Source organism: Rhipicephalus microplus, chromosome X, assembly GCF_043290135.1.
Source record: "Rhipicephalus microplus isolate Deutch F79 chromosome X, USDA_Rmic, whole genome shotgun sequence".
Taxonomy (NCBI): Eukaryota; Metazoa; Arthropoda; class Arachnida; order Ixodida; family Ixodidae; genus Rhipicephalus; species Rhipicephalus microplus.
In genome coordinates, this window is record NC_134710.1 from 498,834,269 (window position 1) to 498,978,447 (window position 144,179).

General features: G+C 45.4%; 3 protein-coding genes across 3 annotated transcripts; 2 read left to right on the forward strand and 1 right to left on the reverse strand.

Moving 5' to 3' along the window:
• Window positions 1–7,950: 7,950 nt before the first annotated feature.
• On the reverse strand, window positions 7,951–115,379 carry LOC119160763 (uncharacterized). The gene is made up of 4 exons (XM_037412991.2): window positions 115,114–115,379; window positions 80,319–80,411; window positions 67,968–68,057; window positions 7,951–8,047 (listed from the first exon to the last, which is right to left on the reverse strand). Exons 1-4 carry the CDS (start codon window positions 115,261–115,263, stop codon window positions 7,991–7,993), a joined length of 390 nt encoding a protein of 129 aa, XP_037268888.1. The 5' UTR covers window positions 115,264–115,379; the 3' UTR covers window positions 7,951–7,990.
• Window positions 115,380–132,709: 17,330 nt separating this feature from the next.
• LOC142775557 (uncharacterized) lies at window positions 132,710–133,204 on the forward strand. The gene has a single exon (XM_075877013.1). It carries the CDS (start codon window positions 132,710–132,712, stop codon window positions 133,202–133,204), a length of 495 nt encoding a protein of 164 aa, XP_075733128.1.
• A 2,166-nt stretch (window positions 133,205–135,370) lies between these two features.
• LOC142775558 (protein NYNRIN-like) lies at window positions 135,371–135,880 on the forward strand. Its single transcript, XM_075877014.1, has one exon. It carries the CDS (start codon window positions 135,371–135,373, stop codon window positions 135,878–135,880), a length of 510 nt encoding a protein of 169 aa, XP_075733129.1.
• The last annotated feature ends 8,299 nt before the right edge of the window (window positions 135,881–144,179 follow it).

A 144,179-nucleotide genomic window follows, 5' to 3' on the forward strand; every position in this document is an offset into this window, starting at 1 on the left:
ATGACCGCACTTGATGGCACCACCTATTCAGCTGGTCGGGGGCTGGCATATGCCTTTTAGTTTCTATGTTCCAGGCCATTTTAGCTTTGGAAATCTGGCTGAAACCGTGTCATCGCTATAAGTGCTCGCACTTTGGCTTATTTTAACTCGATGGCTAGAGTAGCCGCAGTGCGGATACCGTTAGTTCTTGCGAAGGTGGACCGCGTGGACGCATGGCCCCATCGCCCCAGCGATCTTGCGACGCATCTGTTTGGGGTTTCGCGCATGCGCAATACCACCGTCCCAACGCCCTGCGTACGCAAGCTGCCTGGGTACCCAGCACTAAAACTCCCTAAAAATCGAGCATCCTGACGCTCGGGTTGCCACCGGACACCCCCCCCCCCCCCCCTCCTATGTAAGCCACTGGTTTTACCCGCCGCGAGCGGGAGCTCTTCCTAGCTCTGAGGACTGGCTCCATGTGGCCAGCGCAATGGAGGCATCGTCCGCGCAGCGCGATCTCTCCAAACTGCGCTGACTGTGGCGTGTTTGAAGCACTGTCCAACCTCTTGTGTGGGTGTCCTGCTCTATGTGAAACACGCAAGCGGCTCGTAAAGAAAAACCGCCTCGTCGAACAGCCATGTGCGACCCTGCAGAACCTCCTATACCCCACCGGCTACGAAGATCATCGCCACTCTGTCCTTGCGGCCTATACTGGACTACCTTCTTGATGACAACATCTTGACCGAGCGACATTTATTAGCCACTCACCTCGGTAAAGCGTGTCCTCCTTCCATCATGTTACTTTCTTTTTTCTCTCTCCTCCTTGATTTCTTCCCCGCTTTCTTTTTATCTCACTTTCTTTTATTCACTCTGTCTTTTCATTCCCCGTTCCACTGTGGGTGTATTGGTTGAGGTGGTCTCACATGAGAGACAGCTATCATGCACTCCACACCCCATTTTTTACATTTTCGCCTCTTTTTTGGAAAAATCAAGCCCCCTCCCCATTTCTGTATGTATCTCTCTCACAGTTCTCGTTCTGTCCTTCTCTATTGCCCCTCCTTACCCTTTCCTCCTCACTTTCCTTTTCCAACTTGATATACTATACTATACCGGGTATGCTGCATGCGCTATGCAACCGCAACCGGATAGCGCGGTACTCAGGAGGCTCGCCTCCGCACTGCGAGAAGCGGGTTTGAATTTCGCCTCGTGAAAAACGTTTTTCTCTCTCTTCTTCCATTATTTCACTTTATTTTTCTTTCTCTCTCCCCCAGGTCTCGCCTTCTTTCATCTTTTTCATCCTAATTATGTATGTCTCTCTTTCTCAGTACTCTTTCTGGCCTTCCCCTTTGCTTCTCCTTACCCCTTTCTTGTCACTTTCTTTTTCCAACTTGCTATATTATAGTATGCCCGGGTATGCTGTTCTCTGCTACCACATAGCAAAGTGCTAAGGAGGCTCGCCTCCGCACTGTGGGTAGCCGGTTTGAGTTTCGCCTCGTCAAAAACGTTTTTTCTCTGTTTTTGCTTTTTTTCACTTTATTTTTCTTTCTCTCTCCCCCAAGTCTTGGCTTCTTTCTTCTCTAGTAGAACTCGCTGTTGAGGTAGTTGGTGCATGTCTTGATTAAATAGTGAACATCGCGTCTAGTGAACAGCTACACAGAGAAAGAAACACACATAGACACCATGTGCGCTTGCTTAGAACTGTTTATTCCTTAAGGAAACAGACTAAAAAAAACCACGCTTCGTCGACCCATGCGCAACATGATCAGCCCTTCTCTTACTTATGCACGCTATCGGACGCACAATCTTTAGATAACGTGTTTCTCACTAATACAGGTTTGGTGACGTTTCGCTAACACATTCACTACCTCGTTTCTTTATGTGATATGCCTCCAAAAGTTCCCCTGTTAAGTTGTTTGTACTTCTTCCTAGGATCCTAGTTTGCGTGAAGTATGGTGTACATCCACAATCTGTAACACGCGTGAATAAATGAACACCATCCTTACTTTTTGCCGTGAGAGCGTGTTACCTCACTCGATCATCCACGCATCACTAAGTGTGGCCAACGCAGCTGTTCCCGTCCGAAAGGGGAACTTCCGAGGGCATCAATGGCTTCCATTGATGCCCTCGCATCAATGGAATCCATGATGAACGGCCGAAAGGCTGCAAAAAGAAGCACGCGCGGCTGTTCACGAAGTTCGCCACTGGAGTGGTCGTGAAATTCCTTTATCAGATGGGAATGGCAATGTTGGCCACACTGGGCGCTGCGTGAATGATCGAGTGAGGGAGCATGCTCTCACGGTAAAAAAAAAGGACGGTGCACATCTAAGCACACATGTTACGACTTCTAGATGCACAAAATACTTCACGCAGATTAGGATCCCGGGAAGAAGTACTAACAAGTCAGTGCACGCGAAATTTTGAAGGCTTATCATATAGACAAACTTGGTATTACGTGTGTTAGCGAAACGTCACTAAACCTGTATGAGTAAAAAACGTGTTATCTAGAGAGCATGTGTCCGATAGTGCGATTAGGTAGGAGAAAGGCTGATCATGCTGCGCACGTGTCGACGAAGAGTGGGTTTATGTTAGCCTGTTTCCTCAAGGAATAAACAGTTGTCAGTTAGCGCCCGTGGTGTCTATGTGCGTTTCCTTCTCTGAGTGGTTGTTAGTTTGGCGCGACGTTGACTATTTATTCAATTCTTTCATCTCTTTCTTTCTATTTTTGTATGTCTCTCTCAATCAGTACGCGCTCGGTCCTTCGCATTTGCCCCTCCTTACCCTATTCTTGTCATTTTCCTTCGCAACCTGCTATATTATACTATGCCCGGGCCACGGCCGGGCATGCTATGCTCTGTTACCGCACTCGGATAACGGAGTGCTTAGGAGGCTTGCCTCCACACTGTGGGTAGCAGGTTTGAAGTGCTCGTTATCAAATATTTTTTCGCCAATAATTTCTCTTTGTCATTATTATTGCAAAAATCTGAGTTCCCTCACCAAACCTAAAAAAATTTAACATCGGCAACGGCCCTACCACCGGGGCGAGTGACTTGAGATATCAGTGATGACGTCATCTTGTTTGAAATAACGAAGAAAGCAAACGAATATATTAGGCAGCGATAATTCCTTGAAGAACGCATTATAAACGGGCAGAGACAAAGAAGCAGAAATGAAAATATATAGAAGACGGAAAAGCATAGATGAATAGTTTTCGTAAGCCTCCATGGATTATTTACATTCTCAATTTCTTTATTTATTTGAACATCCAGAAAAGACGTGTCGGCAGAAATCTCACCTCAGAGATTAGCTTAGCTCAAGCCTAGGTTTCGTAATATTTTATTTGGTTGAACTTCCACTAAATTACGAGCGAAAATTACTTACTTTTCTTGCAATAGTTGTCTCCACAAAACAACAAGCAGCTGCACACCAGCCACCGTGCCTTGCTCTTTTCGTATGTGTATTGAAACATGACAGAAAAACATGAGCCAGCGCATGTGCTCCGTCTTTCTGTACCATATGATTGCTTAATCTGTCCAGATTTAGAAGGTCACAAGCTTGCTGTACACTCATTAAAGAACCCACAAGAGAGTGCTTCCCAGAATCACAGTTTTTCATTTTCCTTTTTTTTTCAAAACGTCTGCCTTAGCATAAATCAAGGCATTCTATTGTATGACAACTTTAGCCTTCGGTTTCTGTGTGCCGAGTTCGGCAGTGACACAGGAGTGTTGGTGGCTTGGTCACGTCACCACACATAGCTGTGGCCCACGCCGTGATCAGTGTCGCCTGATCTCACACACAAGTGCCACACATGCACCAGAAGAACAAATGCGCAGATAGTTGCCATGACTAGCAGCACCAGTCGCGCGCAATGTAAAAGCTGAAGGTTTTCCGGTATGTACAGCCACGCTCAATATGAGTCGCAACACACTGTCTGGGCTGAAAATAATGCCAACACAGCAAATTGGGGCCTACATAAAAACAAGTGGGTTAATTAAAGTATCTCAGTTTGAGATACGTTCTGAACCAATTCAACATTTTTCGGTGTCCTCATTCTGGATGGGTGTCCCTTTAAACACAATCAGCGTGATGGTACTCATATTGAGTGTGACTGTATCTTGACGTAGTGGTGAAGGTCCGGAGGTCACTTACGTCAATACAGACCTGGTGCGACGTCCATACAACTTTCGCTGCCATTCCTATAGACGAGAGCACGCCTATCTTGCAACCTGGCGCCTTCGGCGGTACATCCTCGCTCCCAGAGACACCATAATTTGTGTGCAACAGCCACGGTGCACCTCGCTAGCATGGTATGCAGTGCTTATGGGAGTTTAAAATGCGAAAAAAGCCTGTTCACGCTGCGCCCGCTTATAAAATGTCACCTCGGCCCCACTGCGCTATCATCTGATGCGACAACAACCAGAGCAAGAGGAAGAGTTTGCTGAGCACTGCTTGTAAAGTTCACAGCGCATCGTGGGAGTTGTGCCGGTGCATTGTTTTGGGATCGCACAGATTTCCGTCCACAACGAAAAACGCCAAGCTCCGCCGCCTTAGGATATAATCGCAATCAGCAGGAAAAACTACGAGCCCAGTGAGATTACAAGTAAGTACACTTATTGGTTCATTCAAGCGCGACTCCAGCTGTTTTACTTTACGTCAGCAGTTTGCCGGCAGTATACCTGTAGTATGCCTGTAGGCACAAGACATTTGTCATACTCTTTCGCAGGCCGCGTGTCAGTAATAGGATATACGTATTACGACTCAGGCGCTTATGCACGCGCCGTGCATGTTTAGTAAGACTATAATGGCCTACTATCGCGATGAAAAGATATGTGAACGGCGCGGGAAGCATGGCTTTCGACTTCGTTCAACTGTCAACTGTCACGTTGACTGTCACGAGGTGAATCTATATGTGCTTTCGGTGGGCGTCACCGTAGCATTTCAAAATCTTGTTCTGGCTGGCACTTTTGCACCGCGTGTGTGTTCCGATTGCCCAACAGGACTGGCAATTGGTACACATGCGGTGCATGAGCGTAAATTGGAGCCACATTCTAGCACTACGTTGACGCTGCATTACAGCACAAATTCTGCCTTGTCACAGCCAAGGCACGCCACAGTTATGCTGTTCGCGTTTCTTCCAGTCGGATAATACGTACCTGATGAATTTGCTTCCGCAGTCTGCAATGCACGTGCTGCAGGCATTCCGGACTGTCGAGAAAGGTCTCCTCGAAGTTTCACACAAAATCAGCATCGAATTCCAGCACAGGAACAACGCGAAACATGATTACAGCCACATTCGGGTTGTGAAGTTTCGCGTTTGATTTGCAGAGCGTCTGCTCACGTGGCAGTTGAGGGTGTTCCTTCGCCAGGCTTACAACAGATGGCGCCACGTGCTTTTCAATATGGCAGCAAGCACTGAGTTCGGTGTGTTGTGGTGTATACACCTACGCCTGTGTTAGACGCGCTAACGGTGGGTCTCGATCGGGAGAATAAGCATTTAGGTACACTTTTCGAAAAATTAAGACTGTGTCCCTGCCTTCGTATGGAGTGTCTCTGCGTGTACAGAGAGAAAACCTACAACAGGCTTGCTAGACTCGAAATTTGACGGCACTACCCTAAAGAGAAAGGGATTCTGTCTTACACTACGTGTTGCTAGTGGTCTGCATTTTTTCTTTTGTTTTTTTCGTTATCATTTTGCTGCGTGGATGTGCGCGCATGTAAATCTATCATTATTTAGCACTGGGATAATTTTAAATAAAAGCTGTTTCAGTGTGCTCTGCTGATACGTACAGTGGGGCTCATTTGAGTCGCAATACGCTGTCTTGGCTCAAAATTGTGCCAACAGTGCAAATAAGGACCTATCTTAAGAAACTTTGTTAATCAAGGTTTTAGAGTTAGCGGTACTTTATGAACCAACTCGTCCTTTTTAGGTGTCATTGTTCAGGATTGTAGTTATTTTAACAACCGTCAGCGTGTTGCTACTCGTATTGAGTGAGGTGCAGATTTCCCTCGCGTTACTACAGCTCTTGTGCGACGTCTCGTATAAATTTGTGGCACTCTACACTGAGCCCAATGTATCGTCACAATGCTAAATATTTTAGGCATAATGTTGATGAAATGTTCACGCAAGCCGAGATAGCTCCTCCCGCAAAATATTTGAAACATTCGCCACCCAAGTTGCAAGTCACATATGTATTAGCTCCCGATCTGTTACAATAACAAACAAAGAGATTCACTATCTCCACAGTTAAGCGTTACTTGCCAATATGACAATTCAAGGGAAGTGCGCATGCGCTCCTTCTCCCCCTCTTTAGCATCTTTCCAGAATGCGTATATATTTGTGCTGCAAAAATAAATGCAGTTATTGACAGTCAGCGCTAGCCATATTTGGTCTTTTTCGTCCTTGTTGTTTTGCGCTGTTTAGTTACACTACGTGTGTAGAGCCTTTGAACTGCGGTGGTTGCTAGCTGTCTACACTTTTCTACCCTTGCCAAGCACAGGGTAGCAAACCAGAGTCTCCTTCTGGGTAACCTCCCCGTCTTTCCTTTATCTTTCTACCTAAGTGTGTCTAACCGGCAGATGCCTGAATCCTCACCTACAAAAGCATTGACTCAATTACATGTGGAGTTTAGCATGCCAAAACTACCATATAATTATAAGAGACGCCGTAGTGGAGGGTTCAGCAAATTTCGACCATCCCGGGTTCTTTAACGTGCACCCAAATCTGAGCACATGGGCCTACAGCATTTTCACCTCCACCGAGAATGCAGCCGGGATTTGAACCCGCAACCTGCGGGCCAGCAGTCGAGTACCTTATCCACTATAGACCACCACAGTCGGGCCACCTTGAAAATCATGCCAAATCTTGGAAAGTAAAAGGATAGTTCTAGCCATGCACTGACACATTTCTGAACCTCCATGATCCACTAACCTAAGGCAGTTTTTCTCGCACACTGATAACAGACAAGGCGCCCTCATAATGTGAAAGCACCTTTAATGGCACGTGACGACGCCGGTGTGATGGAGGGTATTTTTTTCTATTTAGCATTTAGCAATTACCTGTTCAGTTCTTTTTTCTTTTCATCTTGCAGTATGTCTGCCGCAAACAATAAATAACAAATTCTCATAAGCGCTCGTTTTTGTCGTCTCTATGCCTCTCGTACCGCTAGTTCACCTAGTCCCAACACCTCAAACCACTACTTGTCATGGGAAAAGCTCGACTTGTCTTACGCTTCAACTTCCGTATTGCGTCGACCAACATGGGTTAAAACAGCTTATTGCTTCGCCGCGAGATGGCAGAAAGAAAGGCTCAAAGCTGTAGTTACTGTATATTGTATATGCTACCTTTGTGTAGCAGAGCAGAGTTGCGCATATATTTTCCGAACGCCGCTAGCAACCATGCACTGGGGACAAGCTGATGCACAGGCGGTACCCGGATATCATGGCCACACCATCGACAATGGTTGCCGTCTACCTGTAATCTGCCAAGTTATTGTCGTTTGCGCTGTAGGTTGTAATCGACCAACTGGTGCTTTTATTTCCAATAGGTTCATGTCCTCAAGCTTCGACAGCGAATTATGTGCGTTGTTTCGGCACTCTTTTCAAAAAACATGATATAGTAGATGCACGTCAACTGATCAGCGGTGACAGGCTTCGTCATTCGGTGACCGCCTTAAGCACGTAGCCTGCCAAAACAGAGTGCGGCTTCACCGCGTAACTATAGTTACTAGGGAGGCAAGATGGCGGACCTATGTGCAACTCTGCTCCTGTAAAAAGCACAATACAGGAACTCTACTCAAAGGCAAGCTTGTTAAAGTTCAGGACTCGTTTCGTATTTTGCGCTCGGCGAACTAATTCTTTCAGAGGCAGCATGAGGTGTGGCGTACGCAGCGTGCAGCATATTGCGGACTTACAGTCTTGCGTACACCAAACTAAAATTGTCTACTGACAAAGACTTCTGAAGACAGATCGAAAAGCTGAAAAAAGAAGCTGTCTTTTATTTTCCCGTTTAGAGCCATCACACGTTGCTCATGCAGTATCCTAGGACGTTGCATGTTCCCGGTCTTCCACTGGTCTGCGGAAGAGCAAAGTGCATAAGCGTTACACATGCATTTGCACGGATTGGACAATGTTAGAGCAAGGAGCGCTGGATTAAGTGGCGAGCAAGCTGCAGACACCATTAAAGGCCAACTCCGGCGATTTTTCGAGATCGATAGATCTGAAGAAAATTCGCTGGGTACGTTCTTTCTTTTGCGCATTTCCGGAGCCCTTCAATACGGCGTCTCTCATAATCATATCGTAGTTTTAGGACCTTAAACGTCACATATCAATCAATCAATCATTCAATCAATCAATAACTATTTAAATAATTATTTAAATTATTATCATTTAGTTATTCATTGAATTATTGCTTAATTATATTATATTATTAATCGATATTTTGCACATTTCCGTCATTTATGCCAAATTACAGGTTTGAGAGATGCGCTGATTGTTTGCATTTATGCCAAATTACAGGCTTGAGAGATGCGCTGATTGTTTGCAAAAGAATTTTAAAGATTGCCTTGAAAAGCTGACCATGCTTGACAGAATTAATGGCAACTCTGTCAGTCTGAAGTCATGTTTGGCATGTCAATGGAAGTGACGCAGCCGATGGAATCACTACTTCGGCCGCTACAGCTTTTATTGTGCTGGCCACAAGGCAACTGCGGCGTTGATTGGCACGGGTATAGTACGGGAAAACTTTCTTCCTTCTTCTGTAGTGTTTGGCCGGCGCTTCGCTGGTCTGGCTTTCACAGTTTTCCTACTACGCACCAGCGGGACCAGTATACGGCCTCCAGTTCTTACCAAATAGTATGTCATATGCAGACAGGGCACTCGCTTGGGTTTCGGTTTTGTAATTTTTTTTGCTTTTTAAAAATTATTTTCAAATTTCCTGAGCACTTCAGTTATTGGAATCATGACAAGAGTGCTTCACAAACATGAAAACACCATTACCTTGATATGGTCGAAGAATCACAGGAGCTGGCCTCTGACTCCCGAATGGGCTCCAGAGAATACCGTCATAAATATACCACTCTACGCAAGAACTCGCAGAGCGCCTCCTTGAAAGCGTTTTTCCATACACTTTAAAAAGTTTTCTTTGACCTAAAGTGCCAACCACTGGCACGCGTATGCACGCGCCTACGCGTCAAAAGCGTCTAGTCGCGCCTGTGGAGGAAAAGGGCGCGCAACTACTGGCACGCGTCGACCGCGTTGACGCCCACGCGTCCAAGGCCGATGCACAATGTTGCTTGATCTTTTGGCTTAGAACTGTCCAAGTTCAGCACAGAACGGCACGTTCTCAACTGGAGCGGGAATGTATGTTTTAGAGGATATGAGAACGCGTTAACAAGTTGATAGTGCTTCAACCACCACACTTTAGACTATTTTAGAAGTAATTGACGTTTCAGTGCCCAAAGTAACTACAGCGGTATGCACCAGAAATCAACATCGCTGCGTGCGCCGCTCCCGCGAATGAACATTCGCGTCTAGCATACTGTACGTCTATCATAGGCGTGTGCAGGGTTCTCCTTAAGGATGGGGGGGGGGGGGCAAAAGTTTGTCCTAGTGCCCCTCCCCAGGGCTGACTTAGCACCCCCTCCCTATAGTGTTAATATATGGAGTTGACATTGAGCTCTCTCCCCACCTCCTCTCTGCGGTGAATAAGGCGTGGCTGCCCTCCTGATCAGGTTTACAAACCATCGGGTTTCTATACCTGCACTACCAAAGTTACTGACAATATCTTGCATATGCTGGTACCTTCAGTATATTTACACAATATATTTTATATCAGTCAACTTAATAATGACGCCTGCAACTTCATGATCTGACAGATTTAAGTCAGTCATAAGACTACAATTGAGGCCAGAGTAGCAGGCTTTCGGCTGATGTGTGTGTTCGAAATATCCTCTAATGCAACAAAGCACACCTGGTTCTTATTGATACAACTGATATTGGCCATAAGATAGGAACCAGATACTGCATAGAATGCCTTCGGGCATTTTCCATAGCCGAAATGTGCTCTAATGCAACTAACTGTGCCTGACACTTCATGATGTGACAGATATCGGTCGTAATATTGGAACTGAACCCTGTATGGAAGACTTCTGGACGTTGTCTTTAGTCAAAGTATTTTCTAAAACGACAAACAACACTCAACTGTTTATGAAGTCACAGATATCGGCCATAATATCAGAACTGAACCCTGTATGGAAGACTTCTGGACGTTTTCTTTATTCAAAGTATTCTCTAAAACGACAAACGACACCCAACTGTTCATGGAGTCACAGATATCGGTCATAATATTGCAACTGAACCCTGTATGGAAGACTTCTGGACGTTGTATGTAGTTAAAGTATTCTCTAAAACGACAAACCGCGCCTAACTCTTCATGAAGTCACAGATATCGGTCATAATACTGGAAATGAACCCTTCATGGAAGTCAGCCAAAGTGTTCTCCCATGCAATAAAACACACCCGACACATCGTGATGCAACAGATACTAGTGACCAGATTGGAACCGAGCACAGCGTGGAACAATTTCGGATGGTATATTTATTTATTTTCAAATACGGCTGCTCAGTGTGAGACTACTGCAAAAGTGGCGTACATATATACAAAATGAAAGGATTTAAACAGTAATATCAAATTAAGTGTGCCAAGTAAACAAATATCACTACCCTTGAGTGGACCCCTGTAATAAATGAGAGAAATAGTACATTATTATAATACAAGTGCCTCCAAAAAGTCAGACACACTGGTATTGGGAATCAAACCAAGTAGATAAGTCCAGTGTTTGATAACTTTATTTGAACGTCTTAGAGAGCTCTACAAATGACTTCTAAGCTGGGTGGTGATTGCGGATGAGAGCTGTGTTGAAGACTTCAGCACTTTACTGGTAGTTTATATATCCTTTAACATCTACAAAATGCATCTGACACTTCTTGATGAGACAGACATTGGTTTTGAGATTACAGCCAAGCACTGTGGCTTTCACATGTCATCAATTGTCAAAATACCCTATAATGCAATAAAGCATGCCAAAAATTTTTGATAGGACAGATACCGATCAAACATTCTGTTTCATCGGTATCTTGCACCGTACTTCTGTACGGTGCACTAGAGCACCGTACAGAAGTTTTGGCATGTTTTCCAACAGAACTAAACTGAATATGCTTAAGAGCATGCGTATATATAATCCAAGTTAATGCATATACTAAAAAACTGAACAGAAATGAAGGACTCCTTGGAAACACATACAAATATTCAATGTTCGAAACCATCGAATATCTTCAGCTCATTACAGTCTGGAGGAACACATAAATACATGCACAGCTCTGAAAGGTCTCATAGGTCACATGAGTTACTTTTTGCATTTCTCCTATACAAAGTGCAGTACCATACTAGTGCACCTTCATTCATTCTGTGCATACATGTGGTGATCTTCTCTTCCAACAGTCGTGTCATCGTGCAGCTGATTTCAAATCAGGTGCTTCTCACAAGATTTTCAGTTATCTGACCTGCTGTAAACAGAACGCGCGTTATGTTATAGTAAACTGTAAAACGACGGAGAAGCGTCATTGTATGCCTATAGCTATGAGTATCAGAATGAACTATAAATTAAGAATGTGTGTGTTAGAATACCTCCAAACAACGTATGTGCTACTGAGCGTGGCAGGGAAGCAGAAGAAGCGAGAAGTGAAATAGCAGGCAATACCAGCAGCACTTAATCATACAACGTTCTTTTTCGATCACCACAGCAACGCACGCTCGAGTTTATGTCTTGTACGTGAATGTAAATGAGACCGCTGACAGCTCAATGTGTCAGCGTCGCTGGTACCCGACACGAAGTCACATCTCACTGCTACCAACCAGCGCAAGCTTGTTATTAGCTTGGCAACACACGAAAACGATTCGCACCGAAGCCAACGAATCTTTCCGCGTCATACAATTCGCGAATACACTTATATAAGTACGTACGTTTTCACATCACGGAAATGTGTTGGCTAGTGCGAGGTTCGCTTTCAGCGATGATGAATACCGATGTTGAAAACAAACACAGTGCAGGTAAAAACTCCTCCGTATGAACTACGCGATATTTCGGGCGTCGTATATGGCGTCTATGTTGTGACGGAAACTACCGTGGAGTTTTTTCAGCCGATGTGCCTCGCATGTGCTGGTTCATACGAACTAGATGGTAGAGGCCTGCGCTGGATGCAGTTGACACCGATCTGAATTGCCTCCGCGGTAAGCGAGGGCTCACGCTCAAACCTTCGAACCTCCGAAGTCTGTTTACACTCGTTTTTAGCACAGAAAGTCACAGATCAAAGCACAAGAACACCGACATGCTCCTTTCGTTCGGCCGACGATCGCACACGGGACCGGCGCTAGCATAGCCGGCCGGCATTCGCTGGATTTGTCGGCGTCGCTCGAACTCGGCACGAAACCACGTCACGCTGGTAGCACTCGCAGTCGTTCGTCGTTTCGTTGTCGTTCTAGATTACGAAGCGGTCATTCAGGAACGTTTGGAGTAGTTTTCATGGTTGCTTTCAGCACTCGGCTGTGCCTTCGAAGCGGCGGCCATTAGGCACAGCATTCGGAGTCATCGCGGCCTCTGGTTGGTTGGCGCCGCTGTACGCGTGGTGACATAGCGTACGCGAGGCGAAATATCAAGCCCGGCTTGATCCCTCGCGCCTGCTCGCGTATGCCTCTCCAAAGTCGACGCCGAGAGGCGCATTTGACGCTTTTGACGCGTAGACGCGAGCGTACGCGTGCCAGTGGTTGACACTTAATAAAAGACATAGAAGACGCCACTATCCCATGCTCCAATTCTACCCCTACGAAAAAATATACTACACAATATTTCTCTTTACCTCCACTAGCAAATGTTATGTCTTGTTTTTTTATAGGTGTCCACCTTATTTGCACGTCACTTACATATATGCAGCACCAATTAGGTCATCGCCTTCCATAGTAGATGTTCAGCCGACCTCTTTAGGGCTGAGTGAGCAGCCGTGTTCGTAAACCATTTACTACTTCTACAAGTTGCTGTAGAAATTTTTCACTGCTCAGAGAAGGTGGTTGGGGGAGCTCTAGGTGACAGTATGCCCCCTCCCCACGTAACCACTGTTCTTACGCCCTAAACACCGAATATTCGAACAGTTGCGAACAAGCGGAGCCGAAACATCTCTTTCTCGTTGCTTTGCGGTTGGTGTTCCTGTTTTACTTTTGATTATTTTTATCACCTATGCAATTGGTGCCCTCTGAAGGTATACCTTCTGACTAAGACATCAATGAGCTGGGTAGAAAACCACCGCACTGCTCACTTACATAGACGCGTCACCTTGATACACGTATTGATTGAAATATACATTTCAAAGGGTAGCTCCTAAATGCTACGAGTGCACGCCAGCAAGATTTACACTGTCAGCAAAAGCTATCCAATATTGGGAGTTTCGTGACTTCTGAAAGCTCCCTAGATTCCATAGTTACTAGCTCACGTATCAGGGAAAAGTGGTACATGAAATAGTTTTACCACGACCTCTGAAAACTTAGTAAGAGAAATCAAAATGCAATTTTACTACTAGTGAAGTTTTCTGTCACATAATTTTTCTCGCTAATTGCTACTTCACATAGAGCTCCCTCCTTCGATGTTTTTTTTTTACCAACGAGTTCCCCCCAGTTCCAGATAAGGTACGAAAAACCGTTTTTTATGCATTGGGTGGCATTGTCACGCCTCATCGTTCACCGCCAGTGTTGCCGCTGTCACTTGAACTCGTAGGGGCACAAGCCCAACGAGAGTAAAAAGCCTTCTCTGTGAACTAATGGGCTTCCGCATATATATATATATATATATATATATTGTAATGACGAAAACCGAAACTGGAACTCTCTCTGGCACAGACTCGCATGCTAGGAAGGAGAAGGAGGAAGACGAAGCAGAATAAGAACAGCCGGCCTGCAGCAAAGGCGTTGTGTCTTATTTCTCGTCCTTACAATGGCGCAGTCGACGAAGAAAACGGCTTACGTCTCGGTTTCGTCATCCAGAACGCCCGCCGACGTGCAGCCGCGGTAAGCGTCGCTTGAGGACGGCGTCAAGCCCTCCTCGGCAGCTGTTTACTGACACCACCGTTCGGGGACGGCGTCAAGGCCTCCTCGCCGTCACGCTTCTTCGCTGATGGGACCCGCAAGGCGTCCGTCGCGGCCAGCATCGATCCCAGCACCGACGGATGGCGTCCAGGCCTCCGTTGTGGTTCCGGGAAACTTGTCCTGGGACGCGACACGTCGCGGCAACCATGCGCACGGGCCTCTCTCACCTAGGGATGGCGTACATGCCTCCTCCATACCTGGCAACCTGTCGGCGCTTCAAGCACCCACCGTGTACGGCGTCGAGGCCTACCCGGCGGCGCAAGACCGCTTCATCTACGCCACAGTACCAGGTCACAACTCATCACACGGGTTCCGCTTGCCTGGGAACGTCGTTGACGCTTCCAGCGCCCTGGAACCCATGTCCACGAATCCGACCACAGCTGGATTTCCAAGGGACGCCGTCCACGCGTCCTTGGTCAAGAATTGTACCACCTCGAATACCGCAGTCACTGTATCCTCCGCAGAGGCGGGCCTTGGCTCTTCGTGCGGATCACACGACAGCGCAGCGGAGCTGCAGCATACCATCGCGCAACTCCGTGTCACGACCAACGCCCTCATAGCGTCGAGTTCCAAGCTATGTCCTGCCATCTTGCCAACATTGTGCGCACTCAATGCCATGTTGGCTGCGGCCGCCGCACAAAACTTCGAGGTAAGCTCGCCCGAGAACCGTCGCAATCTCCGGCGTTCTCTCGCGGAGGTATCGGAGCAAGTGAACTGCTTGGCGGGGGCACATTTCGGAGTTCTGCCCGCCGTCCCGCCATCGCCGATTTCCTTCGCGCTACCGGAATTTCGCGGCTTCCAGGACGACGCCGAGGAATGGGTGGCAACCGTCAACGCTCTCGGAACGACTGAAGAGCAGAAGTGGGACATGGCCATAGATCGCCTGCGGGATGCTGCCGCAGCATGGCACAGGTACGAAGGCGTCAGGCAGCAGTCCTGGGCAGAATGGAGTGCAGCCCTGATTGCCGCTTTCGGACGGATTTCCTGTGACTCCAGCAAGTCCAGCTCGATCTTCCCCGAGGCCGAGGATGGAGCCCAGGCAGCGCCCCGCCTCGAGGCTGCAATCGTTCGTTGCAGCTCGTCAACGGAATGCTGCCAGGAGTTCCCTGCTGCTGACCCTGACCGAAGTGGCTGGAATCCTACACTACAGGTCCCGGACTCTGCATCGGTATTCGACCTGAAAATACCGCCACCAGACCTTCGTCCGGAGATACGGCCCTCGCGCTCGTCGTCTGAGGACATCGAGGCACTCAATCCTATTGTATTAGACACAACTGAACCCTACCAGACCACGATCATGCTCAGCCACGCAGACACTCGGCTACCAAGGAACGTTTCCTTCGAGAAAGCCCAGATACCTAGCTACGCTGAGGCCACTGCCATCGAGAACTTGCCGAGGACCAGCCCTCCTGCTGTTTCCTCCCAGCATACGATGTTTGCACATGACAGTTCGCCAGAAGCCACCGGCTCGACTACGTCTGGGAGTTCTGCTGTGGTATTTATGCCCAACCATGAGCTGCGTCCCATCTCATTTCAAGAAATGGCCCAAACGTCATCATGGCTGCCTCGCAGGGCATCCCGCTGCAGTTCAGTCCACCAGCGACGGTGGGACAAACACCAGCGTTTCCAGGTTACTCTGCGACCTTGCCGGAACAGTCAGGGCCGTCCACCTGAACTGCATTCTACGAGTTGTCAGGAAACGTTGCATCATGGACGAGTTCGACCACGGCGACAAAGTCAAGCCCACCCACCAAAAACTTTACCGCCAGCTCCGCGCGCGCACAGGACCCAGTCTCCATCACGACACGGTGAACGACCCAGACGACATAGCCAGTGTCGGCCGCCGGAGCCAATTTCGACAAACTTCCAGCGTGGTCGAGACCGACCACGACGATGTAGCCAACCTCGCCCACCTGAAGCACTGTCAACTGCTGCAGCTAGCCTTACCTACCAGAACATTGTCGTTTGGCCCAACGACAATGCTAGCAGTCATGGCCGAGTGTAATGACGAAAACCGAAACTGGAACTCTCTCTGGCACAGACTCGCATGCTAGGAAGGAGAAGGAGGAAGACGAAGCAGAATAAGAACAGCCGGCCTGCAGCAAAGGCGTTGTGTCTTATTTCTCGTCCTTACAATATATATATATATATATATATATATATATATATATATATATATATATATATATATATATATATATATATATATATATATATATATATATATATATATATATATATATATATAGGAAAGAAACGCATACTTAAGGGCTCGTTATGCCAATATTCATGAGATGTAACAGACAATAATGCCAAGGAATGTATAGAAACACTTATTAAACCCAATTGTAATGTAAATGTGAAGAAAAAAATGGGGTGAAAAGATGACTTGCCGTGAACAGGAACCAAGCCTGCGATATTCGAATAACACGTTCCATGCTCTAAAACTGAGCTACCACGGCGGTCATTCCCTCAGCCACTTTATTGGGTTTATCGCAGAATTTAAGCGTGGGAGTGTCAGTCAGGGCCACCTGTAGCAATGGCGGCGAGTGTGGCACATCGTTTATGTGCCTGTTTTGGCGGCACGTAGCACGTGAACTTATTAAGAGTTGGATCCTGACCAATAGCCCAACAACCTAACGGCGCGAAGTTTGCCAGTAGGAGACCCTGATTAATGATTAAGGGAAAGAAGTGTATACTTAAGGGCACGTTTTTTCGTGTTTTCACACAATAATTAATATATCTAACAGACAATAATGCCAAGGACTGTATAGGTGAAGTTATAAGACACAATTGTAATGTGTATGTAACGACAAAAAAAGTGGGTGAAAAGATAACTTGCCGTGAGCAGGAACCAAACCTGCGACCTTCGAATAATGTGTTCAATGCCCTACCAATGAGCTCACATGGAGGCCATCCCCCAGCTACATTATTGGGTTTATGTGTGAATTTAGACGTAAGAGTGTCAGTCAGCGCCACTTATAGCCATGGCGGTGAGTGTGGCACACTCTTTATGAGCCTGCTTTGGAGTCACGTAGCACGTGAACTGAGCAGGTGAACGTGAGCATCAAATGTAATATTCGAAGGTCGCAGGTTCGGTTCCTTTGTCGCAGGTTCGGGTCAGGTAGCACGTGAACGTGAGCATCGCACGCGTTATTCGAAGGTCGCAGGTTCGGTTTCTGTTCACGGCAACCTATTTTTTACATCCACTATTCTTTCTTCACATTTACAATACGATTGGGTTTAATAACTTCCTGTATACATTCCTTGGCAATATTGTCTGTTAGATCTGATTATTATTGTGTCAAAAGAACAGAAAACGAGCCCTTAAGTATACACTACTTTTATTATTCATTAATGAGGGTCTTGTACTGCAGACTTGGTGCCGTTAGGTTCTATACGAGGGACCATTGGTTAGCTTCCAGCTTGTAATAAGTTAACGCGCAACGTGACGCCAAAACAGGCTCATAAATTGTGTGCCACACTCGCCACAATGGCTACAGCTTGCGCTGACTGACACCCCCACGTTTTATTTCACATATAAACCCAATAAAGTGGCTGGGGGATGGCCGCCGTGGTAGCTCAATTGTGAGCATCGAACGCGTTATTCTGTGGTCGCAGGTTTGGTTCCTGCTCACGGCAGGTTATGTTTTTCACTCACCTTTCTTTCTTCACATTTACATTACAATTGGGTCTAATAACATCCCTTAAACATTTCTTGGCATTAATGTCAGTTAGATGTGTTTAATAATTTGTCAAAAGACGGAAAAATGAGCCCTTATGTGTACACTTCTTTTCCTTATACAATAACGAGGGTCTCCTACTGGCTAACCTGGTGCCATTAGGTTGTACACGATGGACTATCGGTCAGCTGCGGGGTCGTAATAAGATCACGTCCTACGTGACGGCAAAACAGGCTCACAAAGTATATGCCAAACTCACCGCCATGGCTACAGGTGGCGCTCACTGACACTCCCACGTTTAAATTCCCTTATAAACCCAATAAAGTGGCTGAGGGGGATGGCAGCCATGGTAGCGCAGTGGCAGAGCATTGAACGCGCTATTCGGAGGTCACACATTCGGTTCCTTCTAACGGCGGTTTGGTTTTCACTCACTTTTCTTTCTTCACATTTACATTACAATTGGGTGTAATTACTGCCCCTATACATTCCATTGTATTATTGTCTGTTTTATCTCGTTATTATTATTATGTAAAAACACGGAAAAACGAGCCCTTTGGTATCGACTTCTTTCCCTCATTCATTAACGAGGGTCTTGTACTGGTAGACTTGGTGTCGTTATGTTGTATACGAGGGACTATTGGTCAGCTGCCAGCTCGTAATATGTTCACGTGCTACGTGACGCCAAAACAAGCTCATAAAGAGTGTGCCACACCCAACAATATGGTTACAGGTGGGGCTGACTAACACTATCACGATTAAAATCGCATATAATCCCAAAAAAGTGGCTGGGGGGATGGCCGCCGTGGTAGCTTAGAGGTAGAGCATCGAACGCGTTATTCGACGGTCTCAGCTTCAATTCCTTTTCACGGCAAGTTCCCTTTTCACCCACAATTCTTTCGTCACATTTACATTACAATTGAGTCTAATAATTTCTGCTTTACATTCCTTGGCATTATTGTCTGTTTTGTATCATAATTATTCTGTTAAAACACGGAAAAACGAGCCTTCATGTATTCGCTTCATTCCCTTATTCATCAACGAGGGTCTCGTACTGGCAGGTTTGGTGTCGTTAGGTTGTGTACAAGCGACGATTGGTCACCTGCCAGCTTGTAATAATTTCAGGTGCTACGTGACGCCAAAACAGGTCCATGAAGAGTGTGCCACACTCGCCGCTATGGCTACACGTGGCGCTGACCGACACTTGCACGTTGAAATTCACATATAAACACAATAAAACGGTTAGGGGGATGGTCGCCCTGGTACCTCAGTGGTAGAGCATCGAACGCGTTATTCGAAGGTCGAAGGTTCATTTCCTGCCCACGGCAAGTTAGCTTTTAACCCACTTTTCTTTCTTCGCATTTACATTTTAATTCTGTATAATAACTTTCCCTGTAAATTCCTTGGCATTTATCTGTGTTAACACTCAATAATATTGTGTCAAAACACGGATAATAGAGTCCATAAACTTACACGTTTTTCCTATATTAATTAACGAGGGTGTCGAACTGGCACACTTGGTGCCATTAGATTGTATACGAGGGACTATGGGTCAGCTCCGGGGCATAATAAGATCACGTTTTACGTGACGGCAAAACAGGCTCACAAAGAGTCTGCCACATTCGTCGCCATGGCTATAGGTGGCGCTGAGTGACAATCAAACGTTTAAACTCACGTAAAAACCCAATAAAGTTGCTGGGGGGGATTGCCGGCATGGTAGCTCAGTGGTAGAGCATCGAATCCGTTATTCAAAGGTCTCAGGTTCGGTTCCTGCTCACGGCAAGTTATCTTTTCATTCACTTTTGTTTCTTCACATTTACATTAATTTGGGTCTAACTATTTCCGCTATACATTCCTTGCCATTATTGTCTGTTAGATCTTTTTAATAATGTGTCAAAACAAGAAAAACGAGCCCTTAATTATACCCTTCTTTCCCTTATTCATTAATGAGGGTCTCGTAATGGCAGACTTGGTTCCATTGGGTTATATACGAGGGACAATTGACCAGCTTCCAGCTCGTAATAAGTTCACGCGCTTAGTGACACCAAAATAGGCTCGTAAAGAGTCTGCCACACTCGCCGCCATTGCTACAGGTGGCACTGACTGACACTCCCTTGTTAAAATTCGCATATAAACCCAATAAAATGGCTGGGGGAATGGCCGCCGTGGTGGCGCAGTGGTAAAGCATCAAACGCATTATTCGGAAGTCCCAAGATTGGTTCCCGCTCAAGGCAGGTTATGTTTCCACTCACTTTTCTTTCTTCACGTTTACATTAAAATTGGGTCTAAGAACTTCCCCTACACCTGTCTTGGCATTATTGACTATTTGATCTCAATAATATTGTTACCAAACACAGAAAAACGGGCCCTTAAGTATACAATTTTGTCCCTTATTCATTAACAAGGGTCTCGTATTAGCAGATGTGGTGCCATTACGTTACATACGAGAGACTATTGGTCAGGTGCCAGCTCGTACTATATTCACGTGCTATAGGACGTCAAAACAAGAAGTGTGGCAGCTTGGGCTAGTTGGTATGGCATGATTATAGATATCGTGTGTCCTTCTTGTGTCTGCGTCGTCGTTTCGTTCTCGCACTATATCTATCGTCAAAACAAGCTCATTAAGAGTGTGCCACACCCACTGCCATAGCTTCAGAGGGCGCTGACTGATACTACCACGTTTCACAAACATATAAACCCAAAAAGTGGCTGGGAGGATGGCCGCCGTGTAGCTCAGAAGTAGAGAATCGAAAGCGTCATTCGAAGATCGCAGGTTCAGTTCCTGCTCTGGCAAATTATCTTTTCACGCCCTTTTCTTTCTTCACAATTACATTACAATTGAGTCTAATAACTTCCCCTATACATTACTTGACATTATTGTCTGTTCAATATCATTATTACCGTGTCTAAAACCAGAAAAAAGAGCCCTTAAGCGTCGGCTTCTTGCCCCTATTCATTAACGAGATTCTCGTGCTGGCAGATTTGGTGCCGCTAGGTCGTATACGAGGAACTATTTGTCAGCTGAAAGCTCGTAAAAAGTTGAGTAGCTACGTGACTCCTGAACAGGCTCATAAAGAGCGTGCCAAACTCGCCGCCTTGGCTACAGGTGGAGCTGACTGACACTCCCACGTTTAAATTAACATATAAATCCAATAATGTGGCTGGAAGGATGGCCGCCGTTTTAACTCAGTGATAGAACTTCGAACACGTTATTCGAAGGTCGAAGGTTCACTTCCTGCCTTGGAATGTTATCTTTTCGCCCAGTTTTCTTTCTCCACATTTCCATTTTATTTGTGTTTAATAAATTCCCCTATACATTGCTTGACATATCTGAAATTTAAATATTTTTGTGTCAAAACACGGAAAAACAGGCCCTTAAGCATACACTTCTTTCTTTTATTCATTAACGAGGGTGCTGTACTGGCAGCCTTGGTTCCGTAAGGTTGTATACGGGGAATTCTTGCTCAGCTGAAAGCTCGTAATAGGTCCACGTGTTAAGTGACGCCAAAACAGGCTCATCAAAAATGTGCCACCCTCGCTGCTATAGCTACAGGTGGCGCTGACTGATACTCCCAAATTTAAATTCACATATAAACCCAATACGTTGGCTGGGGATATCAACACCATGGTAGCTCAGCGGTAGAGCGTTGAGCGCGTTATTCGAAGGTTGCAAGTTCGGTTCCTGTTCACGGCAAGTTGTCTATTCACGCACTGTTCTTTCTTAATGCTTACATTACCATTCGGTCTAATTAGTTCCCCTATACAATTCTTGGCATTATTGTCTGTTATATCTCATAATTATTGTGTAAAATCACAGAAAAACGAGCACTTAAGTGCACTCTTCTTTCTTTTATTCATCAGCGAGGGTCTTGTACTGGCAGACTTGGTGTCCTTAGGTTTATACGAGGGATGATCGGTCAGCTGCCAGCTCGTAAAAAGTTCAGGAGCTACGTGACACCAAAACATGCTCATGAAAAATATGCCAAGCTCGCCGCCGTGGCTACAGGTAGCGCTGACTGGCACTGCCACGTTTACATTCACATATAAACCCAATAATGTGGCGGCGGCGTGGCCGCTGTAGCCGCTCAGTGGTAGAGCATCGACCGCGTTATTCGAAGGTGGCAGGTTCGGTTGCTGCTGACGGCAAGTTATCTTTTCACCCACTTTTCTTTCCTTACATTTACATTACAATTTGGTCTAATAACTTTCCCTATACATTCATTAGCATTATTGTCTGTTAGATCTCATTATTATTGCGTCAAAACAAGGAAAAACGAGCCCTTAAGTATGCACTTCTCTTTCCTTATTCATTAACGAGGATCTCGTACTGGCTGAGATGGAACCATTGCGTTCTATACGACAGACTATCGGCCAGCTGCCAACTCGTAATACGTTCACGTGCTACGTGACGCCGAAACAGGCTCATAAAGAATGGGCCATACTCGCCGCCATGGCAACAGGTGGCGCTGACTGACCCTCCCACATTTAAATTCACATATATACCTAATAAAGTTGCGAAGGGGTGCCGCCATCGTAGTTCAGTTGCAAAGCATTGAACGCATTATTCGAAGGTGGCAGGTTCGTATCCTGCTTGCGGCAAGTTATATTTTCACCCACTTTTCTTTCCTTACACTTACATTACAATGGGGTCTGATATTTTCCCTTATACATTCCTTGGCATAATTGTCTGTTACATCCTGATAATATTGGGTGAAAACACGAGAAAACGAGCGCTTCAGTATACACTTCTTTCCCTTATTCTATAACGAGGGCCTTGTACTGGCAGACTTGGTGCCGAAAGGTTGTCTACGAGGGACGATCGGTCAGCTGCCAGATCGTAAGAAGTTCACGTGCTACGTGACGCCAAAACAGGCTCATTAAGATTGTGCCACGCTCCCCGCCATGGCTACAGGTGGCGCTGACTGACACTCTCACGCTTAAAATCACATATAAACCCAATAAAGTGGCTGAAGGGATGGCCAACATGGTAGCTCAGTGGCAGAGCATTCATCGCTTTATTCGAAGGGCGCAGGTTTGGTTCCTGCTCATGACAAGTTATCTTTTACCCCACTTTTCTTTCTTCATATTTACATTAAACGTTGGTTTGTTAACTTCCCCCATACTATCCTTGGCATTATTGTCTTTTACATCTCATTATTATTGTGTCAAAACAGGCAAAAAAGAGTGCTTCAGTATACACTTCTTTCCCTTATTCATTAACGATTGTCTCTTACTGGCCGACTTGTTGCCATTGGGTTGTATACGAAAGACAATTGACCAGCTTCCAGCTCGTAATAAGTTAACGTGCTACGTCACGCGAAAAGAGGCTCATAAAGATTGTGCCACACTCGCCACCTTGGCTACAAGTGGCGCTGACTGACACTCCCACGTTTAATTTCAAATATAAACTCAATAAAGGGGCTGGGGGGATGGCCGCCATGGTAGCTCAGTCGTAGAGCATCGATCACGTTAATCGAAGGTCGCAAGTTGAGTTCGTGCTCACGGCAAGTTATCTCTTCACCCACTTTTCTTTCTTCAGATTTATATTACAAATGGGTCTAATACCTTCCCCTATACATTCCTTGGCAATATTGTCTGTTGAATTTCCTAATTTTTGTGTCAAAACACGGAATAGCGAGCTCTTAGGCATACCTTTCTTTATCCTATGCATTAACGAGGGTCCAGTACCGGCAGACTTGGTGCTGTTAGTTTGAAAACGAGGAAGAATCGCTAAGCTGAAAGCTCGTAATAAATTCATGTGCTAGGTGACACCAATACAGGCTAATAAATAGTGCGCCAAACTCGCCGCCATAGCTAGAGATGGTGCTTTCTGACACGCCCACGTTCAATTCACATATAAACACAAAAATGTGGCTGGAGGGCTGGCTCCATGGAAGCGCAGAATTAGAACATCGATCGCGTTGTTCGAAGGTCGCAGGTTCAGTTCGTGCTCACGGCAAGTTATCTCTTGACCCCATTTTCATTCTTCACAAATACATTACAATGTGGTCTAATATTTTTCGCTTTACAATCCTTGGCATTACTGTCTTTTATATCTCACATATTGTGTAAAACACGAAAAAACGAGTTTTAAGTACTTTTTCTTCCCTTATTCATAATGAGGGCCTTGTACTGGCAGACTTGGTGCCGAAAGGTTGTCAACGAGGGACGATCGGTCAGCTGCCAGATCGTAAAAAGTTCACGTGCTACGTGACGCAAAACAGGCTCATAAAGAGTGTGCCACGCTCGCCGCCATGGCTACAGGTGGCGCTCACTGACACTCCAACGCTTAAATTCACATATAAACCCAATAAAGTGGCTGAAGGAATGGCCGACATGGTAGCTCAGTGGCAGAGCATTCATCGCTTTATTCGAAGGTCGCAGGTTTAGTTCCCGCTCATGGCAATTTATCTTTTCACCCACTTTTCTTTCTCACATTTACAATTTACTTTTGTCTGTTAACTTCCCGCAAACCATCCTTGGCAATATTGTCTTTTAGATCTCATTATTTTGCGTCAAAACAGGTAGAAACGAGTGCTTCAGTATACACTTCTTTCCCTTATTCATTAACGATTGTCTTTTACTGGCCGATTTGGTGCCATTGGGTTGTATACGAGGGACTATTGACCAACTTCCAGCTCCTTATATGTTAACGTGCTACGTCACGCCAAAAGAGGCTCATAAATATTGTGTCACACTCGCCACCTTGGCTACAAGTGGTGCTGACTGACACTCCCACGTTTAAATTTACATATAAAATAAATAAAGCAGCTGGGGACATGGCCGCCATGGTAGCTAAGTGGTAGATCATTGAACACGTTATTCGAAGGTCGATAGTTTGGTTCCTGTTCACGGCAAGTTATCTTTTCACGCACTTTTTTTCCTTTAACATTTACATTACTATTCGGTGTAATAACTTCCCCCATACATTGCTTGAGAATATTTTATGTTATGTCTCATTATTATTGTGTAAAAACACGGAAAAACGAGCACCTAAGTACACACTTCTGTCCCTTATTCATAAACAAAGGTCTGGTACTGGCATATTTGGTGCCGTTAGGTTGCATACGAGCGAAGACCGGTCAGCTGCCAGCTCGTAAAAAGTTCACGTGCTACGTTACGCCAAACTAGGCTCATAAAGAGTGTGCCACACTCGCCGCCATGGCTAGAGATGGCGCGGTCTGACACTCCCACGCTTAAATTTACATATAAATTCAAAAAAGTGGCTAGAGGGATCACCGCCATGAAAGCTCAGTGTTAGAGCAATCGATGCGTTATTCGAAGGTCGCAGCTTCAGTTCCTGCTCACAGCAAGGCATCTCTTCACCCACTTTTCTTTGTTCACATTTACATTACAATTAGGTCTAATAACTTCTCCTATATAATCCTTGGCATCATTGTCTGTTAAATCTCATAATTATTGTGTCAAACACGGAAAAACGACCCTTAGACATACACTTCTTTCTCTTATTCAATAAAGAGGGTCTCGTAAAGGCAGACTTGGTGCCGTTAGGTTGTATACGAGGAACTATTAGTGAAATGAAAGCTTGTAATCCACGTGCTACATGACACCAAAAGAGGTTCATAAATAGTATGCCACACTCGTCGCCATCGCTACGTTTAAGTTCACATATACACCTCATAAATTGTTTAGGGGTCTGGACACCATAGTAGCTCAGTGGTAGAGCATTGAACGCGTTATTCGTAAGTCGCAGGTTCGATTCCTGTTCACGGAAAGCTATCTCTTGACCCACTTTTCTTTCTTCACATTTACATTACACTTGGGTTTAATAACTCCCCTTATACATTCCTTGGTATTATTATCTTTTATATCTCATTAATACGGTTACGGAACAGAAGATACGCCGTAAAGACGAGGCTGGGGATCAGATATATTCAAAACCAGCGGTAATGGCGTGACCGGTTTACCAGCGATCGAGCGGAGACAACCCTTCGTCTTCCTCGTCAGACACACGCGCCCGTCGCCCCCTAGAATATCAAGAGACATGCATGTAGCCTAACCACCGGCGGCACAAGTGCCGCCTCGGCACATCTAAATGTCAACTTCTCTAGGAGAGTAGGGCTTCAAGCGCGCAACATGTACAATATTGGTAGCCTGTTAGGCCCATGAAGGCTACGGGGTGGCAGGACCAATTTCATATGTTACAGGAGTAACCACACGAAGGACTCGTAAGGGCCTGTGTAGCGAGTAAGCAGTTTTTCTGACAAGCCAAATTGATGGGTTGGAGACCATAGCAAGACCAAAGAACCGGGCGGAAAGTGTACGTCGTGGTGTCGTTGGTCATGCAAGCGCCGTTGCTTCTTTTGAGAGGTCAGAAGGTGAGTACGGGTGATTTCGCAAGCGTGAGCGGCCCGAGTGATAGCGTCCATGGCATATTCACTGGTCAGTACTCCTGGAGACGGTATGACGGTGTTTAGAGGCAATTCGGTTCTCGGCCAAACAGCAGAAAAAATGGAGAGTAACCGTCAATGTCATGGCGCGAAGAATTGTAGGCAAATGTGACGCACAGCAACGCGAGATCCCAGTCGGTGTGGTTGGTAGGAACATACTTCGGGAGAATGTCTGTAAGAGTTTGATTTAGACGCTCTGTGAGTCCATTGGTTTGCGGGTGGTATGACGTACTCATCTTGTGTCTCGTTTTACAAAATTGTAAGATGGCAGCTATGATATTCGACAAAAAGGTGCGGCCACGGTCTGCAAGTAGCTGCCGTGGGGCTCCGTGTTGCAAAATCACGTCTTTGAGGAGGAAGTCGGCGACATCTGTGGCGCAGCTTGTTAGAAGAGCTCGTGTGATGGCATAACGCGTGGCGTAGTTGGTGGCCACGGCTATCCACTTGTTCCCGAGGAAGACAATGGGAAAGGGCCAAGTAGGTCCAAGCCAACGCGGAAGAATGGTTTTGACAGAATATCAAGTGGTTGAAGGCGTCCGGCGGGAAGTGTCGATGGTGTTTTGCGGCGCTGACATTTCGCACAAGCCGCAACGTATCTTCTGACTGAGCGTGCAAGCCCTGGCCAAAAGAAGCGTCGGCGTATTCGGTCATAAGTGCGTGACACACCAAGGTGACCAGCAGTCGGAAGGTCATGAAATTCATGTAGAACTTCCAAGCGAAGGTGTTTCGGAAAGATAAGCAGCAGAGCCGGTCCATCCGGCTCAAAACCTTGGCGGTATAATACACCACCGTGGAGCACGAATGAGCGATGGGACTGACTGGAAGATGGTGATTCGAGGCGCTCAATGATAACATGCAAGGACGCATCATGGCGCTGCTCGTGAACAATGCATGTCATTTGCGAAAGGGAAAAGACGCAAAGCTCGGTGTTGGTGTCAGGCATAATGCTCGACTCAGCGACCGGGTAGCTGGACGGGCAGTCTGCGTCCTGATGTAGGCGTCCGGACTTGTACGTCACCGTGTAGGTATACTCTTGGAGTCGCAGAGCCCAGCGCCCAAGCCGGCCAGTTGGATCCTCCAGTGACGTAAGCCAACATAGCGCATGATGGTCAGTTATCACAAAGAAATTAGTGCCATATAAATATGGGCGGAACTTTGAGACTGCCCAAACAAGAGCAAGACATTCACGCTCCGTAATGGAATAGTTGCGCTCAACAGCTGTGAGGAGGCGGCTAGCGTAGGCGACAACTCGGTCGTGTCCCCGTTGGCGATGGGCTAACACGGCTCCGATTCCGTGACCACAAGCATTGGTTTGAACTTCCTTTGGAGCGAATGGGTCAAAGTGAGCCAATATGGGTGGAGTCATCAGTAGCGTGATTAGGTGGGAAAAAGCAGCAGCTTGGTTAGTATACCCCCACGTAAATGTGACGTCTTTCTTCAGAAGCTCTATGAGGGGTCGAGCGATGGTTGAGAAATCTTTCACAAACCTTCTAAAATAGGAGCAAAGTCCTACAAAACCCCGGACGTCTTTGGCTGAATGGGGTACAGGAAAACAGGTGACTGCACAAACTTTCTCGGGGTCCGGCTGCACACCAAAGGCGTCGACAAGGTGGCCCAACACTGTAATTTGCCGGCGTCTGAAGCGGCACTTCGACGAGTTCAATTGAAGGCCTGCAGTGCGGAATATGGCGAGAATAGCTGACAAACGCTGAAGGTGGGTCTCATACGTTTGGGCATATACAACGACATCGTCAAGATAACAAAGACATGTTGACCATCTGAACCCTTGTAGCAGAGAGTCCATCATGCGCTTGAACGTGGCTGGGGCATTGCATAGCCCAAACGGCATAACCTTGAACTTATATAGGCCGTTTGGAGTTACAAATGCAGTCTTCTCTTGGTCTTTTTTGTCGACAGAAATCTGCCAGTAGGCGGAACGTACGTCTATTGTAGAAAAGTATCGGGCACCGTGGAGACAATCGAGAGCGTCATCAATTGCGGGGTAAAGGGTAAACGTCATTTTTCGTGATTCTATTCAGATGGCGGTAATCCACGCAGAAGCGCCACGTGCCATCTTTATTTTTAACGAGCACAACGGGGGATGCCAAAGGGCTCGAAGAGGGTACAATAATTCCTTTGGCTAACATCTTGGTGACTTCTTGTTGAATTACTTTATGCTCGGTGGCAGACACCTCGTATGATCGCCGATGAATGGGATGAGAATCATTTGTGTTAATGCAATGCTTGACGAGTGAAGTCTGGCTGAGTGGACGGCTGTCGATGTCGAATATGTCGCGGTGTGAAGCCAGAAGGCGGCATAGCACGGTTGACTTCTCAGGTTATAGATCCGGGGCGATCATGGAGCGTAAGGTCGCATCGAGGCACGTGGCATCCTGCGAGTGGTGTGGGTGGTCGGGACATACGTCTGCCGTAAAACAGGTGACGCGGTCGTCAATTAAGGGTCTTAGCGTGGCGACCGAAATTCCTTGGGGTAGCACTTGTTTAAGAAACCAAAATAGATAACAGCTAGGTAAATATCTTCGGTTAGAAGCCATGGTTACGACGGAGTGTGGGGCAGTAATGTCACGCGCCAGGAGAACATCAGTAATCGGCGTCACGATATAATCACTAATGAGCATGGGAAAAGGGTGTTGCCAATTCGACGAACGTGAGAGATTTAGGCGGTATCCGGAAGAAGTCAGTGGTACACAGGCTGTTCGGGAGTTCAGGGTGAGAATCCGGGAGAAGAAGGAGTTCTAGGCAGAGAGTACCGGCGGCACAATGTAACAGGGCAGAATGCGTTGATAGGAGGTCCATGCCGAAGATAAGGTCGTGCGGACAATTTTCAAGCTCCGTAAATGAAACAGAGACATGGCGGTGGGCCCTACTAACACGAGTGGTACACATTCCAGTGATGGCCACAGTTCCACCAGCAGCGACACGGAAGGCTTTAGTTGCTGCAGGCGTGAGGACTTTTTTGAGCTGGCGACACAGATGAGCACTCATTATGGGCACTTGAGCTCTGGTATCAACTAACGCCGTCAAAGAATTACCGTCCACATACACCTCAATCAAGTTTGTATTAGTGGGGAGCGTACAGGGAGGATTCGGATCAGTCGCAAGTGATGCAGCCCTACCTCCCGGAGCATGATCTAGTTTTCCTTCCGAGAGGATCCATAGTTGACCGGCGACAAATAGCGGCGTGGTTGGGGTGATGGTGAACCGCGGCGTTGAGGTGACGGTGAACGAGCGGTGGAGTGTCTGTAAGAAACGCGGGTGAAGGGTACACATGACTGGGCGAATACCGACGGGAGTCCTCGTATGGGTGAGAAGAGCTAAATCGGCTCCAGTTCGAGGGCATCTAAGTGCTGCGGCAGTAGCAGAAGATATGGCAAACTCGGTGGCAGCGGAAGCAGATCGGCTTGTCGTCTGCAGTTCTCCATTCCGCCGGATTGCGGGATCGCGGAATAAAATGTAAGTCATGGCGTGGTGCATTTGTTGTCGTTGGTCTGGAGACGGGTCGGGAGACAGAGCAGGACACAGGCAAACTGAGGTTTGCAATTTAATGCCTGACGACGGCTTGAATAACGGACACCGCCGGTGGTGTTTGTGCGGTGCCATGGTCAAGTGGATGTGGAGAAAATGGTGCCAGACTTGACGCCTCAAGCTCCCGTCGAACTATTCGTGTCACGCTGTCCTGCATGGGTGGTGCGGCACCAAGATCGGTGCAGGTGGATGTAACAGCCGTGTTTGGTAGCTGCGTAAATTGAGGCAGAACACGGCGGCTTTTGGCCATTTCTAAGCGACGGCATTCCTTGATAGTCATATCTACGGTCGTGACGTTAGTGTAGACGAGCAAATTGAAGGCGTCGTCCGCGATGCCCTTGAGTATGTGGCCCACCTTGCCACTCTCTGTCATTTGCTCGTCGATTTTTCGTCACAACGCGAGCACGTCCTGCATGTACGAGACATGCGACTCTGAGGACTGCACACGAGTGGCGACTTCTTTTCGCACTTCCGTTCGGCGACCGAACGGGTTCCAAAGATGTCGCGTAGTCGCTCTTTGAAGGTATCCAAGCTGGTGAGCTCGGTCTCATGGGCGTCGAGCCAGACCTGTGGGGTGTTGTCCAAGTAAAATATTACGTTGGCGAGCATCATCGTAGGGTCCCATCGGTGTGTCTAGCTAACACGCTCGTACATACGCAGCCAGTTGTCAACGTCAAGCCCAGGTTGTGCGGAAAATGTACCGGGATCACGGGGGGAGGGAATCGTCAGGTATGTAGTGGCTGGAGCTACAAATGGAGACGCTGACGGGCTGTTGTCATTTGTAGCCATGAACGGAGATTGAACGGTGCGGTCACTGCGAAGCTTCGTGGTGAAGTCGGGGAACGTTTCACCTCCACCAAATATGTTAAGGAAAAGAAGAGACGCCGTAACGACGAGGCTAGGGATTCGATATATTCAAAACCAGTGGTAAGGGCGTGACCGGTTTACCAGCGATCGAGCGGAACCAACCCTTCGTCTTCCTCGTCAGGAACACACGCGCGTCATCCCCTAGATTATCAATATTCATGCATGTAGCAATATTCTGTCCAAACAAGCAAAAATGAGCCCTTAGGTATGCACTTCTTTCTCTTATCAATTAACGAGGGTCTTGTATGGCAGACTTGGTGCCTTTAGGTTGTATACGAGGAACTATTCTTCAGCTGAAAGCTCGTAATAGGTTCACGTGCTACCTGACCCCAAAACAGGCTAATAAAGAGCGTGCCGATCTCGCCGCCATGGCTACAGGTGGCGCTCACTGACATTCCAACGTTTAAATTCACATTTATACCTATTAGGTGCCTAGGGGGATGGCCGCCGTGGAAGCTCAGTGGTAAAGGGTTCAGCACGTTATTCGAAGGTCTCAAATTCGGTTCCTGTTCCCGGCAGGTTGTCTTTTCACGCACGTTTCTTTCTTAATATTTACATTACCATTTGGTCTAATAACTTCCCCTATACATTCCTTGGCATTATTGTCTGTTATATCTTATTTTTTGTGTAAAATCACAGAAAAACGAGCACTTAGGTACACTCTTCTTTCTCTTATACATTAACGAGGGCCTTGTACTGGCAAGCTTGGTGCCGTTACGTTGTATATGAGGGACTACTGGCCAGCTGCCAGCTCGTAAAAAGTTCACGTGCTACGTGACGCCAAAACAGGATTGTAAAGACGGTGCCACACTGGCCACCAAGACTACAGGTCGCGCTGTCTGACACACCCACAATTAAATTCACATCTGAATCCAATGAAGTGGCTTGAGGGATGGCCGCCATGGTAGCTCAGTGGTTGAGCATCGATCGCGTTACTCGGAGGTTGCAGGTTGAGTTCGTTCCCACAACAAGTTATCTCTTCACCCACTTTTCTTTCTGCACATTTACATTAAAATTGGGTCAAATATCTTCCCCTATGTATTTCTTGGTAATATTGTCCGTTAAATCTTGTAATTATTGTGTCGGAACACGGAATAGAGCTCTTAAGCATGCATACACTTCTTTCTCTAATTCATTAACGAGGGTCTCGTACTGGCAGACTTGGTGCCGTTTGGTTGTATACGAGAAACTATTGGTCAGCTGAAAGCTCATAAAAAGTTCACGTGCTACGTCACGCCAAAACAGGCTCATAAAGATTGTGCCGAACTCGCCGCCATGGTTAAAGTGGCGCTGACAGACACTCCCACGTTTATATTCACATATAAACCGAATAAAGTTACTGGAGGGATGGCCGCCCTGGTAGCACAGGGATATAGCATCGATCGCGTTATTCGAAGATCGCAGGTTCAGTTCCTGCTCACGGCAAATTATCTGTTCACCCACTTTTCACTTTTCAAATTTACATTACAATTGGGTCTCATAACTTTCCTATGCATTCCTGGACATTATTGTCTGTCCATTCGTATTAATATTGTGTCAAAACACTGAAAAACAAGCCGTTAAGCATATGTTTGCTTCCATTATTCATTAACGAGTGCCTCCTACTGGCAGACATGGTGCCGTCAGGTTGTATACGAGAGACTATTGGTCAGCTGCCAGCTCGTAATAATTTCACAGGTACGTGACGCTGAAACAGGCTCATAAAATGTGTGCCACACTCGCCGCAATAGATACAGGTGGCGCTGACTGATACTCTCACATTTAAATTCACATATAAACCCAATAAAGTGGATGCGGATATCACCACCATGGTAGCTAAGTGGTAAAGCGATGAGTGCGGTATTGCAAGGTCCCAAGTTCGGTTCCTGTTCAAGCAAATTCTCTTTTCACGCACTTTTCTTTCTTTATATTCGCATTACCATACAGTCTAATAACTTTCCCTACAAAATTCTTGGCATTATTGTCTGTTATATCTGGCTAATATTGTGTAAAAACACGAAAAGGCGAGCTTTCAAGTACACTGTTCTTTCCTTTATTCATTAACGAGGGTCTTGTACTGGAAGACTTGGTGCCGTTAAATTGTATACGAGGGTCGATCAGTCAGCTGCGAGCTCGTAGAAAGTTCAGAAGCTACGTGATAGAAAAACAGGCTTATAAAGAGTGTGCCACACTCACCGTCAAGTCTACAGGTGGTACTGTCTGACACTCCCACGTTTAAATTCACATGTAAATTAAATAAAGTGGCTGGAGGGATGGCCGCCATGGTAGCTTAGTGGTAGAGCATCGATCGCGTTATTCGAAGGTCGCAGTTTCAGTTCTCCTCATGGCAAGTTATACCACTTTTATTTTTTCCCTATTCACATTACAATTGAGTCTAGTAACTTCCTCTATACGTTCCTTGCATTTATATTCTGTTAGATCTCAATATATTGTGTCAAAACACGGAAAAACAAGCCCTTCAGTATTCGCTTCTTTCCCTTATTCTTTCACGTGGGTGTCGTTCTGGTCGAATTGATGCGATTGGGTTGTAAGCGAGGGACTACTGGCCAGCTGCCAGGTCGTAGTAGGTTAACGTGCTACGTGACGCCAAAAGAGGCCCATAAGGATTATGCCACACTCGCCGCCATGGCTACAGGTAGCGCTGACTGACACTCCCACGTTTAAACTGACATATAAACACAATAAAGTGTCTGGGAATGTCGCCGCCGTGGTAGCTCAGTGGCAGAGCGTTGAGCGCGTTTTTCGAAGGTCGCAAGCTCGGTTCCTGTTCAAGGCAAGTTGTCTTTTCACGAACATTTCTTTCTTCATATTTACATTATCATTCGGTCTAATTACTTCCCCTATACAATACTTGGCATTATTGTCTGTTATATGTAATTATTATTGTGTAAAATGACGGAAAAATTAGAACCTGAGTTCACTCTTCTTTCCCTTATTCAATAACGAGGGTCTTGTAGGGGCAGGCTTGGTGCAGTTAGGTTTATACGAGGGACGATCCGTCAGCTGCCAGCTCGTGAAAAGTTCTCGTGCTACCTGACGCCAAAACAGGCTCACAAAGAGTGTGTCATACTCGCCGCGAAAGCTACAGGTGGCGCTGTCTGACACGCCCACGTTGAAATTCACATCTAAACCCAATCAAGTGGCTGGAGGGATGGCCACCATGGTTGCTCAGTGGTAGGGCATCGATCGCGTTACTCGAAGGTCGCAGGTTCAGTTCGTGCTCACGGCAAGTTATCTCTTCACCCACTTTTCATCTTTCACATTTACATTACAATTGGGTTTAATATCTTCCCCTATATATTTCTTGGTAATATTGTCTGTTAAATCTCGTAATTATTGTGTGAAAACACGGAATAGAGCTCTTAAGCATACAGTTCTTTCTCTAATTCATCAACGAATGCCTGGTATTTGCAGACTTGATGCTGTTGGGTTGTATACGAGAAACTATTGGTCAGCTAAAAGCTCGTAAAAAGTTCACGTGCTTCGTGACGCCAAAACAGGCTCATAGAGAGTATTCCACACCCTCCGCCATGGTTCAGGTGGCGCTGACAGACACTCCCACGTTTGTATTCACATATAAACCAATATAGTGGCTGGAGGGATGGCCGTCCTGGTAATTCAGTGGTAGAACATCGATCGTGTTATCCAAAGATCGCAGGTTAAGTTCCTGCTCACGGCAAGTTATCTTTTCACCCACTTTTCATTCTCCACGTTTACATAACAATTGGTCTAATAGCTTCCCCTATACATTCCTTGGCATTATTGTCTGTTAAATCTCATTAGTATTGTGTAAAATCACAGAAAAAAGAGCACTTAAGCACACTCTTATTTCTCCCAATCATTAACGAGTGTCTTGTACTGGCAGCCTTGGTGCCCTTAGGTTGACGCGAGGGACGATCAGTCAGCTGCCAGCCCGTAAAATGTTCACTTGCTACGTGACGCCAAAACAGGCTCATAAAGTGTATGTCACATTCGCCGCGATTAGTACAGGTGGCGCTGTCTGACACGCCCACGTTTAAATTCACATCTAAACCCAATGAATTGGCTGGAGGGATGGCCGTCATGGTAGCTCAGTGGTAGAGCATCGATTGCGTTATTCGAAGATCGCAGGTTCAGTTCCTGCTCACGGCAAGTTATCTCTTAAGCCAATTTTAATTTTTCACATTTACATTACGATTGGGTCTAATACCTTCCCTATACATTCCTTGACATTATTGTCTGTTCAATAGCAATAATATTGTTTCAAAACGCTGAAAGACAAGCCCTTTTTTACCTTTTTTCTCTCGTATTCATTAACGAGTGCCTCATACTGGCGGACTTCGTGCTGTTAGGTTGTATGCGAGGCCAGCTGCCAGCTCGCAATGAGTTCAAGTGTTACGTGACGCCAAAACAGGCTCATAAAGAGTGTGCCACACTCGGCGCCATAGCATAGTGTTACGAGCCGCGTCGGTGGCCGCAGCGGATCCAGTAAGTAGCGTGGAGCTGGGTGGTGGTCGTCATTCCGCAGGCCACGGGGACGTTCAGAACCCCAGGAAGCTGAGGCAGAGGGACCGGCATAGAGAAAAACTTAACAAGACGTTTATTTGCAACATGTCGGACAGTTACGTCTGAACGACGACACTTCTCACGACTCTCTCCGGTTTACTTCTTGTGGGCTGCTCCCGCTGCCACGTGAGGGGACAGTGGTCCGTCTCGATAATAAACTCTGATCCCGCGAGATAGCATGCGAGTTTCTGAACTGCCCATACAACACAGGCGCGTTATTTCTCTGAAGCGCTATAGGCTTTCTCCCTTACAGTTAGTTTGCGACTTGCAATAGCACGGGATGTTCCTCTCCTGCGTCGTTTCTCTGACACAATACTACGCCCATGCCGCGGTCACTTGCATCGCACTGAACCACGAAGGGTCTAGCGTAGTCGGGGGCTTGAAGTACAGGTTGGCTCATGAGCGCATTTTTCAACGCTAAGAATGCCCTCGCTTTCTTTTAATCCCACTCCAGAATCTGAGGTTCGGTTTTTCTAAGAGCGTCAGTAAGCGGGCTGGCAAGCTCTGAATAACGAGGAATGTAATGCTAGTAGTACCCTGCCAATCCTAGGAACGACCGCACGTCCGTCTTTGTCCGGGGCTGCGGAAAATTATTAACTGCCGCCACTTTGACATCGGAAGGTCTGTGGTGGCCTTGCCCCACTATGTGACCCACCCACGAGCTACCGTGAGCTAAGTGTAAAAGATCATGGCGGTAATGCTCTGGTACCACTAACTGATCAAACTGCACCCGTCTTCGATCTAGATACTTACGATAAGGTATCCCGGCCCTGTTCTGATACATTACGTTTTCTTTTAAATGCCCTCGTCACTCTGACTCCTTATATTTTGAAGAGTCGGGTCTGCTCTTTGCTGCGTTATCTGGGACGATTGATCCACTCCCGGCAAACTATGCAGGCTACTCGATGCAGGAGTAATCATTTCCTCACAGACACTTCCAGATTCAAGAGGGTCTTCCTCGTTTTCATCCGCGCCTTCATCGCTCACTTGATCAGTGCTTGGTGTGGTAAACGTGTCTACCGTGTTCGCGGGCTCTCCATTCCCGGCTTTCTCGGTGATTCTTGGGGGAACATCGAGTGGTGCGGCTCTAGTTGCGAGTTCTTGTGCCTTTGAGCGAGTGAGCGCTCACACAATCCCCTCCCCGTACGCTAGGTTCTTCTGTCCTAGCAACCAATCGGATCTGTTTGAAAACAAGTATGCATACTGCATTGGCAAATAAGCAGATACCGCAGCCTCTGTGTGCAATGCACCAAAGGGGCCCCCGATGCATATCTTTGCAATTGGAAGGCATACGCTTGATATTTCCCCTGCTTGTTTAATCTAAGCGCACTCTCCTGTGAAATTTTCAGCTTCAACATACGAGGGATGAACCACGTCCCTTGCCGCTGCCGAATCCCGCAGGACGCGACACTCTTTTCCATTTACTATCAGCTCTCTGATATATGGCTCCAGCAGTCACACGTTTTCACCCTCGCTGTCGACTGAGAGGCAAACAACTTTTGGACTGTTGCGGGCGGCTGCAATGTGACCTGGCTTGTGGAATTTATAGCACACGCGTGGTCGCCTCTTTTTAAACGCACTGTTTTGGTGCTGTTCCTCACCCGTGGTGTCATTATTTACTTGCCGTTGCTTTTCGGGATCAGTGTTGCGCTCTCGATTCTCTTGCACTGACTGTCCCCTTCACCCAGTTGCCTTTTTGATCTGACCCTCCCACTGGGGAATTTCTCTTCTATCAAGCACGCGGTGCGAAACAAAATCCTCCGCTAGCTCCGCGGCCCTCGACACAGTGGTTACCTCCTCCCTGTCTTGCACCCAGAGCCTAACGTCTTGGGGCAAACGACGGTAAAACTGCTCGAGTCCGAAACACTCCACGATTTTCTCTTTATGATCGAACGCCTTAGCCTCTTTGAGCCACTCCCTCATATTAGACATTAACTTGTATGCGAAATCAGCATACGACTCGTCTTTCTGCTTTGCGGCGTCCCGGAACTTCTGCCTGATTGCTTCTGCTGACAATCTATATTTGATAGATTTGTGGGGTTTAACGTCCCAAAACCACCATATGATTATGAGAGACGCCGTAGTGGAGGGCTCCGGAAATTTCGACCACCTGGGGTTCTTTAATGTGCACCCAAATCTAAGTACACGGGTCTACAACATTTCCGCCTCCATCGGAAATGCAGCCGCCACAGCCGGAATTTGAGCCCACGAGACAATCTATATTTCTTTAGCAGGCTCGACTTAACTTGGTCATAATCATCTGCTTCCTCTTTGGTCAAGCGGGCAATTACCTCGGCAGCCTTACAGGGTAGTAGGGTAAGCAAGCACTGCGGCTACATCGTTTTGGTAACACGCGCCTTCTCGCATGTGCGCTCGAAATTTACCAAGAACAGACCCATGTACTCTCCGGAGCAGTAAGGTTGCATTAGGTCTTTCATCCTGAATGACTTCCGTTCTACTCCGCTAGACGCTTCGCTACCTTCACTACTACCTCGAGCCTTGAGCAGCTCGATTTCAAGGCGCTTCATCTCAAATACTGCGTTGAATGCTTTTGGGCATTTCCCATAGTCCAAATGTGCTCTAATGCAACTAACTGTGTCAAGGCGTTTCATCTCAAATACTGCGTTGAATGCTTTTGGGCATTTTCCATAGGCCAAATGTGCTCTAATGCAACTAACTGTGCCTGACGCTTCATGATTTGACAGATATCGGTCATAATATTGCAACTGAGCCCTGTATGGAAGACTTCAGGACGTTGTCTTTAGTCAAAGTATTCTCTAAAACGACAGACAACACCCAACTGTTCATGAAGTCACAGATATCAATCATAATATTAGAACTGAAACCTTATGCAATACTTCTGGACATTGTCTTTAGTCAAAGTATTCTCTAAAACGACAGACGACAACCAACTGTTCATGAAGTCACAAATATCGGTCATAATATTAGAACTCAAACCTTAATGCAAGACTTCTGGACAATGTCTTTAGTCAAAGTATTCTCTAAAACAACAGACGACACCCAACTGTTCATGAAGTCACAGATATCGGCCACAATATTGGAATTGAAACCTTAATGCAAGACTTTTAGACGTTGTCTTTAGTCAAAGTATTCTCTAAAACAACTAACGACACCCAACTGTTCATGAAGTCACAGATATCGGCCATAATATTAGAACTGAAACCTTAATGCAAGACTTCTGGACGTCGTCTTTAGTCAAAGTATTTTCTAAAACGACAAACGACACTCAACTGTTTATGAAGTCACAGATATCGGTCATAATATTGGAACTGGACCCTGTATGGAAGACTTCTGGGCGTTGTCTTTAGTCAAAGTATTCTCTAAAACGACAAACGACACCCAACTGTTCATGAAATCACACAGATATCGGTCATAATATTACAACCGAATCCTTAATGCAAGACTTCTGGACGTTGTCTTTAGTCAAAGTATTCTCTGAAACGACAAACGACACCCAAGTATTTATGCAATCACAGATATCGGTCACAATATTGGAATTGAAACCTTAATGCAAGACTTCTAGACGTTGTCTTTAGTCAAAGTATTCTCTAAAACAACTAACGACACCCAACTGTTCATGAAGTCACAGATATCGGCCATAATATTAGAACTGAAACCTTAATGCAAAATTCTGGACGTTGTATTTAGTCAAAGTATTTTCTAAAACGACAAACAACACTCAACTGTTTATGAAGTCACAGATATCGGCCATAATATCAGAACTGAACCCTGTATGGAAGACTTCTGGACGTTTTCTTTATTCAAAGTATTCTCTAAAACGACAAACGACACCCAACTGTTCATGGAGTCACAGATATCGGTCATAATATTGCAACTGAACCCTGTATGGAAGACTTCTGGACGTTGTATGTAGTTAAAGTATTCTCTAAAACGACAAACCGCGCCTAACTCTTCATGAAGTCACAGATATCGGTCATAATACCAGAACTGAACACTTCATGGAAGGCAGCCAAAACGTTCTCCAATGCAATAAAACACACCCGACACATCATGATGCAACATATATTAGTAATCACATTGGAACCGAGCACAGCGTGGAACACTTTCGGATAGTATATTTTTTTTATTTTCAAATACGGCAGCCCAATATGAGGCAATACTGCAAAAGTGGCGTGCATATATACAAATTGAAAAGATATAAACAGTAATATCAAAATAAGTGTGCCAAGGTAAACAGATATCACTACCCTTGAGTGCACCCCGGTAAGAAATCAGAAAAATAGAACATTATTATAATACAAGTGCCTCCAAAAAGTCAGACACACTGGTATTAGGAATAAAACCAAGTTGGGTTTATATGGAAATTTAGAAGTAGGAGTGACAGTCAGCGCCATCTATAAACCAAACGACGAGTGTGAAAACACTCTGATGCGCATGTTTGGCGTCACGTAGCACGTGAACCTATTATGAGCGGGCAGCTGATTAATTGTCCCTCTTATACAACCTAAACACACCAAGTCTGCCAGTACGAGACCCTCGTTCAATGAAATAAGGGAAAGAAGTGTATACCTAAGGGCTTGTTTTTCCGTGTTTCTAACACAATAATAATGAGATCTAACAGACAGTAATGCCAAGGAATGTACAGGGGATGTTATTAGAACCAATGAAATGTAAATAAGAAGAAAGAAGAGTGGATGAAAAAATAACCAGCCGTGAGCAGGAATCGAACCTACGACCTTGGTAGGTGCTATATATATATATATATATATATATATATATATATATATATATATATATATATATATATATATATATATATATATATATATATATATATATATATACATCAGCGCAACACAGCGATTTCGCCGTGAAGGTGAAGCAATAAATGCGATAACAACAAATCGAATTTGAAGGTCAGGCAAAACGCGAAAAATGACAAGCAGATCAAATTGTGCCCCGTGTTTCTCACGCACAAATGGCGCACAAAACGTTCTAACAGGTACATATGAACGCCAATAAGCATCTAAGTTGTTACTTCGCTGCCTCTGAAAAAAAATCGGCCACGTACTGCATGTTATACTGTAAACGTCATCAAGAGACGATAGTCTTGCGTGCGGAGAGGATGAACAAAACACTTATTTGATGCTATGCGCAAGAAATCTGTAAATGGTATTCTGGAGGCGCTGCGTTGAAGTGCTTCGAGCGTGCAGCGGAGGCGAATGAGCGCACGAAGCACATCACACTTGAGACTTGAGCGCTATCTGGCAGTTTTCTTGGAAAACAAAGTGCGTGGCTCTGAGACGGGCGTGCGCGCCCATCTCAGAGGTAATAAGGTGTAGAACGCAAAGCTACAAGTAGGTGCCAGCACCGTGTCATCTTAGCTAAGCGTTGGAAACACTCGCTTCTTAGTGGAAGCGTTGCATGGTCAGCACAGCGTGATAAGCACTGCGGTCCTTAGAATTGCTTATGTAGGCCTTTTTAGTAAAATATGCATATACAGAATACACACGTGTTGTTAAGGTGCCTCAGATATGCGCAATGATTGCTTTTTAATTGACAATCGCACAAGTATGAACGCTGAATCTTGATCAACATTGGTGAATGCTGCGAATGGGGTCAGCCGTTTGGGGTATCCTCTGGTCACTCTGGTGCCTTTTTAAAGTTTCGTTAAGAGTAGACAAACAGAAAAATGTACAGACAGACAGACAGGCAGACAGACAGACCAATGCTTTGCGTCGAAGGTCCGCAAGGAAGACTATCGTCTTTATAAGCGTGCACTTTTTGCAAATAGGGACTGTGCTACGAGTGCAGTGACCATTGTGCGCCCGGTAACTACAACAGAATTGTTCCTGTCAAAGCCCAAGGGGTACGGTTTTCCTCGCCGCCAGATAAGCGAGCTCAGGTGAGAGCGTCCCTTCTCCGCAAGGCAAAGTGCGCGAAAGAGATGAGAGCGCGGGCCACCGCGTCGTGACAATCTGGTGATGCGCTCATTGAGCCATCTTGCTCGTCATGCTGAAAAACGATAGTAGTTCCCTTAAAATGCCCATCTAATATAAATAGCTTGCTGTTTCAGCTCTTGAGGAGGTGCTCCTTCGAAGCCCAGGATTCTGCTTTTGGACACGGTAGTGAAAAGACGCAGGATGCAGGGCTCGGTCGGAGCGGCTACAGTGGCCATTGCGGGCCACGGTAACAGGTCAACTTAAGAGTATCAAGTAATTCTGCCTCATCTGTCAGCCGGACACGTTGACTTACACAGTGTGTTTTTCCATGGAGACATTCGAGCAAGACCCTATACGGTTGAAGACTTCAGAGACGCGTTGGGTCCCAATGGTTTGCTATCGGGCGTCATTGCACTCGGAGTGTACCAGATTAATTACGTCTGGGTGGTTACACTGACCGGAGAAGACGCGATGAAGAAACTGCTGTCCTTAAAATACCTTCAGGTGAAGGGACATCGGTGTCTCATCGCCGATCCCCCAGACCGGCATATACAACTGCGGCTTCATTGGCTGTTTTACGGAGTCACTGATGAGGATGTGCGGACGACGTTCGTGGCCTTCGAAAACGTGGTCGAAGTGAATTGTGAACACTGGAGAGTCGATGGCGTCAACGACAAAGGGTCGACGATCAGAACTGTGCTACTGAAGTTAAAAAGTGGAATGACGGTTGAGGACTTTCCGCACCAAGTACGCGTTGCAGGCGAATCGGCCCTAGTAATGGTGCCGGGCAGGCCTATGCAATGCTTGCGGTGCAAAGGGACCGGTCATGTAAGGCGGGACTGCAGGGTGCCATGGTGTTCACTTTGTCAGTGATTTAGGCATCAAGACACCCAGTGTATCCGGTAATATGCAGCTGTTATGAGCTCTGCAACTTGCGATCATATCGGAGAGCAGACAATGGACGCCGCTGAGGCAGAAGACGTGGCAAGGGGGCAGGAGACGCAGCTAGTTGTTTGGGTGAACGCTGGTCGGTTTCGCCAGAAGAATTCGATACAGCGTCTGAACAGAAACGGCTACGGCGGACACCATTAAAGAGAATTTCACTGAAGACACGCAAAACCAACCAGCGGAGATGTCGACGCAAGCGGCGGCAAGACGCGACATGCCAGCGCAAGGAATGACCCACGGGATCAACACGAACTCGGTGGTTAAGCATCCGCTGGGTAAATAAATCTACGGGCACTGCACACGAGAGGAAAGTTGAGGGATCACCAGCGAAGGCGACACCAGCGAGGCACTCAGGCATCACAGCGAGGTCTAATCTACTTGTCGATTGTCCGATTTGCACTCCAAGTGACCAGCAGCAAACTGATGCCGGATTTCTGGATAGTCCAGGAGACCCCTAGCAGTGAGGTAGAATAACACAGTATACACACCACGCTCCGGGCCTACCCCTTCTTTTTTTAGTGTGTAACGATGGCTAATCACTTGGAACTAAGCTCATGTCCGAGGTTTGGCCTCCAAGAAAAATCAGGCTCAAGTGTGCCGCTTCGTTATTGACCAAAATATCAACGTGTTAGCCATGCAAGACGCAAACGTGGAAGGTGAGGAGGAGACCCGAAGCATGATTCTTCAGTTTACGTCTAAATATTATGCCATATTCAGTCACGCTAGTGGAACTTCCGCCAGTTGTGTGGTTTTTGTTAAAAAAATTCCGGGATTGATTGTTCAAAACCACTTCTCTTGTCACTCTGGCAGAATAGTGGGCGTGGGAACAGCGCAGAAATGCGGCACCGTAACTTTGCTCGCTTGTTACCACAGGTTGCTTCACTTCTTCATTTCTGCTCGTGGCTATCACCGACTTCTGGGCATGAGCCACTGACAGTGATTCTGCCTGATAGCGACCAGTTTTCGGCCAGTCCAGGATTTGGCCGGGAACACCCCTGCAACATCTTCCCGAGCCAGGCGGCCACTTTATCGGTCGTGACGTCATCGCAAGCCCAGGATAAAAACGGATGGCACGAACCTGGCCTCTCCAGTGGGCGTGGGAACAGCGCAGAAATGCGGCACCGTAACTTTGCTCGCTTGTTCACACAGGTTAGTAACAATACTCCTTTATATGCAAAGAAGTCCAACAATGTGTGCTTGATGCTGTTCCCACGCCCGGGAGTCTTGTTGTCTCTGTTAAGTGAATGTGTAGATGTTATATCTATGCTTGTTTTGCTATCTGGCGACGTTGAAGAAAACCCAGGGCCCAATAAAAAGGTTCCTGAGTCTGATGTATCGAACAGGGCTCATGAGCCAAAATTTAGTGACATGTTTGCTCTTCTGCAGAGCGTGAACTCTTGAACCGAAAAAATGGAACAGGACCAAGTGAAGTTAATATCTAGCGTGAATGAAATTAAAAACAACCAGGAAGCAATCGAGCGCAAAGTTAACGACATCGACCGTAGGCTCGCCGCTGTTGAAGCAAAAGCGTGTGACAACGCCGAGGTCGGGGATGAACTTTTGCAGCTAAGGCAGCTAACCGACCATCTGAGCAGAGAAAACGCTAGGTTACACGATGAACATTCTCAGCTTGAGGATAGAATGAGACGCAGTAACCTCTTGTTTTACGGTTTGACAGACTGTCCGCAGGAGAAATGGAACCAAACTGAAGAAAAACTGGTTAAAGAGATCAGTACCGTTTTTAAGTCACCAGTGCCGAGCGAAGCTCTTGAGCGAGTACACAGGCTAGGAACGTACAGGCCCAACCAAAATAGACCAGTTATTGCTAAGTTTGCATCTTTTAAGTTAAAGCAGGAATTACTATCGCTCAGCGGAAAATTCAAAGAGAATGGCATCACTGTAAGTGAGGATTATTCCCTTCAAACACGGCAGGCGCGAAAGAAGCTTGTAGAATTTGCCAAACAACGGGACGTTTCTTTCAAGCTTCGGTACAATAGGTTGCACATAGGTGATAAACGTTACAGTTACAATTTTTCTGACGACAGTGTGTACGAACTTGGCGGCGCCTCTGGGGAATTCGTTAATCGGCAGCTTTCAGGCGAACCCTCAGTATCCAGAGCACCGTTATCAGCTGCAAACTCGCCGCAGTAGCGACACGCGAGGGGTGGGGGGCGGTGCCCAAATAATTCGCTTTCTTTTCTTTTCACGAACATCAGGAGTGTCTTATCGAAACGCGATGAACTAAATGCGGCGGTCGACTCATGTGACGCTGACGTTGTATTGCTAACTGAAACGTGGCTTACTTCTAAAATTAACAGCAGTGAATTGTTTGATTCTACAAAGCGTTTCAGTGTGTATCGTCGTGATAGAGGTGATAGATGCGGCGGTGGTGTACTCGTTGCTGTAGCGGATCATATTTCTTCGTCTTTTGTGCCTGTTGTAACCAATTTAGAGATCATATTTGTTGAAATTTGCACATGTTATAAAAAGATTATCTTGGGTATCTGCTACCGTCCACCGTCCTGCGATCCGAGCTTTGTTAATAGCCTTCATGATGTGGTTAACTTAGTTATGGAACGTTTTCCTAATGTACCAGTCCTTTTAGCCGGAGACTTTAACTACCCAAATATATTTTGGTCCAGTGATGTACCTCAGTTAAGTCCGTTCTCTACTGACAGTTATAATTTTTTGAGCTTTTGTTCTGATTTCAACTTTACGCAAATTGTCACCCAACCAACCCGCATTACACCTACTACTTCGAGTGTTTTAGATCTCGTGTTAACCAACGTGTCTGACCTGTTCATGTCTCCACTTTGTTTGCCTCAATTAAGTGATCATTCTTTGCTCCATTTCACTATGGATGTTTGCATTCCTCACCATGAAAATTATACTAAGCGCATTAGAGATTACGCTGCTGCCGATTTTGATGCCATCAATAGAGAACTTTGTTTATTTCTGGACAGCTATCTTGATGAATTCGAGGCTCGTTCCGTTAATTCGAACTGGATTTTGTTCAAAGAAAAAGTAGCATACCTGACTGAAACGTTTGTTCCCCTGCGGCTAGTCACCACCAACAAGCATGCTCTCTGGTATAGCCTATCTTTGAAAAGGTTGGCTAATAAGAAAAAAAGGCTGTTTCGGTCCGCTAAAGTTTCTAACTCGCAGGCCAGATGGGATTCTTACGACGTTGCTAATGGGGAATATAGGAGGGCCACAAAAGCAGCAAAGGAAACCTACTTTAATAACACACTCCCCAATATGTTAGCTAACAACCCGAGACAATTTTGGAGGGTGGTGAATAAAAAAGATACTCGCGAAATAACACTTAAAACTTCGGACGAGGTAATCCACAAAGATGACTGCGCTGTTATTCTCTGTGACACCTTCGCGGCGGCAGTGTCAGGTCTCCTCAACAAAGGTTCAAACCCTGTTTGTCAAGCTAGTGGTTATCTCCCGATGGAAGCAATTCGTTTCGACACAGCAGGTGTACAAAAAATAATAGAAAATCTTAAAATCTCGTCTTCCGCCGGAATCGACAACATTACTTCCAAGTTTTTAATCAACACTAAAGTCTACAGCGCCATAATCTTAACAAAAATATTTGAGCAATCTCTGGAAGTGAGCTGTCTTCCGGATGATTGGAGTGTGGGAAGAATTATTCCATTCTTTAAGTCAGGTGATAAACTTTGTCCGGAAAATTACAGACCAGTATCAATCACTTCGATACCATGCAAAATTATGGAACACGTAATTTATTCGCAGCTTGTAAAATTTTTAGAGGGCAATTCTTTCTTTACTGATTCGCAGCATGGATTTCGTAAAAACTTTTCCTGTGAAACGCAACTAATATGTTTTATACATGATTTGCATTCTATTCTCGACAACGGCACACCCATTGACTGTATCTTTTTAGATTTCTCAAAAGCGTTTGACAGAGTACCTCATGATTTACTCATTTTAAAATTACGGAGCCTCAATATAGATGATAACGTCCTCGCGTGGGTGATTGCTTTTCTCAGTAACCGTTCCCAATTTGTAACTGTTAATAACTTTGATTCGCCCAGGGTCCCGGTTGGCTCTGGGGTCCCACAGGGCTCTGTGTTAGGACCATTGCTCTTTCTGGTCTATATAAATGATTTGCCTCTAAACATTACTTCTTCAGTGAGTCTTTTCGCAGATGACTGCGTAATTTATCGGGCAATTAAGGGTCATTCAGACGTTCTAGAATTGCAGGCTGATATGGATCGGGTTCAGGAATGGTGTGAGACTTGGGGCATGGCGTTAAACGTTAACAAATGCAAGTACATGCATGTTAACCGACACAGCACTAGTATCAGGTCATATCATAATAATAATGTTCTTCTCGAAGTAGTAAATTCTTATAAGTATCTGGGTATCCACATAACTTCTACATTGTCTTGGAAGACGCACATTGAGTATATTGCAGGTAAAGCTAATAGCACGTTGGGTTACCTTCGAAGAAATTTTAATCAGGCACCCGTTTCCTTGAAACTCTTATTCTACAAAGTATTGGTACGTAGCAGATTAGAATATGCAGCATCTGTTTGGGACCCTGGTCATGACTCGCTTATCTATGAATTAGAACAAGTGCAGAATCGGGCAGCGCGCTTCATCCTTTCAAATTACCATCGCACCTCGAGCGTCACATCAATGAAAACTACACTAGCATTACCCCTACTGTCTCTTCGCAGGAAAGTGTCTCGGCTGTGTATATTCCATAAAATTTACTTCACCAATCCGTTACTCAGAAGCAGATTATTGGCCCAACCAACTTACGTTTCCACTCGCATGATCATCGCCATAAAGTAGGACTTCCTTTAGCGCACACCAAGTGTTTTCATGATTCATTTGTGCCAAAAACATCTGTATGTTGGAATCATCTTCCTTGTGATATTGTTGGTATAAAAGATGCCGCTTTATTTAAAACTGCCGTCACTAATTTTATTTGTACGTAGCCTCAGTTCAACCCTGTAGCAAGTGGTGATTGCAATTTTTCAGTTGTTGTATTTTGCTTTGTATGCTGTACATGTATGTATGTACCCACTCCCCTCTGTAATGCCCTCGGGCCTTGAGGGTAACTGAATAAATAAATAAATAAATAAATAGTGATTTGTCATTTAAATGTGAGTGAAATCCAATGTCATGTCATTCGTGTCTAGGTGCCAGAAGTGTAGGCGGACCGAGAAACGAAATTCTTTTCGTTAATAAACCAAAATTTACGCACACCAAAGAAGGTTGTTTTATTGGGAAATTTCGTGCGTGTATTAAACGTGAAGAACAGAATTATTAACCGCCATGTGCGAGGTAGAGGTGTTGAAGTGCGCTATGTCTTGCTGAATGAATTCGACCTGGATTATGTAGCGGAGTACCTCGAGGCAGGTCGCGAAGTTCGTTTTACGCATTTTCCAAAAACCAGTGAAGCACGTCTTCATAGGATATACATGGCAGGGGAGGCGCTAACAATATGAAATAGCTAACGTGGTTGCTTGGGCGAGTTGGTACGACATAATTCACATAAAAAACAGTGCCAATAACAAGGGACGATAGAATGAAGGAAACAGACAGCGGCACTGACTTACAACAAGATTTATTTGCTAGAACCGCACAATCTATACTTGGGCAGTATCTGACAAAAAAGAGAAAAATACAAAACAAAGAAAACAGAATCCACCTAACAACCACGTAATCATCGCCACAACGCACCATGAACAACACGTGTGCTAACGTTCCGAAGAAAATCTATTTCTTTTTGCGATAGCGCAATCGAAGGCCTGCTGACACATGCACTGCTGACACATGACACATGCAATTTATGAGACTGCAGAGATAGAAAGGCTGGGCAGTGCATGTGTCAGCAGGCCTTCGATTGCGCTATCGCAAAAAGAAATAGATTTTCTTCGGAATGTTAGCACACGTGTTGTTCATGGTGCGTTGTGGCGATGATTACGTGGTTGTTAAGTGGGTTCTGTTTTCTTTGTTTTGTATTTTTATTTTTTTGTCAGATACTACCCAAGTATATATTGTGTGGTTCTAGCAAATAAATCTTGTAAGTGCCGCTGTCTGTCTCCTTCTTTCTCTTGCCCCTCGTTATTGGCGCTGTTTTTTATGTGAAATATGAAATAGTTACACAGTCTTACCTGTTTCTTTCGCTGATAATTGCCTTGTACAACGCAACTAAATATGGGACTTAAACAAAATGAGAACAAAGTTAGTTAGGATGTATGAAAGTTTAACGCCTAACTACTTCGGGATTCCAATTTCGATAACTTTTTGATTGAGGGAATTAGGAACGTCAAAGTGATCGGTGCATGCAATATTGGTGAGGAAGGGGAACTTTTGACGCAGAGCGTTAAAATGAAAGCCATATCGAGATTTATTGCTTCAATACAGAAAGAAATAATGAAAGAAAATGAACTCAAAAGAACGCTTAAGAAATTGATAGTACGAGAAAGTACGGAGACCGGTGTATATAAGAAGGATATTTGAATGATCAAACGACCAATTGAGCTATTTGAGCAGGAACGCTAGAGAGGAGCTCTTCTTTGTGCAAGAGCTGAGGCGTGGGCTATGGGAGAGGCTACTACCGAGCATGCGCTTGAAATCGAGAAATAGCGAGTGCGTCGTAATCACATCGACGTAATAGAGGAAAATGACATTCTGCTAAATACTAACAGCGCTATCGCAGATGCTTGCTTTCGGTATTACAAGAGTGTCTTCGCAACAGCGTTATTCGACGTTACAAAGTTCAAGGAGACTTTTCTGAGCCGGATGCCACAATTATCTTTCAAAACAGAAGAGGCTTTAGAGAGGCATAAAACCGTTTCTGAAATTGAAAAAGCAGTAGATAATCTCGCCGTTGGGAAGTCAACTGGGCCTGATGGTCCCGGTACATTATGGTATAAAGCTTTTAAAACAGAAGTTTCACCAGTGTTACAAGCTGTCTTCAAGGAAGCCTACACAATCAAAGCTCTACCATCTACATTTGTTGAGACGCACACTATTTTATACCAAATACAGATGAAAAGGAAAAATAAAACTAGTTTCGTCATATTGGCCTATTTCGTTAACCAACACTGACTAAAAGTTACTCAGGAAAGTATTGGCAGGTAGGTGGCAGTCTGTAATCACTGAAATAGTTGGGGCCACCAAAAGTGGGGCATGAAGGGGCGCTCAATATTCATGAACATACACAACGCATTGTGTCCTTGAGAGTTGCGATGTTCTTCATTCCCATGTTGTGATCCTCCAGCTTGATTAGAGAAGGCTTTTGACTGCGTCCCGTATGATGTGCTATTCTCCATACTTGAACATGTCATTGTTGAATCGGTCATTACAGAGGGCATAGTTTTGGTGTATAAGAACTGTACTAAGCGACTAATTATTAACAAGATCCCGGAGTGTCCCATTAGGCTAGAACGTTTTGTACGCCAGGGATGTCCGGCAAGTCCACTCTTAATCGCATTGTTCGTAGAGAGCTTCTGCTTGGCCGTAATAGAAAACGAGACAATCCGTAATTTCAGACTGCTGGACGACGAGGTAAAAGTTTTCACATGTGCTGATGATGTAGCAGTGGGTTGTACCACCAAAGAAAGTGTACAATAGACAGTTGCCATTGTTACAAATTTTGGAGAAATAACAGGAAGTCGGGTGATTTGAAGAAAGGGTCTGGGGCTGTGGCACGTAGATTGGACAACAACTCCAGATACCTATGCTAACGTTCAATGGTTTAAACTCCAGTAAAATACCTCGGCATGCCTTTCTAGCACTACAAAGACACCAATGACTGCTGGATTGAACAAATAAACGAAACGCGCGAAAGGACAGTGCAGGGGAACGGCAACTGTCTCCTAATGTTTGCTTGGGCCACTGTATGCAACATACTTTTAATGAGCAAATTATAGTATGTGATGCAGGTATTGTGTAGTTAATGGTGCAAAAGCGACAAAGGATATTTGCTGGGTTTGTATGGTGGTTCACTTAGGGAAGATGGAGTAGGACGAATCTGTTCCGAAGAGTAAAACAGGGGCGGGGGGGGGGGGAGACTAAGCCTGTCGCATCTGTTTGTGCGACAACTATTCAGTCGTTCTATTTCCTTTCGAGATGTTTGGCATCCCTTCTTGAGAACGTTATGCCAATTAAGCGTTTGTCGTGTTTTGCCTAACTTTGTGGCCAGCACCGCAACCATGCCCGGAGCCACGCGACGTTTCTTTAAGGAAGTTGCGGACGGCGTCCGCTTCTTGTCAGTTAGGTTTGCCAATGATTACCTTTTTTCGGTAAGGCGAAAGAAACTGCATAAAGACATTTGCGATATATTTTTTCTGGTTCCCATGTAGGGGTTAATAAATAGTGGGGGAGGGAGGAAAATTACGTTCCCAAGCGTATTAAGAAAATGCCCATTCAGCCAAGTGCAAGCAGCTTTTTCATTAAGTTACATTATGGAATATTACCAGTGCAGACTTTTTCAGAAAATCGATCATTTTATGTGTCATGGGGTTTGAAATGTTTGATCTGCTGAAAGCCGTAGAATACATCACGTTTTCTTGCATTGTTGGAAAGGGGTCTACTTCTGGGATGTTCTGCAGAGAACTCTAAAAAAGGAACTTCCCTTACATTCATTGGGTATCACGTTTATAACAGTAGAAAAAGAGGATGGACTGCCTTTTAATCTTATAATGCTGTTTGGCCTCCAATGTCTATGGCGGGCTAGAATGGCCGGCTACTTCTGCGCGGAATCGCAAAGAAATACGAACACTGAAAGCAGAAGCATAATGCAAGCTGGTGCAAATCGAATGTGCATGGTTGCTTACACGAAAGTGACCGGCCATGACTACAAAACGACCACAAAAAGGCTTCGCTACGTCGTCGACCACGAGGCGAAACAAGCGTCGCATAAATTTTGTTTCACAGAAAGCCATGCCTGCTGCAGTAAATAAAGTCAGTCCAAGTGTATCTTTCACCCGATGTGGTAACCGCTGTAAAAAAGCGCGAGACAGACGTGTGATGTTCCGTGCGATGCGGCGTGTGGTGTCGCATGCTGCGGCGTGCCGCAAGCGACGTTTAGGGACACACGGGGACGAAGGAACTATCAGCGGCAGGCTCCACTCCCATGCGGCGCCTGAGCATGCGCGGTCGCACGACTTTTCATCCTCACGATGAAGAAGAAAACAAACAACATTGCACAGCCCCGCTTCGTTTCACAAAAAATAATGAATAAAATTGCCTTAGTGAACGACAAGCACATCGCAACAGCGGTAACAGCTGACTATTCGCGACTCCGACAGGTATCCCTAGCATGGCGGGCGCCAGCTCTGGCCTACGGCTTCACACGCGAGCTCGCCATCGAGCGCTTGTTTTATTGCGATAGCAATTATATGGACACTCGCAGCTAAATTTCGCCGCTGGCGTCGACGAGGGAATCGACGTCACAGAAAGACTCCGGTGCGGAATCGAACATGGAACCTCCTCGTCGTAAATGCGACGCGTTGGCCACTGAGCTACCGAGAGGTACTAGGTACCTCATTCAGTGCTTAAACATCAAGCTATTTATATCTACAATTTACCGCTGTTGGCGGGCATCTTGAAGGGGGGGGGGGACGAGCTATCCTGTTTTTACCATTATCAGCAAGATAGCACAATGAGCGTGTGGCGGCTCTAATCTCTCACGCGTACTTTAACCAATGGAGAGGAGGATAGCGGATGATCCTTCGCACGCCCTTATCTCCCGGTGGGATGATCATACGTCTTGGCTTGTGTTTGGCTTGCATTCGAACGATTCTGTTGTAGCTACGGGGCACACGAAGGTCTCTGCAATCATTGCACAACCTCCATTTGCGAAATGGGCACGCGTTTTAGACACAGCGAAGTTACAACTGAGACGCTTATTCGCGTTCATCCTTACTTGTGAGTACGTTTCGTGCGTCATTTGTGCGTCAGGAACCCGGGGCACGTTTTGATCTGCTTGCCATTCGGCGCGTGACTTTTCAACTTCTTGCTATCGCGTTCATTACTTTGCCTTTGCGGCAAAGTTGTGACTATTTTTACAACACTATTAAGCTTTGCACTCGCATGCAATGCGTTAGCATACGCCATTACTTTTTCGATGTCATCGATGTGAAGAGCAAAGGTGGAAGCGGAATGAGCCGGAGCACAGATGTTGGTGTAGCCGTATTTACCTGTGAAATGACCTTGTATCGCTGCTCACGATCTCGCTATCATTGTCTTGCACAAATGGCACTCTTTAAATGTCACTTTATCCAATCTGGAATAATTTCGCGTCACAAGGAAAATGTACTTGACGTTTGTCATGCCGCCTCAAGCAATGATGTCAACAAATTGAGACTTGCGCCACCCCATCGACTCGCCTTAATTGGCCTGGGCCACGGCTGATGGGAGTGGCGAGAAAAAGATGGCGCCACCGGCGGCGGGACGCCATTCGTCCGCTCGTGTTGTGATTGGCTGTGGCCATGCGGCGGTGCGATGCGGCGGCGAAAATATCTGGCCAGATTGATGATGCTCACCGCACCGGCTACGTGGCCATGTGATGCAGTGATACGTCATGAAACGTCACGAAGCGTCACCACTCCGGCTGCCACATCGTCGCACCGCGCGCCGCATCACACAGAAAATGGCACCGTCTTTCTTCGCAAAGGCGAGCATCGATACTAGGCAGCCGGAAGGAAACTGCGGCCGTCGGTGCGCTGTGAGTACGAGCACAGTTAAAACCCCCCGGTTCCACTTTCATACGTTCCGGGAATCAGTGAGCAACTAGCCATGGTGCTAGAAAAGGAGGGTGGGGTGCAAACCCACATAGAAAATCGGGCGACTTTCGCCGCGACCGGAACACCGGCTGGCATAACAAAGATCTCATGGGTGTAATCTAGGAGGTTCCATGCACTGATTTTCACACCTGTCACATCGCTGAGACAAAAAATTTTCCGGAAACTACGCGAAAACATCAAAACAACGTGCGTAGCTTCAGTGCTGCAGAAAAACGCTCCCACAGAACAGAGAAAGAAGACGGTCTATCGCATCAACTTCGACGCCACTCGGGTCATCGACACGGAAAGTAGCTGCACAAAAAGGCGGGTATTAGAGTCCTGGCATATCCATACTACCCCTGGCAACATGAACAGCTGAACTGGGCCTTACCTAGTGTACACGTGCACGGTATAGGGAACCAGTAGCAAAAACAGTACAGCAACACCAACGGCGGGAAGAACGAAAATGGACAGGGGGACACCACCAAGAAAAGTCACAATAGCTTCGCAGCCAGCCTAACTGTCATTCCTGAAAAAGGAACCGAATCAGTCCCAAAACGTCGGGTCAATTTTTAATTTTTATTTTAACATGAGAAACTTTTTGCTGAAAGTTGCTGGAGTACCTATTTTATTGGCATGAATGTTTTCCCAGCCAGACACATATTTGTCTGATATGTTCAGCTATAAATTGAAAAAAGAGAGAATGCATGGCTACACATAGTCCATATTATTGCATGGAGAGTAGGGACCATAAGCCACGTGGCAGAAAACATTTATAACGCAAATGGTACACAGCGGATGCCTTGGATGACATGCAGAAAAATATCACTCATAAACACGAAACTCGTGTAAATATTGCAGTGACAAATTGACATAATCAGAAAAGCTTTCAAGAGATATACAAGTGAAAAAAAGCAGAAATAAACACCAACTCAACTATGGGTGTCATTATTCTAGTTATCAAATAAGATGAAAATGAGTTGAAGTTCTTGCTGTTGATATACACAGGGGCAATCTATTCTATTCTCTAATTGACTAGGGGAAATACTTCAAGCAGATGGTATTGAAAAGGTATTCCTGTGATATCATTGGATGTTTTCGGCATGAGTATCTGGTGTCTGAAAAAAGGTATGGGTCTAGAGCTGTCGATGTTAAGCTGCGTATAAATAATTTGTAAGAGCTTGTTTAGGCGTGCAAGTTCAGTGTAGTTTGGTGCTTTTAATAGCCGAAGTTTTATGATTAGTTCACTGGCTCTTTAATTAGTGTATTTGTGGCCGGGAACCAGACCTAGTTAGCATATTTTGGTAATGGACAAATTAAGGTCTTGTAGAGTTTTGTTTGAGGTGCTGTGGACCATTGTCAACTTTTAAGGAAAAGTAACCTTTTTGAGGCTGAAGATGTAGCGTAGTTATGCGCCTCCCACCAAAGCTCATTAGTAATCACTAGTCCAAGATACTTATGCTGTTTGAGCGAAGTTAGCTGCGTGTCATCAATAACACCGGCAAGGTATGACCTGTTTTTTTTTACGTGATAATCTAAACAAGGCGGCATTTTACCAGTTAGGATCATCTGTCATTCTGTGCACCAATATCAGACACTCATACTAGGGCATTGCTTACGACATTATGATCTGAAGGAGCGTTAGTTTTTTTTTAGTGATGAAATCAACGGCGAAAAGCTTGATGTTAGTTTCGATGGAATAGGGCAAATCGTTAATTAAAATGAAGAATAGAATGGCAGCTAAGATGATGCCCTGTGGTACATCAGACGTAACTCCCGTTATTTCCGATATTAGCTGATTTATAGATGTGAACAACTCTTTGATTAGCTTGTGTAACGCTGTCCGCCGATGTCTCTGTTCCATTGTGCCTCACCGCGCTCCCCTCGCCGAAGGTGCCAGAGTGGTGCCAAGTAGGTCATGGCTTTCCTCGCAGTGCACGGTAACGTCGCTCTCTCCTTCGCCTGCCGCGTGCTTTGCGCCCGTCACCTATCTCTTGCTTCACACTCTCCACCACTCGCAACGTTCGAGCAACGTTCGAGCGCACATCGAGTGAACATTCGGCTCATTCATCTGGAATCAAGACGACGCCAGAAAGCTAAACTCCTTCACCCATCAAAACATGCTCTGAAGCGAATTGGCCTGACCGGGCTGTCACCTGCGTTGCGAGGGTCAGAGCCGATCGCGTTCACGCATGGCTTCGTTGCGGCTGCAACACCGTTGAGGCGCGAGCCAGGTAAGCCAAGTGCAAGTGTCGGCAGTGAACGACTAACGACGCCGACGGAGTGCGAGTCAAGCACGCTGATCGCGTTCGAGAATGGAAACAGCCCGCGGGTAACGCCGACGAGACGCGAGCCAATTAAGTCGAGCGCAAGCTTTGACAGCGAAAGGCAAACGCCGGCGAATCCTAGACGTCGTCGCCAAAGTCTCGAACGCGTCGCACGCCCTCCACCGAATCACCCACCGAATTGCCGTGTGTAACGCTGCTGCTTCGTATCCCATCAGGATTCAATTTGGGAAGATGCCGTCATTTTTTATTGTGATGCAATATATGGACACTCTCGGTTAGATATCCCGCCGGCATCAACGTAGACGTCGGCGTCGATGACATGCACTGTATATGTATACGTATCTATTTATATGAAAACGGAAGAAAGGGAAAAAAAGCCCAGTAAAAAGCCTGCAGTGCGCGTAATTTAACGTGGGACTTCCGCGCCGTGAATGCGAGACATTCAGTTCAGTTCAGTTTTTAAAGACCCCCCTTTCTAGGAGGGGCATTACATAAAGAGTGGGGTTTTATTTAGGTCAACAATAAGCAGTTATAGTTTTTAGCATTGAAGATTATTAATAATATGGTCTTGAAAGGCAGATGATGAGGCGATGTTGATGATGTCCCGGGGGAGGCCGTTCCAGTCCGTGGCTGCTCGAAAAAAGAACGAGGCAGAAAGAGCAGTGATGCTCGATGATGTGCGGGATACCTGAAATAGATGACTGGTTCGATGAGATATGTGTGCTGCGGCTGCTATATAATGTGGCTGATTGAAGGAAGAATGAAATACTTTGTAATAAAGCACGAGAGTTGCAGTGCAGCGGTGCAAAGAAAGGGGTGGAAGTCCAGATTTCGTTTTCAAAAATGAAATACTGATATTGTATGAGTCAGATGAGTGAATGAATCTGGCAGCACGGTTTTGTACCACTTCTAATGCTTTGATTAAATACGCTTGATGTGGGCTCCATATGGCAGATGCATATTCTAATTTCGGTCTGATTAAAGATTTCTATGCAAGTAACATTACATGTAGGGGGGCTAGGCGGAGATGGCGTTTGAGAAAACCAAGTGCTTTAATTGATGCTGAAACTACATTCGCGATGTGATTACGCCATGATAAATCATAAGGCAAGGTTTTTCCAAGATGTTTATAAGATGGTACTGATTCAATTGCGGTGTTAACGATAGAATACTGGACGCGATATGAGCTGTGGCGACGGAAAAAAGACACAAGTTTCCATTTAGAAGGATTAAGGGTCATTAACCATGTGTTACACCAATTAAGCACGTTGTTAAGATTGGTTTAGAGATACAGGTGATCATGCTGGTTACTGATAGTGTGATAAATGGCACAGTCGTCCGCGAACATGCGAATGCTGCAGGATACATGATCAGGCAAGTCGTTAATATATATTAGGAATAGAAGGGAACCAAGAACAGGTCCTTGGGGAACGCCTGATGTGACTGGGAGAGAGTTGGATAGGTGACCATCAACAAAGACTGACTGTGAACGGTCAGTGAGAAACTGTTCAATCCAACAAAGAATGTTAGGGTCTAGGTGCAGGTGTGAAAGTTTTAGCAAAAGGCGGCGGTGAGGAACTTTATCGAAAGCTTTCGCATAGTCTACAAAAATTACATCAGTCTGCATGTTACGGTCTAGGTAAGTGTGCAAGTCGTGAAGAAAGAGCGCTAATTGTGTTTCGCAAGAGAGACCTTTACGAAATCCATGTTGTGATCAACGAAAAAAAAACACGAGTCCAAGAAACTTGCGATTTGAGAGTAAATAACGTGTTCCATGATTTTACAGGGTACAATAGTTAATGAAATGGGGCTGTAGTTCAAGAGTGAGTCTCTGTAACCTGATTTGTACACTGGAACGACCTTCCCCGTTTTCCAGTCATCTGGAATAATTCCTGAGGCGAGTGACTGTGAAAAAAAAATCAAAGATAAATAGGCGGCACAAATTGATTTACTGTTCTTCAGTTGCTTAGAATTAATTGAGTCTATACTGGCTGATGAAGAAAGCATCATGTTATCGATTACGAACGCAATGCCTTCTTCGAAAAACGAGATAGTTGGCATGAATGCTTCGATGTTAACTGATGGTGACTGTGAAGGTGCGTCAAGTTCTTGAGTAAAGACAGATGCAAATGCGGTGTTAAATATTTCCCCACATTCATAGTCTGTCACTGGTTCGTGTGCGTCGTTAGTCAGTGTGATGTCGTGAGTCTGCTTTGGATTTAAAAGTTGCTAAAATTTCCTGGGGTTGCTGGTTAGTCGCTTTGGTAAGTCATCGTGGTAAAATGTATGCTTGGCATTCCGGATCTTCACTAGATATGATTTTTCAACTTGGAAGTATTTATCCCAGTCACTCCGGGTGTCACGGCATTTGGCCGAATGGAACAGCCGTTTCTTTTTATTTTCCAGCCGTTTTAAACGTGCAGAAAACCATGGCTCATTGTGATTAGTATGAAAGGTAACCCTAGGAATGAACATATTAGTGAGCACACTTAAAATATTTGTGAGTATTGACCAGTTTTTATGTACTGTGCGAGTAGGAAACTTTGATTTGTACTCAGAAAAAAAAAGTGTTAAGGTCTTCAGTTATTGCATCGTAGTTCCCCGGTCGTAAAGGCATATTGTTTTGGCGGATGTGTACTTTAGAGCGGAACTGAATGAGAATAGGGCATGTATGATTTTATGGTCGCTGATTTTTGGGAGATAACTGATAGATGAAAGGTTCCCAGGACTGTTAGTTAGTATTAGGTCTAGGATGTTAGCCGTTTCTTGCGTAACGCGTGTTGGTTCTGAAACTAACTGACTCAGGTTAAAATTTAAACATACGTCAATGATGTTTATAGCCTCTGCATGACATAATAATGAGAAAATGCCTAGGTTATGCCATTAGATGTTCGGGTAATTGAAGTCACTGAAGAGAAGGATGCGAGCATTGGGGAAAGTGGCAACAAGTTGCCTTAGGCTTTTGTTTAGGTGCCTACAGAAGTCTGGATTAGTATGCGGTGGCCTATATCAAACGCCAAGAAGTACTGTTAGAGGAGGAGCGTGACAAATGAGCCATAATGATTCAATGTCGGGTGTGACGTGTACAACGGAACATAATATACCTTGGTGAATTGCGACCAGAACACCACCCCCTCGAGTACACTTTCAGTCGCTACGATACACCCAGAATTCAGGTAAGTCAGTCAGAATTTCAGCGTCCGAAACGTTATCGCAAAAAGTTAATTCGAGCGCGAAAACTTGACACGATCACTCAACACGCACACACCCATGCATCAAACACACACACAGAAGTTTTTGTGCTCGAATTATCTTTTCGCAATGCTCTACCAAGTAGCCATACAACAAGTTTTTTTTTTACGAAACGTTATCGTGGAGCCAAGTTTCAGTTAGTACCAGTATATTGCTTCCGGATGACAAAAAAATGTTCGATAAGAGTTCGCGCTTTGCAAGGAAACTGCAGATGTTAGTAAATATCACGGAAAAAGAGTGGTTTGGCAAGGGCCGGACAATGTCGGTTTGTAGGTACGTGGGGATGGAACGATTGCTTTGCGATTTCTTTAACTGTGCTAGACAATTTATTAAAAATGTAATGGTTCGGACCGATGTGCAGGGTTTTATACCACAAGGAGAACTTAGCAGATTTAGCCTTGGCAAATGCTATTAATTGTTTTCGCGCGTGTCGCACGGAGAACGAAAAGTCCTCTCCAATGCTAAAGTTAGTATTTCTTAATTTCCAGCCCTTTGATAGGATCGAGTCCTTTGTTTTGTAACATGCGAGTTTTACGATTATGGGACGATTTCTACCGAGTGAATGACGACCAAGGCGATGAGCTCTTTTGAAGTCATGAGGTCCTACGGTTATTCCTAGATTATTATGAAAGAAATCAATCATTATTTTTTCGGAATCGTTCCATGTTTCACTGTCAGTAGGGTCGGAGATGCCATAAAAAGTGAGGTTATTTCGGGGTGATCGATTTTCCGCGTCGTCTAGGCGGTCTTCGAACTCCTAGATCTTGCGAGACATGCTGCTTGTGTCTGCCCGCATCTTTTAGATGTCGTTTCGGATAGAAATGAGGGCCTGGTAGTGTGCTTCTAGGTCGGTCACCTGTTTGCATAAATCCATTAATGTTCTATCAGTAGTGTTGAGCTAAGATTTTAGGCTCTGTACTTCGGTAATTACTTTCGATTGGCCTGCGGCTATTTTCTGAAGTTCTGTCAACACGGCAACGTTTCCACCAGGGCCGGGGTTAGTTTCCACATCTCCTGACAACATCAACAAGGAATGAATAATGGAAACACATTCGGCGGCAATGGCGAGACAGCACCGTGGGCTCTATTGGGACGTTAAACCCCACAAATCAATCAAGCACCGTGGGCTTAGCAACTGCACCAAGACGTAATTGCTAGATTTTTTGCAAACAGCGCGTAGGATTTATTAACCTGCATTGCAAAGATTAGCGGGTTAGATGGCTGCGTTGAGGTGCAGTCACAGAGCCCACGGGGCGGTGCCGGTGGTGGGTGCGCTTTTATATGCAGCGGAGCTGTTGACGTCGATGATGATGTGGCCGTCCACAATGCTTTGGGTTCCGGTAGCCACTGCTCCCCTGGCAGCACAGTCATCTCGGGTCGACTGTTGACGAGCTACAGGTGGTAGCATCCTGACGCCACTGCGAAGCATGGCAGTGCGCACCCCGGTGACGCACCAGCTAAGATGCGCACCGAGGTCAGCAGTAGCTGGCTGGTGATCATATGGAAGATCGTCTGCATCACAAAGATTAGCGGGTTAGATGGCTGCGTTGAGGTGCAGTCACAGAGCCCACGGGGCGGTGCCGGTGGTGGGTGCGCTTTTATATGCAGCGGAGCTGTTGACGTCGATGATGATGTGGCCGTCCACAATGCTTTGGGTTCCGGTAGCCACTGCTCCCCTGGCAGCACAGTCATCTCGGGTCGACTGTTGACGAGCTACAGGTGGTAGCATCCTGACGCCACTGCGAAGCATGGCAGTGCGCACCCCGGTGACGCACCAGCTAAGATGCGCACCGAGGTCAGCAGTAGCTGGCTGGTGATCATACGGAAGATCGTCTGCATCGCAAAGATTAGCGGGTTAGATGGCTGCGTTGAGGTGCAGTCACAGAGCCCACCTCTGCATCGCAAACCACATTAACCACTGAGTGACCGATAGGTACCTCCTTGAACGTTCAAACGGCAAGCTATTCATATCTACCACTTGCCGCTGTTGGCAGACATCTCGGGGGTGAAATATTGTGTGTTCAGCATTATCAGCAAGATGGCGCAATGAGTAGCGGCGGCTCTCATCTCTCATGTGTACTTTCGCCTGCGTAGAAAATAAGGAGGTGTACGCTCGATCGCGCCCCCTTATCTTGCAGTGGGGAGAATAGTACGCTTTGGCTTTCCTTTCAGTTATGTCGGAATGATTCTGTTGTAGTTACCAGGCGCACAAAGGTCACTGCAATCGTTGCACAGCCTCCGTTTGCAAAAAGGGCGCGCTTTTGAGACACAGCTAATAGCAACTGAGACGCTTATTCGCGTTAATCTGCACCCGTGAGTACGTTTCGTGCGTTCATTGTGCGTAAAAAACGCGGGCCACGTTTTGATCTGCTCATGATGATAAGGGGCGCGAAAAAAACGACACACAACAGAGAAGAAGTACACGGGACGACGCGCGTCGTCCTGTGTACTTCTTCTCTGTTGTGTGTCGTTTTTTTCGCGCCCCTTATCATCATGAACCAGCACCAACTCGCCCAACTTTTTACTTTATTGATCTGCTCGCCATTCTGCACGTGACCTTCCAATTCGTTGATGACCGCGTTCATTGTTTTGCCTTTGCGGCAAAGTTTTGACTATATTTTACAAACTGCGTCCACTTGGTCTGGTATGCTTAATCCAGTTTGCGATTGGTCTTTCAGTTATTGTGACCCGGATTTTTTATTAGATTTTGATGTCAAACCCTGTCGCATGCTTTTGAAAAGTGAAGTAAAATAAGATCGATCAACTTCTTATTACTAATGGCCGATGTCAATTCATGTACTAAGTCGGTAAGTAGCCAAACGGTGCAGGTACATTTGATTGATGTGTGAGGTTTAGCGTCCCAAAACCCCCATATCATTATGAGAGATGCCGTAGTGGAGGGCCCCGGAAATTTCAACGACATGGGGTTTTTATAGAAGCACTGACATCAAATTTACTCATGTCAAGATTTTTGCGTCAACGAGTAGCTATCAACTCCCTAAAAGCGATTCATGTCCCAAAACGCATCTGAGTGACGAATGAGTAACTGTATTGTTGATCAATATATTCGCTATCGTACGCGGCTCAAAATGGGTGGAAAGCCCGCCAAATTGTAGTGCTGGCAGTGCTACCTAGCGACCACGTCAAGGCCGCTGCACAGCTTATGCCGCTTTCACAAAAATGGTGACGTCACACAGGCGTTTCGTCTGCTAGGAGTGCACGTACAAGGGTTGATGACAGCGACCTGGAATTGGGTATCTCCGCGATTCACGATGACCCTTGCTTGACAAGCTCCGCGTTAAATGAAATGTATTTATCAGTGCTGGTCGTACTATTGGAGCTCAGGAACACCAACTACGCACCTCATGTCGAGGACGTTTGGCTAGTGAATCGCTGCTTTTTGCTGCAGCAGGGCACACGGTAGGAATAGCCCCGGCCTCGAGAAGAGGCCTTGTACTGCCAGTTGAACCCAACTGCTTCGCCAACACAGTATTTACCCCTCAGCAGCTCGCCGCAAAGTGAAAGGAGCAAAGGCAGCTGTTCTTCGACAGGCGTCAAGTCCTTCTGTCCAACGGTGCCTATGAAGTCAACCCACTGGCTGCGTTGAGGTTCGTGGCTTGGAAAGGCATAAAACGCTACGCATTTTCCGCTCTTTTCCTTGCCTCGACGAGCAAGTTCTCACTACGCCGCGATTCACCGAAATTCTGGCACGTATTGTAGCTCTGAATGATCATGCTCACACGCAGTGGAGCACAACGCAAATCAGTCGATGCGACACGATGAATCGCACGCACGCTTCAACACAGTAATGGGAGCCACTAGTAAGAGTATGGCTAGGAGTCGGCACCAAACACATTCAGAGATCATCGACGTCATCGTTACTGGCGTGTCGTCACTCAGGATGGTATTTGTGGAATGTATCACACTGAACATGTACCACTAGTGTCGATGTCACAGGGCAGTCTATTTTTCGTTTTTTCTCCATGGATTTTTCAGGCTGTTTGACGTCGAAATAAAATAAATTTGACGTGACGGAGGCAATTAAAATTTGGCCAAGAAGACAATGCATACCAAGTGATCGAACGATAGCAACATATCAATCTTGAAATTTAATGTCAGTGCTCCTTTAACGTGCACCCAAATCTGAGCACACAGGCCTACAGCATTTGCGCCTCCATTGAAAACGCAACCGCTGCTGCCGGGATTTGATCGACACCACCGCAAAACTTTTCTGACCCGCGCCCAGGAATATGATGTCAGTTCCGGCCGGCCGACTTTTGGGGAATCTGCAATAGCAGTGAGTGCAGAGTGGGTTGGTTCAGTGTGGCCGGTATGGTTCAGTGGCACGCTGCTGTATATTTATCACTTCCCACTTGTGATGCTTAGATGCTTCAACAGTGCCAAATAGATGCTGTGTACCGGGGTGCAACGGAAACTACAAGACGGGAAAGAAGATACGCGTTTTTTCTTTCCCGAAAGACGTTGACACTCTCAAATTAGGGGATGCTGGTCATTCCTAGGAAAGATTTCGTTCCTACTTCGCGCACCACGGTAAGCATTTGTTATGCTCTTAATTGTTCCTAGCTCCTCGTTATTTATACACGCAGTATGATAAGAAATATGAATCCCGTAGCTGCCGCGCCTAGCAAAGCACTGACGCCAAGAGTCTACGAGAATGGGCCACAAAGTTTTGTTCGCAACAGGGAAGACCGGCTGCTCTGCGTTCACACAAAACCACCTGCTGCCGTCCATTATCGCTAGCTCTCGTAAAGCGCGTTGGCCAAAGGCTCCATGTTGTTGTTTCATATTTCTTCAACCTAGTTTTCGAGCAGTACTTTTTTAAATGCTTCCTAAGCTTATGTTCATTTTTTTTACTCACGGGCTGTAAACATGCTCATGCAAATCGGAGCGCATTTAGTTATTTTAAAGTGTTTGTTCTCATGTGTTTATGAAACGTTTGCTCGTTTGTGCAGGTGTGTGCGAACCATTTCGACGCTTCATGCACCGAGATGACATCGTAGACGGATACAACGACGGGGAGGGTGATCGAAGTCGCCCTGCAAGTACGGCGGTTGCGCCCTAGATCTGTGCCAACGTTATTTCCCGCCTTCCCGTCTTACCTTTAAGTGCCAGATTACAGCTCGAAAGAAACACCTGATGCTAAGAAAAGCGGGCAAAAAGCTTCCCAACTGGGCCGTGCTGTGAGAAAATCACTGCCGTGATATGAAGCGCAACAGCCGAGAGACCGCTTTTCGTCCCTCGAAGAACGAAGGGCTCGCCTGCAAGAGGTATCAGTGTTGCCAAAGTGAACTGTGATCCATAAAGAAGAGTGCTTGATGTTTTTGAACATTATCGACTGTCGTGTACCTTGGTTGAATGTGTCATTGACAGTGTTTGAAAACCTTTAAATTTCTGCCAGCTATTAAGGATCACCAATCAAGAACCTAGGTAGCGCTGTTGCACCGGACTCACTTCAAAAAGTGAGTTCGTTGTTGGAAATATTGGACAACCTGTGCATGCTCTCTGAGGAGCACTGCAGTTGCCACCACCTTTTACTTGCAATACATTCCCTTCTAGACAAAGTAGAAGGTAGCAAACTGAAAAGAAGCAACAAGCAGTAAAGTTCATGAAGGAGCAGCTGCTACTGCTTTCTACAGAACGTATTCAGTACAGCGCACAGGTGATGGTGTTTGCATGCATCTTGCATACAATCTCACTGCATACGTACAAATTTCTGAGAACAAGTGTACTAACTTTGCCCCACCCAAGCACTATTAGCAATGTGTGCTCATCTGCTCAAACGTGCCCTCAAATTAATTCCTCTGGTGCCACTTTTCTTCAGTATGTTTCCCAGAAATTCAAACATCTGCAGCCACATGAGCACACTGTGACGATAACGCTTGAAGAGATTCATAGCAAGCCTTGCTTAGGCTACAAGGGTGGGAACATATGTGGTGCAGCAGTCAATTCAAATGAAGTGACCACGTTAGTGCACGTATTTATGATACAAAGTCTCCTGAGTGTTTTCAAGGAGGTCGCGCACCTTCTTCCTGTTAAAACTTTACAGGGTGATGATCTTCATGGCATGCTCAAGAAGGTGATCTTGTGCCTAGAAGAGATTGGATACAGGGTCATAGCTGTTGTATGTAACAACAACTAACTAAACAGAAATGCACTGAAAATGTTTCTGCCAAAGCCAAAACTGAGCCCTTTTTATCCGCATCCGGCAGACCCATCTCGACCATTATTTTACCTAGAAGATGCTGTGCACTTGTGTGAATGCATACGCAATAACTGCCTCAACAAAAAAAATGCTGGGACTTGCTTTTTTTTATCCACTCTTTGAGCTCTCGAACAATGATTTTCGTCTCGACTGCAAAATGACTGCCTCATTTAGGCATTTGAGAGATTTGCATAAAGTGGAGTCAAGTCTACTCCTAAAGTCTGGATATGGCTTCACATTGAAAGCTCTGAGTCTAAGCAACTTGGAACGGCAGGACATGAAACTGGTGCTGCAGGTTTTTAATGTGCACGTAGCCGAAGCTCTGACTGCTCGCAGTGGTGAAGTCAATTTTCAACATGTGGCAGAAATGTCGGATTTTATCGGAGTAATTTTTCGCTGGTGGAGCATTGAAAATGTGAATACGCCTAATAAAGGCTACCATCACCGCATTGTTTATGAAGAGCCCGTGGCAGGCCATACAGAGGACCCAAAGGCAAGGTTTCTCAGTGCTTTTATCACATGGTATACGTGTGGGAAGTTTATGGGCGTGATACTCGGTTAGCTACCAAGGAGACACATAGCACCCTGTGCCTCTCAGCTCAATCCCTTTTGGCATTGGTGAAGTACTGCGTTAGTGAGCTTAACTTCAAGTACGTACTACTTGGGGAAGTCCAAACGGACCCCCTTGAGAGTCGTTTTGGACAATACAGACAGATGGCTGGCGGGCAGTACCACATATCCGCTCATCAGCTTTGCGAAACATATGGCAGAATTCGTCTCCAGAATGCCCTCCCAAGGATGAGCAGTGAGGACCTTAAAGGCATCGAAGAAGCACACAACGTCACAGATGTGGACACCTCTTGTAGTGTTGACGTTCTTGATGCTGACCTCGATCAGCTCAGGGCTCAAATGCTAGTGTTATGTTGGTGGCTACTGTACACACGCTGCAATCAAAGTTCTTAAGTGCAAGAGCTGCCAAGAAGACTTCGTAATTACTGCTAATGAAGCTGAAACAGAAGAGGACAGCCACTCCTTAGTCACGAAACTGGATCGAGGTGGCCTCAAACTTCCCTCTGCCCTTGTGATTACAGTAGTTATGTATACAGAGGTTGTATTTAGAAAGCTTACGACGCAAAGAAACTCTATCCAGTTTCTTCATAGGTTAAACCAAAGAAATGTCGTTCGGCAATTGACGCTGCACTGCTTGCCGAGGCTTGAAGACATAGATACGTGCGAAAATGGGCACACGCATGATCTCCTCATCTCATCGGTTGCAAAATGTGCCGAAAATATAATGCTGAACAATCTCTGCGGGCACAGAAATGACCGTTTACCCATTGGGAAAGAATAGCAGGCAAAAAAAAACAGAAAAGCCCAAATATTTCTTGAAAACTAATTTTCCGGGCGATTTGCTCTTCCTCTTTGAGTGAAATTGCACTGAGGCCAGTTTATTCCAAAGTGCTACCTAAATTCCTTGCCATATTTCTGTCACTTGTGCAGTGAGCTTTGTTTTAGTTTTTTTAATTGGTGGTGCATAGTTATTATATCTCTTTATGTGATCTTGGCATTTCAACTTGTGTTCATTTTCTGATCGAACCATCTCAGTGCCTGCTGTGGCAGTAGAATGATCCATGTTTGGTACCTCGAAGCTGTGTATGCTCTTCTTGGGCACTCCCTGTACAGTTATATTCTTGTGCAGTGTGATTTTTCTTTGTGCATTTTGTCTCATATGATATGCAGAAGTTCATATAGTTTTGTTTGTCTGACTTATTTATCATGACCTACCTATCTCTTTAGTCACAAGTGTGTTTTGGGTATTGCGACTTTTTGAGTTTTGTTAAATGTACAATGTGAGGTTTTGTGTGTCGCTACTACAGTAATAAAGCAATAGTATGTTTTCCGCTAACCTGCTATGTACATAGGAGCTTTTCATGTTTCAAAGCTTGAGCATGTTTTGGCCGTTCAATGTGTTTTTTTTTATTTCGTTCAATTGAGACCCAGACACTGCCTGTTTTGACAAAAGAACAATCTTGTCTCTGATTTGATACGCAGGGTCAACCTCTTTTAGTTGCGATAACTTTTCAGCGTCAAGTGCAGTATTTTTTGCTGGCTGTCGTCTCTCTCGGTCGAGAACAGTGTGCACTGTGATGTTTATTCGAACGGCGTGTGCTGGTGATCAATAAATACGCATGGCGCTATTCATTATATTCGGTATTTTTTGTTACCCTGATAAATCATGCAGACCAGGTGATCGAGGAGGCTTTAGCTGAAGTGAGGAGTACGCGCGCGGCAAGCGCTCGCAGCTGGCGCCGCCACCCAGCCAACGTAGACCGGCGCGATGTGACGTTGTCGACGTCACATCACGTGACGCGCAAGCCTGAAGTTTACCCGGGAGTGTCGATTTGGTCCCGCGACTTGCGGGTAAGCAGCCGAGTACCTTAGCCACTAGACCACCGCGGCGGCGCGTGCAGGTACCATTACGAAACCCGTGTTGACATGGTGACAAAATTTGCACATTTTCACGGTATTTATATGCTCAAGAATAATGTGCTGTAGTATTTCACAAATCGTGCTTGTCAAGTATATCTAGCGAAATTTAGTGACGTTAAGTTCACTACCGATTCATGCATTGGAAAGACTAATGCCGTTTATTAGTCTTTGGACAGTGACCCTTTGGTTAGGTATGTGCCAGTTGCAGCGCTTACAGTGAATCTTGTTTCCAGTGTCATGTTTACGCCGAAGTTTTGTCTGTCAATAAACTAAGTGAGACGAGGAATGTCAGCACCAAGCAACGTGCCGCACAGTACATCCAATGCAAAAAAGATGTCAACTGCGAAGTTCGCCAAACATGAAACAAAGTGTGCATAGTTCTAACGGGACGTTGCTTGCGAGAACACAACTGGTTAGTAAACAACAACGCGCGAGGGAGTATGGCAGACCACTGAAAGGGCTGCAACTGCCATGTAATTCCTAACGAGAAAATTGTTTTGGGGTGCTCTGGTGGTAGATGGGAGACGGGGGTCCTAGAAGCTGTTTACATTGCGCGCGCAGGGAGGCAACAAAAAGTTGTTACCTTTTGTCGTGATAGAGCCGGCGTACGCGATGATAGTGCTAATTTATTTTACATGTAAAGTATTCGTGTTTTCTCTAATAAACATCTGTTTATAGTTTGTGCTCGTCTGCTATGGGTGTTCCTTCTGTTATTGTATGTTTGCGCAACGTTTCATCTTCTAGTGCGGTTCATTATTATGTTTTTCTGGTTAAGCCGTACAAACTACGGCAAACTGCTAAAGAAGTGCGCCCAAAAAATACAGCGTTCACTCGCGCACAATCGCGAACTACCTTCGTGCAGGCGGTTCCTGGTGGTCGGCAGTATCGATACGGTGTCTGGCGATTCTTCACATAGCACAGGAACTGGCACTCGTCGTAACCCTGCGAAAATTAGTAATGAAGGCCTGTGTGTCCCTTTCACATGTTGCGCCTTGTAGTGAATATAAGAACAGCGCAACAGGCAACTATACTGACGGGGATAACAGACTTTGTATGCTATCTTCTTCAGTGATTGTCTGTAGCGCTGTTCTTAAATTGATTATGTACTACCAAAATGCCCAAATTTCTACACTTACTTGCACCTTATGGCGTCTAAAAAGTTTTTGGTTAGGATCGTGCCGGTGGCACGTTATCTCTTCATCCGCTTTTCTTTCTTCACCTTTACAGAACAATTACTTCTAATAACATCCCCTATACTTCTCTTGACATCATTGCCTGTTATTTCTCATTATTATTGTGTCTAAAAAAGAAAACGAACCTTCAAATGTACACTTCTTTCCTATGTGAATAACTTCTTTGTCAATTCTAAGAGTTTAGCCTTCTAAGCTAGGTCTCAGCTACAACATCGTATTTTAAAAATGATGACCAGTGAACAACTCCAGTTCAATTTATGACTGCAACTTTAAAGTAAATTGAATCGAAATGTAGTCCTTCATTTTTTACAGAAGGTCCACCACCAGAAGCACTCGTGTCGTGTTGTTCTGTTAAAGTTCAATCAGTTCATTATTCATGACAAGAATAGAGTAGAGTGCATAATAATTTTACAGTTGGGACACCAAAACTCGACATGAGTTGTGAAAGGGGTCCTTATGACAAATACTATTATTTATACCTGTGTAAAATTACTCTATACATAGGTTATTCTAAGTGATGTGAGTCACTCTACATTGCGTAAAAGGAAAATAAACTACGCACAATGCAAAAGAAAACATTAGGAAAACAAAACAGAAAAACAAAACGCTGAACTCTGCACAGTACATGAAAGGAAACTAAGCTTTTTTTTTCTTCCAATCTAGGAATCGCAGAGCAAGTATTGGGGCAGTGAATTAGAAAAAAAATATGAATAGATGATGAAGCCATTTTATGAGGAACTGTATTCCAAAGACTGATTTCAGTACTTATAAAAGAAAATGCTAAACATATTTGCGCGTGCACGTGGAAATATCGGCAGCGGTAAGAAAAAGGAATGTGTTGTATAGTGCGTTACGTGATGCGGAAATTGATCTGGTGAACTCTGCATATTTTTCAGTAATTGGTAAGGAGAAATTTTGTTGCGGAAACGAATGTGACAACGCAGCGTTGAAACTAAGCAAATGCTTTTTCTTTCAGTTTTTTTTTCTAGAGCTTTTCATTAGTATGAATATATATTAACTAGTACAGCTTATCATCCTTTTACAACCGCCCTGTTGACCTTTCGCGATTGGCTAGTTTGGGGCCCAAAAGAGCGATTCGGTCCAAAAAGAGCAAAACAGAATAATTGGTATTGGTGTATTAAAGTTATGAAAACCTACTTTGAGTGGCATATTTTCGACTCTATTGGAATAGAAATTGCCCAGCTTCTGACTTGCAAAAAAAAAAAAAACTCATCAACTAGAAGAATCCCCGTTGTGGAAAGCTCTAATTAGTTGCATTGAGGCAAATCTCGAAAACCGCCATTAGAACGACAAGCTACGTCTATGAAACTAACACACGAAGATGCTACGTACGTATAGTCAGCCAGGAAAGCTGAAGATTTCATTATTTTACGTTTGAATAAGGTGATGTAAATGCGGGTTACCCCAGCCACCTGTTCTCTATTGTATCCCACCATTTCCCAATTGACTTGAATGTAAACATTAAACAGTAGTCTGTCTGGTTGGGTAGGTGAACTGAGAAAAAAAACTGTTTTAACTCCAACCAAAGTAAAGTGCATGAGAACACATACGTTACCGCAAAACTTGGGGTCATTAACCACCGCCCGAGAGCCTTCAAAACACCGGTGCAACGTCGCCACAGTCCCCCCTGAGGAAGGAACCAAGTCGGTTCCGACACGCTGGGTGCTTACGTGTTTTTGCGTACTTTACTTTGGTTGGAGTTTGAAAAGTTTTTCCCAGTTTTACCCGTCTCATTATTGCATGTTTCAAAGCGAAAAGTTACACTGCTTACGACGACATGGCAAATGTGTTCATTTTTTACAAACCGAATGTACAGCCCTAAATCAGTCATTCACACGTAGTCCTCCCAATGAATTCATTTTAGTAGTACTTGAAAACATAACCTGTGCAATATCTTATATATTATTGTGTATGCATGATACAGCATTTTAAAGCGGTACTTCTAGAGTAGATCATCATGTCTTAGTAGGTAGATTATTTCCCACGGGGAGCTGGCCGGTTGAGTTCAGAAAAGCGTGTAATAATATTGAAACGAGTCCCACCCTGATAATCTCTACTACGTAGTAACAAGACAAACAGGAATATTCTCAACGTGATTTGATTGATATGTAAGTTTAACGTCACAAAACCACCATATGATTATGAGAGACGCCGTAGTGGAGGGCTTCAGAAATTTCAATTCTCAGCGGGATTAGTGGCATGAAAACATTTGTTTTTTCGATGTTAGACCAAACAATTATGAAACTATTGGTTAGTAGCTTGCTGGCTGATTGTGTTGCCTTTACTTCCATTACGCATGCAGGGTGTTTTTGAGGCAACACAATGAACAAAATCTTGCTTTCCCTGCGAAAGTCTATAGCGTTGCCTTTTGACAACGAAGAGTTTTTTAAAAGCACTCCCACTTTAACAAAAATATGAGGTAGTGATCCTCAACATTTTTTTTTTATACTATGCGTTATTATTAACCTAAAAAATCAGGAATTGTAGCACCGCTTCTTCGACAAAATGTGCCCATACGTTCCTGCCAACAAGCATCGGTGCGACCTTTGCTGTTTATATTTGGAAAGAGGACCTATTTTGCACTGAGAGTGGTTTTTTGCTGACCTCTCTAATGACATCGGCACACGACGTTTCAAATGTACAGATGGACGGAAGACAAAAGTGGGCAAAAAATAGGAGGGCCATGGCGAGAGCGAGGAAAGATGCCACAAAGCTATGTTCTGTGGGGTGTCAGTGCACGTTAAAGAAGAAAGGGTCGAAGTTTTCAGAGCTCTCCGTTATGGCATCTCACATGATCATAGCGTCGTTGTGAGACGCAAAACCTCGGTTAGTAGACATAGTATACCAGTATTACCGGGAAATTGGGCGCACCATGATAGCAGGGTCGAAGTGCGCACGCCCAGATACGTACGGTACCCGCAACGCTTACCGTACGCGTGCTTTTTTTGAGGTTTAACACCGTGTTAGCGCAGTTGTACGTAGTGTACGTAAAACACGGCGGTAATCTCGGACACCCGCTTTGCTGTGATTTTGGAGTATTTGTTGAAAGATTCACTTTGTTCGCAGCAAACAATTGTTAAAAGTGGCTTCGCTTGCCTTCAGTCAGCTTAGACGAGCGAGTATTACGAATAAGTTGGCGTAGTTTTTGATATAGCTTCCCATTTCGAACGTTTCTAGACCTAACTACAAGATTGGTGTAAACAAATCGGCAACATAGATGTTTTCGCTTTTGGTGCATGGTTCATATTATTCTTATTATTACTAAAGCAAACTTGTAACAATGACTCATGCGGTGACACAGGCAGACATTCTCGTTTTCTTTTCCTTTTCACTGTTCTTACTTCCCAACTCTTGGTGTAAACAAATCGGCAATATAGATGTTTTCGCTTTTGGTGCGTGGTTCATATTTATTTACTCTTATTATTACTAAAGCAAACTTGTAACAATGATTCATGGGTATGGTGACACAGGCAGACATTCTCGTTTTCTTTACCTTTTCACTGTTCTTACTTCTCAACTCTCCGATAGGTGGCACCCCCATCGCAGTTAGGGCACGTAAATTCTTTCCCGCTAAACTATAAGACGCTGTCAGCCACGAACGTTTGCTGCACCGTAACGCCGTTCCCTTAACCTCCGCTACCACACTAATGGTAAACTATAACTCTGATTGATATGTCGGGTTTAACGTCCCAAAACCACCTCATGATTATGAGAGACGCCGTAGTGGAGGGCTCCGGGAATTTCGACCACCTGGGGTTCTTTAACGTGCACCCAAATCCGAGCACACGAGCCTACAACATTTCCGCCTCCATCGGAAATGCAGCCGCCGCAGTCGGGATTCGATCCCGCGACCTGCGGGTCAGCAGCCGATTATCTTAGCCACTAGACCACCGCGGCGGGGAAAAACTATAACTATTTGTTATAGAGAGTACATAAAGCAACAAAACGCCTCAAAGGCACGCCAGTTGACGCGACGCTCTTATGACATATTTCGATCTTTACTCGGCATCCGCAATGGCGAAAAAGCCGTGCAAAGCTGCTAGGCTTGAGCCTTCAAAGACATTTAAAACTGGTAAACAATAACCACTTGAAATAAATTTTGGTTCCACTAAGTATAGAGGCACCAATCGTAATGCTTTCACGAAAAGGGAACTCTCATGCGAACGAACAAAAATCGCTTGAGGATTTTGACTGTACAGCGTTTCCATGAAACTTCCATAGCAGTAGCGTTCCAGCAGTTTTCGCCAATGCGCTCTATGTCGATAAGGGTAAAAAGGTACATTGGAGAAACTAATGAACAAAGACTAGTTTGTCAACGTTTTACTTATCACCTTGAGAGTTGCAGCTTACAATAAAAAGTTGTATTACGTGCCAACTTCTGACATGCTTATCTTTTTTTTTGAAATCTCCTAAGTTGTGTATATTTTGAGATATGCATCATCGAATGCTGAGGACGAAACCGAAACTAAACGCACTATGTGTGCGAAAAAATGCGGCGTCGCTGTTACGTCAGAACATAACTACCTGTGACAAGAAAGTGACAAAATTTGAATGTACGCAGTCATGATTGAATATTTTTGTTACAAGCAGCACGTCAGCTTACATGCTAGAGCGGATTACCTTGGCTTTGCATTTCATGCTGGCTGCTGATCTGTTTCTTTGGATAGACCTGTGCGCAAGAACACCAAACAATCAATGTTTCTTTCTCTTGAAAGCTACAAGCTTTCAACGTCCACTGCAGTGCTTCCTCTTGCAGATACGTGATACGGTTTTTTGCGCCTGTTTAGAGAATAAGAAAATGAATTCATCAGCAACACAACGCACCAAAATAATAAGCTACCTACTTGAGCGTTTCAGAATATTTGCCTATTTTCGTTACCCTAATATGCTTAGACTCACCTTGACTTAAGTTTTGTCGCCACGCGCAGTTCCGGTAAGGTCGCGTTTCCTGGGTGCCAATTCATGATGAGTTTCAATTTTGCTCCTAAAATTGGTTTGATTATGACTACCCTCAATTATGTGCAGATCTTGTGATTTCCAAAAAGTGGCATGTCATAAATTGGCACGGAATACAATTTTTTACGTAAAACAACTGCCCTCCACCCTATAAATGAAAAGTTACTTCAACACTTCTTTGTTTATTGGCCTCGTAAATGTAACTTAATTACTTCGAGGTATTCTCCAAAAACATGCTTAACATAGTACTCAACATAAAGCACGTGCTAACAAAAAGTACGTGTTCGACATCGACTCCAGCGTGACTGTCATAAAATTCTTATAAAAAACACGCACTGTCGACCAAAAAATAAACGTCACAGTTTCACCACAAAGGTAAAGTATTGAGTGGCACAGCTACAAATTGGAATGCCCCACTAAAAACGGTAAACAACTGAAAACTTGCAGCACGCGGCTCCAACTAACCCAGAGGAAGCACTAAAAGAACAAAACGTTGGCCCCATATCTACATGCTACACTGCAAATGTCGTCAAAGACAATAGTGTTGCGCCTGGACAGAGTAAACAAAAAAAAATGTTCTGCGCAAGAAAATCGGTTAATGATATTCTGGAGGCACTGCGTTAGAATGCCTCGAGCGTGAAGAGGAGGCGGACAAGTCCATCAAGTCACGTCACACGTGAGACGTGAGCGCTATCTGGCAGTTATCTTGAAAAATGAAGCGCGCGTGCCTTGCGCGCCTGTCTCGGAGGTGATAAGATGTAGAACTAAAAACGACGAATGATGCCACCACCGTGTCGTCTCAGCAAAGCGTTAAAAACACTTGCCTTTTCGTGCAAGTCTTGCATGGTAAGCGCAACGTGATAAACGCTACAGTCCTTAGAATTCTGTATGCCTTTTCTAGAAAAAGACACACATATAGAATATTGACGTGTTATGGTGCCTCAGATATGCACAATTATTGCTTTTTAATTGACAATCGCACAAATATAAATGTTGAATCATGAGCAATATCGATGGGCGCTGCGGAAGGGGTCGGCCGTTTGGAGTATCGTTCGGCCACTTTGATGCCGTTTAGAGAACCGCTAAGGGCGCACAAACAGCCAAATGTACAGACAGACAGACAGACAGACAGACAGACAGACAGACAGACAGACAGACAGACAGACAGACAGACAGACAGACAGACAGACCGAAGTTTTTGCGTTGAAAGTCCCCAAGAAAGACTATCGTTTTTTTTAAAGAAAGCACGAACTATCAACGAGCAAATAGGGAACTCCAATGGATGAAAAGTTTCTTTTGTAGAGGACGCCACTGCGTAAGAAAAACGACGATAATGCCCTTGCAAAGACTCTGGGTGCCCTGGAAGAACGTCCGTCCACGTAATTAATCAAATCAAGCGATTCAGGGTCACCTCGTTGATGTTGAGCAATCGTGCACGCATCGAGAACACCAAGGAAGGCCATGTCATTGTCGTCGTCAGAAAGAGAGGCGGACTGTACTGGTGATCGAGACAGGCAGTTGGCGTCCGTATGTCGCTTCCCTGACTTGTGCATTACCGTCATATCGAACTATTGTAACTTCAGACTCCACCGCGCTAATCAGCCGGTTGGATCTCTTAAATTAGTCAACCAACAGAGTGAATGATGGTCACTAATAACTTTGAAGGGGTGGCCATACAAATACGGGTGAAATTTCATAACTGCCCCGACCACGACGAGGCATTCTTTCTCAGTTGTTGAATAATTGGCCTGAGCGCGTGTTATCGTCCTACTTGCGTGGGCGATCGCTCGTTCCGTGTCTTCTTGCCACTGCACAAGCACAGCTCCGAGGCCTACATTGCTTGCGTCAGTGTGAAGTTTTCTTGGCGCTTGCTCGTCGAAATGGGCAAGCACTGGAGGTGTTTGAAGACGTTGGTGGAGGTCATTAAACACTGCTTGCTGTTTCTCGTTGCGCTCAAAAGTGGCGTCGTCTTTAGTGAGGCCAGTTAACGGCGATGAAATCCGTGCAAAGTTGGTGATAAACCAGCGACAGTAGGCGCATAGGCCCAGAAAGCGCCTGACAGCTTTCTATCGGACAGTACTGGGAACTGTGCCATGGCCGCAAGTTTTTCGGGATCAGGCCGAACGCTGGTGCAGCTTACGACATGACCAAGAAACAGCAGTTCTTCAAAACAAAAGTGGCATTACTCTCATTTCAATGTGAGGCCTGCGGAGCGTATGGCGCGTGAAACAACTTCTAGCCTTTTGAGATGCTCGTCAAAAGTTGGGGAAAACACTATGACGTCGTCTAGATAAACTAAACAGGACTTTCATTTTAACCCTGAAAGTACAGTGTCCATGAGCCTTTGAAAAGTAGCGGGCGCTGAGCACAGACCGAAGGGCAGAACTTTAAATTCATATAAACCATCCGGCGTCACAAAAGCGGTTTTTTTCCCGATCTCTTGGGTCTACCTTGATCTGCCAATATCCGCTTCTGAGGTCCATTGAAGAGAAGTAGCGAGCGTTTCGAAGCCTATCGAGGGAGTCATCAATACCTGAAAGCGGATACACATCTTTCTTAGTCACTTGATTCAGCTTCCTGTAGTCCACACAAAAACGCAGGGTACCGTCCTTTTTCTGAACTAGAACTACAGGTGATGTCCATGGGCTCTGTGATAACTGAATCACATCATCTTCAAGCATTTTAGCGACTTGTTGCTGTATCGCTTCCCGTTCCTTTGCCGCCACACGATAAAGATTCTGGTGTATAGGCCTTGCTGCGTCGTGGGTAATTATTCGATGCTTTGTTATCGGCGTTCGACCAACCGTGATGTCGATGAAAAGCAGACCTGGAATTCAGAGTGCAGCTCAAGAAGTCTCGTTCGCTCGTCCCTTGACAACGTAGTACCAACGTCAAGATTAGGTACTGATTCTTCTTGAGGTGCTTCGTCTAGTGCCGATAAACTGCCTTGGGTTTCTGCAGTATTGTCAAAGTAAGCGACGGCTGTACCCTTCGGGAGGTGTCAGCGCTCAGCACTGAAGTTAGTGAGCAGCAAGTTTGTGCGCCCTACAGTAACAGTGACAAGACCTCGAGCAACTGAAATACCGTGGCTAAACATCAGCGAGCTTATTTAGTCGGCAATACCGTCGCCGTCAAACGGCCCATCACCTGCCACCGAAACAAGTGCACACGGTCGTGGCGGGACGACCACATCGTCATCCGTCAGACGTAAAGAGTTATGTCTCGGCTCTGAACAATCGACTAAAGCAGGGCTGTTGTTGCGACACATAATGACACTGTCAGGGACGTTGATGATGGCGCCATGTTCTCTCAAGAATTCCATTCCGATAATCAAGTCTTTACAGCATGAAGCGAGAACGACGAACGTCGCCACGAAAATAGAGGTTTTTAGTTTGACGTTTTAACGCTCCGCTTAGCAGCTAAGCGGAGCGGGAACGCGAGTGCGCATGCGCCCTCCGCTAAGGCCTTAAGCGGGTTACCGGAGCGGGGAATACGGTCCGCTTACGAGCGGCCTAAGCGGAGCGCGGTGCGTCGCTGCCGTTTTTGCAAGCGGAAGGGGGACAACGCGCGCGCCCTCTCTCGGGCGTGCAGCAACTTTGCTCATTTCAAGATGGCTGCCTCCGGAGATGGCACGCTTTCCGCGAGTGCTGCAGCTTGGCCGTCACCTGCCCAGCGCAAGCCGCGAAAACGATTTCGCATCGATGAAGATTTGTGCCTGTTGAAAGAAGTGGTGTGTGCTGACCCCTTCAGCAATCCCGCCGCGTGGGAAGACGTGCTGCGAAACGTCATGAGAGCGGTAAATCGCGAGCTCACAATTCGCGGCATCAAAGAGCGAGTGGACCTCTTCATCGGCTATTTCCGACAGCAGGGCACAGTGAACCTGAGGAAGTGAGTGCTTGCTTACTTCATTAGTAAACGCTGTTCAAGTGCTGTAGATGAAACAGTCGCAGCGTAACGTGCTTGATTGCTCTGTACGTCCGGCACCGAAGAACAATATGGAGAGCGGGAGCAGCTGCTACAAGATGTATCGGACCTCATGAGGGAGGTCGATTTTGCCCCCAGAACCGTGCCGCGGAAGACAAACGGCATGGGGCCGTCGAAAAAAAAAAAAAAACGACAGCGGGTCTTGCCGAGTGTATTGGAAGACTTCAAGGCGCAACAAGTCCTCGATTTCGGACTACTTTAAGAAACCCATCAAAAATGGGTCCTCTAGCACACTTGTCGGAGGCATAAATGGTTATGCAAACACAGTTTCAACGGTGAAAAATAAAAACGTCGCCACCACACACGCGTAAAAAGCTCAAACAACACACAGTGAATGCTTGCAATGGATCTGGAACGAAACCTTGCTGGCTTTTGAGTGGCTACTATCAAGTCAAAGCTTGATCTTTCTCAAAAAATAGACGGTTAATACATTGAAAGTGTATTTGTAAATACTTCATGAAAAGATCATTTATACATTGTTGTTTTGCTTTGTATACGTGAAAAAAAAAGTTTTTTATTTTGTTTACCAACGATGAAAACGACCAGAGGGCGCTGCAACTGCGAAAGGTCCGCTTCGCTGCCGGCAACGAATAACTAAAAGAGGAAAATCGGCCGCCGCTCCGCTGCGGCTTCGCGGGTGCTCCCGGAGCGGAGCGGACCACAAAAACGTCAAACTAAAAACCTCTAATAGAGCCACCGATGTCGAGCCTTGCTGTGCACATTCCGAGAGGCTTCAGTAATTGGCCGCCTGCCGTCCTTAGGTGAAGTCCCGTCCACGCTGTGTTTACTTTCTTGAGGCGTACGGCAAGGTCATCACTAATAATGGAGAAGTAGGCCCCGGTGTCGACTACAGCTCTGACTTGCTGTCCATCCATAAGAACGGTAAGGCTTGGGGTCACAAATTCGTCGGTATTACGTCTTGTCGGCTTTACTGCTTCCTGAGGTGGGAGTAATGGAGGCTTTTTTTCTTTGTCTTGACAGCCTGAAACCTTGCTCCCTGAGGTCACCACTTTCAGTTTCCCCGGTGCGGGCTGGGTGACCTCGCTCCTGTGGTGTCGGCAAAAGTGCGGCGCTGCAACGAAGGTGACTGGGCAGGAGAAGGAGAGCGTGGTCGATGTCGGAAGCCTGGCCGGTAATCAGTTATATTCTCGTCATCACTGTTACTGTGGCCGTCGAAGGGGGGTCGAGTCACCAGGGGTCCTTGAGAACCGACATCTCCACGGCGAGTTACGTAGTCGTTGGCATGTCGACTGTCAAACCGTGGCCTGAGAGGGCGAAACGGATTGGCGCAGTGTCAGCAATAGCGGGCTATGTGGCCCACACCTCCGCAATTGAAACAGAGTGGACGCCTGTCGACAGTGCGCCAGGTGACTGTCCGGTGAAGCTGTGAATGCCGTGACGACTCCTCACGTGACGAAGGCCATGGCTGGCCAGAAGACAACTGATCGTTTGGGGGCTGGATGGGTGAGCGCCACGACGTCTCCCCCTGTGGTGGTGACCAAGGCACGGTTGCACGTGGCGGGTATAGTATGAAGGCGGAGCGGGTGGGGAGCTTCGAAGGGCGGCGGCGTACGTCATGGGTCGTTGCTCGGGGGCAGGATCAGCTGTCGAGAATGCTTGGCGGATTTCTTCATGGACGACTTGGGCGACAGATGCCATGGGTGTATCCACTACCGGAGTCCGCAACCTTTGCAGTTCTTCATGAACAATCTCTCTAATCGTGTCACGCAAGGAGCTATGATTATCGAACGTCCCAGCGGCGGCCTGAATTGGGGGGCTACTGCACAAGCGTTCATATTGGCGGCAGCGTTGGTGAAGTGCCCGCTCGATAGCCGACGCTACTTTGATGAAGTTCTCTACAGTGTTTGGTGGGTTGCGCAGAAGTCCGGTGAACAGCTGCTCTTTCACGCCACGCATGAGGTAGCGCAACATCCTATCTTTGGTCATCTGCGGGTCAGCCCTCCAAAATAAACGTGCCATGTCATCGGCGAACATGGTGACCGTTTCATTGGGTTTTTGGACCCTTAGCTCTAATAGATGGTGGGCGCGGTCACGTCTGTCGACATTGCCAAAAATTTCAAACATCTGCTGGTGAAAGTCGGTCCATGTGGACAGGCTGCCTTCTCTGTTCTCGTACCAAGTACGAGTGCTGTCATCAAAATAGAAGTAGGCCCGGCCGAGTTTTTCCTCGGCAGACCACTGGTTGATCTCCGCAACACGGTCATAGTGATCTAACCAGTCTTCTACATCTTCGTGAACACCACCACCAAAGCGTTCAGGCTCCAGCGATTAAAAAAAAAACGTTACCTGGGATGGATCGGGAGGACTGGTACCGAGACGTACAGGCTGGGGGCTGGTGTTAGCCATTTCTAGATGTCTTGTAGAGCGCTTCTGTGAGGGGTTGAACTCTGGAGAATGACCTCGTAGCCGACGACTGAATCAATGGACAGGGGTTCCAATAGGCACGTCCGGGCTGGATGAACGGCTCCCGCTAGGGGTGTGAAGCATCAGGCAGCGTCGCGGCCCAGCTCCTCCACCAGTGTAACAGTGCAACGCGAACAAAAGATGACAGCAGCTTACGGCAGCGAAAAGAGTGTGTTCAGAATCAGCAGTACAGCAAGACGCCTGCTTTGTTGTCGTCCCGAAAACCACCTGTCCCACTAGCTGGAATCTACAAAACATTTGTATCATCGTTCTTTTTCATATACACACGTGTCAACATATACTAGGAAAATAATTACGTAAGGTATACAGTGGTCCCTAAACTCTTTGCAAGGTAAGCAAATTATCATTTAGGAAGTCAGTGAGAACATACCCGTTTAGGTTAACGCTACCTATCAAAAGCTTTCTTGGGCTTGTTACATGGTTTATAAAAACTACACAATAAATAACGTCTTGCTTGTTTTAATGCGGTATATCACCACCCTTATAAGATTGTCAGCTTAAAACAAAATGAACCAGTTATCAAGCGAGCTATTGTTCTGTTTGAAAAAGGAAGCAAGGAGAAAAGTTGGCGAGTGCAATAATAATAGTGTGTGCGGTAACTTACTGAAGCCTGAGATGCCTGATTCGGGTGGACACTTTTGCAAAGGTCAGACTCGGTCACTGAAGGCTGCCGGCGGCATTCAGTGCGAATGCAAACCTGCAGTGAATTTCGGTAAATAGAGCCTTAATTTTGAAAAAAAAGCTAAATCAATCTGAAAAAATCCCTCCTCACTTACAAATTCGCAATTTAGGACAAATACAAAACTCTAATAGCTCAAAGTGATGAAGCACCTGCAAGTGTTTAAGAGGTATCAATTCTTGAGGGTGGTAGGAAAGCAGACAGCATTGTAAACATTAGCATACACAGCTATTTTAGGCACAGGTGCGCCCAACAAAAAAACGTGAACATGTTCCCTAAGCCGACAATCGATTCCTTCAGCACGCCTCTAGTGGGGTAGCAACAATGAAAATTTGTATATGTTTAGTTAAGGTACTTTAGGAGATCTGCTCACAGAAATTCTTATTCAAGACACACATTGTTCAGAGTGTGCTTGATATTCGAAGAACAAAGAGTTTGATAGTAACAAGGATGCGATTTGCTCCAAACATTTGACGGCCACATGCTCGTATGTGTTATAAAGCAACGTGCTTGACGTGAAAACCACTCTTTTTCGCTTGTTAACATACCCCTCATTCTTAAGCGTAAAGCCTAGAAAGTCCATTTTTCAGGCTGACGTTGCTGTTAAGGCTAATAAAATGTAAAAGTACTCATAAACATTTGCAGGCAATGAAAGTCGGTGATACTTGCACACCTTCAAGTGCTGAATGTACGGACTGTGAAGCTGTTTTCATTCTTAAGTAGTTGATGTGGTAATAATTAGTGGAAGATTTTTTTATTTATTAACTAAGCTCAAAGTAAACCATGTTGGTTATTTCAAGCCATTTTGATTGCATTCCCACGGAGACCATGCTCAGCACATTCGGACATTAGGATCCCTTAAGTGCGAGGGCCAAGTGGTGATGGTCGTCTGCGCAAAGTGCGACTTCAATTTGCGTTAAAACACGAAAGTAAAAAGCCCACAGGCCGCCCACATTTCGAATTGTACCCGCCAATGACGTGATGTCACACGTGTGGTGGCAGCCTCTAACATATATTATACAACCTGCAGCTAGTGTTCCTGTGGCGTACAGGAGCAGCGCATTCGAAGACAAACTGCGACGTCTTGGTAAACTGGTCGCACAAATTACCCTTGTTTGGCACCTAGCTGTCCTGGTCCTTTGAATCCGTGCATCATTTTTGATAATTTGTCAAACATCTAACGGAGCAGGACACCCCAGTAAATCAGAATTGCCCCCACCACGGTGGTCTAGTGGCTAAGGTACTCGGCTGCTGACCCGCAGGTCGCGGGTTCAAATCCCGGCTGTGGCGGCTGCATTTCCGATGGAGGCGGAAATGTTGTAGGCCCGTGTACTCAGATTTGGGTGCACGTTAAAGAACCCCAGGTGGTCAAAATTTCCGGAGCCCTCCACTACGGCGTCTCTCATAATCAAATGGTGGTTTTGGGACGTTAAACCCCACATATCAATCAATCAAATCAGAATTGCAGTAAAATACGGAGCCTGTAAATCGGCCCCTGGCAAGACAACACCCCGCCAAAGAAGACAAACGCAATTTCGCAGTTAGCCTTTGAATGTCGCAGCGTGACTGACTGTAAATAAGCAAGACCAGCCCTCGGGAACTGGCGCGACTTCTGTTAGTACGAGGCAGAAGAGAACGGAGCAGAATAGAACAGCCGGCGTAATGAACGCCTGTTGTGTCGAGTACATTACACTTGGACAATATTTCAGATGGTCTTTGGGTACCTTGTATTCGTATTGTGACATATCTGGAAAGGCAAATATCTGTATTTGTATTTCCGATACACTAAACAATGCATCGTGTATCTACAGATACTAGATCTGCTATCGCGATACTCGATGGCTAAACTTTGCTTCTCAAACTGGTACTGGTGATGCTAAGCCACCTAATAAAAGAAAGGGTGGTGATAATTTTGTCATTCTGCCCGACTACACCAGCGAAAACAGGCGATAAGGTGTGCGCGTCCGTTTTCGTGGAGCGCGTGAACATGACCGCGCTTGCGCAGTGTCCACAGAAACAAGCGCGCCAACGTAGACGTTTGCCCGCTTGCCCACGTGCATTTCGTTCCTGCGATTTCTTCTCTTTTTTTGTGAGTTTGTCAGTGCCATGACACTTACCTTCAGCCACTTACGTGCTTCACGTGCCTCAACACCTGCGGCATATCCTGATTCCTCTCTCCTGCTTGGTACTTCGTTAAAAAGTCTGAACTACGGGGTTCCTCTGCCCCATGGCTTTCACACATCGATGATTTAAAGGATCTTCTAGATGTACTTTTGAACTGCATGCGATTGACTTACGCGCAAATAAAATTGTAATTATATCGCCACCGGTACCGATACTAGATCTAATAGAGGAAGCGCCTACCTATCAGGCGATATCTTGGAGTACCATGCCGCTTTCTTCCTGCTACTTGTACTCAGAGAGCACTTCAAAGCTGAATGTGATTGTTAGCGCAAGCGCTTTCTTAGTCGTGCTCTTGCATACCATACATTTCACGAGTGTTCTCAACTTTTTTTGGGTGAGAGGGGGGGCGGGCGACGCACTTTAGTGTTTCGGCTTCTCGGGGTGTCATGTCGTTGTCATCACCGTTCATAATAAACGGTTATTAGCCAGAAGAATAGGGTAAATGCCACTACTCACCAAGGGTGCATGCTATATGCATACAAACTAAATAGTCTTTTTTACTGCCTAGAACATTTAGTTAGCCTCAGCAGTGCTGTAATGATAACCGACAAAGTTTTCCAAGGTTGTCATGTTTCTTACATAAATCCACAGATAGAAACGTGCAACTCTAGGTATGTGGTAAAGTCATCCATTCAATACGCCACTTCTTGAAACTTATCTGTAACATCATTGCACGTAAGTGGAACGGTGTTGAGTGAAGCAGTAAAGGGCAAAAATTTTGCTGTGTGAAACATAATGCATCCCTTGCCCCTCCACAAGTTTCGCGTTAGTCGAGCTGAAACACCTTTTTTTCTCATTGCGTAGTGCTTTTTTTTTCACTTCAATTTACTCTTCGGCTAAGGCAATTTGGGAAGCAAATATGTACAGCATACCGATGTCATCATTGCTTGTACATCAACCTAGCTCTGTAAATAAACATCGTTTAACCACAACTGTAACAATTATGTGGTATTATGTGGGCGTGCATTCAGTATAGTGTACCAAATATTCTAATTACTGCTTGGTAAAATGGCAAAATTGAGTTTGCATAGGAGTAATAAAAATAAGTACGGGAAAAATCAATTCTAAAGATTTTTGAAAGAGTATTCGAGAAACATTTTCATAAAGCCCTTATTTGGGCTAGTTTTTACAAGCTTTATCTATGTTGTGGAAAAGTGCACTGCATAGCTTTGACAGAAAACACACATGAAGACGCAGAAAAAAAAAAAAAACTCTTCCAAGAAGGGAGGGCACAAAATATCAACTGTGAATATTTCGTGTGGTGCCACTGCGAGCCGCCGCACAAACAGTAAAAAAAAAAAGAACCAGGAGACAGAAATAGTTCAGGCCTATAACCTAGCATCTGAAGAATTCGGCGCATGCGTAAGCACTCCATCTTTGTCGCTAAGCAAACCAGAAACAGCACTCATAAGCGACACGTTCCGGCAAAGACGTGCGAGCGCTTTGCAGCGTAGACATGCGCAATAGTTTCTTGGTTGTTGTTTTATTTGGCCAATCTGTTTTTCTACATTTGTTTTTTCTTCGAAATTTCACTCCTTCTGTAGTTTCCTTTTCTTTCTTTTGTGGGGCGGTCCAAGGTGAAATTGTGCGGCCCAAAGTTGTACCTTACGAAATAAGCCTATAGTTGGTAGCTTGCGCCCACACGTGCAGGCAGTTTCTGTTGTTGTTGTTGTTGTTGTTGTTGTTGTTGTTGTTGTTGTTGTTTTTGTTGTTGTTGTTTTTGTTGTTGTTCTGTGCCTTCGTGCATTCCCCCCTTGTTACAGCTATGCAGCGCAATTTTACGCAACACATATAGAGAAGCATTGTTATATCAAATCGTCCGTTTTTTATGAACGTCCAAACGAGCTATTTCAGGCGATTTCACAGAGGCACTATTTTTTTTATTGTCTACCCTTAGCAGGTAAGTTGACGATACTTTACGCTTCATTGTCATATTCATTAGGAGTGGCGCCCGTATTGTGTATTCACCACGAATGTTCAAAAGGATTAAAAGACTGCCGTACTAGTTTGCGCCACATCAGTGGAAATGAAGGCACTGCATTCGTCTTGTTTGGAACATATTTTCGTTTCTGGGTGCAGGTAAGTACAGCACCACCACGTTACTGAAAAAAGTGAAATAATGATTGGCTTCTAGTGCTTCAACGCTCACAAGTTTTGTCTCAATAAATGTGTGAATGCGTACTCATCACTAAGTTGTTATTTATACCCCAAAATGCGGAACTAAACCCTGGTCCCCAGTAGACAATCCTAACAAAGGATAGCTTAAGCTTGTTAAGTCACTGCACGACAAATTTGATGCCAAGCATGCAGAGGTGATGTCTGCTCCGAGTGAAATCACAGAGACTCAGAATTCAATGGAGCAACAAGTCCTCAATATCGACAACAGGCCTTTGGTGGTCAAGCAAACCATTCGATCATCGGGAGGGGGGGGGGCAACTGGGGGGAAGCCTAGTGCTTCAAATGAGCGTCTCAAAGAGTCTGAAGACCATTAACGGCGAGAAAATCTAACGCTTCAATGCATGATATATAGCGCTGGTGAAATTTGGCCACAGTAAGAGAAAAAATTCTGCTTGATATTGAATGCAACCTTAAGTATCAACCTAAATAGCAACGACGAACGACTTTACCAAACAGACTTGGCCGTTTCATAGGTGCAGACGTATTACTTCCCAATTTTCGCCTTGTAGGCTAAAATTCACGATTCTTTCTTCAGGAAATTGTCTTCCAGAACATAAATCAAGCAGTGTGTTCATAAGTGATAATTTTTGTAAGGCAACCAGAGCTGTGAAGACAAAACTATACGATTTCAGCAAAAAAAAAAAGTGACGAATTTTTCACTGTTAAATATAATAAGCTGTACATCAGCAAAAACTCTTACATTTACTCACCTGATATTAACAGTGTTTTGAACTACAATTCGGCACTGCTCCCACTGCTACTGAAATGTCATCTGCCATTACGAACCACCGTTCTGATGGATCTTTTTTTAAACGTAATTGGAAATCAGCAATGCAACCAGTCTTCTCAAGGTTTATCATTTTTAGTGTCAAATTAGCGCAGCCTAGTCAATATACGCGATCATATAGCACCTATTCTTGATTCATGCGCCGCGGATGTAGTTTCATTGATAGAGAATACGTTGATCGATAAAAATTTCACTGAATAGTTTCACTGTGACAGGTATTATGTCGTATACCGTAATGACCATGATCTAAAACTGGGTGGTGGCATCTTGATTGCTGTTGCGTACCACATAGTGTCCCCGAGCATTGCAATGACGACATCGTTTATGTGCGCGCTGTCTTAAGCCACCAAAACACACTGTTTGTGTTTGCTATCGGGCGCCAAATGCACCAACTACTTTATGTGGGGAACTGCATCACGATCCTAATTTTCTCGTTTCATAATTTCCAAATGCTCCTATGTTTCCTTTTAGCAGTTTTAATTTCCCCAAAATAAATTGAGCTTCACAATTTCTCTCGGTTGCTTGTTCATCTGTTGAAATTCTATCTTTCATTGAGTTATGCTTGAATTTCAATCGCAGGCAACTTTTTTGTGGACCTATGAGAATTGGCAAATACTTCATCAAATACTCTTAATCTGGTTCGTGTACACAACCCTGAAATAGGGCCCCGCCGCGGCGGTCTAGTGGCTAAGGTACTCGGCTGTTGACCCGCAGCTCGCGGGTTCAAATCCCGGCTGCGGCGGCTGCATTTGCGATGGAGGCGGAAATGTCGTAGGCCAGTGTGCTCAGATTTGGGTGCACTTTAAAGAACCCCAGGTGGTCGAAATTTCCGGAGCCCTCCACTACGGCGTCTCTCATAATCATATGGTGGTTTTGGGACGTTAAACCCCACATCTCAATCAATCAACCCTGAAATAGTACATTCATTGAACGGTTTACACGAAATAACCGATTATTGTTTATTGCGTTTTTTAAAGGATCACGTAGCACGGGACAAAAACAATCCGATATTTAGCAGAGAATATGCGAGAGGTGATTACAGTGCTGTTAACAACGAGCTTGCACTGTTCATCAACGAATGCATGCGAGACTTTTTTAGTCACACTATATAGAAGACAAATTGTATTTGTTAAAAAGTAAAGCCACGTCACTTGTTGCTAAATATGTTTCACTGTGTAGAAAAGAGTGGGGATGTGGGCTTGTTGGTGAAACATTTAAAAGAAATTGGTGTAGCGCGAGGCGAAAAAACGAACACAGGAAAGAATAGACTCAGAAGACAGAGCGCTACTATCACTCGCGAAGACAGAGCGCTACAGGGTCGAAAATAAACATGTTGTTGATAGTAGCGCTCTGTCTTCTCAGTCTATTCTTTCCTGTGTTCGTTTTTTCGCCTCGCGCTACACAAATTTCTTTCACTGTGTAGGCTTTCCGGTAGGAAAGGTTCCCCTTGGTCTTCAACATTGAAAATATTGTAAAACAAGAAAAATTGCCTTTTTTGTGTTGCGAAATGCACTCAAAGTTCTATGCGTTGAAATGATTACTGTAACGCACTGTGTGCATATCGCGTCGCATTAAAAGAAGCAAAGACCGTCTTTTTAATACATATCTACCTTCACTTAACTGCACCAATCCAGCGTAACTTTGAAGCACTTTTCAAATAAAAAAGAAACATAACATATTCCTTACAGGCTGTGACAGTTGCACAATGAGCAACGAAGAATGTTGCGTCTCAATAAATGACACGTTTGCGAATGTATTTTCTGATTGCTGTACTGACGTAGTGCCGTACACGTACTAAACTCATTTTTCCTTATAAATGTACTTGTAGCGGCTTTTGCGGGAATTTTAAAGTTAATTCAGTGTGTAAAACAGTACCCTTTTGGTTGCGCGAATAAAATAATCTCATGTTTTAGAAAAAACACTGATGTTCACTCCTCTGTATTTTTTATGTACGTTTTCGCCCGGTGTATTGAGTGCTTGGCTTTACCCGGAGATTGGAAGGCGGTGAAGGTGATGCCTCTGTTAAAATAAGGTAACCAGCATACTCCTTTCAATTACAGACCCATTTCACTCACCTGTGTCCCTTCTAAAATCCTTGAATATGTCATATTTATTAATCTCGTTTTCTTTTTTGAGTGAAACTCTTTTTTTTCGCTTCACTTCAGCGTGGGTATTGCAAGAACCACTCTTGCAAAACGTAACTAATATGGCTTGTCTGTAACCTTTTCTCTTCTTTAGACAAAGACCATATTAGCGACTGCAATTTTTATATTTCGCTAAAGCTTTTGACAAGGTCTCTTATCGCTTACTACTTCTCAAACTTAGCATACTTAACATTGACCTTACATGTTGAACTGAATAGAACGTTTTCTAACTAACCGTACTCAATCAGTAACTGCTAATGATGCTGCATCTACGCGTTGTGACGTAAAGTCGGGTGCCCATCGAAGCTCCGTCTTGGGCCCACTATTATTTTCACTTTACATTAATGACTCACCTACTGTTAGTAATAGCTCTAATTAACTATTTGCTGACGACTGTGTTTTATAGCGCTAAATAACTAACCAGCATGGTAAGCTTCTTCTTCAGCCCACAGGGGCGTGCAAGTAGGCGTTTGGTGCGTATAACACCACGGACCCGAGCTTACCGCGGGGGGGGGGGGGGGGGAGTTCGAGTCCCTCCTGCGCCTAGCCGTGCGTGGCTTTGCCGTGTCCGGGGAAAAAGTAATCCTGGTGGTTGTGCCGACGCTGGGTGCTTGGACCTCTCAGGCCCCTCGGCAGCACCAACACACCCCTTTGGCCTCAGCTTCACATAGACGGCCCCCCTGGGCTGGCCCACCCAGGGGAAATCGGCAGTCGCCTTTTCCTGTGTCTCTCTCCTACATCGTCGCCTTTCTCACACACTATTTATTTGTCCTGCCATCTTCTCTTTTCTGCTTAGTTCCGAATTTCCTGGCGGTGACGGTTAACCTGGTGTCCTATTCAACCTCGGGTAATTATAGCAGGTTATAGCGGCGATGCATAGTTGGCGTCTTCAAGTGTTTGCTATTCAACCTTGTAGCGTCCTCTTGTTGGCTTCGGTGGTGGGTGGCCACCATCTCCACCGAACTTTATAGTTTTTAATGGCAAATACTCCTCCCCCCACCCTTCCTGATCGCTCACTGAAAAGGTAGCGCACAGAACACACAATTATGCTAAACATACCTAAGCCAATTTTCCCAAAGTACCATGTTATCCACATCCAGCACAAAAAGAATACACTACGCGCAATTTCATCTATTCTCGTGTAGAAAACTCTCTCATAAGCGATAGGTCCGGGTTATAAAGTCACAAAGATAGGAAGTGGCGATATACTTCTGAAGGTTCGTGACAAAGCTCAATATGAGGAGCTGTCTAAATTTCTAACATTTGGAGAAACCCCTGTTTCGGTGGTCCACACAAGTCCATGAACACTGCCCATGGCGTAATTTCTGAGAATGGTCTCTTTGAACCTTCTGAAAGCGACCTGCTCGAAGGTTGGCAGAACCAGAACGTAGTCAAAGTCCAACGAGTAACAATAGGGTGCAGCAACAGACTCCTACAAAACACATAATTACCTTCGAAACCAGTGATCTACCAAAATCAATCGAAACCGGTTATTGTAAGCTCCGTGTAAGACCATACAATCCTAATCCTCGTCGATGTTTCAAGTGTCAACGTTTTGGGCATGGATCACAGAGTTGCCGAGGGTGCGCCATGACACTTGCGCAAAGTGTGCATCCATTCAACTCATATCCGACAACTTCATCTCAGAAGCGACTCATTGTTCAAACTGTGAAGGAGATCACCCTGCCTATTCACGGCCGTGCCTTACATGAAAAAAAGAAACAAATAGTAGAACTCAAGGTCAGATTCAATCTGTCATTTGAGAGGCACGTCAACCTGTTGCACTACACAACCTGCCTAATCCCTCCTTCGCCGACGTGACGCACCAGGGCGCCACATCACACGTTTCTGCACCCGCGACCGTCACACAGAGTGTGGCGGCGGTCGTGCCATCAGCAACCCCGGCTGGAGCAGCCTGTACTGCTCCGGCCCCCGGTAAAAATAATCAGCAGACTTCAGAGTCTGCTGCACCTCGGGCCACTGCAGGCGCAGTTAGGTCCCAAGCCACTGTGAAGCTGCCTGCCAAGCAGGCACCATCCACCGCCTCACTAGAGGTGACGAATACAAGTCCCACTCCTCTGGCGCCCCAGACGCTGAAGGATAGGAGCAAATTTTCGGAGCGCCAGAAAAAATAAACCCCACTTTACAGGGCCCCTGAAAGGTCCTGTAATGTAAGCCAAGACTTTTTGTGCACATAGCATTAAACTTTAAAATGGAAACGCAAATACTTCAGTGGATGGTCAGAGGACTGCTGAGAAACCTCGACGATATCCAGGAACTTCCACACAAACATTCAGCAAAAGTACTATGTGCACAGGAAACACCCCTGAAACCTTTACACAGTAACTTTCTACGTCATTATGTTATTTTTTGAAAGGACTGGGATAATACCGCTGCGTCATCCGGTGGTGATGCCGTTAGAGTTAATCAAAGAATTGCATGTACACACCTATCACTACAAACATCCCTTGAGGCGGTGGCTGTTTGAACAGTTGTTTTGAATAAGCTCGTCACCATCTGCCCTCTTTATATACCCCACCACCACCATCTTGAAAACATGAATTCGGGTCTTTCATAGACGAACTTCTAGCACCAGCAAGTTTCTAAATGGGCAAATGAGAATGGTTTTTAGCTGAACGCGCAAAAGAGCACATGTGGCTTGTTCTGCCGCAATAGGGGCGTTCATCCTGGCCCCGAGATTTACTTGCATGGCCAACGTCTTTCTGTACAGGCTGAGCACAGGCTGAGCATAAAATGACTCTAATGGCTTGGACTGACATGGGGGAGTTAACTATGGACGATGCTGTGTGCTACTTTACTGCTTTCTTGATTCATGCTGCAACAAATTGTATTCCGCAAACATGTGGACCGTCAGGCAAACAACGATTTCTATGGTGAAATAATGAGTGCCGTATTGCGCGCAAAAAACAAAATAAGGCATGAAAGTTGCTTTGAGACTCACCCACAGCCGAGAACCATATAAACTTTCGGAACATCAAGTCGCAAGGAAGGAGGACGCGCCGACAGGAGAGAAGAGAAAGTATGCATAAATATTTATTGGGCATTACGTTATACACACAAGAGCGTAAAATCTGCAACAGGGTGAGAAAGGTAGATTGAAAACAAGCATATTCACTTCCTCTGCTAGACATGCAAGGCGGCTGCTTGGAGGACGAAGCGAACACTTTCGGGGCGCCCTTCGAGCAGGTCTCCAGCTCATCACATTATATGAAGCGTTCCAAAGATACAAAACCAGAATAGAAAAACAGATTTGAGAGCAAACCCGCAACGCACGAGTCATACAATGAACCTTTCTGTTTGGCTGAACTACAAGCCTCACTTACCTGCAGCAATAAATCTACCCCAAGCCTAGACTGTGTGGCATATGGAATGTTAGCTGTCTAAGAATGCGCAATTTTTCAGCAATACAAGCAAAATCAATTAGAACTTATTACGGAATCACATTCTCTTCATCGAATTTGAATCGTTGTATGACGATGACGCCAACATTGAATTAGAAAACATAACAAAAGCCCTTCACCATGCCATTGAAGGTGGTCGTTCAAACGTGTCCGCACGCTCATATAACATCCCGCTAACTCCTTGGATGACAACAGAGATCCTTGCATTGCTGAAGAAGAAAGACTTCTGGTAACACATGTGGAAACAGCACAAAGAAAATAAATATTATTTAGGTCCATTCAAACTTTTAAGAAACCAATCCGTGAATTTAATGAGGCAACAAAAAAAGGTCTATTATTCTCGACTCATTTTCCAAGCACAAGACGATTCAAAGAAAACATGGCAAATTGTAAAAGAAATTGTCGGTTAAGAACCAACACAGCGTGTATCACCTAATGTAGTTGATTTACGTATACTTGATAAATTTAATTAATTCTTTACTGAAATCAGCTCTACCTTAGCCGCGAAATTCCCTAGTAGAGAAATGAAATGTTTTTCAACCTCCTTAAGAAATGCGTTTGCTCTTCACTACATCAGTGAGGATGAAATTCATGACACTGTGGCCAATATAAGCATGAACAAAGCCAGTGGAATAAATGGTATTACTGCTCGCTTGGTGAAAGATAACATTGATATCTTGAGTTCCATCTTGTGCCACGTATTTAACCGTTGCTTGCGTACGTCGACGTACTCATCTTGTTTAGAAAAACGCCAATGTTGTGCCGGTATATAAAGAGAGCGATCGCTTTGATCCTTCAAGCTATCGGCCCATATCTGTGTTAAGCATTATAAACACCATATTCGAAAAGATTCTTGGAAAACGAATGCGCCTATTTTTAGAAAAAACATAATGCTTTTTGCCCGGAGCAGCATGGATTTAGATCACACCATTTCACATCAACAGCCGTGTTATCGTTATCACAGAAGATTAACAAAGCACTGCACAACAACCTTCTTGTGGCAGTTTTCTTCATTGAATTAAAAAGAGGCATTCGATACCATCGATCATAATATTCTGCTTATGAAATTAAAATATTATGAATTCCGCGGCATAGTTTTTAGCCTCTTTTCTAACTATATTGATGGACGTCATCAAATGGTCAACATGCAAGATCTTACGTCGTCATTATTAAACATAAAGACAGGGGTACCTCAGGGGTCCATCCTGGTACCACTGTTATTCTCACTATATGTAAATGATTTGCCATGCATACTCAAATAGGCCGAGTTGCTAATGTACGCTGATGACACAGCTTTAATAGTTACCGCCGATAACATAGCCGATCTAGAATGTAGAGCTAATGAAGAACTAGAAAATATGTTTAAGTGGTTTACAGTGAACAAATTAACACTCAATGCAAAGAAAACCAAATACACCATTTATCACTCCCGTTACCGAAATGTAAACTGTGAGTCATTTCGACTTACAATGAACAACTAGCTAGATATGTGGGGTTTAACGTCCCAAAACCACCATATGATTATGAGAGACGCCGTAGTGGAGGGCTCCAGAAATTTCGACCACCTGGGGTTCTTTAACGTGCACCCAAATCTGAGCACATGGGCCTACAACATTTCCGCCTCCATCGAAAATGCAGCCGCCGCAGCCGGAATTTGAACCCGCGACCTGCGGGTCAGCAGCCGAGTACCTTAGCCACTAGACCACCGCGGCGGGGCTACAATGAACAACTGCCAACTTGAGCATGTAAATGAATTCAAATATCTCGGTGTAGTGTTCGACAGCCAATTACACTAGAAAAAACAAATTAACTCTGTTTTTTACTAAGCTAGCATCTGGCTGCAGTATGCTACTGGCTGCTAGAAATTATTTTAGCAGAAATATTCTCTGAGTCATTTATTTTTCGTTTGTTCATAGTCATCTATCATACTGCTAAGACTCATGGGGATGGACCTTTAAAACTTACCTTGATCCTATTCGAATATTACAAAAGCGTGCACTTATAATTATAGATTATGCCGCATATAATGAACCCAGTGAGCCTTTGTTTCAAAAGTTGGATATTCTACCTTTTGATTACTTACGGCAGCATAAAACCGCAGTCACCATCAATAATGTTATTGCACACAGTGTACCTTTTGATGTATCTATCTTTTCTTCCTCGTCCCGCGTCACTAGATGCACGACATTGCGGAATTTTAATCTTCCACCTACTAAAAACGTGTATGGTGAACACTTACTACAGTTCGCAGGAGCAAAAGTGTGGAATAACATACCACTTCAGAATAAAGATTCTAGGACCTTCTCGAGTGCACTCAAAAAATATTTGCTACATGTAGATCAATAGCATGTACTAAGCCTTACACATAGTTTCATCTTTTTCTGTATTTGATTATTTCATTATTTATGAACAAAGTGCAACAATGTGTCTCTTCTCGTATTTTTGTTCGTTCGTTAAAAAATCAACGTTTTTTGATGTTCTCATTTTTTGTATACAATTTGTATTATGCTTGTATACTTTCTCCCGTTAGACCCCCTACTAGCCTATGGCTATGGGTATAATCAGTGTTGTACACTTCATGAAATGTAGTCATAACAACCTCAATAAAATGAAAAAAAAAACACCTTCCCACTAAAACCCAAAAAGCCCTCCTCTGTCTGTAAAATGCAATATGGTTTTCCGGCGAGCTACCTTCAGCCTGGAAAGAAGTTATCGTTATCCTGATTCTAAATTAAGGCAAAGACCCGTCATCAGTTTTCAGCTACATGCCAATAGCGTTAACAGTTTTTCCTTGTAAGGTCTTTCAAACAGTGATAAAAAGGCGACTGATGCACTTCCTTGAGAGTAATGGCCTACTTTACCCATACCAGTGTGGGCATAGAGAGGTTAGGTTCACCACTGACCACCTTGTCCGTAACGAAACAGAAATTCGTAATTCTCTCGCTCATAAGCAGTTTATGTTTGTGTTGCTCGATATGGAGAAGGCCTATGATACTAGGTGGAACTTTGGCATACTGAGATACCTTTCAAACTTCGGTGTACGGGGTAGAGTGTTGAATATCAAAAGCTAATTCACCAATAGGACATTCTGTGTTCGATTAGGTACTGTTTTGTCGGGAACATTTGTCCAGGAAACAGGTGTGCCTCAGGGAGGTGTATGAAGTTGCACACTCTTCATAGTCAAAATGAACTCGTTGCGCCTCGCTGTCCCACGCAAAACTTGAATTTCTCTGTGAATAATGTATCTTAGCAACATTCAGATCAGAGCTAATCCGTAACAGCCGCAACATACATACATTTGCAAATTTAACTGTAGATACTTCTACACTTTCAACAAGACACACTGCTAACTGGTACACTCCACAGCCTCGTACAAAGTATGGGTCACAGCTACTATAATTTTGCCTACCCACTGTACAAAATAAGTTCATATTACAAAGCGATACTCTATGTGTAATGACTAAAAATTCCATTTTCGGTATGGTTACAATAAATGTTTACATTTCTATGATAAACGCTTCTTCAATGTCTGTCTTCATTTTTGCAGTGCGAGTTGAAATGTTTGTCTAAAGCAAACTCTTCTCTGTACCGCAGGTTTGCTGCCATTGTGTTGGGGTGGCGGGGCTTGTCAAGCTGCTGATATTGCAGCTTTTACCCTGCTATACTCACCATGAATGATACTTTTCCTCTTTGCTATTCGACCTTTGTTAAAACTGTATAGATTATTATATATCGATTATGGTGAAATAAACCAAATCTCAAATATGTTTTGCTGTACATATGTTGATGATGTGGAGGTTGGTTTAAATCGTGCAACCTCTCAATATGTGAACGACAGGTTCAATTAGGTTTGAACAAAGTTTCTGAATGGGCAAATGAGAATGGTTTTAAACTGAACGCTCAAAACAGCACATGTGTCTTGTTCTGCCGCGAGAGGGGCGTTCATCCGGCTCCGAGATTTACCTGCATGGCCAACGTCTGTCTGTACAGTCTGAGCGTAAATTCCGGGGTTTAATAGTAGACACAAAACTAACCTTCATACCTAACATCAAGTATTTAAAGAACAGGTGCTTGAAAACAATGAATATTTTGAAAGTGTTGTTACACACTATGTGGGGTAGTGACAGGAAATGCCTCATGAATTTGAATAGAACCCTTGTGCGCCTACCACCGCTGCGATCAGAGTGAAAATTTCCAACATGTTGGAAGCACGCCACGGACCGCTGCGGCGGGAGCGAACTACCAATTTTTTCGCTGCGAGTGAATTCGCAGCCTCAAAATCGCTACTTTTTGTGCCATGTGAAACGACCTTTACTTTCTTTTATGCACGATCTACAACCTAAGACGACATGTCTTTGTATGCTGGTCGCCAGGCCACTGAGATCGCTGGAAACGTGGTTGCAGGCCAGCTAGCTGCGTCTGAGCACGACCACGCACCCACCAGTGCATCCTTGGCCGCCTCTGCTCCTGACATGAAACCCTTCCATGCGATGGGAGCTCAGGGTGCGGGCAGCCCCTTTGGGATAGGCGAACTGAAAACAAACTACACGTGGTGAAACCGATACTTGGAAACAGACCACCAGTGTCCAGATCACCCTATACACAAGTAACGCTCACAAGGCGACAGATAGTACACACACACTCGAAACATCCATACGTTTTGTCTGGCCATGACAAACCCATCTGTGAGAGGTGCGGAGATCCACTTACGGTTCCCTACATCCTAGTTCACTGTAGTAGTTATCTAGATGCTTTAAGAAAAAAAATCACTCTTTACTTTGCTACCGACAGCAGCTTCCACTACACCCTGCGATGCTCATCGGTAGGGATGCACTTTTTAATTTCTGATCACTGTTAATGTTTTTTGAAGATGTACACAGCTTTTACAGATTTCACCCCATATTTTGTGGTGATTTGTATCTCAACCTCTGTAGAGGTCGCAGCAGCGGCGGCTCTCACCACCAACATAGTTGTTTATTGCACCTTCACACGTTTCACGAAACCACCATGATTTTAATGCTCTTGAGTTTGAACCCACCTTAGGGCATGAAATTTTATGCCCCTTTACAGCCGTGTAACATCACCATTGTTCACATCTTGTTCATATCGCTTCAATGACGAACCACTGTTCTTCGCTTATCAATGTTCATGGCGCTCTTTGGCCAAGATTGGCCCTTGAGCCATAGAAAACCACACATCATCCTAACTTTCTTCTTCAATCAGACTTAAATACCATATAAACCTGGTGCTCACAATGACTTATGTTCTTAAATCCTACTAAATGCAAAATGACTCATTTCTGGCGTTGCCCTGACTCATCCACATCGTTCGGCTATGCCATCAGAACCATCAATGTTGCGTACGTAACATCATATAAGTGTCTCGGAATTCAACTCACCCATAAACTTTCTTAGATGCGCACTTTGAAAACATCACTAACGCCGACATATTTCTGGGTTCATACGCAAAACTGTTCCAAAACTCCATGTGATATAAAAATTCTACTCTGCAAAGCATTATTTAAACCCAAACTCGAGTGTTCTTCTGTTTGGGACCCTGGCCAAAAACGTTAACAACTATCATTTATTCAGTTCATTAACTCAAACTGTTCCCGCACACCTAAAGTTTCAGTAATGAAATCGGACCTTAGACTAACAAATTTGAAATTTCGAAAACATATTTTTCGTCTATGGTTTTTTTAATGTCATATACCATAACAATTCACCCAAACAGGAACTCATCTCAGTCCCTCCATACAGCCAGTGCCCCTAGCGGTCCCTGCTCAAAGCTAGCACGTTTTAAATGGAACCAGTGAGTTTTTCTCGAATAATTATTGTAGATGGTGAATCACGTCTTGATCATCAGAAAAAAATTCTATTCCTTTTTGCTGCACAATTGTTTTTTCAGACTCCTTTCTACCACAAACGAGTGCTGAGTGGATATGTCTTCCCCCCTCCACCGCCTGCATCGAGGACGCTATATCATTCAAAGCTGCACTAACCGATTACATCTGCAGCCTGTCATAGCTTAGTTTGTCTGAAGAGGTATTTTAATTATTATGTTATATTTAGTTGTTGTAACTTTTCAATTTCTTGTTTTTGTATAACTTACCCTTCTTTGTATTGCCTTTATGTACCCTGATGGTAAAATAAATGATATGAAATCAAATCGAAGGACGTTGAAAGACGTTAGTCCTCTGTCTCAAGATGCCGCGTGAGATATAGCGCCATCTGGCTGAAATGTGAAGAAACGAAAGTTCTTTAGCACGCAAAGTCACTCGTAAGTGACCGCACAGGGTTGTTTTAGTTAAATTGCCTGATTTTTTTTAGCGAAGCAAACATCCGCCTTTTATTTCACATTTTCACGTGGTCAATGTAACGCAATAAACATTTCGGCCTTTAAAACTACGTATCTATGCATTTTCCGAGACTCAATAGATCTCTACTGGGGTACGTCACAGCATAACGTCACCGGTTCACGTGCAAGGCGGTGGTTGGCAGAACATTCCCGCCGGTGGCTGAGTGGGGTGCAGTCGATCGGTGCTTGGGGCATTTTTTTTTCTTTTTGAAAGCTTAGTCTTCATATCACAGTGGCAACATCTGCGGTGGTATGTGTAAGAGAAAATCTACGTGTGTGATAAAGTGCGTGATGAAATATTCGCCATGCTGGCTGGCTGTTTATCTCGGAGAAGTGAACACACGTGGCAGCCTGCGCGAGGAACAGCGGCATCACCTTCGAAAATGTGCAGTGTTGACTGCGGCGTGTAGTATGCGTTGAAAGGAATCAATAATGTTGGTTCACCTTTATAAAACTGGGAATATTGTGCATGGTGTGTGCAGTCTGGATAACGCGATGCGTCCTGTTTGCGAAAACACTGGTATTCGTTGTGGGCCAGTTTCAGTAACCGGTTGTCAATGAAACTTTACGATCTGACATGGTAGTCAAGATAAAAGTACATTTGACGTGATCATCTGCGATTGGGTACCTCTCAGCACATGTGCGGCGCGCAGAAAAATAAAAGTTCATGAATTCCGGGTGATATATACGACTACGCATGAGCTATAAGCATGTTGTAGCGTTGCCGAATCAGCATTCATGCTTCACCACGGCTATAACTCGTATTATTGAATAACTGATACGTGTTAATAGAAACAGCAGAGCTTCTACTTTGTACTTTTACGGCTCGATCCTTATGAAGTGACAATGCGCATTAGAAGTGTGTATCATGCCTGAAGGAGCATTACGTACACACGAAAGCACGTTATAGGTGTTAAATGCAGCAAGGTAAGTGTGCCAGATTATATTATATATCGTTAGGATGTCGGGTTTTACATCACATGAATTTTGATTGATTGATTGATTTGTGGGGTTTAACGTCCCAAAACCACCATATGATTATGAGAGACGCCATAGTGGAGGACTCCGGAAATTTTGACCACCTGGGGTTCTTTAACGTGCACCGAAATCTGAGCACACGGGCCTTCGACATTTCCGCCTCCATCGGAAATGCAGCCGCCGCAGCCGGGATTTGAACCCGCGACCTGCGGGTCAGCAGCCGAGTACCTTATCCACTAGACCACCGTGGTGGGGACATGAATTTTCACTGGGTTATTGACAAACGCAGTGGCAGAATTTCACTTTGATTTTCACGAGCATATGTTAACCTCAGCCTAAGCCACGGAAAGAAGTGTTTCTTTTTTTATTCATCTCCGATCAGATTTCTGGGCAATGAGTGAGAATCTTATTCGTGACGTCGTGAACAGCAGCTCACAACCAGGCTGCCGCCAATGCTGTACCTTGTTTAAAACTGCATTACACATGCCACGATGAAAATCGAATAAGTTTACACCCATGCCATGCAAATATTTCTCGAAGTTCCAGTAAACGTGTACATTCAAAACACTCGCTTTCAAAAAAAGATCAGATTGTTGTTTTTGTTTTTATGGCACTATCTACGTGGGTGAAGCCCACTGCGTGCTAGTCGCGTCTCTCAGTACTCTAAACAAAGTTTGTCCATCCATCCAACTACGACGAGCAAATTTCCACACCATGAGTATTGACCCTTCCGCGACCCCCTTCTTTCAAAATCTGTGACTTTAGAACATAGCAATGTATACAGTTTTGTCGAAGGAAAGCAGGCACATAGCTCTGCTGTGCAGAAAAATGCCACCGGAGGAACTTTCTTGCCAACCAGGAGCTGCTCCGAGAGAGGGTATGGGGGGGGGGGGGGGGTGCCCGCAGTGACGTCTCACTATTTACAAACAGGGAGAGGTCTATGAAAAGGCTATCGTCCTATGAAAACTTACTCCCACTCGGCGCAAGTCACGTCAAAATTCTTCGAAATCTTCGAGATTGACTCAAATTGTCCTGGTGAGATTACGTGCAAATCTTGCAGTGGAGGCCACATTCTGAAAGCGGCGAAACGTTATTAGCCCCGAGAACGAACACTGGCGTCGCTGCGGTCGCGGAGATGTGACGTCACGGCACGGACTCGCCTGCTCCGCCGGCGCTTGTCGCCTTTTTCTGCGCCCGCCATGTACACGGTCTTTAGCGATACTGTAGTGTACTAGAACATAGCGTAGCGTTTTCAGGGAAGAGCCATGGCTGACGCAGTTGGTATCGACAGCCGCGAGATGGCGCCACCTTAGCATGGGCTGTCACCTCACGCTTTGCCTTTTATGCACTTCTGTGCTTTGAAATTAGTAATAGCAGGGGTTTAGCGTCCCAAAACCACCATACTATTGTGAGCGACGCCGTAGAGGAGTGCTCCAGAAATTCCACCTCCTGGGGTGCTTTAACGTGGATCTAAATCTAGGTACACGCACCTCAGTATTTGCGCCTCCTCCGAAAATGCAGCAGCCGTGGCCGGGATTGTATCCCGTGATATGCGCTTCCATACGTAATTGCTGACACGTCCGCGAAAAGCTTTCTAATGCGTTTGTTTTTACTGCATTCAAAACAAAAAAAAACTTCAAAGCCACAACACACTATTCAAATGCAGGTATCAACAATTCATGGCGAAGCAGTTCTCCCTTAAACGGCCAGCAGTTTTTAAAGCTCGGTTGGTGAACGAATAAAAAATTAGGAAGATTGAGATATCCAAGGAACATATATAAACCCGAAAGTTTCTTGTTATATTACTGCTATATCGAGTCGCAGTCTGCACGCTGCGACAGCTTCGACTTCCTTTGTTACGCGCGCAGCACCGTTCTTGTACGTAGTTGCATCATGCAATTTTAATTATGTCTCTAAGGTTACAAAACTGCCATTTGATTGAGAGGCACACTGTAGCTGAAGACTTGGCAATAATTTTGACAATCTCGGGTCTTTAAACGATTACGCGCCCGCCGAAATACTGCTGCTGTGGCCGGGATATTGCACTGTTCAGTCAAAAGGACACATCACTTGGCACCACTGTCAGACTATAAGAAGAAACCCTTTATTCACGAGCGCGCATACTGCAGCGAGCAGTAACACCGATTAAATTCGTCGCCATTCCGTGGAACTATCAGTTCACGATCACTTCATCGCGGTGGCACCTTTATGAACACCGACTGATTTTCACGTGCAGCTTTTTTTTCTTCGTTTTGCCTCTCGAGATTGGTTGATACCCTTCACGAAAAAAAAAATGAAGCAGTGACAGCACGTAACTTACCACTCTTTGACATGAGGTGCGGTGGGATCGAGCTCATATAAATTCAAGGTAAACAAAGCTTGAGTAAGCGTTGCAGCCAAGCTGCAGTCCTAGAGTCACTGGCAAAAATTTTTCCAGTGACTCTATGCAGTCCCTGTACTGTTCGCCAGCTCGGGTTCGTAGCCAGCAGGAATGGGTCCATAGATGAACATGGATCAATGGCCTCACCGTCAACACAGGGTGCTGCAGTTTTCTTGGATATGGTAGATTTGACCGCCGAGTTCTTCCGGTTTACTCGGAGGCTTTGGATGCGGCGCTTTCTTCGATAAGTAGCTTGAAGCGTTAGGCAGTAACATCGGCACGGCATTAGCTCTGGTCTCCTACGTGGTACGCGAACTTCTTCGCCGTTTATAACGTGTACGTAGTCTCTGAGAACACATGAAGACTCGAAATGTAGCTCACATACAGAGCCGCTTTCGTTCAAGGTCACATTCTTTCAATGTAAATTCTGTTCCCAAACCTTCCTCCGTGAATCATCTTTTGGTGCAGCGAAAAGCGAAAGCTGCTCACCTTTTTTACAAAGATATACCCTGTTTCGCACCTAGGTGCAAAGCAGTGTCGTTGCCGCCGATGACTCCGCATCACCTCGCAGTCGCGTGGACAGCAAAAACATTGCCAGAAAAACTTCCGTTAATCGGGCACCAAGACAAGCAACGGGTCACTGAACAGCACCCGAGAAGGCAGAGCAGCGCAGAGCTGACCATCCTGCCAGCCCATGCTACGGCAGCGCCGCCTTCAGAACCGGTTTTTAGTCCACGTGCACCGCATCATCACCACCTCAGCAGTCACCATGGATTATATAGTGCTATACCTTGATTTGCATGAAATGCTGGAGTGTTCTACCACGGCATCACAAACGCTATTGGAAGCTTCACGTGGGAGCACCACTGATAGCAATGATTTGAACACAAACGTCAAAAAGTCACAATGAACTCTTTCTATGGCACACTCATAGACGTGTCCCAAGCAGTGGCGTAACCAGGGGATGGCTCACCGTGTCTGTCCCCTACCCTCCCCCCAAATTTTTCCCCGTGCAGAGAGAAAAATGACCATTTCAAGGAGGTGCCCTCCCCGACCCCGAAAAAAAATTCACCCTATACACCTCTGAACCCATGTAATAACTAAACAACCTTCGCCTCGATGAGGCGACGACTGGTCTCGCACGTCATGTCCACCAACAGGCAATAAACTGCAAGGAAATTTGACATATGAGATGGCTATCTAAACTGGAAGTTCGGAGCGTGACCGCACCGTTGCTATGGTTCTGCAGGAAGACAGAATCTACCCGCAATAAGAATTCCCACACCTAACCTCGATCGTACTTGACCTCAATAATTTGGTCAATTAAAGTTTCAAAATTATTGCGAGAGAACATGAAACTGAACAACGTGTTGAGTGAGCAAGTACACGAGAAAAACACGCAACAGTGGCGCCGCTATTCTAGGGCGAGCGCCTTCCGGTATATTTTGCGATACTCGATGCTGCACGCCAGCGCGGAGCTTCCGCAGATGCGCGGATTCCTCCAGTACAAATTATTCTAGGAGAGGTGAAGTCCTGATATCACCGAAAAGAATAGCCCGCGCACATCTAACTCAACATTATATTGTAAATATGGTGTCTTACTCCTTCTGCAGATCACATGATTACGTGTCAATTAGTTTGTTGTATCCAAACAGAAGCGTGTTCTTCATTTTCACACCCGCCGGAATGCGGCTGTCGTCGCCCCGAATGGAATCTATCATCGGGGTTAGCAGCGTGACATATACCTTCTCACTCACCTCACATTCCTATACAGCCCAGCACGGGATTGTGCGGAAGCAAAAGTGAACTTTTTATTGTTTTATGTGATACATTACTAAATCTGTTTCCTTCATTGACCTGCAGCTTGAGACAAGCAAAAAGCGAACGCAACCAATGTAACAGCGCACGAAGCGAGTACATCACTATGTAGACGCGTCGCGGCTCACATCGAAGAGTCCGTGCCGTGACGTCCTCCACCAGGCGGCGCTACTCTAACTTTTCGGGGCTAATAGGTGCATGTGCTTAAATTTATTTGAAAATTGAAAAAACACCAGATAGTCACAACATCCGGAGCCCTCCCCTCCTACGTCCTTGATAATCATATCGTAGTTTTAGGACGTGATATCAAACAGTTATTAATATTACGCGCAATGAGCGTGCACTCCAGTTGATTCGTAGGCTCACGAAAGCGCCAGTGATAACGCTGTAAGGTGCGATCAGTAATGTATAAAAACAAGATGCGTTTCGCCGATGACCGGAGACCGAGGGCATTTATAGCCACTATAAGATTACAGTGCACTTTGCTTGTACTTTGAGTCTCTTAGTTTTGATTGATAGATATGTGGGGTTTAACGTCCCAAAACCACCATATGATTATGAGAGACGCCGTAGTGGAGGGCTCCGGAAATTTCGACCACCTGGGGTTCTTTAACGTGCACCCGAATCTGAGCACACGGGCCTACAACATTTCCGCCTCCATCGGAAATGCAGCCGCCGCAGCTGGGATTCGAACCCGTCTCTTAGTTTTCTGGGCACAAGTTAGCTCGATAAAGAGTTCCGTCTCTGCCGCGGTGACTGCAGTTTTCTTCATAGTCACCACATGTTACAATGCAATAGGCCCGAGCCATCTAGGGTGCACGTGTTCTCTCAACAAAAAATGATTGCACGTCAGTGAGTATATAGATAACGTCATTTAACCATATGGTGTAGTAGCGCAAATTCACGGGGACGAAGAGGACAAGAAAACACGACACTCGCTACACTCGCAACTAATTTTTATTTCAGAAGCAGCACTTCATATATAGATAACGAACACTTCACATTAGCAGATAAGAAGAAAGTGAAAGTTATTGCAGTTTTATGCCCTCTCATCATCATCTTTATCATCGACCTGACAACGACCACTGCAAAGGCCTCTCCCATGTTCTGCCAGTCGACTCGTTCCTGCTGCCACTTTGTACCCGCAAACTTCCTAATCTCATCTGCCCACCTAACTTTTTACCTTACCTTAAAACACTTGCCTCCTGTTGAAATTCAATCTGTGATCCTTTGGCCAGCGGTTATCTCGCCTTCGCGCTACGTTCCCAGCCCATGGCCATTTCTTCTTCTTGATTTCGACTATGATGCCCTGAACACCCATTTTTTCCCTGACACACTCTGCTCTCTTCTTGTCCCTTAGGATTACACCTATCATTTCCTTTTCCATTGTTCGGTGCGTCGTCCTCAACTTAAGGTGAGCCTTCTTTGTAATACTCGAGGTTTCTGCTTCATAGGTAAGTACCGGTGATACGCCGCTGTTATATACCTTCTCTTTGAGAGATAGTGGCAATATATCATTCATAATTTGAGATACCTGCCGGATGTGCTCCACCCCATTCTTACTTTTCTAGTTTCTTCATTCTAGTGGTTATTACCTGTGCTACTTTTACAACTCTAACTGCACTACTACCTATATCGAAAAGAATCTCTTTCGAGGTTGTTGTACATTACTTTAGTTTTCTACAGTATAATTTGAAGACCTATCTTCCTGATCTCCTTGTCTAAATCAGTAATCATGACTTGCAATATGTCTCCCGAGTTACTCAGGAATGCAATGTTATGGGTGAAGCGCACGTTGATAAGGTACTCTTCATTAAATCGTATAACTAACTCTTTCCATTCTAGGCCTCTGAAAACCTCCTGTAAGCACGCGATAAACAGCATTGGAGAGATCGAATCCACGTGTCTTAAACCCTTCTTTATTGGTATAATGTTATTTTCGTTATGGAGCACTATGGTGGCAATTGATCCTCTGAGAATTTCTTCCAAGATGCTTATATGTGCTACGTCGAGGCCTAGTGTCTGCTTGATTGCTGATATCTCTACTGAATCAAACTCCTACGTTTAATATATGAAGGCTACGAATTGTGGTTGTGTGTATTCCGAGTAACATTGATTCTGAGCATTTCTCTATCACCTAATTTATAGTATGAATGTAATTGATTGTTGAGTAGTCTGTAAGAAATCCTACTTGATCCTTTCTTTGATTGAATTTAAATTTTGCCTTTATTCTATGAGCAATAACTTTTATGAAAGCCTTGCATGCGACGGAGAGAAAGCTGATCAACCTTTATTTCATCGAATCCTTTGTTGTTCTCTTTTTTATGAATTAAAATATTAACATTCCTCAAAGGTACCCTCCTTGTCAGCACACACTTTGTAAACAGGGGGCCAGTGTTTCTAACACAATATGTCCTCGGTCCTTCAGCAGATCTGATGTTAGCTGATCCTCACCAGCAGCTTTCCTTCTTTGCATTCCCTGCAAGGCTTTCCTAACTTCCTCTGTCGTTACAAGTGGGATGTCATGAGGGTTATCAGTAGTTGTTACATTATGGTCGTAGTTGTCCCGGCTACTGTACAGATCTCTATAAAACTCCTCCGCTACTTTAACTATTCTATCCATATTGTTAGTTACTCGTCCCCTAGTAATAAATGTTGTTTTTGACTATCCCAAGTTTTCTTTTCACCACTTTGACGCTTACTTCGTTCTTAAAAACATCGTCAATTATCTCCAAGTTATACCTTCTTACATCGGATACTTAACGCTTTTGCATTAACCTAAAAGCCCTTCCAGTTGAGTTTTGTCTGTTGTGTTTCAGGATTCCGTGCTTTGGCGTTTTAATGAGATTTTTTGTCTCTTGGATCAGCTTCTTAGTGTCCTGTCTAACTACCGTACCTCCAACTTCCACTGCACACTCCGTAACGACACTCGTCAGAGTATCATTAATCGTGTCAACGCGATGGCTGGTTACCTCGATAACAGCCGCGTATCTGCTCTGAAGTGAGGCTATGAATTCCTGTACTTTCTTTCTGAGTGCAAGTTCATTCATTATCTTCATGCGTATCAGTTTTTGTCGTTCCTTGTCCAAGTCTAAACTCCGCGACAAATTTCTATGGCAGCACAGCCAAAGCTGCGTAGGCAGGCTTCTGCACTGCGCCAAGTAGTCCGTCTGCGGGTGATTCTGGTTTCGGTTTCGCGAACGCATCCAACGTGTACCCTTTCGCACGAGCACCGTTCAATAAATAATAAATTTTTTAGAAGAGAATCAATAACGTAAACATTTTCTCAAAAAAATAACAAGAAGCTTCATTGAAAAGCTTAGATATACTAAAAAAAAAGCACGTCCGAGCAGAAACTGGCCGATGGGAAAAAGAACGCGAAGGCACAAAAATATTTCCTAAACTTCCGTGCATACTGAGTCGGCATCGGTGTTTATCTTCTTTTGTAGAGCAAGAACTTTCTGGAGGCGCTCACGTTCGATTTTTTCATAAGGTACGCGAAGTTATCGACGGGTAGCAGAAATCTTGGCCACGACTGGTCATGAGCGGGCGTTTGACGTTGGTAATACAAGTGGGTCAAGCGCAATATTTACTCCACCGAGAACACTGTTCTTGCACAGTCAACTGCATAGTATATATGAACGCGTCTGTTGCCCAGGTGTAGCTTTGCACTGATAATTATATAATCATAAATTACTGTCATTGCGAAACGCAAAGAACAACTTCCGTTGTAGACACGGAGAAGTATGGTGTTACAGTATGCGATCTTCAGCTTGATCATATCAGGCAGCCGAAATAACGACCACGCACGCAACTCACTTAAAAAAAGTCATGGCATTTACGTATACAGTTTCGAACTGCAATTTCGCTTTCAAGCAGCTGGTTTTGTAAAGACCAGCTGGTCACCAGTGTCACTTTCAAGGTGGCTATCGCGATGACAGTCCCAGTTTGCTGATTATATAAGTCGCACACAACTTCTCGGTCATTGCATGTGCGAAAAACAAAACATTTCACGACGCACCACTGCATTCATTTATATCTGGTTGATGAATGCAGATCACCTGACAAACACGCACGCATGCTCTCTCACAAGCTTCGATGTGAACTTGCTGCAACCGGGTGACCCCATCGTTGTTTACTGGGGCAGGAAAAAGGTCAACTGATACCAGAAAACTAGAATTACCAAAGAACAAAAATTATGCATGGGTTAACCTTCCTAATAACAATTCGAACGATCTTGAACACATTTGCTTTTTTTACTATTATATTTTCCTTGATGCTGTGCAGTATATAAAATTTCATGGACTACATTCAGGAACGTAGTAAAAAAAGGTGTTCATTAGCGTCGTAGCCTTGGTTGTGCTGCCACAGAAATTTTTTGCTGAGAGTAGCCTAATCCAAGACCTTACCATTCTATGGTCACTGCATCGTACCTTGTCAAGCACTTCCACATCTTGGTTGACGCCTGAGAATGCACTCAGTATAAAGTCTATTCCGTTCCTACTTTCGCCATTAGGGCTCCTCTATGCCCAATTAAGGCTCACTTGTTTTTGGTAAAGGTATTCAAGATGCGGTATTTATTGAGTTATGCGAACACTATTATTGACATCACTCTGCCATTTCCAGTACCAATGCAATGATTCCCTACTGCCTAGTCTCCAGCCTGCTTCTTTCTTACCTTGACATGAAGGCACCCATCAAAAGTATGCTGCGTTTTTACTTTACTCGTTGTCGATTCCGTGTCTTCATAGAAGCTTTCAACTTATACGTCATCATGGCTGGATGTAGGCGCGTAGGCCTGTACCACTTTCCTTTTATGCGCTCTACGTATACTCAATATGTCACAAAAAGTGATGCTAACGGCGTTATTCCTGCTGTAAACCATTGATTTATTTTGCATAAACGGTATGGACGACGTTAAACTGCACACGGGTATTTTCGCCATCATAATGAAGCTCGTGTGATTAGATGACAACCCACAAGAAGGTCGGCAGGCTTGGCAGGGACTTCTATCAATTACAGGAATGGCAAGCGAGAACCACTTTCATTGAATTGCCTAAAGATCTGTCGTGTAAGGCACCTGTAACATACCGTAATAACTCTCTTGAGTAAAGTAATGCAAAGACAAGACTTTTGAGATACTAACAGACGTTAAATTAACATGAAATAAAATTGTCTTATACCAGAAATTCTCAGAGGTTTTTGCGCATAGGCTGACGCTACTACAATGTGGGGATCTATAACAACAAATTTGCGATTGTATCGACGTATCTTAAGATAGAATTGGAAAGTATCATAAGAGATACAATTGTTGCGATAGTATTTTGTAGCTATACCTCCAATGCTTTTTGTCGGAGTATCTTGCGATACTATTTCATGTCGCGGGTGAACGTTAAAGAGCCCCAGGTGGTCGTAATTTTTGGAGCCTTCCACTACGGCGTTTCTCATAATCATATGGTGATTTTTGGACGTTGAACTCCAGATATCAATCAATTATTTCATATCGCGATACTATTTCAGAGTATAATTGCCCAATTCTGCATCTACCTAATAGATCAACCTACCTATCACTTATTAAATATCACGTTGGGGAAGAACGTGCGATTCGATCCACCTGGGAGCCGAATACACTATAGCTTCATCTATAGCTGTCTGTCGCAAATGAGGAGCAGTGGCGAAATCATTAGCTTATGTCCTCAGGTCAAACTCACCAGAGATTTTCATGACAAATAAACAAATATAGGAAAAATCATGCAAACGGGTCTCAGTGGTGCTCGTAACGCAGTTCGAGCATCACTGAGTTCTCGTTTGCATGATTTTTTTGCAAAGGAATGACGATATGAGTTATGATTTGTGGGGATGCTAACACCCCCTGTAACGTTGTTTAAACCGCGTGGCGAACGCGTCTCGCCCAAAAGCTGTATTTCGGGGTGACAACCACCGGGCGATATATGGCATTGTGTTCGCGAGAGTTCGCCACCACTATCGTCATCATCATCATGGTTGTTACAGTGGTAGTGCCAGTGGTGACCCCTGGTGGAAGCAAGGGGTCACCACCGGCGCGTGGCACCACGGGCCTGCGCGCCAGGGGGCCTCGTGGTAAGCCAAATGTTGGCGGCGCTGCCTTGGGTGTGTTATTGTGTTTGTCATGGAGTGTATGGTAATGTGTACAGATGTTCTAGCGTGTTAATAACGATTGATGTATCGATTCGGTGGACGATATCGTCGTCTAAATTAGTATAAATGTATGTGTTTGTTTGTTTGCCCCGACCACGTCCACTGTGTCCGTTCACTCCAAGAGCGTGGCGTGGCGTTCGCCAATTCGAGACCCCACAGTATGTAACGAACAGCTTTTTTTTGTATTCTTTCAAGTTTGCTAATTTTCGTTTTGGTGTATAGGTCTCCAATTGCCACGTCATATTGAAGCATACGAAATAGAATGGACTGGTATGCAAGTAAACGAACGGAAGGAGTTGATAATTTTGAGGATCATCTTAAAAAGAATAATTTATGCAATGCCTTGTTCGTAACAACATCTATTTGTTTTGACCACGATAAATTATTTGTGAACCATAAACCCAGATATTTATATTCACCTACCTCCGAGAGAGTGCTTCCGCTTGCCCCATAATTAAATAAATGTGGTTTCGTTTTGTGGATGTTTGCCTAAAGACCGTCTTGTCGGAATTAATAGCCATCTGCCACTGTTCACACCAAGACATGATTCTTTGAAAGTTTTCATTAAACCTAGTGTGAGCTTCAATTGACCGAACTGTTTCATAAATCACGCAGTTATCAGCATACGGTTTATTCCTAACAATAATATCAGTAGTGATTTCATTATTAAATACAAGAAAATAACAGAGGCCCAAGCATGAATCCCTGAGGGACGTCAGAAGCAACGCCAACTCGATTCGAACAGGTGCCATTTAGGGAAACGTACTGGTAATAGTTTGTCAGGTAAAGGTGCATCGTGTTTACCTTATCTCCGATATTCAGAGTCATATATGTTTGAGCCGCATTTATTTATCTATGTGTTTATTTATATATTTATATATTTATTTATTTATTTATTTACTTATTCACTACTGTGGACTAGTGACCAATGCAGGGTGATTATTATTGATAGAGATACAAAGGAACCAACAATGACACAACAGCAATAAAGGTGAAGAATGATTGATTGATTGATATGTGGGGTTTAACGTCCCAAAACCACCATATGATTATGAGAGACGCCGTAGTGGAGGGCTGCGGAAATTTCGACCACCTGGGGTTCTTTAACGTGCACCCAAATCTGAGCACACGGGCCTACAACATTTCCGCCTCCATCGGAAATGCAGCCGCCGCAGCCGGGATACGAACCCGCGACCTGCGGGTCAGCAGCCGAGTACCTTAGCCACTAGACCACCGCGGCGGGGCTAAAGGTGAAGAATGTTACCTTGCAGTCTGATCACGTGTATCGATTTGACCATTCCATTCACTAATGATTCTCGGACAATAAAATAATAATAATACATTTTATTTCTTCAAATAAAACAGTACATGTGACTAGGCCTGCCAAAGCCAGGGCTTGAGTGGCAGAGCCTGACAGACCGCAAAACAAACCGGACGCGTTACAAGATTGTATTTCATGGCCTAAGAGAGATGATAGGACAAAAAACGACGTGCATATAAGATTAGAAACAACAGGGCATACAAGGAATAGTTACAAGCATTATACAATAGTTCCAGCAATGGAAAGTGAAAAGGTATAAAGGAAAACAGAACAGAATTATAGCAAATGCTTCTTAAGCAAAGTACCACACTCGATCATGCAGCATCATGCTTGCTAATAAGTGTATATGAAATAACACACGACATGCATAACAATTGTAGACAGATACGCCGTAGCAGTTTCTTTAATTTGTATTTTGTTTTTGCGCGAAAAATGCTGAGGGGTAGTACATTGAAATAGGTTGGGACATAATGGGCTCGTATTCTAGTTCCGTATTTTGTTGAACACCGCGGCCTCTAGTAACGTACTTTGGGCCTTAAAGAACGAGAAGTAACATACGGAACCAGGAATTCTTTGGACTAGAAATGTTTTAAAACAACCGTTTGATTTAACAGATCATTGAAGTTTGGCCTAAACAGCGTTTTTAAAATGTCCCTCTCAGAATTCAAGTGCAGGTCGTAAGATATATTTTTTTAAAATCGAACGCAATATTCTGTTTATTCTATTGTGCCATAGTACAGCACAGTGTCCGTAAATGGGTGTTCCGTAACGCAGTATACAGTAACATAAAGCGTGTGCTATCATCTTACGTACTGAAAACGGCATGTTGTATCTTATGTTATATAATAGACATGACGCAGCGCGAAGTCTTTCGCAAACATAAGCGAGATGACTATTCCAGGAAAGGTCACTGTCAATGTGTAAGCCAAGGTATTTCACAACAGATGAATACTGTAATGGCCTACAAGAGCAGGATGAACAGTCAGAACAATGCAAAATTAAAGGATAGTCAAGGGTTACTTTCTTCAAAGGATTATGGGGGCAGATTAGATTAGTTTTAGACACAATTATTTAATAAGGTTATCTCGAAACCAATCCATGGCTTTAGTGGCAACTGATTGAAGAAGGGTAATCGCCTCATAAAAGTTGTTTGCAGTCGTCACGATCCCAGTGTCATCGGCGTATTGATATAGAGAAACCGGTATCGTGCTGTGAAGGTCATTTACAAAAACATTGAATAGCAGCGGACTAAGAATTGATCCCTGTGGAACGTCAATTTTTTTCAACGGATACAAGTTAACACCTGCCTTGGAGGAAATTTGCCAACAAAGACCAGAAAGCACCCCTAAACCCTAACTGAAAAAGTTTATCCAATAACAAGGTATGATGGACACTATCGAACGCCTTGCTGCAGTCAAGAAGGAGCACACAGGCAACTTTGTTGTTATCGAATGCCTCGTTCAACTGATCAGAGAAGTCTTCCAATAGCGTCCGAGTGCTTTTCCCCTGTCGAAAATCATACTAGCAAGGCGATAAAATGTTGTTACTATCGAGAAAGCTTGTCATCGTTAACAACCAATGTTTTTCTAGTATTTGTGCTATAGAAGGCAGAACTGATATCGGACGATAATATTCAATTTTATCACGCGCACCGCTTTTGTGTAGAGGCACAACTATTGATGTTTTCAAATTTATGGGAATTTCTCCACTATAAATAATGCGATTTATTAGTGCTAGCAGAACTTCATGGGCGTATTCAAATGTACGGTGCAAGTCGGTTATAGAAACAGCATCAATACCAGCAGATTTTTAACACTCAAACTGAAAATGATAGATCGTATGTCCTCATGTGATATTGAAGGTAGATAAGCCGATTCGCTAACACTGTGACGTAAAGTGCACGGGCCTACCTGGGAACTTGTGTTTTTAATTGTTCGAGAGAAAAAGTTGTTAAATTCATCAGCAATCTCCTGTGCATTAATGGCTTGACTCGAAAAAAAGTTATTCAAAATATAGACACGAGTGTTTGCACCTCCAAAGGTGTTAATTAACGCCCAGGTTTTTTTGCTGCTGTTACTGGCATCCTTAAATTTGGCTTGGAAATGGGTTCGTTTAGCCGAGCGAATCATAGCATTAACCTTGCTTCTGCTTTGCTTAAATTTGGCTCGCAAGTCTGAACAGTTAGGATAACGCTTACATTGTGTCCAAAGTCTTTTTCTTTTATTATTGCAGCCAGTAAATGTGTTGACATCCATTTCTTATCCAATTTACGTTTTTTAATGTGTATTGCTCGCGTCGCACTTAAGCTTATGAACGCTTCTTCAACTTTATCGTAGAGATCAATAGAAAACGTTATTGACAAAAAAGAATTCCAGCCATAATAAGCTACCAGATTATCAATTTTGTTTTTTGATCTAGCACCGAAATTAGTTTTTTTTATCGGTTGGCATCGTCGTCATATCTGGACAGCTGATTGAGCCACAAACAAAGTTATGGTCAGCTATCTTCGTCTGTACTATTGCGGTTTTTGTGAGAAGGTTCCGCGCACGCACGAAAACGTGGTCAATGCACGACATGACGAGCTTGCCAGCCAAAAATTCCTCTCGAGTCGCTTGATTTATTCAGCCCATTTATAAGCCCCATTTATAAGCCCCATTTAGAAAGGCTGTCTAGATAATCAGCAACGAGGCCTACAGTGGGACGCAAAAGGTCAATGTTGACGTCTCCTATGATGCACGCATGCTCTTCTATCGATATAGATGATAGTGTGGACTCAAGTTAAGATAAGAAAAGGCACGTATTGAAACAGGGAGGCCGGTACACCGATAAAAGAGTCACTGAAAAAGCGGGCGTGTTCAAGCACAGTGCTAACGCTTCAGCTTGTGAAAAAGACAAGGATAGCTGCGAAACTGCACATCTGTTGCTTATTAAAACAGCAATGCCTCCTCCTTTTCTTGTTGGGCGTGTATATGAAAAAGCTTAGTAACCCGGCAGAGCAAACTGTGAAAATTGTTCGGATGAAATGTTGATTTCAGTAAGGACGAAAGCATCAAAAGATAGGCGAGATGAGGAAGTGATGGCACAGAACTGATTCCTATGTTTCCGAAGACTACGAATGTTGACATGCGCTACTTTGAAGCCGTCGGATGAGGCACCATAAAGGAATTTAGCTGCATTCGCGAAGTCGGTACAGGTGATACTTTCCATATCCGCCATGTTTAGGCCAGCTTATCCAAATCTGACAGTTTTTCAATGCGAATGGTAGGTGCTCCTTCAGCTTTTCTTCAAGCACATTTCCGTCCCTCGTCCACATGAAGTTATAACCTTTTTTTTTCCTTTCGAGTGGGTCAATCGGAAGAGTTCTCGGTTCATCCATGTCAAGTTTTCATTAATGAACTAACGAGGAAAGTCATCGGACTGGGCAAGACCACAAAGGCCATTTCGAGCTCGAAGCCATTTTTATTTTACCGAAGTGTTCTCTACTTGCACAAGAATATGTGGGCGGCGTGTAGATATATCGTGGGTTGGCCAACGATGTACTTGGTTCAAACGTCCAGCTGAGTAAATAATGAAGGACCTTAGGTTTTCACGTGGTTTAGAAGGGAGACCGTGGATTTCAAAGTTACAACGTCTGCCATATTGCTCTAGTTCATTTATTTGCACTGTCGTTCTGTCAAGAACTTCAGCTTGATGGGCAACTGTAACGGAAACCGATTCCACCTGAGATCTTAGATGAGAGATTCCGGCTTGGTTACAAGTCATAGTAGAGAGAATTTAATCATATTTTTCTGGCAGGAATTCAATAGACGTTTGAATTTCTGTCACAGTGCCTGCCATCTATCCAGAGGTTTCTTTGAAAGAGAGCAGTTCCTGAACTTTCAACACAAGCATCTCAACAGTGCTAGTCAGCTGGTCCAATTCGGTATTGACAGTAGATAACTGGGGAACAAGTGAACCATTGCTATCACCTGAACCCATGCCAGACTTGCACATCTGACACGCCCACGTTTCACGCTTAACCGTAGATATTTTGATATAAGCACTGTCAGTGATCGCGGAACAGTTTTTCCCTAGGGGAAAGCTTGCTTTACAACTCGAGAACACCAGGAATTTGCCTTCGACAAGCTTGGTACATGATGAACACAAGGAAGACATTGCAGTGCAGTCAGCGGCAATAACCAAATCACTATATGCAAGGTGAAGTTTAGGGACCCACCTGCCAAGAATGAAGAAAATGTTTCAGTGACGCTGGCCCGTCTTGCCGCTGACTGCAATGCCAAGCGAGGAACGCAGGCTTTTTGTACGCTGCTAGTGGCCCACAACGACCGACACCAAGCGGACCAGGTTGCGGTGATGAAGATCCAAGAACAGGCGTGTCTAGGGATTCGGGGGCCGCATGCACCGAAGAGCGTCTATGATGTCAGCGCTTGACGAAAACAGCGATTATCTACCAGACTTGTCACTGTGTCCTGCCAAGAATGAAGAAAATGTTTCAGTGACGCTGGCCCGTCTTGCCGCTGACTGCAATGCCGAGCCAGGAACGCAGCCTTTTTGTACGTTGCTAGCGGCGCACAACGACCGACACCAATCGGACCAGGTTGCAGATCCTAGAACGGGCGTGTCCAGGGATTCAGGGACCGCATGCGCCGAAGAGCGTCTATGATGCTAGCGCTTGAAGAAAACAGGGATTAACTCCCAGGCTTGTCTCTGTGTCCTGCCAAGAATGAAGAAAGTGTTTCAGTGACGCTGGCCCGCCTTGCCGCTGACTGCAATATGATGACCTAAACTGTTCAATGCGAGCAAAATATGGGGTTAAGGTGTCGACGTGGCGTTGTCGCAAGGGCTTGCTAGTTCAAGCTGTCAAATACTGTGCTCCAGAGTTGATTAAGAAAGTTGTTCATAAAGCACGTCCGCCATGCTTTGTAATTCTCCCTCTTTTTTTCTGCTTTAATGTGATCGGCAGAGCTCACTCACCTTCTCTACGCCACACGAGAGGCCATCCGTGATGTTCACGTGGTAGGCATGGCCATACGCCGGGGTGCACTGCACACTGCAGCTGTTCTCCACCTGAAGTGACGTGACGGATACGCGCGTAAGTCCAAGCATATAACACAATGCGTGCATCAAGCATTGGCAGACGTCTATGTTAAGTCCGTGTAAACCGTAAGAAAAGCCTCAAATTCAAAGAAACGCCACGCTTTCTTCGTTTAGATCCGAAGTAGTTTTTTGACTAGTCTGTGCGGCGCTGTTCCTTCGTACGTGTGACGTCACGCTCCCCTCGCAGTGCACGCTGATGTCCCTCTTTCCTTCGCTTGCCGCACGCTCGCTTCGCTACCGTGACTGCCGCTCGCTACACTGTCGACATGTTGGTTCACGCGCACTAAACCTCACGTGCACCTAACGTACGCGTTTAAACATGTTCGTACGTTCCACTTCTCTCTCGCTTCACCCTCTCCGCCACTCGCGGCGCTTGAGCGCACATCGAGTGGTAACACTCTTTGGGCTAGTTTCTCTGTAATGGAGAGGACGCCGGAAGACGACGCTCCTTCAACCACTTAAACTTCCGCTGATGCGACTACGCCTAACCCGGCTGTCGCTGGCATTGCGAGGTTTAGAAAAAAGCAAGTGCCTTCGCAAATGGCGATGCCGTTTGCTCAACTAAACGCCACACCGAGTTTCGCTTCAAACCGTTCTTCCAGCACCCTCGTCGACACCCGTTTCAACCGGGTCGACGCCGTGCGCACCGCTGCTCCTTCGCACCCATCATAGTTCCCCTTCGGGGAGATGGTACATTTTTTAAAGTAACAACTATTAGCTCACACAAAGCTAATAACTGGTTGCGTTGCATAGTGGCTCATCTCTTGGCACTTCACAACCTGCAATGTACTTCTATGGCGGGTTCTACAATGCCATGATTCAAGGCGGACTCTGAGATGCCTCATCTAACGCGAAAATTCACCATCGGCGTTGACCATCGTCTCGCGTGGTCAACTGGAGTATGACGCCATCATACGTCACAGATCACCTAATTTTGAGACACGTCATCGCATGAAATTACTGCTTGGTGAGCCGATCCCGAAAGCACAGTATCGTAACCAGAAATGTTTTTTTTCGGGGAAGTGGTGGCTTCAGCCATACTTTACAGGGTTCAGTGCAAAATTTAGCTCGCGCGCGCGCGCGCGCGCGTGTGTGTGTGTGTGTGTGTGTGTGTGTGCGTGTGTTTGTGTGTGTGCGTTTAGAGATTTGAATATCTCTTTCCCGTGATACCAGGTGCCTTGCGATGCCTCCGATCTTAGAGACAGCTAAGGTGGAAAATGCTTTCAGTGGACGGCGGGGGAGGATTTACGTCAAATATGAAGCAAAAAATTATACGTGGTTACTGTTTAGCGAAGAAACCGAAAAAGACAAAAAAAGACAGAGACCATGTTGTTTTTTTGTCCGTGTATGTTTGTGCGTTAAACAGTGATTATGAATTATCAAGCACATTCAAGAAAGTTAGAAAAGATTTCTCCTGAAGCACGTGACCACAGCTGAGCACACATGAACAAGATGAGCTATTTTGTTGACGTTCACCGTAGGCCTGATGTGTTCTCTCGAGCACGGACGTGATTCACTTGCTCTCTTTTTTTATCCCCTTGGCCCCTCTTCTGTCGTGCAGGGTGGTGAAAGGGTCGTCAGTGTAGTTGGCCTCCCTGTTTTTCCTTGCTCCCTTCGCGTTACACGAACGAGCAAGATTAGGGCGTGAACTCCCTGAAAAGAAGGTCTATGAAATGCGAAGCATTTTCTAACGAACCAAACCCACCTTCATCAGTCACCTGCGTCTTCACTATCTCGTGGTCATCTTCTTCATTTGGCACACACCATTAATATTTTCTTTTCTTTCATTCCAGAACATTTTTATTAGGGTTGTGTCAAAAACCGCGCTCTATAAGCTACCTTCCTTCAAAAACCATTTCGCATGGGAAGACATGTGTGTATCACGAATACAGTCTGCAGGTCACTGCGCGAATAAAGGGAGATGTCTGTCACGTACGTTATAGAACTCTTTCTTGCAATGACGTGTGGCACATACGAGTGCAGTGCTGCCCATTTTATGCGGGCATGTGCCACGACAGATTCACAATGTGCACTTTGCAAATATGAACGCGGTAGTATGACATAGTCCGAGTCTCAAAAACTATGGTGTGGCGTCGGCAGTGTAGCCTATGGGGCGTACATCTAGATAGAAGCAAGGCGCAAAATCACGGCTTCAGCTAAAATTGATTCCAAGCATTCTTCATGACAGTCAAGTTTTTTACCACAGAGCGACGCAGTGCCTCTTCCTGCTTAAAAATACCCTAAGCTGGCGTCATGTCGGGAAAAGGCCAGATGTGCCTAAAGCGCTGGCTACCAGCTTTCACATCTAATATACACTTTACATAAATGTACTGCACCCATTACTACGCAAGCTATATTACAGTGTTGCTCAGATATGGCGACAACCACCGCCATTTGTCTGTTTGTCCACCCTTACCGCGAACCGGGTGCTCTAAACAGCACCAGCCGATACCCCGAACGGCCAACCCCATCGGCAGCGCCCACCAATGTTGCTCAAGATTCAGCATTCCTACGTGTGCGATTGTCAATTAAAAAGCAATTATTGCGCATATCTGAGGCACCATAACAACACGTATAAATTCCGCATGTGCATCTTTTACTAGAAAAGGCACACATAAGTAATTCTAAGGACCGTAGCGTTTAACACGCTGAGCTGACCACACAACGCTTGCACGAAGAAGCGATTGTTTCCAACGCTTTGCTAAGACGGCAAGCTAGTGGCACCTACCTGACACCTTGTGTTGTACACCTTATCACCTCTGATACGAATGCGCACGCCCGTCTCAGGGCCATTCGCTTTGTTTTGCAAAAACAAAAACTGCCAAATGACACTCATGTCTCACGTGTGATGTGACGTGATGCACTCGTTCACCTCCGCTGCACGCTCTAGGCACAAACGCAGCGCCTCCAGAATATCATTCACCAATTTTCTTGCACAGAACATCAAAAAAATGTTTTGTTCACTCTCTCCACACGCAAGACAATCGTCTTTAGACGACATTTGCAGATTACATGCAGATACGGGGCCCCGTTTTCATTCGAAAAAACTTCTTTATGCGATCCGCGTGGAAGTGAGTCACAGTTCTGTGTGCTGACATGGTGGCACGTGCTAAGTGGTGATTGTTGAACCATGTGGCTTGTTTTTCTTGCAACCAAAACTGAAACTGGTCGGTAATTACGAGCCTGTAATTAACTATATGTTGCACTCTGCAGTAAACGATGTATCGTGCTATGACTAACAGACCCCCAGAACACGTTACAGAAAAAAAAACACCAAACTAAATGTTTGTGTCCGTATCCCTTTAACAATAACCTTACGAATCATGACTTCTGTCATCAATAATTTTTTTTTCGTGGCCCGATTTTCGCTTCGTATGTGACTTCTCTGCGTCAGACGTGTTGTATTTTTGCACAGTTTGAATTCGTCTTCAAAACCGACTTACCAACTGGCCCAACAACATGCATTACTTTCATGTGCCCTTATGGCCCGTTTGTTGTAACATTTCTAACGGAATAAGACGCTAACCAGACTAACACAATATATGACATGGACCACGTCACTTCTTGTGTTCGTCTCGTCGGCCCATTATTTTTTGCATTAAACATGCACTAATTTACGGAATAAACGCTCTAGTTGTTAGGGGAATCTGTCAATAGCGAACACCTTGCTTCTGTGAATGAATTTCGTCAATTAAAGCGAAGAGCTGTGCATATTCTTTTTTTCCATTTCTGTTATATTTACTGCTAGAAATACATAGCATCCGTCTCGCCACGGTATCTAGAGGCTAAGGTACTCGGCCGCTTACCCGCAGGCAGCGGGATCAAATGCCCGCTGTGGCGGCTACATTTTCAATGGAGGTGAGAATGCTGCTGTAGGCCCATGTGCTCAGATTTGATGATGATGATGATGAAGATGTGTGGCGCTTTATGGCGCAAGGGCCAATTGATGGCCAAAGAGCGCCATTTAGATGTGTATAGAGATGTGGACAATGATATGTTGCGTGGCTGTATAGGGGCCTTAAAACTCCTCGCGATACTGCGGGTAAAAACAAAGGTATTAAAAACATGACAGTGACGTGATACGCATAGTGAAAAGGGTGACAAAGGTTTTGATAATACAAACGTGTAAAAATATTTAGCACTAGCACAAGTGCCTCATCAGCGCCCTTGTGTCCAAGGGCTGCGAGGCAAGTGCTTTCTTGTGTAGCCACCGCAGCAAAAACCTCTCTGCAGAAGTCGTGCTACGGGATGCCCGGGTATATGATATGAAAACTATGAATTTCTTTTAAAAATGCTAACAATGATTTATGACTAAAAACCGGTTCCCTACCGACGAACATTGCAGGGTGTAAAGGTATATGTTATCGGTAGGGTAATGGAAAATGTTGTTTTCTTAGAGTTTCTAACTCTTTACCCTGGATTAACATGTGTAGGGCCATTAATGCTTCACCACATCTGTCACACTATGGTGGATCGCCACCGGACAAAATATATCTGTGTGTCGTGTATGTGTGTCCTATCCTGAGCCTTGTTAGTGTTACCTCTGTTGGACGTGATTTTGATACTGGTGGCCAATGGCCAAGGCGTGGCTTGATAATGTGTAGCTTGTTTTGTGTGTGTCTATCCCACTTGCTCTGCCAGTAGTCTCTGAGCTTTCGTTTGAGAGACGGCTGAAGATCAAGAGGCGGGATCGATATGGGTGTAGTGGAACTGATTTCGTGGATGAATGCAGCAAGCTGATCCGCCATCACGTTGCCTTGGATCTCACGGTGCCCTGGCACCCAGCACACTACAACATGTTGTTTGAGTGTGCATAAAATAGAGTAAAGTTAGATGAGGACAGCGTTTTTTTGCTTTTTAAGATTGTGCAGAGCCGTAGCAACACTGAGGGAGTCCGTATAAATTACTGCTTTTTGTATTTGTGATTGCTTGATGTGTTTAGCCACCACAAGTATCGCGTAACCTTCCGCTGTGAAGATACTTGTGCCTGGATGTAGAGGGCCAGCATCCGAAAAGGATTGGCTGACAGCAGCGTAGGACACAGAGGAGTTGGACTTAGAGGCATCTGTAAAGAACTCAGGACGTGTGTATTTGTGTTGAAGTTCCAGGAAGTAGTTTCGGATATGGGCAATAGGTGCATGTTTTGTAACTTCTAGGAAAGACAAATCACAGTCTATATTCTGCCACTGCCACGGTGGCGGGTATACTGCAGGAGCCATTAAGCTGTGTTCAAGTGACACTCCAGTTTCTTCAGCTAGACCCTTCAGGTGAACTGAGAAGGGCTGCCTCATCGAAGGCCTGTTTTGAAACAGAATATAACTCGACAGATCATTAATAGTAGAGTATGAGGGGTGCATCTTGTCTGCTTTCACCTTGAGAAAATATACAAAGGACATGTAAGTTCTCTGTAGATGAAGCGACCATTCATTTGACTCAACGTAAAGGCTTTCTACAGGGCTGGTGCGAAAAGCACCCGTAAAAAGGCGGATGCCCAAATGGTGCACGGGGTCCAGCATTTTCAAAGCACTTTGAGTTGCAGACTGATAAACAACAGCCCCGTAATCTAAGTGGGTGCGAATGAGGCTTCGATACAGATTCATGACGCATTGCCTATCACTACCCCAAGTAGTACGTGACAACACTTTTATAACATTCATGGCTTTTAAACATTTTGTTTTTAAATACTTGATGTGCGATTCGAAGGTCAACTTGTTGTCCAAGATTAAGCCTAAGAATTTATGCTCGGCTTTGACAGACAGACGTTGCCCATTCAGTCGAATGTCATGTTCGGAGTGCATGCCTGTCTTTCAAGAGAACAAAACACACAGGCTTTTTTGTGGGTTAAGTCGAAATCCGTTTTCTTCTGCCCATTTGGAGACCTTGTTTAAACACAGCTAAACCTGCCGCTCACACATTGCCAAGTTGCATGACTTGAAGCCAAGCTGAACGTCGTCGACATATGTACAATAGAACATACTGCGGGGGATGAACAAGCACAAGGAATTCATTTTGATAATAAAAAAAGTACAACTAAGTACACCGCCTTGCGGTACTCCCGTTTCTTGAACAAATGTTTGGAAGAGAACACTTCCCACACGCACATGGAATGTCCGATGGGACAAGTAACTCTCGATTATGGAAAGCATTCTACCGCGCACACCAAGGTGAGACAAGTCTCTTAATATGCCAAAACGCCATGTTGTGTCGTAAGCCTTCTCGATATCGAGAAACACAGAAAGAAAGTATTGTTTGATGACGAAAGCATCTCGGATCTGTGCCTCAATACGCACCATATGGTCGGTGGTGGATCTACCCTCTCGAAACCCACATTGGTATTGGTCAAGTAGATAGTATGTTTCAAGGAAATATAAAAGTTGGCGGTTTATCATTTTTTCAAAAAGTTTACAAAGGCAGCTGGTTAGTGCAATTGGCCTATAACTTGAAACTGAGGAAGGGTCCTTGCCCTGTTTCAAAATAGGGATAACAATGGCCTTTTTCCAGGAAGTAGGTATGGTGCCAGAAAGCCAGATAGAGTTGTATAAGGAGAGTAAAGTTTCTCGCGTTTCAAGCGGCAGGTTTTTCAACATTTCATACATGACATGGTCGTGGCCTGGGGCAGAATTACTGCAGGAGTTTAGTGATGTTTGTAGCTCAGCTAAACTGAAAGGTTGGTTGTATGCCTCGTAGTTTGTACACTTGTATTCAAGTTTCTGCTTTTCTATTTTTGCTTTATATCTTTGAAAAGCTTCAGTATAGTGTGAAGAGCTAGAGACCTGCTCGAAGTGTGCACCGAGGAAGTTCGCCTGATCTTCCAGGCTGTCACCCTGTGTGTTTACGAGTGGGAGTGAATTCACTTGTCTTCCTGCTACTCTACCAACCATCTTCCAGACTTCAGCTTCTTGGGTATATGAATTTATCCCCAATAAAAACGTGTGCCAGCTTTCTCTTCTGGCCTGCCGACGCGTTCTCCTGGCCTGACACTTAATTTTCTTAAAAGTGGCAGGATTTTCGGCTGTCGGTGAGTTCCGAAGCAACCTCCATGCTTTGTTTTGCTGCCTGCGTGAATTTCGGCACTCTGAGTTCCACCATGGCACACGTCGTTTTCCAGGCTGTCCATTCGTTTGTGGCATGCTTTTTGTTGCTGCATCAATCAGAGACGCTGTAAAGTAGTCGACAGCCGCATTAATGTCTAAAGCGCATATGTCGCGCCAATGTATATGTGTGATGGTATAAAACTGTTCCCAGTTGGCTTTGCTTAATAGCCATTTTGGAACCTGGGGCGGGCATTCAGTTGATGTAGGTGGGCTCAAAACTACGGGAAAATGATCACTTCCGTAGGAATTAGTGATGACTTTCCAGTGAAGTAGAGGCACAAGCGATGGAAATACTACACTTAGGTCTATTGAGGAATAGGTATTGTTAGTGAGGTTACAATAAGTTGGTTCTTTCCGATCAGGAGACACGCGCTTGAAGAGAGAAGAAACTGTTCAATCAGTCGACCTCGGGCGTCACAACGAGAGTCGCCCCATAGCCTGTTAAGTGCATTAAAGTCCCCTAGAACAAGATAGGGTTCGGGAAGTTCATCCATCAAAAACTGGAATTCATGTTTGTGTAGTTGAATATGTGGAGGTATGCATATAGAGCAAATGGTGACGAGTCTGCCTAGAAGCACCACTCGAACAGCCACTGCCTCAAGAGACGTTTGGAGTTTCAAGTGTTTACATGCTAAGCCTTGCTTAACTATAACAGCTACACCTCCAGATGATGCCACGGCATCATCACGGTCCTTTCGGAAAGTAATGTAACTGCGTAGAAAGTTGGTGTGTTTAGATTTTAAGTGTGTTTCCTGTACACACAGCACTTCTGGTGAGTGTATGTGTAGAAGTTCTTGGACATCGTCGAGGTTTGTGAGAAGGCCTCTGACATTCCATTGTACAATCTGTGTTTCCATATTTGATGGAAAGTGGTGCTGTGTGTGCGGAAATGAAGTGGCTGTTCAAGTGGGAAGTTGTAACTTAAGTAGCAGGGCCGTTGTCGGGCCCTGTTATTGGTTTCTTGGTTCTTTTAGCGCGCTCTATGGAGCCACGCCTCGTTTCCGGCACCTGAGGTACCGTGTTTGTGTCCATTGCCTCACGTGAAGCACTGGACGCCCGCGTACGTGAGCTGCTGTTGCGTATTTGCGACCTCGCCTGGTGAGACGTGGTCGGTCGACCCGACGACCCTGGAGTCGCCCGAGTCTCTGGCTTGGTAGGTGGAGCAGGCTTGGCTGCTTCCACCATGGGGGCGGCCACCACACCAGATGGCTCACTTTGCGTGGGCCTAGGTAGTGGCGGAGGGTGATGCGACGCTGCCCCCTGACGCGCCGCATCAGCGTAAGTTGTGCCGTGAAAAGCCGAACACCTTCGGCGTGCTTCCTTGAAGGAGATATTTTCGCGAATCTTCAGTGTAATAATGTCTTTTTCTTTTTTCCACTGAGGACAAGAACGTGAATATGATGCGTGGTCTCTGTCACAGTTTACACAATGTAGGGTTTCATTACATTTGTCAGAGATGTGGCCTTGGGCACCGCATTTGGCACAAGCAGGTCGACCACGACAGCTCTGAGAGCCATGGCCGAACCTTTGACACTGGTGACATCGGCGGGGGTTTGGTATGTAGGGTCTGATCGGTGTCTTTGTATAGCCAGTTTCTATAGTTTGTGGTAGTTCACTTGTGGCAAAGGTCAGTACCAAGTGTTTCGTGGGGGTTTCCTGATTGTTCCTTCGGATGATGATTCGCTTCACATTGGTCACATTCTGTTCTTTCCAGCCCTCGAGGAGTTCAGCCTCCGTCAGGTCAAGGAGGTCTGTGTTAGAAACAACTCCACGTGCAGAGTTCATGTATTGATGAGGTGTTATGCTGATGGGAATGTCGCCGAATGTTGCAAGGTTCTTTAGTTTGTCAAATTGTGTTTTGTCACGAAGTTCTAAAAGAAGGTCACTGCTAGCCATTTTTGTAACTTTGTAGCCATCACCTAATGTGGCTGTCAGGGACCACGATACTATGAACGGGGACACTGCTCTGGCTGTTTTGTGGGGCTTCTCACTGTGTACAACATGATAACGAGGGAATACTTCTTTGGGTCAGCTGAAGAAGGAAAATTCTTCGGTGCGTAGCGCTTTGAAGCGGCACGATCATTGAGGATTGGAAAGCTTCTGTGCATGATAGAGGAATGTTTTTCAGTAACGATGGCGGCCACCCACCACGGAGCCCAACTAGGGGACGCTACAAGGTTCATCAAACGCGAAACATGCAGACGCCAGCCGTACACCACTACGATAACCTAATGCGCGTAGGCCAAGGATGGCTAGTTGCACAAGGTTAACCCAAGCCGCCCATGAAAATGGGGAAGTAACAGAAGAAATTAGAAGACAGGATAGATCATTAAAGAGGAGAAAAGACGAAGGTGTGGGGGAGAGAGAAATAGGAAAAGGCGACTGCCGATTTCCCCTGGGTGGGTAAGCCCAGGGGTGCCGTCTACGTGAAGCCGGGGCCAAAGGGGTGTGTTGCCTCTGCAGGGGGGCCTTAAAGGTCCAATCACCCGGCGTCGGCTCAACCCCCAGAATCCCCTTTTCCCCGGCCACGGCAGAGCCACGCACAGCTAGACGTGGGAGGGAGTCGTAACTCCCCCGTTAGCTCGGGTCCGTGGTGTCGCTACACACCAAACGCCTGCTTTCACAGGCGCCCCTGCGGGGGTGCTCAGATTTGGGTGCACGTTAAAGAACCCCAGGTGATGGAAATTTCCGGAGCCCTGCACTATGGCGTCTCTCATAATCATCTCATGATTTTGGGACATTAAACCCCACGTATCAATCAAATCAAATATGCAGCAGCCAAAACGTAAATAATGGTGCACACCTTTGACATAGAAGATATTCATGGACTTCTGGCACATTGTGCTTTTCTTTCGTTGCATCTTCTGAATTATCTACTAAAGAATGCAGAATGCAGGTCATGAACTGAATTATATCCACATAGTGGTCATCAAACAATTGCATCATGTGAATGAATCAACCTTATTGGAAGTCTGGCAGTTTTCGGGAGACGTGGGGTAAAGAGGAGATTAAACCCTGCCCGATCCTACTCTCCATCGATGAGGGCATATTTTTTTAAACTTTTATGGTGCAAGTTTTTGTTATAACTGCCCTGTCCTTCTGCCTCAGGCCTCATCTACCCCAAACCACCAGGCGCGAATGAAGGAACACTCTGGCCGCCCCACTCGTGTCAAGAGAACCGAAATCGCCAGGAGAGCCGAAGATGGCTGATTCAGCCAACACTGAATGAATGTGATTTTGTAATGTTAAAGTGTATCTGAGAGCATATTGCGGTAATTTAATACCAATAGCCATAATTAGTCAAATTTTACGAAAATGCAACGTGAAAGTTTATGCAAAGTTGGATTGTGTGGGCTCTGGATTAAAGCAAGGGCAAACTAGCGATCATAAATTTTGAAAGTATTCATAGCAAACACATTCCACCATGAAATAGTGATTTGTCCCTTTCATTGAGGGCGCGTGCAAGTCGTGAGAAGAACTGAAACCCTTGAAATTGAAAAGTACATTTTTAAGCTCCTTGAAAAATCTGGAACTGGTTTCTTTTTTTTTATCCTTCAGTGTTTTTGGCATATGATGTTTAATGTTTACTATGGCAACTACTTTCTATGGTCCGTAATAAGTCACAAAGCATACTGCCACGCATGCTTCTTTTGCTAATAATTAAATTTACCCGGTTGATTACATGCATTACCTCTACCTTCTGCAAGCCACGTCCCAATGTCTAGAAACCATCCACATCACTTCAGAATATTCCAGCTGATGAGCAAGCACACGTTATCAGTTGAGTTTATTAGGGAAATAAAGAGGCTACCAGTGATAACGTTCGAAAGTTCTAATCCACATGCATATCTCTAGGTGCTCTTTAATGGAGATCAGACTATTGAAGGGTGGTGCTCTCTACGCCGCTATCAGAGTACAGCGTGTATCGATGGTGGTTTGACGCTTCGTTTTGTAGTCGCAAGTTGACCTGAATGAAAATTTAACAATGATTGCGATATGATGTGAATGGTGAGCTTATATTCGTCTTGAGGCAAGGTCGTCTCTGTTTGATATACTGGTTTTCCACGAGGTATTGTAATATTGTGAAATACGAACGCACATATTTAATACGCCATTATTGTAGTTCTTCCAGCACTCCCTAATTCTCCACCCATGTCTGTAGTCTTTCCTTTACTATCTGCACCACAAGCCTGTAAACTACTGATGTCACTGTTATTGGACGGTAGTTGTGCATATCGGCTTTGTCCCCCTTTCTATGCTCATCAGGCTTAGTTTCCACCTATTGGGAGCTTCACCATTCATTATTGCTTTGCTCGCTGCCTCTCTTAATGTTTGCTTAGAGTTTGGTCCTAGTTTCTTCAATAGCATGCTTGGGATGTCATCAGGGCCTGTTTATCTACTATTAGGAACTCTTTTCTCTGCACTTTCATGCTCTTAGGTACACTCTTTTCTCTGCCCTTCCCACTCTCAGGATGGATGGATGGATGGATGGATGGATGGATGGATGGATGGATGGATGGATGGATGGATGGATGGATGGATGGATGGATGGATGGATGGATGGATGGATGGATAGATGGGTGGATCCGGCTGTGGTCTTTATATAGGGTGCTGGCTCGCGCCACCCAACCATAAAGTTAAGTACCACCACGGTGCGTTTAAACATTGAACCTCACTCACGGCTCGATTGTAGCCACCAATTAGATAGTCTCCTCCTGATTATTTCTACCCGTTTAAAATTTATTTTGCCTTTATTGTCCCAAAACCCCAATGCTTTAGAAAAGTCGGAACCTTTAGCTTCTACTATAAGGCGGAGCGCTTTACAGAACATAATCAAATGTTCAGCCGTTTCCTCCTCCTTTCCAAACGCACTACATACCGTGTCTGTGCCCTCGTATTTTGCTCGGTACGCCTTAGTCCGCAATACTGCCGTTCTAGCCTGGAAGAGCAGAGAATTACCCCGAGAGTCATCGTAGATGTTGTCTGTATGGATGAATGAATGGATTGATATGGCTGTAGCCTTTAGATCGGGCGGTGGCCAACGCCACTAAGCGGTAATACTTAGTGAACCAAAAAGTGGATTTATTTTTCTCTTTTAAATAGTAAAACTGAGGGCTTGTACTTTGCAGTGAATTTAAGGGTTCATTCTCACCCATGCCTTCACTCTTAAAAAAGAGCGAGTAAAAAGGGTGTCTTTTTGTCCCACAACAATCATCGTCATCTATATTGCGTTCCATCCTAGCGCTATCACCCCGCGCCCGGTACATTCCGGTCACGATCGACATGCCCATTATCAGGGTTACATTGCCTTCTCGATAGGAAAGTGGCCAGCGCCGAGTTTTAAAGAAAGGAACCGCACGCAAGCCGGATGAAGATTATTGTTGTGGGACAAAAAGAAACCATTTTTACTCGACATTTTTTAGAGTGTTCACTTTAACCACCAATCACATAACCACTTTTTAGTTTATTCTACCAAATTAAAGTCTATTTTACCCTCCCTGTCCCTAAAGCCCAGTGCTTTCAAAAACTCTGCGCCATCACCCTGAACTATAGAGTGAAGCCCTTTACAGAACATTATCCAGTGTTCTGCAATTTCCTCCTCCTCTTCACACGCACTGCATACCAAGTCTACCCCTTCGTATTTGCCCGATATGTCGTGGTTCACAATCTTCCTATCCTCACCTCAAACAGTAGAGAACTACCCCGAGTATTATCGTAGATCCTTTCCTTGGCAATTTCCTGCTTAGAAGTTCGATAGATCTCTAGTGTGGACTTCTTAATCATGCCGATTCTCTACATATCAGTCTCAGCTTCCTCTAACTTCTTTTCACCCGATAATTCTTTTTGGTTTGGCCAACTGCCGTTTTCTAACTATTTACCCATAAATTTTGTGGTTCGCTTACTCTATTTTGTATCGACATTCTTCATGTACAAGTAGCTGAAAACCTTCCTTGCCCAGCGCTCCTCCTAAATTTCTCTCAATCACTTTTAAGCGTTATCTTGCTGCTAGCTTTCCTGCCCTCAAGTGATGTCCATCCCATATCACCTTGTACTCCCTGATTTGGTGTATTTCCGTGAGCTCCTAAGGCAAGACTACCTGCTCCACGTTGCTTAATTTCCAATCTTGCTTGAACTTCAGTTCTCATGCACAAGACCCCATTGCCAAACAGCAGCTCAGAAACCATGAACCCTTTCTATATTCCTCTCAGAACATCATACCCATTGCCGTTCCGCAGTGCCGTGTTTTTCATCACTGCTACAATCCTGTTTCCTTTAGCCAACCCTTATATTTCGTGTTCCCTTAGGTACTCGGTCCCATTGCTTATCCGTACGCCCAGATATTTGTGTTTATCTGTAATTTCTGGCGTTACTTCCTGTTTTCTAAGTTCATTAGCTTCATTATCATGAAAAATTATGAACGCCCATTTTCCTTATTGAAACTGAAATCTAATCTATCTCCCTCATTATCGAAGATGACCATCAATCTCTGCAAATTTTTCTTGTTGTCAGCCATTAGGATTAAATCATCTACGTCAATCGATGCTGGTAGTGCCTGCTCAATGAGTTTTCCTTGTTTTACGAAAGAGAGGTGGAAGCCAAGTCAACTTCTCTATAATTTGGCATCTAATCCTTGTAGGTACATCATGAACAACAAGGGTGACAGAGGATACCCCTGCCTAAGCCCCTGTTTTACCACTGCGGGCTTGGTTGCTTGTTTTTCCCACTTTATAACTACCTTGTTACCTTTATAGATATCATTTAAAAGATCAGTACCTCAATCTTCTACACCTGGTCTGTCCAGTATGCCCAACAAGTCCTCTTGAACCATGCTATCGTATGCTCCCTTGATGTCTCAAAATCCTAGCCACAGGGGCCTGTGTTCATTTTCTGCCATTTCAATGCACTGTGTCAGAGAGAACAGATTGTCTTCCCACCTCCTGTGTTTCCGAAACCCATTCTGTAGTTCTTCCAGCACCCCCTCACTCTCTATTCATGCCTGCAGTCTTTCCTTTATAATCTGCATCACCAGCCTGTAGACCACTGATGTCACTGTTACACGATGGCAGTTGTTAATGTCAGCTTTGCCCCCTTTCCTTTACGGATCATGCTCATCCTGCTACGTTTTTATCCATTGGAGACTTCACCATCGATTATTGTTTTGCTCACTGCCTCTCTTAAAGTCTGCTTAGACTTGGTACCCAATGTCTTTATCAGCATAACTGTAATTCCATCTGGGCCTGTTGATGTACTACTAGGAACCCTCTTCTCAGCCCTTTCCTACTCTAGTTGTGAAAATGGAGCCATTGCACAACTTGATTCGTCCTTGTCTATTGAGGTGCATAAGCCACCTCTCTGTTGAAAATTTTCTGTCACCCTTCTTCCCATATATTGAATAGCTTCGGCTCCTTCTAGCATAGCACATTGAGCTGTAGTCACAAACCTGTGTTCTAGGCTCGTCTCATTTCTTAAGAAATATAGATGGTTCAAAAATTTCACAGCTGCCTTATTATCCTTTTTATGTACTTCTGCTAGTCACAGAGACAACTTCCTTCTAATTATTTCATAAATCAAAAGGAATGCTTCCCTTCTACAGCTTAGAAAGATGTCCCATTTTTTTTCAACATCATCTGTCGGTTCACCCCGCTGCTTAGCATGCCTGTGTTCCCTAGAGACTAACTGACGTTTTGCTATAGCTCTCTTAACTTCCTCATCCCACCAACTCTTGGGTTTGTGTCTTCTTTTTCGAGGTGACTGGTCACGTTCCTTACCAAGCTCTAGCTCAAACAGTATAATTATATTCGTGTATGTCCACACTGTTTTGTTATCCTCAGTGATTACTTTCTCAATTTATTTAGTACCTATTTCTAGTTGCCTTTCTGAATAAAAATTTTCCTGTTGTTGCTCATCTTGTCTCCTTCCTACTTTCACTGCTCTTATATAAAACTTAGCTCGATACGTTTGTGATCACTACCCAGATTTCTGGTGTAACATTCATCCATGTGCAATCCCCTGAGCCTATCATACGTCCTATGTGACATCAGTGCGTAATCTACTGTCGACGTCGGCCTTTCTACCTCCGATGTTATTTGCCCTTCACACTTCACAGTACTGTTGCAAATGATGAATCATGCCTTTCACACATATCCATGATGATTTTGTCTGTTGGGTGGGTATAACCATCTATATCTTGTCTGTGCGCATTCATATCTCTAGTATAATTATCTCGCACTTCCCTCCAATCTTCTCGTGTCATTTGATATACACTCCACCATTGCCTGGTTTTCCTCTCTGGCCTTTGTTCCCGTCCACAAGTACACCGAAACAAGGAGTGTCATTTGAATTGCCACTTTCCCTTTTCGCCATAAATGTTCCTTGCACTGCTGCTTGACCCTTTGCCAGTCGGTACTTTTATTAATCAATGCTTCAATACCAATACCCCCATTTCTGCTGCCTTCTGTTCTATTACAAAATTCCCACGCGTAGTCCGGAATGTTAGGAGGTTGTTCCATGTTCCTAAGATGTGTTTCTACAAAAATGCATACCACCGGCCTCTCCTCCCTTAGCTGTTCTTCTATCGTTTCCCACTTCAGCCTGTTCCTGCCACCCTGCATGTTAATATACCCTATGTGTGAGTTGGCTCGGCCCTCGTGGCTACGTCTATTTCTGCCCCGAACTCTACCTACCTTAGCCATTGGTGCCACTTTGGAATCGTATCTGTCCATACCACCTGTCAAAGAGTCTCCCTGGTTGCTTTCCTCGTTACTAGCTATCCTGCACCCCAAATGGCCCGCGTGCCCCCCCCCCCCCCCCGAAAGCTACCTCGCGCCCTGCAAGCCGCCAACCCACCTCATGACCTAGCCACCCATCAAAGTGAATTGTGTCTTGTTGAAAACCACCCCACCTATGCACCTCTCTGTTCATTTACACAACTTCACCCCACCTATGCACCTCTCTGTTCATTTACACAACCTCAAAGCCTTTCTCTCGACTCATCCGCCATATACCTTGGTTTGCGTTGCAACCACTGTTTGCAGGTTGCTGTCACATACCAGTACCTCCGGCATCGTTCATTAATACCTGTACCTGAGGAGAAGAGGCGTGTATGTCATCGATTCCTTTCGCCAGCGTAGTCACTAGTCCTGCAGTATCTTCATTTAGGACAACATTTAGACAGCCTCAAATTATCACGAGGTTTCGTTCATCAGCAGTATTAGGTTTGGATCTCGCTTGCCTCATGACTGCTTCCAGCTTGCGTCCTGGGAACGTCCCTACTGCAACCCTCTTGTCACCTCTTACGGCCTCTCTATTGCTTCTGCGCATCGATTTAAGTTCGAGTCCCCGGCGATTATCACATGGTGTGACTTTTCAGCTGGAGCGTCCTGCACCTTGGGGTTACTTGCACCTGCGACGCCAGCTGCTTTTTCAACCGGCTGAACCTGTTTTTTTCAAACTTGTTTTCTCTTCCTTCTACGCCGTTCTGGTTGCCGGTTCTCTATTGTTCTCTCCGTCGGCCGCTTTTTTGCGGACCTTTGCTAGTGCCTCTTCGCTGGATTTCAGCCTTTTTCCCATAGCCATCGTTTTCTCTTGCTCTGTCGCAAACGCAGTCTCCAGCTCGGCGATTCTCATCAATAGCTCACTCTAGGCAACCATCAATTTTTTTATTTCAGCCTCGACCTCACATTTCCTACACTTGGCGTCAGCCTACTCTCCATTCACTTCTGCCCTTGGGCACCTTTTCAAACCCACCCCGCATCCTCAACATTTTACAGTCTTTAACCATGTCTTTCACACACACACAAACTAGTAAATACCTGGTGACCGACCCCCGAAAAAGCCGTAAAACGTAGTAAATGCTACAAAGATTTTAATTGCTGCTTAATAATTATAAAGGCAAGCTAAAAACACGCAAAACCACTTATCTGCGCAGTCAATTGGGAGCGCTGAAAAAAACTTCGCCATCCCCCGTGCCAGTACATGCCTGGGTTGCTGTAGTAGTTGGATGGATGGATGGATGGATGGATGGATGGATGGATGGATGGATGGATGGATGGATGGATGGATGAATGGATGGATGGATGGATGGATGTGCAGCGGGCGATGACGCCGGTGATCATGATAATTTTATTTGTGTGCGCATACCAATTCGTATGCCGAGGCGCACGGCGCAGACGCGGCCAACAAGCCCTACGTTATCTCCGGAGGGCCGCGGAAGATACGCAGCCACGCCCCTTTTGGTTGTCGCTTTCGAAGCCTGATTTTCTTTGAAAATAAACTAGTCTTATCCCACACTTCAGGGAGTGTAGGTTCCTTCTTTTCGCGCCTCCGTGGAGCGAGCACGCTACAAAGTGGTGACCCGGACGTGTGGAAAAACAGCAGCCATGTCAGACGAGGAAGGCACTTTAAGCTCACCCACAACCAACGCCTCGGAGTTAAAGCTTCCTCATTTCTGTCCCGAAAACCCCAGGGTGTGGTTCAGCCAAATCGAGGCCCGCTTCGAGCTTCGACGCATCACATCGCAGCAGTCGAATTACCTGAACGTCGTTTCAGCACTGCCACCTAACATCGCTGACGCTGTAGACGATGTGCTCCCCTCCACTCCATCGGAGAAGCCCAACGACGAATTAAAGAGCACCGTCCTGAAACGTCTTGAGGTGTCCGAACAGAGCAGGCTTCAACAACTCCTGTCTCATGAAGAGCTCGGTGACCATTGTTCCTCACAACTACTCCATCGAATGCGTCAGCTGCTGGGCCAACAAGCGTCAGAGGAGCGTCAACATCCATTGCTTCGCGAGTTGTTTTTGCAGAGACTGCCACAGTCAACACGGATGATACTCGCTGGCTCGAATGACGTGACTGTCGAATGTCTGGCTTAACTCGCCGATCACATCACCGACTGCACTGAGCCACCAAAAATGTCTATTGCTGCAACCCGAACATGCAGACAGGTTAGGTCGCTTAGAGCACAGAGTTGACCGAGTGGCTGCAGCAGTTGAAAACGTCACCCTGTCCAACAAACACCGGCCTGCACGGCATCGTTCGCCGTCCCGTGCTTGAAGCCCGCAGCACCGCGGGCACACAAGCGAGGCAGAGCAGAACATCTGCTGGTACCACCGTCGTTTTAGAGAGCAAGCCACTCGCTGCACCCATCCATGCTCGTGGACGGGAAACGCACTGGCCAGTCGCTAACGGCGGAAATCGACACGGGCCATCGTTCAAGCCGGCTCTTCTTTGTTGTCGACCGCACCACCGGAACATGCCTCCTTGTCGATACCGGAGCGGAGCTATCTATTCTACCAGCAGCAGCTCAACATCGCCGGGGCGGCAAGTCCGTTTCGAGCCTAATAGCAGTCAATAATACTGCTATTGCACCATATGGAGTCCAGTCATAGACAATATACATCGGACTCAGGCGTACATACCGATGGCTCTTCGTTGTGGCTGACGTTAGAATTGCCATCCTGGGAGCGGACTTCCTGAGCCACTTCAATCTTGACGTCAGCGTTCGTGGTCGTCGTCTCAAGAATAATGTCACTTCGCTCGCTGTTATCGGACTGGTCTGACCTGTCCTCATGCGGCATTTGCACTTTCAACCCACAGTCGAACTTTCAAAAGATTCTGGCTGAATTTCCTAAAATCACCAGACCTCGGAACACCGAACTGCCAATCAAACATAAGGTGACACATCACATTGTCACCACCGGACCGCCCGTCACCACTAGACCTAGGAGACTCGCTGGACAAAGACACGAAGTCGCCCACCATGAGTTCGACCACATGCTCCAACTCGGCATTATTCGACCTTCTTCCAGCAACTGGTCTTCCGCGCTGCACATGGTGCCAAAACAAGAGTCTGGTGACTGGCGGCCTTGTGGTGATTATCGGGCACACAATGTTGTGACAACGGCAGACCAATATCCTCTCCCCCACATCCATGATTTCAGCGCTCGCCTCGCGGGAACGACCATTTTCACTAAGCTGGATCTGATGGCCGCTTATACCCAGATTCCAGTAGAACCAAGCGACATCCCAAAGACGGCCTTGTCAACGCCTTTCGGCCTCTTTGAATTTGTTCTTATGCCGTACGGACTGAAAAACGCGGCACAAACTTTCCAGCGTTTCATGAATGAGGTCACTCGCGGACTGCTCTTTGTTTTGTCTACTTAGACAACATTTTGGTCGCCAGCAAAACACCGGAGGAGCATGAATATCACCTGCGCCTCCTCTTCAAGCGTCTTGACGAGCACGGTCTGGTTTTGAAGCCCCAAGAGTGCATCTTTGGTGTTGAAGCACTAGATTTCCTAGGTCATCGAATCAGCCCGCAAGGCATCTTGCCGCTTGAATTACGGGTGCAAGCAGTCAGGGAATTCCCCACGCCTACCTCTTTCCGCAAGTTGCGCGAGTTTCTCGGGCTAATCAACTTCCATAGGCGCTTCATCTCATCCTGTGCACACATTCTACAGCCGCTGACTGACTTGCTGCGCCGGGACGGCAAGAAAACGCCCGAGTTTCACTGGTCAGCGGAGCTCGAAAAAGCCTTCAAGGACGCGAAAACTCAGCTTGCCTCCGCCACACTTCTGATGCACCCACTTTCCGACGCGCCAACGCGGCTCATGGTTGACGCTTCAACGACGTCAGGGGGAGCAGTGTTGCAAAAATACGACGGCAAGGACTGGAAACCGATAGCTTTCTTTTCTAAACGTCTGAAACAGGCGGAAGTGCGCTTCAGCACCTTTGGAAGAGAGATGCTGGCCATTCATTCCTCCGTAAAGCATTTTCGTTTCTTACTAGAAGGCCGCATTTTCTACATTTTAATGGACCACAAGCCGCTGACGTATGCGTTCAAGAACAACAATTCCTCAAACTCGGAAAGAAAACTGCACCAACTTTTTTTCATTTCCGAATTTTCCACAGACATCCGCCATATAGCGGGGAGTGAAAACCAAGCAGCCGACGCACTCTCCCATACCGACATCGTTTGAGCGTCCGTCGGCTTTGAGACATTAGCTGCCGCCCAGCGGGAAGACCCAGAGCTAACCGAGATGAGGCAGAATCCACTGTCACTGGTGCTCGAAGAGATCCCGCTACCATACACAACGACTATGATCCCATGCGACACATCGCAGAAATCTCCAAGACCCTTCGTTTCCGTCCAGTTTCGGCGTGCAGTGTTTGACAGCCTTCACGACCTCAGCCACCCTGGAATCCGCGCGACGCAGAGGCTCGTCACTGACCGCTTTGTGTGGCCCGGAATTAACGCCGACGTTCGACGCTGGGCGAAGCAGTGCCGAACATGTCAAGCAGTCAAGGTGACTCGTTACACGCGCACAGCATTCCAAACATGTTTCGACCACGTGCACTTGGGCTTGGTGGGACCTCTTCCTCCTACCCAGGGTTACAGATATCTGCTCACTTGTGTCGACCGCTACTCACGGTGGCCCGAGGCGACGCCGATTCTGGACATCCCAGCGGGGATCGTCGCACAGGCGTTTGTTGCCACATGGGTTTCACGCTATGGCTGCCCACTGCGCATAACGACCGATCATGGATGACAATTGCAGAGCAACGTATTCTCTGCGCTGGCAAGGCTTCTGGGAACACGGCTCCAGTACACCACGGCTTACCATCCAGCGAGCAATGGAATGGTGGAGCGGCTACACCGTCAACTGAAGGCATCTTTAACGGCCAAATTGGATAGAGAGCACTGGGTGGAGAAGCTCCCTCTCGTTCTTCTGGGCCTGCGAACGGCGATAAAAGAAGACCTCGGATTCTGTGCAGCAGAAATGCTGTACGGCTCTACAATCCGACTACCGGGAGAATTCTTCGGTGAGAAACAAAGCGCTACGCCGACGCCTTCAGAACATATGAAAAGGCTACATTCCTGGTTGGAGCACCTGCAACCTAGCGCGCCACGCGTCAGCCGCGACCAAAGAGTGTTTTCTTTCCCAGACATGAATGAGGCAACCCATGTGTTTGTGCGACGTGACACAGGGAAAGCGCCATTGACTCCGGCGTACGACGGGCCCTTCCGTGTGCTTCCGCGGTCGCACAAAACTGTGACCTTTCGTGTTCGCGACAGAGAGGGCATCGTTTCTCTCGATCGCTTGAAACCGGCTCACCTCATGGACTAACTCGCATATTTGCTCATTTTTTTTCCAAGCTCCGCGGTCTAGGAGGGGGGACCCCTTGTAGCGGGCGATGATGCCGGTTATCGTGATAATTTTATTTGTATGCGCATACCAATTCGTATGCCGAGGCGCACGGCGCAGACGCGGCCAACATGCTTCACGTTATATTCGGAGGGCCGCGGAAGATACGCGGCCACGCCCCTTTTGGTTGTCGCTTCCCAAGTCTGTTTTTCTTGGAGAATAAATTAGTCTTGTCCCAAACTTCAAGGAGTGTAGGGGCCTTCTATTCGCGCCTCCGTGGGGCATGTACGCTACAGATGGATGAATGTGGCTGTACTCTTTAAATCGGGTGGCGGCTAACGCCACCTAGCCATATACTTAGTGAACTAACCACTGGATGGATGGATGGATCGATCGATATGGCTGTACCCTTTAGATCTGGCGGTGCCTAGCGCCACCAAGCCGTAATACTTAATGAACTCAAAACTATATTTATTTATTTTTTCCTTAAAAAGTGAGTTTGAGGATTCGTACTTTGCAGTGAAGAGTTTAATTTTCACTCGTGCCTTGACTTTAGCCACCAATCAGATAACCTCCTTCCAGTTAAGTCTACTTGCTTAAAGTCTATTTTGCCCTCCCGGTCCCTAAACCCCAGTGCTTTGAAAAACTCTGCGCCATCATCCTGAACTATAGGGTGAAGCCCTTTACAGAACATTATCAAGTGTTCGGCAGTTTCTTCTTCCTCTCCACACGCACTGCATACTGTGTCTACCCCTTCGTATTTGGCCCGATATGTCTTGGTTCGCAGTACTCCCGTCCTTGCTTCAAACAGTAGAGAACTACCCCGAGTATTATCATAGATCCTTTCCTTGGAAATTTCCTGCTTAAAAGTTCGATAGATCTCTAGTGCGGACTTCTTAATCATGCCCATTTTCCACATGTCAGTCTTCGTTTCCTTCACTTTCTTCTTAACCGATAGTTCTTTTTGGTTTGGCCACCTGCTGTTTTCTAAGTATTTACCAGTCAACTTCCTGGTTCGCTTCCTCCATTTCGTATCGACATTCTTCATGTACAAGTAGCTGAAAACCTTCCTAGCCCAACTCTCCTCCTTCATTTCTCTCAATCGCTTCTCAAATTTTATCTTGCTGCTAGCTTCCCTGCCCTCAAATGATGTCCATCCCATATCACCTTGTACTCCTTGATTTGGTATATTCCCATGAGCTCCTAAAGCAAGCCTACCTATTCCACGTTGCTTAATTTCTAATCTTGCTTGAACTTCTGATCTCATGCACAAGACCGCATTGCCGAACGTCAGCCCAGGAACCATGACCCCTTTCCATAGTCCTCTCACAACATCATGCCTATTGTAATTCCACAGTGCCCTATTTTTCATCACTGCTGCATTTCTGTTACCTTTAGTCGTCACGTATATTTCGTGTTCCCTCAGGTACTCGGTCCCATTGCTTATCCATACGCCCAGATATTTGTATTTATCTGTTATCTCTAGCGTAACGTCCTGTATCCTAAGCTCACTACCTTCGTTATCATTAAAAATCATGACTACTGATTTTTCCTAACTGAATCTAAAATCTCACCTATCTCCCTCATTACCGCAGATGTCCATCAATCTCTGCAAATCTTCCTTGTTGTTGGCCTTTAGCACTATATCATCTGCTTACATTATTGCTGGTAGTGCCTGATCAATAGGTTTTTCTTGTTTTACTAAAGAGAGGTTGAAGCCCAGCCCACTTCCCTCTAATTTTGCCTCTAATCCTTGTAGGTATATCACGAATAATAAGGGTGACAGGGGGCACCCCTGCCTAAGCGCCTGTTTTACCTCTGCAGGCTTGGATACCTGTTTTTCCCACTTTATAACTACCTTCTTACCTTTATAGATACCCTTTAAAAGATTAGTGACTACATGTTCTACGCCTAGTGTGTCCAGTATTCCCCAAAATTCCTCTTGAAGCACGCTATCATACGCTCCCTTGATATCCGAGAATGCTAGCCACAGGGGCCTGTGTTCGTTTTGTAGTAGAAGAGTGCCGCGTGGTGGTGCGCGGCGGAACTCATCCAATAAAAATTTTTCAATGGGGCGCGCGCCGAATGGAACGGCAGGAGACCGCCGTGCGCGCCCAATCCAGCCGGCTGTGTTCTCCCGCTGCTTTGAGGCGGACGCAGTGACTCTGACACCTCGCCACAGCTCCATGCAGCGCGCGCAACGCTGGCACATGTGTTCCGGCGCACTTCTTCACACACCGCGTGTTGCAAAACAAGTTGCCTCATCGTTGAAGTTACACAAGTGGTTTATTTATGCCAGCAGTGTCAAAAGTCCCGAAGTGCGCGCTATGTGGTAGCCTCTTGGGGACACAAAGTGCCATGTCACGCACTTCCTAACGCCTTCTGGGCACGGTGACCACTTTTTCCCGTAAGATTTCATTAGATGCAAAGGAAACACGGCCTTTTTCTCTCCTTTCTGTGCATCTGTTGCGGTTTTCCTAACACATGCGTAGTGCTTGCTTTTGGACGCATTTGGACATATTTGGACGCATTTTCCTCTTCTTTCAGCAGTTGCTGCCCCTTCTGACATATTGAATGGGGGTAGCACACTTCGAAGCGCAATCTTCCTATCCCGCGCGATGAGTGTCCCCGTTGTTTGCGTGCAAACACTTTTTGCTTCTTGTTTATTGAAAGCCTCTTGCGAAGTCTCAACATACATGGAGATCTGTGTGTTGGTATCCGATTTTCGCTTCCTTGGTGTTTGACGTAGGGGCGAAGCTCGTTAAGCAGGATCTTTGCGAGGCATCTTTGCACTTAGAATCAAGTAGGAAGGATAGCCCTCGAGTAGAGTAGGCGCGGAGTCACTAGGAATTTTTCTGGTGCAGCACGGCGGGGGGGTGCGTGTTTGACAATCGTATGCTGGAGAACGCGTGAGAGAAAGGGGAGACGTCCATGTCGTCTGCTACGGCGCTCATTGGCTACCACGCCCTCGTCTGTCCTCGCCGTCGTCACCGCGACCGCGCTTGCGGGTTGTGGAGCGCGTGATGGCGGTGCTGCGTTGTGTCAATATGCCAGTGATCCGAATCTTTTGGGGTTTTTTTCCGAACTACTGAAGCCGTAAGTCAACAGTGTCGGGGCTGAGTGCGTAGACAGGCGGCATCTGCACACTCATGGCATTAGCACGAGTAGTACACGGACAAGATTTACGCGTTGGAGTGAGACGTACGGCCGTGGCTGTACAGGAGGAACCCGATGACATTATTCACAGGATTTTTGCTTCTTCTGTTCATTAGTACTTGCTTACCTATAAGAAAACACTTGATCCACTCTGAAAACTGTAAAGCTAGAAATTACTAATGCTTACTTAATTTTTGTGCATTGAGTTTTCTACACCCTCCTGCGATAAGGTCGTGGAAGTAATACAAATAAAACATGTGGGGTAAGCAAACATACTCTTGCAGAATTTCTTAAAAACTAAAATCACCCTTAAGTCATTCAGTTTTCTTTCACACCATCTGCCTGTGATGTATCTTTTTTTCTATTCTTCATTTTAGTAAGCTGCTCAGTACCATCACAATGATACAGTTGCCAGCCACGTACATGTTTTCAAATCTGGTTTTTGTTTTGCACAGCAACTACACTATATTTTCCTGGTTTCGCTTGAAATATAACCCATGCTCACCTGCAAATTATACATTTGCAGTATTTCTGAGCATGACTGCCACACTAAGTCCACAAAACTGCGGCAGGCATCACGAACCGACACTGCAATGTCAAGTAACTCGGCAGTTTATATTAAAACAGGGCATGCTCAGTGATTGAACCATTGTTTCACGTTTTTCCGCCGCTCTCGCTGCAGCTAAAAAACCAACAGGGGCGTGTTGAGCACTTGATAGTTTATTGAATTCGCAATTACTAACGATATGCATCGATCGCGTAAGCAAGATTGTCGGTAGCCTGGAAATTGCTCACAACATGAACGGTGACGTATGGCCGTACCTGCAACAGCGTAATAAGCTGACCGGATTAATACTTGACATGCATTTAACAGCCGTTACGAACGTGCAGCGGGATATATGGGGAAAAGCGAGCCTTGACGCTAGCGACTCTGCGACAAACAAATACGTCTTGTGTGCAGTCTGCCTAGGCAATTTGCCCGAGACTGTTTACTTACGGTATCAGTAGTTTGGAAACAACCCAAAAGGAATCCAATTCACAAAACACACCACAAACGCAGCTGCTATCAGTACCGGCTCTACCGGCGAGTCCGCGGCGGCCTTGGCTGCTGGTGCAGCAAGCGCGAAAAACGGCAAAAATTCCAACTGAACGCGGAAATGACGTTCGTGGTAGCCGCTGCCAATGGGTGCCCTAGCAGACGATATGGGCCTCTCCCCTCTCTCTCACGCGTTCTCCAGCATATGGTTGTCAAACACTCAACGGCACACAGGCGCATAGTCTTCATTGCGGAAGTGTCTGCGTACGACAGTCAATGCAGGCTTGTCGTTGATGATGAGGCTGCCTGTCGCAATTTTCTTTTGCTATTTAGCGCGAAGCTTAGCATGGCTTGGGATTCGGTGAAAAGAAACACCGGTTGTTCTCCCCGAATGGTACTTGTAATACGAAATACAGCAGTACACCGCCACTATATAATATATACAGGGTGTTTCAGGAAATTTGTCAATTATTGTTTAAAAATCCGCAAAAAACGCTATTCGCTTGTTGTATTCACAGCCACTTTTTCTGTAGCGGCAGGCATCTTAAGAGAGATGAAGATATCATTTGGTACAGTAATTAGGAAAGCTAAACTATATGATTTTTATTTAAGGAAGTTAGGCAGTTAAGCCAAATGGGGAAATTGAATGATTGATTTGATTTGTGGAGTTTAACGTCCCAAAACCACTATTTGATTATGAGAGACATCGTAGTGGAGGGCTCCGGAAATTTTGACCACCTGGGGCTCTTTAACGTGTACCTAAATCTGAGTACACGGGCATACAACATTTCCGCCTCCGTCGGAAATGCCGCCGCCACAGCCGCGATTTGATCCCACGACCTGTGGGTCTGCAGCCGAGTACCTTAGCCACTAGACCACCGTGGCGGGGCTGGGAAATACCGAGTTGAGGGATCACGAATGCTGCAGCTGAGGCGGATGAAGTTACGGATCCATCGGTATAAATGTGCACAGAGTCGCTGTATCGGTCATCTAACTGTGCCAAGGTGAGTTGCTTGAGGGCAATATAAGAAACATGCGACTTATACGAAATTCCACGTATGTGAAGGCACACCAGTGGTTTAGTCAATGTCCACGGAGGCACTGCAGGGATTACAGCAGGTGCAAAGCCTTGCGGGATAATGTGCCTATGCGTATCAAGGCATCGCGAATAGGTACAGCCTGGTCGGTCCACTTGTAGCGAAGACAAAGGGTGCTGTGCATGTCGAGTCAGCAGACTAAGGTGCACTAGAAGAGGCTCACAGGACGTGTAAACCTGTATAGGGTAGGTGCGTGACTCCTCTATAGTGCCAGAGGTAGATGTGCACCGTGGTAGGCCAAGACATATTCTCAGTGCTCGTGCCTGAAGGCTCTCTAAAGTACGAAGGCACGTTGCCCGCATGCTGGAAAGCACAGTTGAGCTGTACCTTATATAGCCTACAAACAATGCCTTGTAAAGCTGCAGAAGACTTTTCTCCGAAGGGCCCCATCTTAGTCCTGCTATAACACGAAGGACATACACAAAACTGATTAGTTTGTTTCGCAGCACAGTCACATGCTTTGACCAGGACAGGTTGCGATCAATGACGACCCTTAAGATGAAGAAGTTGATCGCGGATGGCGAAATGGAAAGCGTGACGTCGGAGGGGTCGAGATACTGGAAGATTGGGCGTGCCAGATAAATATTCGATAAGAGAGGCGATCCACGGGTCACGACGTTGTTCGGTGGCAATCGAGTCGAGATCTAGCGATGACAAGGTCTGGAGGCAAGTGTTTCCGCACGTCTGATCTGGTGGTAAAGGTGAGCGGGACAGGGCACCAGCGTCGGAGTGTTTGCGTCTGCAGCGGTATACCACGCGAATGTCGTACTCCTGGATGCGGAGTGCCCATCGCGCAAGGCGGCCAGAAGGGTCTTTCAACGTGGAGAGCCAACAAAGCGCGTGGTGATCAGTTACTAGATCGAACGGGCGGCCGTATAAGTACGGCCGGAACTTTCCAAGCACCCACACCAGAGCCAAACACTCTTTTTCTGTCACGCTGTAATTAGTTGCGGCTTTCGTCAGAGTGCGGCTAGCGTAGGCTACAACGTATTCTGAATAGCCGGGCTTTCGTTGAGCGAGGACCGCGCCTAGCCCGACGCCGCTGGCGTCAGTGTGCACTTCGGTAGGAGCCGTCGGGTCGAAGTGGCGAGGAATAGGTGGGGAAGTGAGCAGACGGCGCAGAGTAGTGAAGGCAACGTCACATGCAGGGGACCAGGAGGTGAGGTTCACGTCACCGCGAAGAAGCTGGGTTAACGGTGACATGATAGATGCAAAATTGTGAACAAAGCGCCGGAAATAGGAGCATAGGCCTACAAAACTGCGAAGTTCTTTCATGGTCGTCGGCTTGGGAAAATCTGCAACTGCTCGAAGTTTTGCTGGGTCTGGTAATACGCCGTGCTTGGTCACGATGTGGCCTAGGATGACGAGCTCGCGTGCAGCGAAGCGGCATTTTTTCAGGTTAAGCTGCAGACCAGCGTTGGTCAGACAATTCAAAACGTGCCTGAGGCGAAGGAGGTGCGAAGGAAAGTCATGGGAGAAAACCACGACATCGTCGAGGTAACAGAGGCACATATTCCATTTGAGGCCACGTAGCGTATTATCCATAAGACGTTCAAACGTGGCAGGCGCGTTACAAAGCCCAAAGGGCATGACGTTAAATTCATATAGTCCGTCTGGTGTAATAAATGTCGTTTTTTTGGCGATCGGCTTCTGCCATTGGGACCTGCCAGTAGCCAGACCGCAAATCTAGTGACGAGAAAAATTCCGCTCCGTGAAGGGTGTCAATGGCGTCATCAATGCGCGGCAAATGATAGACGTCCTTGCGGGTTATCTTATCCAAACGACGATAGTCCACGCAAAATCGGATAGATCCGTCTTTTTTACGCACCAGGACAACGGGAGACGCCCAGGGACTGTGAGATGGTCGAATGACGTCTCTACGAAGCATATCTTTGACTTGATCGTTGATGACGCGGCGCTCTTCAGCGGAGACACGGTATGGTCTTTGACGCAGTGGTTGGTGTAGGCCGGTGTCAACATGATGTTTGACTTGTGATGTGCGGCCCAGTTGAAGTTGCGACACATCGAACGAACTCCTGAACTCATGCAGAAGATCCAGCAGGTCGGTATGTTCGGTAGGAGTGAGAGTGTCGGCGATGGCGCTGGAGACGTATCAGTGGACGACTCCCCGAGTGCCGACAGTGCTTTTGGGTGGTCGCAGTAGTCATCCGGGACATCAAACAAAAACGAAGAGTCGAGATCCTGCACGCGGCCGAGACATTCCCCCGCAAGCAATGTGACAGGTGTGGAAAGCGAATTGCTTACGAACATCTTGCTTCTTCCGGCGGCAAGGTCAATTGTTGCGAAAGGCAGCGGCAAAGATCGACGACATTTGAAGATATCAGAAGGCATAAAAAGAACTGTAGCGTCAGTGTAGGCGTTGCATGAAACGAGAACAAGGGCGAAATTTCCA

Excerpts from the sequence above, each read along its gene's own strand:
- LOC119160763 (XM_037412991.2), bottom strand. The coding sequence starts at position 115,263 with ATGCACGCATTGTGTTATATGCTTGGACTTACGCGCGTATCCGTCACG. Across the intron at positions 68,058-80,318 it reads ATCAGGCATCTCAGGCTTCA|GGTTACGACGAGTGCCAGTT; the intron begins GTAAGTTACCGC and ends TAATTTTCGCAG. Across the intron at positions 8,048-67,967 it reads CAGGAACCGCCTGCACGAAG|ACCAGTGGAAGACCGGGAAC; the intron begins GTAGTTCGCGAT and ends GCTCTTCCGCAG.
- LOC142775557 (XM_075877013.1), top strand. The coding sequence starts at position 132,710 with ATGTCAGACGAGGAAGGCACTTTAAGCTCACCCACAACCAACGCCTCG.
- LOC142775558 (XM_075877014.1), top strand. The coding sequence starts at position 135,371 with ATGAGGCAGAATCCACTGTCACTGGTGCTCGAAGAGATCCCGCTACCA.